Here is a 120,528-nt window from a genome sequence, read left to right as displayed (position 1 = left end):
TCTCTTGGGGCTAGAGGAGATAGGGTTAATGAAAATCTAAAGGTGATTGAACTTTGTGTCACTGCAGAGCCAGGTGTCAGTCAGAGACAGTTTGCCAAGTGACTCAGACTCCACTTTTGCAATGTGATGTGAAGCTAGAGGCTGATGTGGGCCCCGTCCCTTTTGAGGTTTTCGGAGGTACAGGCCCTTCCTCCTCAATCTGCATTTGCACCCTGAGGTCACAACATCCCCTAAGTCATGTAAAGGCTTTCTCAGCACTAGTACCATTTGGCACTCAATCAAGCACATAGGCCAATGGGCATGGGACCAAATAGAGAGATCATTGCTGGCCACTGTCCTGCACCGGCGTAAAAAGAGAAGGGCTGGATGTCGCCATGTCTGTTTCGCACAAGCTCACACTCCTTTCTCGCGACACCTAAACGGATGCATACGTACAGTCACAGCCCTCTCCCCGGCAGTGATTGACATGTGACGTTATCCCCCTGGAACCTGGTCTACCTGATGCCACAAACCGCCTCCTGCCCTCCTGGATCAACTTTCATGTGTGGTCATAGTAATGTAAATTCTCTAAGCCTATCAATTAGCAAAAAAGGATTACATGGGTCTTCGCTTGAGTTGACCTCATCCCCCTGGTACATGCAAAACAGGCCGGCGAAATTATCTCCACTTATTGCAAAACTAATAAAAACAAGGTCATTGTTGAATGTTGAGAGTCATGCTTTTTTATTGACTGTGACTCATGAGAGGAATTTAACAGTGAAATCAGCACCAATAAAAGCAAGCCTTTCTCCCACTCTTAAGCCCACAGCATGTGCTCTCTCATGAATTCTGGTTAGCAGGTGGGGAACTTAATATGAAGCTTATGTGAACACAAGATTTATGTTTGGTGTTTGTTTAGTGACCCATTTTTCCTGTATACACTATATAAATGAGACATTGAATCCTTATGATAATTCTTGCCCTGCAAACTGACATATCAGTTTTGTACAGTTCTAGGATTTTTTTGCTGATCATCTGACAACCTGATGAACACGATGTACAGCATGATAAACTTTTCTTGTAATTGTTTGATGGCTTCGATTTATTGTGGTCTCGGATGTATAGCTATCTATTCATCAGAGACTCTAAGAAATGCCTCTGAAATATCCACTTTCATTCAAGCATCCCAGCATATAGACGGCGTGTTTTATTTTTAAAGCGTATCCAGTGACAAAGGACACTTCAACCCCTTGCTTAGATTACATGTGGACGAGTGTTAGCTCATGGATGGAGGATAATGTGTCTTTGAGCTGCCTCTAGGCATCATTATATGCTACACATACATGCTTTTTAATAGGTTGAGGGGCAGACCAATCACACTTGTCAGGCTGTTGCCGGGATACCAGTGGTGTGGTTGCTAAACACCGGTCCACAACTTTTACATCATGGACTATATTTCTGAAAGTTAGAATATGAAAGATTGTATTACCTCACAGAAGTGCTGAAGCAGACTCCAGGAACACCTGCTCTTTCAGTGTCCCATATCATCACCCCTGCTCCTCTCTTGACAATTTCCTCATTTAATGCTCTGTCCACATGTTGAGCAGTCTGATTAGAGCCGGAGATCAATTAAGAAGATCATTATATCTAATCATAAGAAATCCTTTCACTATAAATGATTACAGAGGCAAAGGAACGTGTATGCTTATCAACAAAGAGACATTTTAAGTTAACTATTCAATCATCTATCTTTGGGTGACCATTGTTCAGTTACATTTTCTCTTGTTGTCTAGCAAGAACTCATTAGTTTGCTAGTGATTAGGACTCAGCAACAAGCTGCTCTACACATTTATTTTCTGGTGTATGTTGATCAATTCATTATCATATTAACTGATTATTAGAAATGATTATGAGAAAGTTGCCCTTTTTGACAGTTTCAGTTTGTTTCCATTGTGAATGTGAAATTATTTAATGTTATGCTCACACCATTTGCCATGAGTGATGTTGACTGACATCAAAAGGCAGCAAAGACAGGTTTAGAGTTGGATTAGCTGTGATTGATGGTTTGTGGTTCACTGAGTGTCTGCTTCTCAGATCTGGGACTGGTTGCTGGAAAGCTTTGATTATGTTTACCAAAAGTGCTCCACTCTTGTCCGTGATGGGATTCTGTGCCCTTGGGAAGAAAAACAAAGCAATCCAGTTGTACTCGTTTGAACCGAGGCAGGTTTTAATCCACAGTTTTATGTGTTTTTGTTTAGTCTGCAATCCCTCATGTCATGCTGGTTATCCACATTTATATAGGCTTCTGTACATACTGTAAGTCTTGTTTGAGGAGTCACTGTTCGCAATGTTATTCTCTGATAGCTTTAGTTTCCTCTTTTTGAGAATTTACATTAAAAAAAAACCTCAAAGTTAAACATTAAACAGTTCAGCTTTTTTAGGGTTTTTTCCATTAATGTTTTACCAGACTTGTCAAATGAGAAGTTATTAATTAACATTTCCTATTTGTTGTTGTTGTTGTTGTTGTTTTTGTTGTTGTTGCTGCTGTTTTTGTTACAATGTTTCTACATTTTTGATCGTCTTTAAGCTCCGCCTTAATTATTAGATGAGTGTATTCAAATCCAACGAACAAATCTGGTTCCCACTGCAGCTAGTCATACTGGATGGATTATTTCATTTCTGGCCCATTGCCTTTTCATTGCTGCTGGCAAGGAAAATTTTCCCATGGTGACACAAACTGATTTCAGGTGTAAAAGTCACTGTGACAAAAGACACAAAAAGGGTTGAATCATAGCGTGGGAAAGCACCCATAATTGTCTCTAATATCCCACAAATAATAAAGTGGTGCACAGAAATACAGGTTTTACTGGTTACATTGGGAAAGCACATCCTAGTTTACTGCTGTTAATCTTTAGTGCCATTATGGAAGGGCAGGACTGATTGTATGAGGTTGGAAATATTTTATGCTCCAGGAGCTAAAATTAATTGTTTATAATTGAAAAAATCTTTTTAACACATAAAATCCAGTGACTCATTTTGTACACACAATGTATACATTTATGACTTTATCAGTGCATCTAGTATTTTTTTTCTCATTTCATTTAACGCTCCCTTGAACTTGAACAACCAACATATTGTCAGATAAACTAGAGGCCTCATAGGGATGTTATGAACAATGCCAAGTTGCTGGGCAGTTTAGTGCATAGGCCGTAAATTATCACCTCTCAGACACTGCACCGGACACTGGTAGTTTTGACTCATCTGGATTTCCCCGACATTAGTCACCAACTGGAATATACACACACACACAAGTATGCCCACACAACCCCCCGAGCTTGAGACTGATTGGCCAGAGCGCAGTGTATGTGACTGACACTGATAATACATCTCTCCATAGCAGTGCCAACGTCAGGGCCTACTTCATCAGCTGCTCCGCCAACTGCTCCATGGCATCCCATAAGTAAACTCTTGACATTAATAGGCTGTGTGAATGGGACCCCATAACGCATTCAGGAAAATGAACACACAATGAATGAATTAAGGAGATGTTGGGGTTTAGGGTTACACAGGCTCTACCCCCGACCCCCTGTTTTCCATCTATGGCTTCACTGCTGATACAATTACAGATTAAAGTGAGCTTAGCACTGCTGTGCTCTCTAATCAGAGCCTTGTGAGAATAATAACCACATTAGAGATATGTGCACTCCTACTGATGACAGTAACAGAGATGTGACTGACGTAGCCGCCAACTCATAAACACACACATACATCTCAAATGAAGTAATAGGGGGTTTGGGTGACTGGTTCCCAATGCCGGAGCCTTAGAGCAATTAATGATGTAAGGGTTTCATGTGTCAGTGTAAATATCAGATTTAATCGCATCTAGAGGTCAGTTTGTCCTTGCTGTGTTGAGAGATGGACACGGTCAAAGCAATACGGTGTATGCACAAGATTTATTAGAGGGAATTTGTCATATTAATCTCATAACATAATAATCACCCAGAGATTTTACGAGTTGCTTTTTAGATGTGATGGTCAATGATGATTGTTTTTTCAACTAGACGACTTTATTTAACTAGGCAAACTGGTTAGGAACAATTGTTATTTACAGCAGTGACCTTGGGGAAAGTTGCAGACATTCACACACGCTAGAGCTGAACAATCAATCGGGGAAAAAAAAGAGAGGGGCATCCAAAATGGATGGTTCCAAAAGGTGTTTTGGTGGTCCAGGTAATCTTTGGTCTATGAATCAAAACCTTTAATCATACTCAAAACTCAGTAAATCCTGCACACTGACATCTATTTTTTTTTTTTAAAGAAAATCACTTTTTTTAAAACAATTTTAAAGTTCTAAAAAATTAATGACAAGGAATTGCAGTTTAGATCGCAATTGCAATATTCTGTCAAATAATCGCAATTCGATTTTTTCTTCTTTCAGCCCTAACACACACACACACACACACACACACACAGTCTAGTGCTGTTTGCCACTGAGCAGCTCCACTGCAGCAGGTGGGGGTTCAGTGCCTTGCTCAAGGGCACTTTGCTGTTTATTGTCTCAGAAAGTGGAGGGATTTTGGGCTTGCCTGACCACAGTCTTACCTCACCAGGTTGGCATACGCCCTGCTGATGTCATCACTATGGCTCCTCATAGGTGCATTGCAGGCAGTCGAAGGGGAGAGAGGCTGTATGTCTTTATTAAAAGTACAAGGGACCGGCTTAGAAGCTTGTGTTCCCTGGATACACCACATCTATTTATTATCGTTCCCCGCTCTGTGACCCTGCCTTTTATTTTAGCATGCTGAATCATCTGCTATTCATTTCTGAAAACCACAGAACACCTCTAGGTTTACAGTGTCATACTATTTGGGAGAGAGGGAGAGTCTGATATTGAATTGGAAGTATGTGCTAGGATGCGGCACGATTTCGGCGTGTGCTTAAATAAGAGCGGTTTCTGTAGGCTACTGTAACTAGCCTGCACCGGCTTTGTCTGCTCTCTCTTTATCCAGGTTCAACAGCTAACTACTGCTAGCTTCAGACAAGAGGGAAGGGGAGAGATGTTTTATTAAAGGCTGTTAGGACTGGTCATCTTTTCATCTATCATTCTCCACCAATTTGACATGAAGCATCTGAAGTCCTAAGTGTGTTTCACTTTCTCTGATCAAATAAAGTGTTTTTTGTCAGTCAAATAAAGGGCTGATGGGATTCTTGAAGTTACTGAATGACTGGATCTTTGGGCTTTTCGGCAGGGAATCCACACACTGAGTGTTTTTGTGACAATATTCTACCGGGTTGAAGCCTCTTGGGCCATAGTGGGAATTGTGATGCAACACACAAGCCCACAACCCGCAAAACCACTTGGGAATCTGGGTAGAAATATCAGAACAGGGCAGAGGAACAAATGGAGTAGGGGTGAGCTTTTCAGGACAGTGGCTCGCTGTCTGAGTGTGTGTGGGGGGCGGAGGGTCAAATGTAGTTGCTTGATATCTATATCCTAGCAACTCAGGGTGAGTGATATCTTGTACAACTGTAGCTGGGGATTGGTCAGAGAGCTGGCACAAGCCCCTCCTATTTGTAGGGTAGCCTAAGAAAAAATACCTAAATTCAAAACATCTCTCAAACTTTCTCCACTCTCTGCACTTCACCCTCCAGCACTTTAATCCAGACCTGTTTGTTTATCTATTATATTTATATATTTTTTTTGTTTTTCATTAATTGTATTTATTCATGTAGTTCATGCACTGTCACTGATACATGTGCCTTTGTGACCCGCTGGCAGTTTTGAAGAGCTCAGCAAAGTGAAGTTTGGCCCGACAACATGAATTCACCTTACACAGCTGTGCAGTATTGCCCAGAGTTTTCCTTTCATCGGTAAGTACAAGCTGTAAAGACTGATGTGTCTTACTAGTTTTTGTTACATTACAATCTGTCTGAGACCGCTTGATTTTACACTTAATTTGATAAAGATCTCAAATCCTGAAACAGTATACTCAGTTTAATCAACACATATGGCATGGATTTAACACATGGTACAAATATTGGAAATGTGTATTCATGTATAATCTTTTGCATTTATTATTACCCTTTACAACTTCAATTCTAAACAGAGTAAAAATGAAGCAGATTGACATCTGAATTTGCTGGGAGTCTCCCTGGTCTTTGTTAGACTGGACTACTATTCAGACTGTCTGGAGGTGCAAAATGACCTGAGAACAGTTGTGTCTGCCTGGATCCTCAGCTGCTGCTCTGTCCTGATATTTATAAGTGTGCCATACTTATGGCAACAATGCTTGCGTAGAGGGCCATCAGGGCTGAAGTGGCAGGCAGATACATGACACCCCGCTCGCCTGGCCTACTCCTAACTGTAGAGCACATTTGGCCATTTCAGTGGGAAAGTGCATAGTAGTTGACAAGATTGCAGTAATAGAATGGCACGCTTGTCCTTAAGTATGTCATTTTATCTGATGTAGTTCATTCAGTCTGAGCAGAATATCTATATCTTGTCCCATAAATGTATTCATGCCATATGAATGAACTATGTAAGAACTGTAGCATGTTTATGTCAGCAGAATGGACAGATGTGCGACTAATCAAGCTATTCAAAATCATACTGTCTTTCCCAACACTTGATTACATGATGTCAGTGTTATGGTGCATATTTGACACCGGAGACAATTAATCAGCACTGTTACTGATAAATCACTCTGAATGTTTTACTTTACGTAAAACAGGCTTTCATGACTATCTTAACATATCTCAGAAATCATATATTTACCCACTCGTAGGTGGAGAAAATGGGTCTGCTCTTCTCTACTAAATAGCACGGTAAACTGAATGGTTACGTGCTATAGGCCTGCTATAGGCATTGGGAAAGGCCTTGAAGTGGACATCTAGCTATATATCTACATACATACACACATACACACATACATAAATACATATATCTCTCTCATATACAGGCCTATATGAAGGGTTTCATTCCAAAATGCATTCCAAATTTCCTACCTGAAATTCATCAGGCAATATTTGAAAACGATTCTGTCCTCAAAAAATGAACTATTTCATAAGCAACTGTTTTAAGATGCATCCTAATTTCAATACTAACCCATAATGTGCTTAACTGGGTGTCTTTTTTTTGTTTGCTTTACAAATGGTGGATATCTCATTTTGAAACAAACCTCATAATCTAATCTAGTTATTGGTTTTGCAGGTGATCAGACACATAACACTAACATTTATGTAATCTTGATCCCCCTCAAATGATAAAAAATCATTACCCTTATTCTAAAAAATAATCATTCATGATTATTTCTTGGGACTCAGTAGAAGCCTTGGAGAGTTTGCGTCTGTATTGTACTATAGGCTTTCTGGTTTACATTACTGTATTATTGTTTGTGTTGCGCTGCCTCAGTTTAATTGGGATGTCCTGGTTATGATTTGCATTTCCATGTTTGCCAGGTTGACATGGATATCTGTCTTCCCGCTGTGTGTGTGTATATATACAGTATGTGTGTTGTGTGCTGTGTTTCTCACATTTTCTGCTATTCCTCATTTGTGTGCAAACCCCAAGTGTGCTGCTCTGCACTGTCAAGACTGCTGGCACACTGTTTAGTGTTATTCTGATCAATGTCTGGGAAGCGTTTCACAGCTCATTATCATAATGTCACAGTGTCCTTGTAGTTGTGTTCGATGACAGTATGTTTTAACAGTGTCAGCTTGCATTAAGTTGTGAGCTTTGACTGAACAGGACTTGATTAGGCCTACAGTAATTGATTAATTTATTAGATCTAATTCACGAGTAATCAATAACTACAGCGCTACAGCACTAGAGCTGAGCTACAAAAGTGTGATGACATTCAATAACACCAGGTGCTCAACTACCGCTGTCGATTTCAGTTTATTTTTAAGAGAGATCATTTGCCACTGCTCTTTTAACAAGGACTTTGTATTGTATGTTCCATTCACACAAACATGCTGAATACATATTATACGGGTATATAGGTTTTTCAGATAGAAGCTGTTGCAAATGGTGCGTAAATCTGTTTTTGGGAAAGCAGAGGGAAAGCTATTTCTCTGTTTTCTGATTTTATACAATTTTAAGTAGAATTTATGAAAAACGTGTATAATTTCAGTCTAACCTTCCTCTCCTCCTATCTTGTTTTCTTTTCATTCCAAACCCTAAAGGAGTTTTTATCTGCCCTTTCGGCCCAGATGAACTGACTTCAGACTGTTTCACTTGTATAAAAGTACGGGGATGAGAGGAGGAGAAACTTTGGGGCTTTCTATTGTTTAGCAGTCATGTCCCTCTTCCAGCCGGGGCTGACAGATGAGAGGGAGAAGGGCTTAGGTCTTTGAACAGGTGATTAATAAAGACACTGGAGAAGGCCCCCGATCGGCTGGGCTGTTTGTTTTGATTGCATTTTCATCGGTCGGTGTGCCCAACCTGCCAAGAGACAATGGCCGTCCCTGTTTAGCGGTGACCTCTGCCCCAGTCTCGTCTGGAGGGGCTTGCTCTGTCTTTAAGTGGATGCTGAACAGCCTTTGCCTCAGGCTCACTGAAAAACTCTCTGAGTAACCAGACACCCAAAACCAGCAAACTCATCTGATTGGTGTTTTAGTAAAATAAAATTCCTTAGGGTGATGCAGAGCTCAAAATGCTTAAAGAGAGAGTTTAAATAACAGATAGATTATTGAAATAATTTTTTAAAACTAAATAAATCTACAGTAAAGGGTGTGCGTAAGTGTGAAATAATGAATTCATATTTTTTATTCATTCATACTGTAATTATCAAAAAACCATGAAGTTAAAGTTTAAGTTTCCCACTTTATTTAAAGTCTTGACTTGAAATTATTTTCTGTTGTGTGGTTGACGTTGCACTTATTATGAATATGTGTAATCTAAACTCCTACAAACAAATCTGTAAGACAGATCACCTCAAAGTTTGAACGTCTATCTAGTTTATTACACTATAATGATTCCGGCACCCTAGGGAACCAAGGGAAAAACCTGGTGCAGCCAAAACTCAAGACCTGTGAAATTTGAGGCTGTTACAGAGTCAACATGAGTGCTATTGCAGATTTAGGCCTTTAAAAACCCTTTATAATCTTTTCAAGTATGACAAAGTCAAATATTATAAAGCCTATTAAAATGTACAGGCAGGGAGAAATGGTCAAAAATGGTCTTAATTTGTCCTCAACACTTTCAAGTATCATATATATCATATATTACTTAGCATTGTTCTGAGTGACTCCTTTAAAACTGAAAGTCAAAATCAGCAAAGAATGAACAATTATGTGAACAAAGGCCAGTTAGTGGGACATGGCTTCAGTGACCTGCTGAGAGAGAGAGAGAGAGAGAGAGAGAGAGAGAGAGAGAGAGAGAGAGAGAGAGAGAGAGAGAGAGAGCGAGAGAGCAACACAACCACACCACTCACAAATATCTGAGTGAGATGTGGTTAGTTGCATTAGTTGGATGGGAATTCCACAACATTGCATTTGCAAATGTGTGTTTGGTGGAGACACATTTTAGTCTGGGCAACATTTTCTATAATGTAGTCAGGGAACAAAATTGTAGGTACTGTACCAAACCATAGACACTTTGCTCACTTGATCATATAGTCATAAACCTCTGGTACCCTGCGTATTGTCACTGTTGAGTTAAAATCCTGTTTTAGCTTGAATACAATGCAATTTTCACAATTGAAATGGATTTATAACCTCAAGAGGTTGGAGAATTGTCTCAATCCCTAGAGAACCTTGTAAATTGTAATCCTTCAATTTAAGTTAAAACATGAAATCACAACTGGAGTTACAAGGTTTTCACACAACAGCAACACGCAGGACTCCTGGATACTTCTGCTGCGTCCCTGTTGCTTAGCATCAAAACTGACTTATTGAGGTATTACTGTTTACATCTTCAGCCTGGTAGTGTTATTTCAAGCCAGCCTGCACTCTGCAACCTGGGACTGAATCCCCTCAGCACCTGCTGACTGATCTCTGTGTTGTTATTTAGCAGAAATGTATAAGTGTCACAGTGTGCAGGACATCAACAGGTGTAGGCCACAGCTTTATTATGGCCCCTATAATGAAATGCATCTATAGGCCTATCCTATGCTGTTGTGCATGTTGAACCGGACAGGAACCACATCCTTTTCAATTAACAGCAACACAACCACACCTATTTTACCTGCAGCCTACCTGTTTGTTTTCTACATTCATCCACCTAATTTTCTCCTTTTCCCCCCTCTGACTCTGCTGTCCATTCCCAAAGATTCATCTGCATCTGCTACGCTTTAGATCCATTCAGTAGAGCTCCTTCTCCCACACTGTGCATCCTCTGACATTAATTCCAATGGGAAGGAAGCAAAGTGATAATAAGATTGGAAGGCTTGAATAAGATTGATATATCATCTGTAATGAGTGAGGAAATATACATAATCATTGCAAGGTTGTGTAGCATATGGTATTTTGGTACAATTTATTCAGGTGCTGTAATAGTCTGAGGCAAGGCTGTCTAAAGAATAATTATAATAAATATAATAAAGAATAATTTTGCAGTATGTCACTAATGTAAAAAAAATAAAAAATTATAAAGAAGGCAATTATTAGGCTATTAGGTTTGATACAGTTTTGTAGATGTTCAATGAATTTGGTGTATAGCGATAGAACATTTTAATTAACCTAAGTTTTACAGAATTTTTCAAAAATGTTTTGTAGGCAGTCAAATGGTCAATCTCTGTCCTCCCGCTGACTTTGGTTGCCATGACAATTAATGAGGGCGGATCAAGCTCAGAGGCAAGGAGCGAGCAAATTCAGTCAATTAGATCGAGGATCACCCATACGATCTACACAAAAGGTATGAGGATTTTATACATATTTATCTTAGAATAATTGTAGACGAACATAATCTCTAAGACATAGTTTGGATTTAGAGCACGGCAACTTAATTTAACAAGCCTCACAAAGTGTCTCTGCAGCCGGGCAGGCTTCCTCCAAAATCTAGGCCTAACCGCAGTAAAGTTAGCTTGACATTGGAATTGAGATAGCCTTTTTTCCCTCTTCAAGAACTTGTAAAATATGTAAAAGCATGATCATATTTGTGATTACCGAAGATGAAACACAATTTACACCCACTTGTTTAAAATATTTACACACATTCATTCGTTTAGCCTATCTCATAAACTAGAGGCCTGTTCTACACCTGATTATGATTCCCCTGATTCGCAGAAAATGCGAAGGCTAGATGGAATTTGAGTAGGCCTACGTGTTTCTGTAGTATTAAAATCTGTAGGCCTACTTGTAAATTGTTATTCATCTACCAGTAATCACAAATATATTCATCAATGTGTTTTTACAAGTTTGTTTTACAAGTTATTGAATATGGAAGAACGGGAAAAGGTAGAATGAAGTGGCCTATTCAATTAGTGGTTGTAAAATGGCCGTCATGGAGTCAAAACTCGTGGAGCTGAAACTGCAAAAGCTTCTAAACCCATTATAAAAACTCCAATTAGCCTTCATTAATTCATTTCACTTCATTAAAAAGCCTACTAAATCGGTCGACCTCTAATTATTAGCCCTTCACCTCCCTTCATGTTTTCTTTTGTCTTCTTTTTTCCCCAAAACCCCAACACTTGCAGTCGGTCTTTTAAAGCTCCTGCCTAAATTATTTGCCTCATTAGAAATGCCTGTGTTTGTAAGTCGGGTATTAATATCATTCACCACACAGTGTCGGGGAATTCCGAAGCCTTAAATAGTGCCAGCTTCAGATTATGCCCCCCCTCCCCTCCTCCTCCACCCCCACCCATCCCCCCAGCCCGTCCAGCTGTACACATACCAGAAGTTGCAGCAGTGCTATCATATAGACTGCGGGGGGAATTCCGCCCGTCGCAGACAGCAGCGTGTGCCACTTCAGCAGGAACAATGGTAGGCTCAGCTCTAAGCAGGTGTAATGTTTCAGGGGAGCAGGTCAAAGTGCCTCTGTCTGAATGGTGCATAATCACCATTATGTGTAGTACAAATATTCAGCATTATGCAGGCTGACTTCTGCACAATGGAAGTGTCTTCATGAATGGCTGCCAGCAGGACTCCCCCTCTGCCTGTCCTCCACTGGCTGGGTGGCCAATTGGTCACTTCACCCCCGCAGATCAACATTTATTTTGAATGTTTACTGACATCTCAAGCTTCTAAAACCCTCAGAAATACCTCTGTAAAACATAGATTGTTTAATGAACGGTAAAATGAATAAGACCTTGGTTGATTGTGTCACCCTGCAGACTCAGGGACCCTTCATCCCGTTTGTCCTGGACAGAGAGTTCATTCCTCACCACCATGTCCCAGAATCAGACAGCACAAACAACGGACTTCCTCAGCCAAGATGTATTCAACCAACTGCTTGAGATGCTGGACCAGTAAGTGAACACAACATCACGCCTTGTGCTGTAAATTAAAAGATATAATGTGGACTTTTACACTGTACATCAGCAAATCAATTATATTCATAGTGTTGCCCGTCTCCCCTGGGTTTCAGATCTGCCATTCACACAGTCCAGCCCATTGAGCTCAACTTCTCAGACAGTCCAACAGATGGGCCGGCAGGAAACACCATTCAGATCAGTATGGACTGCATTACCATGCATGGGCCAGAAGAAACCCTCTCTGTAAGTACTGTAGGTCTGTTGTTCACCTGAAACACCAGTTATACTGATTTTCTTTTCTCTGCTCATCACTATGAATTCCCTGCTGCTTCAGACCCGTCTAGACCACATAGTGCAATTTAAAGTTACATGACTCACTCATCTTCATAGGAACCCATTCAGTTCAGAATCCCATCAGCTATCTTATTGACAGATATTATTGTTAATCTAAAACTATAATCCATTGACGCAAACTGAGCAGTGTCCATTTTGTTTAAAGAAATAGCTTCCTTAATGTTTCAGGCAGTAACCTTTCTTGAAAATTCTTGGTTAATTAGTGCTGAGTCAGTTTGCTCAGTAGGAGCAATACAGTGTTGGAATTGATAAGTTTAAAATTTTATGTTACCAATATTATTTATTGTTAAACCTGCCAGTTAGCCAATACTCTCCCTATGAATGTCTGACATTTTTCAAAGGTGACCAAAATATGTTAATATAGATTTCAACATGGTGTCTTTTGAACATGGAATATTTTAAAAAGTTTTACAGGAATTTACAGTTTATTTATATCTAGTTTACTTAGCCTGTCTTAATGAATACGTTTACAAACACAGATTAATTTCACTCTGACTGGTTGGGATTTCCAGTGGTAAAACCCATAAGTTGTACAATAGAGCGCGCACATACAGCTGGCCATTTTCGTATCAGCAATGGAATTTCCCATACAAACTTCTGAAGATGTACTGTAAACAGATGTGCTAGTTTAGCTGTTGTTGTCCTAGATGTGGCTGTAAGGTGATGATATTATCTCATTGAGCCTTAGCTGTGCTTGACCTGGGTGGCCCCTCTGAGACAGGCGGTTCTCAAAGTCTGTCGATGGTAGAATGTGTGTTTAGGCAGTCACATGCCTGCTGATGGGCTTTAAGTGTTGTAATATGAGTTTACTATGATTTTGGAACAAAATGAGTTGAAGCATGGATAGTTGGCCGGTTCTTCTAGGCCACAGGTGGCAGCCAAAGGAAGACATTAACTCACATTTATAATCAAGTACAGCACCGTGAAAAGCTTTTTTGGCATTAAATGTGTTCTCAATTCTCAATGTAGGAAGTGTGTTTGGCCTGTAGTGGTGGACATAGTATCTTTGTCAGTTCTGCTACTGAAAGATGATGTGGATGTTCCCCTCCCAGTGTAGGAATGCCCTTGTCCAGCCAGAATGGAAAAAATAGCAAATAAAAATTTTGTTTAAGGAGCTGAGTAATGCTACCCTGCGCATCCCCCAAGGGGGCCTGTGCTCTCTTGAACTGGTGATTAATGTCCCCACCCCCTCCGCCCACTTTCCTCTCCACCATGGAGGGGCGTGGTGCGGTGATTGGCACGCCAGCAACTCAGGCAGCATCCGTGTGGGGCTAAGAGCTCGCTGCCATGGCAGCTCGCCAATCACCAAGCCCCGATCATTATTACCCAGTCAAGCGTCTGTTTTGATGAAAGGCCATGGTGGGCAAAACCACCCCCCCCCACCCCGCCCCCCCTCCACCGCTGCCGAGGTGTGCCTCTTTCATGAGTCATTAGAATGCAACTCACTGTTTAGTGCCCTGGGGGACTTATTTGTATTGTGTAGGGTTTATGTTTAATCTGAAATTCCTTTTTCTTCTGGATTTTTTTCTATAGCTGCAGGGCAACAATTTAACGCAGCACCTGCCTCTCTAGCAGAGGTCCCAGCTCTCATCTATCAGTACGTGTCTTCTCTACGCAAAAGGTGGGGGTGGCAACAGGGGGGGAGGAGAGGAGCAAGCGCAGGGTAGAATAACATGAAGGAATGTGGCAGAAACAGTGGCAGGAGAAACGCTATATCCTACCCCAAACAGCTGATTTTACACCCAGATAAAGCTCTGATCAGCTGTGCGTGGAAGACACAGTGTTGAGTAGTGAGACCGAGACCTTTTCAGAGCTGGGATAGAGTTTAAACAACTTTCCAGCAGAGTAGCTCAGTCGACAGAGTGGTTCTGTGAGATCTAATTGCATGTTTGTGTTTGGATTCTTACTTTTTTCTTTCCACCACACCTCTCGTGTCTTGTGTGTGTGTGTGCTGCTGCTGCCTGGTTCAGTGCCTGGGCAGCTAAGCTGTCTTTTTCTACCATTTACTAAGTATAATAGAATTTAATTGGAAGTCAGACTCTGCTGAATGCTGCCATCTCAAAATGAGCTGTCAGGTGTGTTGCAATCATTTCCGCTTATGATCGAGTCAGCATGGGATGTTTGTTTTGTCATTTTCAAAGCATTTTATAGCAAGTCATTACATATATCTGAAAAAGGTAATGTTAACTGAGTCCAGGTGATCTCAATACACAAGCGTTTTAGGTAACATTTTGTCTGTGCAGTCTTTTCAGTGCAACACTATTTTTAGATTTTTTTATTCAGTAGTAACGAAACCTAAAGCTTGACTTTAAGTAAAAATTGATTATTCCTCAGGCACTTATGCCATGTTTGATCCAAAATAGTAGTCAACATGTTCATTGAATACACAACCATAATGAGCTACTCTTTTTATGCCAACCCCACCAGTTCGCCTCCAGCAGATTAAGTGTTTTTAAGGTGTAGTACCATGGAACAAGGCCTTGCCACGGTCCACTTGAATAACTGTTGAATCAGTGGGGCCAAGTAAGAGACCCGGTCCCATTGTGCATGTGTGGCTGCTAGAGCAACAGCCCCTATTGCCCTTATCATTCATATTTGTACTTACCTCTTCTTAGACACGGCTTAGCCCTACATTGATACCAGAGTGTTATACCATGCCAAGTTCAACTGAAAACCATGCAGGACACACCCTTTCTAAGAGAAAGCATTAAAGAATTCTCCAGTAATAATCCCTTAATTGGGGTTTTTAAAACACCAGTCGGCTATATAAAATGTTTTTGTGATAACTGATGTTATTCCATAAATATTCAACAGGTGACATACAGGATGATTGCCCCCCTGGAGCTGTTCGGGTTAGACTGGCCTGGAGTGGGTTCACTGAAAAAAAAAAAAGAAAGCTCCGCCTCAATTGGGTTGTAAAATGGTCAATTTCTCTCACAATGCAAGTGTTAAGGATTTTTTTGTCTTTTGTTATGAAGTGAGAAAGGTTGTCCAAAACATAATTTAAACCATGTGATTCATCATGAATTGGGTTTGTGATAGAACATTTTTGTGATATCAGAAATTCGGAAGAAGTTAAAATAGAAGTTAAAATAAAAACAAATTAGTCTCTGATGGGACAAGTTTAGGCTAGAATATTTGTTTATTCCTCAGTGGGGAATTAAGAAGAGGACAGTATTGTTAAGGAAATTGAAAATTGATTCATGAATATTTTTGCTATTAAGTTGGAGTTATCCAATCCAATATCTAATTATGGTTGATTTTCTATCTCATCAGTGCATATATTGACTTGATTGTATCACAGTATAGTGTGTGAGAATGTATTAGGCAGGAACATATTAATATAATATAGTGAAACAGAATTGAGATGCACTGTATTCCTTCACCTGAGGCAATGTATCTTAAAACTGCTTATGAGTGCTAGTTTAAAAAGAGCAATTCAGTGTGTTGATCAACAAACTGAATACAAAATAATCACCTAAAATGACTGAAATTAAATTGACTGTCTAACACTTTTGGGCAGTTTATAGGGCTTGAGTTTAACACATTTACTAGCACACCAAATGCTAGTAAATGTTGGCTGTGGCTGATCTGCCAGTTCTACTGGACACTTTGGCAGGTAGTTGACTTGAATTTAGGCAAGTTTTTTTTTTTTTTCTATGCTGAAAAATGACCCTGGCAGCTATGAAATCAAATTGTTCAGTGGTGAAAAAACTTTGTTCAATGCATTGGCCTAGTATAACAAGCTTGGTCCTATTTAACAACACTGTGTCAGTACTTGGTGGTAGTCGATTGGCAGAGATGTTAGGAAGTCAAGCCATACTCTCTCTCCAGTGACTGCTTGCATCCGTCAGTGTGGATGGGAGCTTGCACTGTTTTCAGGGCAGGTGTCTGTGCCCATAGGAGCCTGACACTTGATACTGAACTAATCTAGCTGACTTACGGAACAGGGAAAAAACTGAGCAAAGCCTCTTTTGTCTGAGCCCCTAGATCTGCAGATCTTTAGCTGCTGCCTGGCCGGCTCTCTCCTGAGGTCCACACAGCTCTAGCTTTTGAGTTAATGGTGCAATTAATGGAAACTGCGATGTGACCATGCTCTCTTGAGTATATAGCTTATAATTGTTTGGCAGTATGTTCACTGGACTGGTTTTCATGATCCACAGCCTTAAGCTAACACCGCGGCCAGTGTATGACTTTATGCTGCAAACAAGTGTCGGGTTAGAACTGCTGTTGATTTACAGGCCCACTATAGTTTGTGGCAGCCAGAGCTGCGGTTGCAGTGTTTATCCTATTCATTTTCATTTTCATTCTTAATTTATATCGCAGCAAGATCTGATTATCTTGTGAGGCAGAAGGCAATCATAAAGCCAGTCTGTCTGCCAGGACAGATACACTGCACACTAAACACACTGAGAATGAGCCTTAGTTGGTTTCCTCAGTATATTTTGGAACCAAGTCAGTAGTTATGAGGTACAATTGTAACTAGATTCAACACACGTAGGAAGGATACATAGTTTTAGTCCAAAATATAGCCTGTCCTTAGTGATCCTTGTTTGAATACTGCTGCCATATACTTTAATACTGTAGGGCTCCACCATAACAATGAGTGCCCTAACCTCTTTTCAACACAGCTGACAATGTTGTTTTAACATAATTAGAAGTTTGTTTAGCTAAACTAATTATCACCTTCAAAAGGTTAGGCTAGGTCTTCATTGAGGCCTGGAACCCTGGGAGGCCGTTAGATTGGGCTCTTTAAAGTGTTGCTTTGCTTTTGTGGCCAGGCTGACCTGTGGGCCCGTAGCCCCGGGGCCTGAGCAGGGTGTGGCCGCTGATTGGAGACATTGACTTCAGGTCATAGATGTGCTTAGTTTAGTAACAGCTTTCAAATCATTTGGACCATAGGGCAAGAGTTTTAGCCCCTGGCTCTCTAGGAATAGAATTTACTCCTACTCTATTGACCAATCTCCTCCCTTGTCGTCTGCCACTCCTAATAACACTATCCACTCACGTTTACATCTGCAACAATGCTCCGCCGAGCCATTTCTCCACTTAGATCACTAACAATTCTGATCTCTGTATTCTGCTTATACTTAAAGATAAAAGAACAAACCTACCTAGATTTTATTGCTTGTATTGTGGATAGGTCTCTGAGGATTAGGGGAATAAAATGGTTCATGTCACAGCAGTGTATAACATATTGCCATCCACTAGGTCTCAATAGTTGTAAATGAATGCTTTTCAACATCAAATCCACTGGGTCTAAATCTAGCCGATTCTGTTTCCCACTTCAGATATGGAGACATAAGTCTGTTCAGCCAAGATATTTTGTTCTTTCATTCATGAGCACATTTCTTTATTGGAACTAACTGCAACATTACTAGAGAGCCAGATGGTCAGTGCAAGCACCACTGCAGTATCTGAGACAGAATGCATTGTTTCCAAAACAGATCTACACCAGTCATCTCTGATAGATACACGCAATCTACAGGAGTCACATTGTGTTTCTTGGGGCCTCTGCAGTGGGAATGCTTTGGGGATGCAGGGGGAGGGCAATTCTTATGCAAACTAGCTTGGTATAGTTGATAGTCTGGGTAACAACGTCAGAGTTCTCACTTTGGGGCTTGCTGGCCCATTGGCTTTTTCTCTGGATTTTACCCTGCATTCATTTATTATCTTTTCTTTACCCTTTTTACTGTAATTCCCATTGATATTAATTTTCTTGCTCCATTCTGGGGAAATATTGTGATATCATCTACCCATTTGTTAAAAAGGGATACATTCCGTGTCTTAAAATAGCTTAAATGAAGTTGCATCTTAAGGGTGGAAATGAAATAAGATAGCAAGGTCATTAAGATTGAAATGCTCATGGGTGCAAGATTATGTTTCTAATTTCTTTTTCTGTTGTTACTTTGCCCGATTTATCATATTTTGCGCTGTTGGGGAAGAATACTGGTAAAATGCAAAAAAGTAAAATGCAAGCACATGATGAATGCATTTATAATTTTTGTTTAAGTCTGTATTAAGCAGCACTAGCTAGGTGATTCAGTAATTCGCTGCTCTAGTTGTACACAGCCACTACGCCTCTGAGGAGTCCTGCAGAGCTTCAAAGGATAGGCTAAGGAGACGGTGCTTCTTCAGCAGATGGGTGTGGACTCAGGTGTTGCACAGGTAGTTCTTCAGACCCCTCCCCCTCTCTTCCCCGGTATATATGACATTCCCATAGAATCCTATAGAAGCTTCTGCTTGTCCACTTTGCATCTGTAGTCCACATCACTCTTTAGAGTGAGGGAAAAGAGTTGTGGAATCCTGGAGCCAGTGGAGCAAACGGCAGCAGCCCTGCTCAACCTCAGCGCCAACATGTTGTACCTGGAGACCGGGACTGCCACTTCATACAACGAGGTAAGACCAGTGGAGAAACTCTCAATGGGGCATCAAGCATCGCGCCCATTCCCTTGGTTGGTTCCCTAGTGCTCCGTGGGACAAATGAAGTACCAAGTAGAATGGCAGTAATAACAGGCCTTGAACAAGACAGATAGCTGTATTTTTGGCCACTTAAGTTTTAAGTCTTTGATAAAACTCTTTGTATTTGTTGCTAGACACTTTTTGTATGTGACCCAGGCATTTCTTTACACGTTAATGTATCCTTTGAAGAATATATTATATGAATAAATGAAGGAGAAATTAAGAATAGCTAGATATTTTTTTTGTAACACTTGCCATAGAAAAAGACTTGACGCACATAAGATTTGCAATGAGCTCCTCTATGTTTGCGTTTCGACTCAGTGACAGTATGTGTGTGTGTGTGTGAGTCCAGAGAGCAGGGGAATGTAAACACCTGGAGTATCTCTTGAATAGTTCCGTTTTGTGAAATGGCCGCTGTCTGTCTTGGCATGGATTTTGGTGCCTGCTGTGATTTTCTTTGAGTATTGTTGTTGTTGTATAGGGCCTACACATTAGAAAATAGCAGTTCCAAAAGGCCTTTTATTTTGTGAAGGGTTATGGCTCTCTGTCAGGAACCCTTCTAGGAAAAGAAAGCTCAGAGGTATAGAGGATGGAAAAAAAACAGCATATTCTCATTTTTGTCTCTGATTCAGAGATTCGGATGATTCAGTCAGAGAAAATAAGAGGTGTTCATTGAACCTCACTGAACCTCTCATCTTGTGGCTCGTAATCTCTCATCAAAAGCCAATTAGGAAAATACATTGTTTGATAAGTTATTTAAATCATCAGCCATCATTAGACTGAGTACACTACCATTGTTGCTCTGTGTAAGAAAGACATTCTGTGTGGCTCAGTTGTTTAAATGCATCGTAGAAATGTCCAGACATTCTTGGATTCAAATCCAGAGCCATGAAAATGAAAACATAAAATAACGGCACCTCCAAAAATATAGGTACGACTTAGGAATTAAAATTTAGAGAGTCAACTTAGAAGCCATAAGATCGCTGACCCCTACAATAAAAAAGGTTCTATATTGCACCTGTATGGGTTTTCCTGAACTAACAATACACCGTGCAAAGTTTTTTAGGCCTGAATGTGCCACTGAAGTGTGCGTTACTCAGTTTGGAAAAAATCTCAGATCTCCAAACATTCCCACATTGAAAGTACAAACGTCGTGATTGATGGATCTGTGTTTGCAAATAAGAGAACGAGCGTCTCAGAGCTGGATGGTGAACACATTAGGGATACATTTTTTAAAGTGAATTAAACATGAAAAAAGGGTTTGTACTGCAGTTATTTTCCCTCCAGAAATTTTACAAAATGGCAGCGCTTTTTTTCTGTTCATAAAAGACAAAAGGTTACCAATTCCCATTTAAGCTATTTGCCAGCTTTTTTGCTGTTTGCTGGTTCTGCATCAATGCAATCCTTCAAACCACCTTAATGGTGCTAGTTCAGGCAAAACAATTGATCCAGTCAGGCTTATTTGAGAAGAAAAAATGTTGTTGTTGGTTGGTCACTGAAAGTCAGCTGTTGCCTACTTTTGTATACAGATATGTATACTTGTCTGTTCTGTACATTGGGTCCCAGTTATGCTTTGTGTCTGCTTTCATGGGAATACTGTTGTCTCCTGCAAGAGTTTTCTTCTTTGTGATGTTTTTACAAACCAAATCCTGCATCCAAACATAATGTCGACCAAAAGAACTGCGGCAGATTGTCAGATTGCAGGTTGCGGATAGCAGGTGTGTCAGGTCACTGTCTTTTAAGTTGTTGAGCGGGGGGTCTTTAAGTGGTGTCCACCTCCGTCCCTCCAGTGTCGGAGGTATCGGGTTCCCCTTCCCCCAGCCTCCTGGGAGCCGCCGCAGCCATTAGAATGTGGCTGGCCAGGCGCTGCTGTTTAGTCCGGGAACGTAATTGCTTTAATGGTGTGTTGATGCAGATACAATCACCTGCTCTGCCCACCCCAGCAGGTATGAGGTGTAGATAGACCCCCGCCCAACCCCACCCCAGTAGAGCTTTTAATGGCCCCCCTCCCCTGTGGTCACTCATCACAGTCCCCTAGACGCTCTTATATGCCGGCCCAAGGTACTGGAGCAGGTCACCAGAGAGCCTGGAATGGCAGCTATTCCCCCCTCAGGCCAGGTCTGCTCTGGTTCCTGTCATCTATTGGCAGTTCAAAGTTCTGGCTTGATCAATGCTCACACTTTTGTGACCAACTAACATGGGCAACAGGAATAGGATAGCTGGTATATTCTGTGTTTAGATATATTTTTCAGCTATTTCTTCTGTTGCGGTGTTCTAGATTAAGATTTAGTCAGCCATAGTTTAATAATATTTGTGGACCCTATAAATAAGAGATGTCCAGAGTAAGACATGATAGTTTAGAATGCATTTATTTGGTCACTGGCCTGGCAATAAATGCAAGACAGCCCAGAAAGAATTTTAAATGTGTCAATACGCCTTACCAAATGCCACGATGGTGGCATTAATAATAACTTTTAAATTAGGGCTGCTGTTTGTATTTGAAATATCTGTGATATGCGCTCGGCATAATTCAGATTCCTACATTGGAATCAACAGGCTATCACTCTGAAGGTCAACAGTCTCCTTTTCCTATTGGCCTGAAATGCTTACCCCAGCAAATGTCTCAGACAAAGAAATGCTCGAAGGCCTCGAACAGACTGCACAACCTTTCAAAAACTTTATTAAAGGCTGTCGAGGATGTCAAGGCTGTTGATTTACTGTGGTTCTGCTTAGCGGCTTGACGTCCCAAAGGCCTAAGCACAGAGTCGGCTATAAACAGAAGGAATTTTTAAGAGCAGCTAAAGTGGTTATTAAATGGCTGCTATATTATAGTGGAATAAGATCTGATTAGAGGAAACTGTGAGAAAGCCTGAATCTCCCTTGTACAACCTTTTTAAAAGCGGATAGCCAGCTTCCAGTCAATTAAACATTCAAACATGATGAGTTTTAGGTGAGATTTCACTGCTGGGCCCCAGTATCTGGTTATTACCTCTTTATCTCCTCATTCCTCATCTTTGATCTCTGTATTCATTTGGACCTTGAAAAGCGTCATCTTAGGCCTTGCATTAATGATCCGTATTTTATGTCAGGCATTCTGTGTTTTTTTTTTTCCCCTTCATGCTTTCATCTATGATTTGTGTCCCTGGCCAGCGTCGGCCTTTTCATTAGAATAATAATTTGACATTGATAATTATTGCCTGTCGCGTCCACCTTCGCAGCTGCCAACATCAGGTAGTGGGAGAGGCTGTGTCCTCTGTGATTGGCTGAGAGGCATCGGTGCAACTGCAGTGGAAGGCAGTAGGGAATATCTTGCGCCACAATCCAAGAAAATCAGACTGATATCACTGCCTCTGACTCACCACATACGGGAAATATTCTCTTAACAGGAAATTGTGTCACATTGTTGTTTTTCTTAAAACAGGGACAATTTTTCCCCCATTTCCTTGTATAATTACTGGAAAACAAGGCTCTGATCATAATATTTGTTGGCCTTGTTAAAAAAACAAAATCCTTGAGTGACTGATCAGTTTCTGTGATTTCAGTGTGAACAGTTAGGACTATAGCCATTCTCTCTGCTCTGAGATCAGATGCACAGGGCAACTCTACAGCCCATTCAGTTTAAACCTCTATTATTCTTGTATGCAATTACCCCATTGTGAGGGAGCGTGTGTTTGGGAAAGCCTCTCCCTGCTAAAGGCTAGAGGGTCTCCACCAGAGTGGAGTTTTCTTTCTGTGTGTGTGTGTGTGTGTGTGTATGTGTCTGTGTGTGTGTGTGTGTGTGCGCGCCCCATTCACAAAACACTTGTCTCCTAACACCTGCATGCCCAGCATATTGTTCTCCAGACAAGCTCCTATAAGCTCTGGTGTCATTGTTTCCGGGGGGTTAAGCAGACTTGTGCCGCACACACACTGACCCTCATCCAAGTGCTGGCTAGCCTGTGGCGCTGCTGCAGAAGTATGCTGAGGTTGACTTGAATGACCTCTCTCAGGTGCTCAGGTGTGTGTGTGTGTGTGTCACTGTGTGTGTGACTGTGTGTGTCTATGTGGGTATATATGTAATGAAGCAGCATTAGTGTTTCACATTTTACTAACTGGAGTAATAGAGATATAACCTGCCTCCTGTATGTTTTTGTTGGTCACCTGGCACACAAGTAACACCTGGCAGTGCACTGGGTGTGAGGCGGACAGCTGTGGTCAGCCGTGCCTGAAATAAACAAGAGGCCCTGGAGAGATTAATGGCCGTCTAAAGAGCGAGAGCCATGGCACCTCGTCCAGGAATGTGCCATTTATAAATGGAATGGAATGGAGTGAATGGCAAGCGGAGCAAGCAGGAAGGGGCTGGCTGCGGCCCAAGCGTATTCTCCATCCTGTTTAAAGGCAGACATTTTAATTCCATTCCTCCTGTCTGAATACTTTTGGTTGTGGAAGAGGGAAGTGGTAGGCTAAGGTAATGCAGTTGCGTTTTTGTAGTTTGATTTTGATCCAGAAACAAAACAGGGCTAGGCTGATAATTAATTAGAGAATCTCATATTTTAATTTCTACCTGCTGGAAAAGCTGGTTTCCAAATGCATTGAAATTCAGCTCAGTGAGTCAGTGATCTGATCTCAGGAGGGTTGACATGCCGGGTTCGACCGTAAACACAACACCAGTAAACACAGAAGCTGTTACTCTGCTTAACTGTGGATCATTTTTTCTTTTTTTTTTTTTTTCTTTTTTTGAAACAAGATCTCCACTTCCTCTAGCATGTTTTCTTCAAGTGATGTTGGCCTAAACTACCTTTCATCTACATTTGATATACAGTATATATTTAGCTATGATTAGTTGTTTTTAACTGAACTTTAAACCACACTACAATTAACATAGGTATATAGATACTTTACACAGCACAGTTCATGGCAGTAACTATTAACTTGAAACTTGAAAAATTTTACTTAAAGTATTATTTCCTTTAACTTAACAAGACGCTGCCTGATAGATCATTTAACTAACAAGTGCATCTATGAAGCTAGCTCATTAAGTAATTTAGCGACTATATCAAGGTATAATTGAAGTCTCCAGCACCTTTTGCTGATAGATAAATCTATCTAGCTACTGTGATAACAAACACAGCATGTGTTTGTTTTGTTTTTACTGTTGAATCAGCGAAAGTGTTTATTTACTCAGACTCATTTTCATCTTCTGAAAATGTCCACAGTTGCTCTGAAAACCTGGTCAGCTTTAAAATGTCTAACCAAAGTACTGATGCAAATGTAGACCAGCTTCTTTGTCAGATTTGTATACTTTTATGAACCCAACGGCTGACCGACTAATGCTCTATGTCCTTAAATATCTAAGTTTAATATAACTGTTCACTGTATCTGCATGAGTAAAATTCATCAACTCCTGTCTTTCATTTTAAATTATCTCTATGTTGTCAGATTGCAGCACCGTGACATTCCCTTGTAATGAGTCAAGACATTCCTTTGTTGCTCCCCTCGCCCCCCATCCCCTCCATTTTGTCTGCAGTCACAGTATACAAACCTGGGGCTCCTGAACAGCATGGACCAGAACATCCAAAATGGAAGTTCCACCTCTACCAGTCCCTACAACAACGACCATGCACAGAACAACGTGACCGCCCCGTCACCCTACGCCCAGCCCAGCTCTACCTTTGATGCCCTTTCTCCCTCACCGGCCATCCCATCCAACACAGACTATGCCGGGCCGCACACCTTTGATGTGTCCTTCCAGCAGTCCAGCACAGCAAAGTCTGCCACCTGGACGGTAAGACACATTGATTCAGTCATGCTTTGTTTTACTTCTTCTATGCAACATGCTTTAAGTACTTGTATTGATTCCAGCTCTGGGTAAAATAGCATTTGAATAGCAATGCAAAAAATTTAGTTGCAGTACCAGATGGGTAATGTTTACTGCTTTACCACAATTAGGACTGCTTTAGGACAGACAGTGTGAGGTCAATCACAGAAAAGTTTAATAAATTGACCTTCAAATAGGCCACTTGTGCTTTTGTCCTGTGCTGTCCTGTGCTCTAAACCCCAAACATCTGGCATTAAAATTATGTGCAAATACTATTTGACACAGGGCTTGTTCCATAGCTTTTCATTGAGAATTGGCTAGACACATTTCAAATAGGTTTTCTGAGTGAGTATATGTGCCTCTGCATATATTGTTCATGTAATAAATACTGTCCCACAGAGACACATTTATATGATAGATGTCATCATAACAGGTCATCATATGAGGCAATAATTTGCCAGAGTAAAGGTGAAGGAGATATGTCTGATAACCATGAAATCTTTATCTTCACAATCTGTGCTCCAGGCAGATTTAGGTGCACACTATATGAAAGTCCTCAGTTGCACAACTACATCTGGCAAAGAAGAATGTCACTTGAGATGTGAAGCTTCAAATCATGACAAAAACCCCAGGCATTTCTCTTCAAGACTCAGACATTACACTTCACTTGCTGAAGGAAGAAAAAACTTTTAGAGCATGATCTACATAAGCTTCGATTATGAGAGACATTCTTTGCCTTCACACTGAGCCAAAGTCTTATAAATCTTATAGATGTAGTATTTGAATCCTGGATGACATTATATCTCCTCTGAACAATGGCAAAGGTTACAAATCAAAAGCATCTACTCGTGAATACTCTTATATCCTGCTCAAATACACCTACACCTAGTTGTAAATGACCATGCGCAGGTCACTTGGACGCAACTTGGGCAGAGTTGGGTGATTTTGTTGATCACAGAGGTAAACAGGCTCAACAGTTGGTCCAGGTGTGGTAATTCCCCGTGCAGATAGATGTCACCATGTGATGGCTCAGTAAACCTACACAACCAGCTCCTCTTGCTCTGTCATTATGGATGACAGGGCTAAAGGACAGCTGTTGCATCAGAGCCCCACCTGCTTGGTTTGTTTATGTGTCTCCGCTGCAGTGCTCTGGGCAGACGCTATGCTACAGACCCGCAGAACCGTGCTTCAGTGTATTAACGACGAATCAAAGTAAGCGCACCCTAGCGGACACCAAAGCTGATTGGTGGCATAGATGTCACCTCCAGATGGAGTTGTTGTCCATTTACATGTGATGATGAAGTTCCATGATGGGACATGCATTGCAATAAATTACCAGTTACAAATTATCTCCAAATATCATTAATGGAATCAATATATTCATTAAAAAGTTGTCTGGCTAGACCTGTCTCACATTTGCTACATCAGAGGTTTGGGATTGATATTTGACTATTACAATCCACATAAGTCATCAATCTCAAATTTGGCAGGAGGCATTGTTGAAAAACCTGTGAGCTTACTGCATAAAGTTCAGCGTTAATGCAGTGTGCCTCTGAGTAAACAGGCTGAACTCGGCGAGTATTGGGCGATCTCACCTCGTTCCTTGGCCACGCCGAGTGTGGGATTGTGACATTTACCCAATTCCCACACTGTCTTGCTCATCCCTCTCATTTTCACAGTGCAAAAACAAAAGTGTCTGTCTGATGTGCAATTGTGTGCAGGTAAGAGTGTGGGTTGTGCGAGGCACGCCCCAGAGCCTGAGCTGCTCTCTGGTTCAGGACACATCCCATCACAGACACATGTAGTGTAACAGACCAGTGTGTCCCACAGTCATAACACATGATGCAAGACTGGTTAGATTGGTCTGACTTCATGCGGAAAAGTAATGGATCTCTATTTTCCTTATTATTGTTGTACAGAGTAAAACAAATATCTTCCCATAAAGCCCAAACTAAATATTGCTTCATATTTTTCAAAGTTGAATCCTACAGCTGAAAGCAAAGCAAACAAAGTGGAAGAAATCGTACGTAAATTGTGTGTTTTTGCAGTCAGGTATCAGTGTGATCAAAAGGAATACACATACTGTATATTGTTCCAATGGCCTTGGACAACTAATGATAGATTTTTGTTTTATATAAGAGAGACGAAACTATATCTGTTAACTGATACATCAAGACAGTTTATGGAACTGCTCCAAACCTTGTGGACACTATTACTCATGTAAAGACATTTTCCTGGAATATGGGAGTATTACTGATTCAGAGGAGATAGCACGAAATTAAGTTTATCTGAGTATGAAAGTTGACCCTGAAAGTGTCTGTTGATGACATCACGGTTTAGAGCCTGGTTTCTAGTTTTGGTTTGCAGTTGCTCATATTCACAAATATTGATTAATCTAAGAACATTGGGATAACTTATTAATACTATAACAGGGTTGATTTTCTCATTTAATGCCCAGGCTAAATTTCAGTGCATCAACCAGTAATTACCAGTTACATAACTGCAAGATGCAGTCACTTATTTCTATCAAAGCGAATTTGTCATAATTTTGTATCACTCAATTCAATCATTTTGTGATGCTTGTTATGCTGATGATTTTCCATAATGGCTCGTAGAGAGAGTCCTTTTCGCTGTGGTCTCCGCAGCAGTCACCCTAATTCGAGAGAATTGTGATTACAGTGTTGGCTTCCATCTGACGGAGGCTCCTCCATCTGATCTCAGGAGATCTTTTGCAAAGCTCCCATAATCTCAACCGAATAGCTCAACCGCTGGACTGATGGACTGATGGCAAAGAGCCACCGAAGATGTCACCACCACAGCTTTACTCCATGCAAAGATCTGCTAATGCCCCCTTTTGAAGGCCTGTGGGATCTTCCATGGGACTTAGTGGACTGTGTACTGTGCTTTTTGATGACTGTTCTTATGGAGACACACCTAATCCCTAACCCACACCTTAACCTCTTCCTGTCTAGGATGACTGTGACACACACAGAGGTGCAACGCGTCAACATTTCCCAGAATTGCTCCCACACCGTCTTCTGTTTGCTGCTCTTTGCAGTCGGCCGCAGTATCCCACCCTTTTGTCATTTAGTTAGACAAAAACATACGGCTAGGTCAAATGAATAATGTCTACGTGGGTTAGAGGTGTTTTTTCTTCTTCGCTTTACCAAATTGATGGAGTGTCGCAAATGCGACAGCTATTGTTGGCTACTGATGCTACTATTGTGAGGCTAAAGAGAGGTTGTGTTTGCCTTGTGTATTAACTGCCACCACGTAGTGCTCAAAAGAGAGGAATGTCATGGTTTGGGCTATCACTGGGACTCTGTAGAGCTAGGGGGGATTACAGTAATGGATTGAGGGCCTGTAGATAATACTTGTGTAAATACTGTGTGCCTCTTTCCTGAACCCTGTGCTCTTGGAGTGGGCTCTGTCTTTTTGAGAGAGTTAAGCTCGATGGCTGCATCTCACATTGCGCCGGAGGAGGAGGAGAGCCCTTGAATGCTCAAAGAGAAGAGTGTTCCAGCGAAAGGCAGCAAGACACAGCTTGCCCCTGGAACATCTGCGGGCCCGTCCCACGCCTCACGAGATGGGGCTGAGACTTGTTTGTGTCAAGAAGCTTGTCGTGACTCGCCTATTGCAGACACACAAGCCCTAAAACCTACAGATGGGAAAAAAAACTAGAGGGGAGATTTTTAAAAAGGCAGAGTTGAAAAGGTTTTTATGATATGGGCATGATTTCTCAATAATCGGTCTGGAAAAGCCCATTCTCTGACAGTTTTCATTATGAGCTTCTTTTTTACCCCTAACAAAACAGTATTACAGCCTCCTACAGTGTGATAGACGGCAACAGAAAACAGGAAAACGCAGTAGTTGTATAAATACAACAGAAGACATTAGTCTGTCACCATGAGACGATCGGCATTTCTTGGATCAACTCTTACCAAATCCCAGTAAATTGTGGGAGCTCTCAACACAAAAAAAAGTCACTGTTGTGAGAAGACTGAACTTTTGAATAATACAAACATGTTTGTTGTTTTAATACTCCTTTTAGTTGAGTGATAAGTAGACCAAACACAGCTGTGGGAAATTAATTTTTGAGTGATAGAAAAAGCAAGAGACTGATTTTTGTGAAAGGACAGTTTGGTGCTACTTAACTAACATAACTTCTTGGCATTTGAGCCAAGATGAGGGAAAAACGGGCGTAATTTACACAAAGCCTGTCCTCTTTCTCTTCATCGGCAGATAGACTCAACCAGAATCAGACAATAATGCATTAATTATTAATTTACTTTTCCTCAAGAACTCTTCCCATCTGTTCAAGACAATGAAAAGCTACACTTTATTTGGGCCGAACAGTAAATGTGGGCTTTCATTTTCAGTTTCAGTTGCCATGAACTCGGTTGTAGTTCTAGTGATTTAGAGCACTGGTGAAGACATGTATGTGATTGGCTAATCCCAGGGGTGACAGATGCATTTCTTGCTCTTTCAGTACTAGCTACATAAACATGATGCCACATGTGATTGTACAAATTTGCCTTAGGACAGGTGTCATCACCTGGACTGGGACAACACTGGTGCCGATGACTGCGGCATAACATTCATTTTTTAGCAGGAGGTGTGGAAAAATTTGAAGATTCTCTCATACTTAATAAATATGTTGATAGTCCATTTTACCCTATATTGTCCCCTATTATTTTAACTTAAGAAGCAGGTGTTTTACCTCTTGCAGAGAAAAGAGAGAGAGGAAAAAAACTGCTTTGCATTATTATTGAATTAAACAGGTTTGGGAGAAGCTTTAGGCATGATGTGACATGTCAGGTATGAAGAAGACAAGACCAGAGGCGCCAAACAGTGCTTGTTTAAGGCCCGATGTTTGTCAGGACTTGACTTCTGCATGCGCCCGCAGCGCCTGTCAGGGAGAAAAGAACGCTACAGCTGTGGGCTTGCCTCAACCTGCGTTGCACGGGAAGTGTGTATTTGCGTGTTGGAAGTGTCTCATGTGTTAGAAAGTAATTGCACACATGCAGCACTGTACAAGCATCAAAACATAAATTCTATGTTGCATGCAATCAGATTATTATATGAACATGTTCTCATTATTATACCTGCTTCCAAACTGCAGACTTTTTTTGATTTTTTTTTTTTTTGTCAGTCAGTGTTGCAGAGCAATAGCTGGAGCGGCTTATGGGTCTTTATAGCCTTTACAGAACATTGATTTTTTTCTCCTATCCAGTTGAACAATGTGTCACGCTACCTGCTTCTTGCAAACACCTAAAAGTTTTCTTTCAAATGATTGTGATTAAGCAGCTCTGTATTGTGTGCTGTGTGTTCCCTGGCTGTGTAATTCACATTGTGACCAATGAAAGGCTCATAATTACATGTTAACACCTGAGCACCGCACCCTGTGTGAGCCACTGAATCCCATCAGTCAACTAGCTGCCCTCCACCCTGAACACTGTTAGCTTTAGCCATGTGCTGCTTTCAGCAATCAGCAGCGGCTCCCGCTCTCACTGCTGAGCAAACACAGCACCAGCAGCACATATTTGTGTGCTCGAAGTTTGTAGCTTGAGGGCTGGGATGGTTCCCTGGTGTGTGTGTGTGTGTGTGTGTGTGTGTGTGTGTGTGTGTGTGTGTATGTGTGTGGTGCATTCAATGGAAGTTTAAGACAGTAGGATATAATCTAAACAAACTTTTGTTTTCTGCCTTTAACCTCTCTAACTTTATTTCAATACTCTCAGTTGTACTGTTTTCACACCCAGCTAAACAAAACCAGCACCCTGTAATTATTCAAAACACTACATACTGACCCTTTTATACAGGGCCTCTCTCTTTCTCTCTCCTTCTTAATCTCTCTTTCTCTTTCGCCCACTCCGCTCTCTCACTGCTTGGCTTCTCCACCTCATTTAGCTGATTGACAGAGGCGTACGGGGAGTATCAGGTTAGGAGCAAGGGGACAACTACAACCATTCATCTTGTGTTTTTTTAAAGAAGACCTTTTGGAAAGCTGCTTTGATTTTACGCAAGGAGCAGTTCCATCATCGTGTTGACATACATGTCCCAGAGCTGGACCTGTCCTCATATGTATATCAATATAACTGCCATTCATGTGGGAGAAATGTATTAAGCACAAACAGCAAGTCAGAACACTTGGTGCATAACGGTGCTCAGATTTTATTTTCATTACCTTAGTGTATGCCCCTGTACTAAATATTCCCTAACACTCTAGCATTGCATATTAGTGGTATTCATGCAGTGTTGTGTCCCTAGTATACTGATATCAGTTCATCCTGTGCATGCACAGTTTATAATGAGGTCACTTGAGGAAAGGAGGATAGCTGAGAATTTGGGTTATTATTAACCCGCTTTTATTAGTGGATCCCAACTCCCAGGGAAATGCACTGGAGTAACGCATTTAGTTCGCGAGAGAGGGAGAGAATCTGGGAAAGAGAGAGAAGGAGAAGGCAGTGTTTGGAGTTTGTCCTGATGAAAGGAAAGGTTGTGCCTGGGGAGCGGAGTGGAAATGTCCGTGCCAAGCTTGTGTAATATTAAAAGTCAACACAGACAGGTACTGGGATGTGCTCCTTTCTTTGGAACAAAACTTAATAGAGATGGAATTTTATGTGGCATTGTTCTAGAACACAGCCCCGAGCCGTTTTCACAATGTTCACTTTTCTTCCCTCAGAAATGAACCTGACAGGAAAATTTTCCCCACACCCTCCCCGCCCGCCCCCCCTCTCCTCGCGTCTTCTGCACAGGGAGGATTTAAGCCTCTGGTTACACAGTATTGATTTGAATGGTTTGTTTACACAGTTGGGTTATGCCTATTAGAAACAATTCACTCTTTTTGATGGCTTTCTGGTTATCCATGCTAACAGTGCCAAGGGAGCCAGATCCATCCATTATTAATCACCCCTGACTCAGAAACTTGAATGCGAGCCAGATTGTGTGAGCAGCCATTACATTGTAGATGGATCTTCGGTGACTCCTGTGATGAGTGCTTCATTCTTGTGGTCAGGGCTAAAACTGAGTCAGTCATTTTCATCCAGCCCCACAATAAAAACTGCACTCAACGTTACACGGCTCGTATGAAAGAAAAGACACGAGCTCGCCAGCGTCTTCAGAGGCTGACAGTAGCCATCAGATGCTTTAGCAGAGTGCTCCTCCCTTGAAGATGAAAGCCAGGCCCTGTTTAATTGCAGCTGGAGGGGTCCATTTTATGGCACTCCTCGGAAGTCCCAGAGGCTCTCCATGAGACAGCATTGAGGTTGCCCAATACACACCCTTAGCAGCAACTCCTTTCTGTGTGTGTGTGTGTGTGTGTGTGTGTGTGTGATTATTTAAGTAGGTCGTAATCACAGTCTTGCCCTTTCTGCTTCAGGGGAAACCAGAAGTGCACAGTCCAAGCAACAGGTGTTGTAGGGATCAGTTCATCCTTTTAAAAATTTAGACTAACATTGTTTTGAAGCCTCGAAACGGTTTGTCTGTTTCGTGAAACGACACTTCCTTGTCAGTGTTATTGCCTTTTATTGATTTGTCTGAACTGAAAGATCCATTCATAAAATGCATTGTGTAATCTTTTGGTTTTTCCCCCTGTTCTTTTCCTCCTCTCCAGTACTCAACAGAACTGAAGAAGCTGTACTGTCAGATTGCCAAGACCTGTCCCATTCAGATTAAAGTCCTGACCAACCCGCCGCAGGGTGCTGTAATCAGGGCCATGCCTGTCTACAAGAAAGCCGAGCATGTCACAGAAGTGGTCAAACGCTGCCCAAACCACGAGCTTAGCCGCGAGTTCAACGACGGTCAGTAGTTTGATTAAATTTAAGAACAAAACTGATAACTCATGTTTCACCTCTGTCATCATTGTTTGTTATCTACTCTAATCTACTCTAATCTTGCTTCCAGGTCAGATAGCTCCTCCAAGCCATCTGATCCGTGTGGAGGGCAACAGCCACGCCCAGTATGTGGAGGACTCCATCACAGGCCGTCAGAGCGTCCTGGTCCCCTATGAGCCCCCCCAGGTGAGCTGTCCATCAGGCCGGAGAAGGTCCTTCTCCCTGCCCTGTCAGCACCACATCACCACCTCACCACCTCACCCTGACTCTGACAGATACAGCGGTGACAGGCTCCTAACAGACTCTGAGCCTGGCTGTCCTCCCATCCCTGTCATATCCAGCTGCCCCCCCACTCCTTAACTCAATCCTGACACTCAGCAACTGGTGTCCCCAAAAGCCCCTCAATACGATCACACCATGACATTCTAACTTCATCTCTGTCCGGCCTTAGAAGGAAATGGCTACTATTTACTACTATTCACTACTATTTCTCTATTTCAGACCCACCTACACAGTTTTGTAAGTCATACAGCATGTTATGAGATATATAATTCAAAGTCATGTAACAATGGCTGATCATTGGGTCTCATTTGACTTAATCCTCGTTCATGTATTCTTTACAATCTGAAGATGTAATTCGTCTTTGAAAAGGCAGTCACATCTGAATCAATGTGCAGACACAATACAGACCATAGTTTCTCTCTCCTATGTGTCCTGTCACTCTCCACTATACACCAGCCAGTGAAATAGCAATACTATTCAAATAATCTGGAAATAGGTCTTTCCTATTGTAAGTGGGTAAAATACGCTATTGTGCAATTGAGTATAAAATATAGGCCACTCCACTCACACACTCCACTTTTCATGAACTATATCAGCAACATCTGGCTGTTCAAAATAAGTGAATTGAATTGACCTTGGCTAAAATGATAAAAGCAAAGCCATACAATCTGAAAATAACCTTTGGATATTTTAAGAGGAAAGATGGAATGATGGAGCCAAAAAGTGAAAAAACACAACCATCTTTCTTGAAAGCGTAGCTTAGACTATCAATTTACTTTGATATCCATCTGGTGTTATCACTAAATGTTGATGTCCTTCTCCTCTCTCAGGTGGGCACAGAATTTACCACAATTTTGTACAACTTCATGTGCAACTCGAGCTGCGTGGGCGGAATGAACAGACGCCCCATCCTCATCATCGTCACCCTGGAAACCAGAGAGTAAGACACCCCATCATCATCGTCAGTGGTAGCCTCTCATCGATCCCCTGAAGCGGTGAATTGTTTCTGATCGCAGCTCTGCCGTGTCTCTGTCTTCCTCCCAGTGGTCAGGTATTAGGCCGCCGCTGCTTCGAGGCCAGGATCTGCGCTTGCCCGGGCCGAGACCGGAAGGCAGACGAGGACAGCATCCGCAAGCAGCACGTAACGGATGGCTCAAAGAGCAGTGACGGTACGAAGCGCCGTAAGTAGTGCTGGGGCTGGTGGACGGGCTTTGGTCTTATCTGACGTGCTCAACCGCTGCACTCACTAACACACACACACTGGAACACTGCATGCCGCCAAACACCTTGCTACACTCTTCTTCTTCATGCTTCTTTTCCATCCTGCTCCTGCTTAGGCGAACTCTTTTGCACATTAGCACAGTGGTACTGAACACTTTCCCCATCCTCTTTCCAGCCTTCCGCCAGGTTTCCCACGGCATACAGATGTCCTCCATCAAGAAGAGAAGATCCACAGATGAGGAGGTTTTTTGTTTGCCTGTAAGGTTCCCTCTCTGTTTCTTGGGGGAGTTCCTCAGGGAATTGCTTGAGTACATTTTCCATTGAGTGTGTCTCTACTGCTAACTGACCTCTGTCTCCCTCTATCCCTTGTAGATCAAAGGCCGTGAAATTTATGAGATTTTGGTAAAAATCAAAGAGTCTCTGGAACTCATGCAGTTTCTGCCCCAGCACACTATTGAGTCATACAGACAGCAGCAGCAGAACCTCCTTCAGAAACAGTGAGTACCGGTTTAGATTTCTGACACAGTAGCGCTCCTTTGTTGTCAACCACAATATGAAAGACGGGTCTACATTACTAGCAAGGTCAACCCTCAAAATTTGATTGGAACGGTTTTCTTGTGACTTCTTTTAACTTTTGCCTGCTCAAACTGTGCTATCTTTCTAACTCTTTCTACATTGCTTGCTTGATGAAGATGACAGTCGGGCAAAGAGAATCTCCCTTAACCGGTCCTTTTTAGATGTGATTGTTTTTGTTGTTTTGGATAGAGTGGAGTGACTTAACATGATTAACTTGTTGCTGGACAGGTATATTGTATTGACAGTGGCCATGCATGGATGGTCTTGATTCCACATGTTGTTGCCACTGTAGCACTCTTGCATGGCAACTATCAAGTAAAGGCTGTTGTGGCTAAGACAAGACATAAAATAAAATTCTCCCATGTTTCACAACATTAATCTAGAATTTGCTCCATGCTTGTGCCCTAGAGGCTGAACCTTGCATCATGTAGAGCTGTTTTTTTCCTTCTCCTCTCTCATGGGATATGAGCCAAGCCTGATGAATCGTGACAAATGTACCTGGCTATGCTTTGTTTAGGAGAAGCTTCCAAAGATTGATGGTAACGCCTTTGGGTGCTTTGCCAGGTTTGCACAACAGCACCAGTCACAAAATCCCTGCCTTAGTCTCATCTATTCGCTTGAGCATAATTAAAACTGTCTCAGACACACACGTTCACACACACTTTGCCTTGTCCACGCCCATTCACTATAAGCTATGGAAAAGGGTAGATGGGTGTAAATGATAGTTTGACAGCCCTGTTATGATAATTATTGCTTATGTTATAGTTTCCCATTAAGAGACTGGCAGACAGCCTCACAGTGAGATAATGCTTGCATTTGCTGTTTTGAACTTTATTTGGATTTGTTGCAGGCTACCTGTTGCTTACCATCAGGCCCTCAAATATTTGTGAAAAATAATGCTAGGGAGTAGACATTGACCTTATGATGATATTTTAACTAAATCAAGATTCATTTTACATCAGTTGAGTCATTGAACATCTTTCAATTCTGAATATTATAGTCAGAATTTTTCTATTGCTGTCTCTGTAGGATTTGGTACATTTAGCCCACTTAACTGGGTAATAACATACAGACTTTTCTCACGTCTTTGTGTATTCTCAAGGAGATCCTCATATCTAAATTCATTTGCATGCTGCCTTGTTTCACTCTCTTCTCTGTCCAACTTCATGACCTCCCATCTGTATTCTTAACCCCTACTATGTTTCCCTCACAGCCTTTTAAATAAAGGGTTCTGTCAACTTCAAGCAAGTGTGTCAGGCCGTTTTTTCCTTGACGATACCACTCTGCACATTCCAATGATGTGATGAAATGGTTATCTGTTGTTACATAGTGCCATCTCCTGGACACTGACATTAGTGCAGCTCATGGACACGAGACACTGCTCCATTGACATTTATACAACAATTTATGTGATAAGTAATGCTTATTATTTGAAGCGAGTTACCACTGGCTGAAATGATTAAATTCCACCAGTAACACTCACGCACCAAAAAATCTTTGTGAAGTTCTTTTAATCTTTCCTTCATCACTGTTTTTTTCCAATAACATGTGTTGAGCTACTTTTATGAACCTCTGGGCCTCTCTGTGGTCACTACTCTCTCCTTCTCCCTCAGTGAGCCCTTATTTCTGCTCTCTCTTCTTTCTGGTTCCTCCCTGCAGTCTGATAAAAACCCGTCTTGGTAGCCAGCTCCTGGAGCCTGCAGGAGAGCAGAGGCGACGCTGCAGCTCCTCCTGAATTTCTGCCCCACATTCCTCCTCCTCTCCCAGTTACATGGACCTCCTCCTTGTCTCCTTTCCTCATCTTTGTTTTCTTTTCTTCTCCTCCCTTTCTGCCTTCCCTGTGTCACTGGGATCCTGCACTGAGGATGTGCCTTTACTGAAACTCTCAATTTCTTTATATGAACAAAGATCTGTTGCTGCTACACGATCATGGAATAGAACTTCTCCATTTCACTCACCATGGTGCAAACTGTAGACAATTTCAGTCTGACTTGTAGGCTATACCCTTACATGCTGGACAAAGCTATCCCTTGCATATGATAAGCTTATCCAGTCTTGACCGCTGGGTCTAGTAAAATAGTCCTTTAAGTTCAGAGATTATAATTTAGGCTATGTTGTTTTTGCATGCATAATTTGTGTCAATAAAAAAGGATATTTTGTAGGGTCGCCTATTGCGATGACATTCTTAGTCACCATAGCAAAGTGTACAACTTTGTTCAGGTCAGCCCTGTTTATGTTTATGCCGGTATCATTTGTGTTGCATAGAGGTTGTTTGTGTAAAGTAACTTCATCCCAATCGGCCTCTTCACTTTTAACTATGGCTGAAGTTGGACAGGAACCAAGCTTTAGTGTTTGTTTTTCTCTGTTACTTGACTTACTGAGCTTGTTCAAGTGAAAGTGTTTTGCCTTTGCTTCATCGTTAGAGCTGGACTCGTTACAAAATTTTAGCTTATCTTGCGGGATTTTGGGGGGAAGAGACTTTATTATTGAGATAACTTTGCTAATGCTGGTCATGTTTTATAAAGTCACTGCAGGACAGTTTGTGTGTTTGTTTTTGATCTATTTTTATTTTTTCTCAATAAAATGTCTTTTAATGGAGGAAATTGCAAATGGACACCCTGCTGTGAACAGAGCGGATTCTATTAACATTTGCCTCTGACCATTCTGTTTGAAACAGATTATTTTGTTATTTTTTTTGTGGCTGCTGCACTTTTGTCTGTCAGAACCTAATAAATGTTTCTTTCTGCTTGAACTCTGTCCTTTTCCTTTTCCATTATGCTATTTTATTACCACTTGGGGGGGGGGGGGGTTTGTATGTGTTCAATATTTACAAAGAAAGGCAAACATTTCTTATGGGTCTATGAATATCAGCTACTGTTCATGCAACAGTATGCTGCTACGCTATTATCAGTTATGTGTAGTCATTACAACTGCCTCTATCACGAAAAATGAAGCCATTTTTGTGTTTGTTTACAGTTTATTGCTTAAAGATGTTCATTCTTCCATTAAAGGATAATATTGAGGTGTTGGTACTATGACTAAAAACCAGGCCTTTGTCATTAAAGATGACATCTGAGGAACGATGATTGTAATGGCCTGTAACCTCCTCTCTCCCGCCCCAGGACTTCAATGCCGTCTCAACCCTCCTTTGGCTCCAGCTCTCCAACTCATGGAAAAGTCAACAAGCTGCCCTCTGTCAGCCAGCTCATCAACCCCCAGCAGCGTAACACACTCACCCCGTCCAGCATGTCTGGAGGCCTGACTGACAGTAAGTGTGGCCCTTTGTTTCTCCTCCTGTCTATCTCAGGCCATGCACCCCCTCCCCCCTCCCCCACACCACCACCCGTCCACCCATCCCCTCTGGGCTTATTGTATATGTATCAGGACAGCGTGTCTGGGCAGGCAGGAGGGACCTGTGCACCTCTCAGCCCCCTGACAGGAAGCTTCCTTCTCAAAAAATAATGTGATCCCTGTGAGACTTTCCTCCTTAGCGAGCCTGCAGGACCTGTTATGATGCATTATCTGTCATGATGAGAGTAACCCCCCCTGAGAAGTACAGAATGCTCACAGTAGCTGCTTGTGTTTCTCTAGTGACTCCTATGATGGGCACACACATCCCCATGAATGCTGACATGAGTTCACTGAGCCCCACACATGCACTGCAGCCCCAGCTACCCATGGTACCTTCCTCCCATTGTACCCCCCCTCCTCCATACCCAATGGACAGCAGCATCTCCAGGTACCTGACAAAACCACAATGGGATACTTTATCTTCTTTTCACAGTTCACTGTGAAAGTCAATAATGCATTTAGATTCAGGTTTTCCTCAAATTAGTATGTTTTATAAAATGTACTATGTGGACTTTTAAACAATGAACAACAGATTGGTACTTAAACGTTTAAACTAATTTCCCCTATTCCCTCTCGCAGCTTTCTTCTACGGCTGGGCTGCGCAGGCTGCTTGGACTACTTCACAGCACAAGGCCTAACCAACATCTACCAGATTGAGAACTATAACATGGAGGTGAGACATTGCCAATCCAACACCAGTCATATGTGGGGTTTGAGAGAAGAGTGCCTCCCCTGCGAAAACTAACGCTACCCTGTGTAATGACTATTAGGATCTGTCCAGGCTGAAGATCCCTGTGGAGTTCCAGCACCTCATCTGGAAGGGTATCATGGAGCACCGACAGACCATGGATTTCTCCCCACCTCCTCACATACTGCGCACCACCAGCGGGGCCTCCTCTGTCAGCGTGGGCTCCTCTGAGGCCCGGGGCGAGCGTGTCATTGACGCGGTGCGCTTCACCCTGCGCCAGACCATCTCCTTCCCGCCGCGCGACGAGTGGTCCGACTTCTCCTTCGACCTAGATTCTCGCCGCAACAAACAGCAGCGCATCAAGGAGGAGGGGGAGTAAGACAGTGGCCCACAGTCTGTCTCTTCTTCTTCATGTTCCTGTGGCCCGATCCACTATTTCACAGCAACTGTTGGAACTTTTCCTTTGAAAACCTGGTATTTAGCGCAAATATTGTTGAGAGCAAAATACATATTCAAATAGAAATGCACTTATTTTCATTAGTGTTCTGTTTCTCGTGATTGTCTAGGAGAAATAAATGGTGTTGAGTAAAGGTGCATTTTACTATGTTCAAATTTCTTGAGAGAGCACTTAAGAAATGCCGAGAGTTTGCTTTGAGTTTTTGTTAAGTGTTCATGATTCATTCCAATGTTAAAGCATGACTGGAAATGAAACTTGTGTTATAGGGCTTATTAGGGCTTATTTCTGCTATGGGCCATAGCAAAGGTGTATTTTAATTTCTAATAGACTTTGTGACCCACAGTTAGGGTTGTACAATTTAGTCAAGTACACTGTTTTTGATATCTGGCAGAAGCCAGCATTGATTGTAAACATTTCAAAAATTTCCTGTCAGAAGTGTTATGTCAATTGATGGGTGAATTTTTTTTTCTGCTGTAGCTTCTGTTAACTGTTATGTCTGTTGTTGTGAGACCAATGCATCACCATTCTTTTGTATCAGATTCTGAAGTATTTAGGTTCAAGTGACAGATTTGATTTAGCCATATATAATGCTCTTGACCCAGTGTTTTGCAGTGGTAATGATACCATGACTGATGTCCTTTTGTCTTTCTGTTCTCTTCTCTTATTGCTTGCTTGTTTTACCACTGTGCAAAGTCGTGATTGCATTTTGAGGGCCATCTTTTACTGTTGCAGTGGATGCCTAGCACAAGTATTTTTTTTTTTTAATTCATGAACCACGTTGTTTTGGTAAAGGTTTGTTTCATTTTATAGCTGGCCAAAACTTATTATATAAATGTATATACATTTGTATAGTTATTTTCTGAAAGTTTCCCTAAAGAAAATACTTGATTTTCATCATGAACAAAAACATATTGATGTGAATATTGCCTGGTAGCTATATCAGCAAGAACAATGTTTGTATTCATTGAAAGGAGTAAATATGTACCCTTCACTAGCCTATAGTCAATGTTAGGTTTTTGTTCCAAGTAGCACATTGCCAAGTAGTACATTGTTAAAAAGCAGAGAGATCTGCAGTTCCATATTTTTGTATAATGTGTTGTAAATATGTTGCAATGTACCTAGGCTATTTTGATATAAATCAAAAATAAATATCCATACTTGCTGTATTGCATGTTAATACTCTTTTGTTTCAAGTTATTTCAAGTGTGAGGAGAAAGCGTTATCAAAGGTGTCATTCCAGTTATGCCTTTTTGTAGCCAAGAATGATATAGAGCTGAAAAGAGTAGAAACTACACTGCTATCACTAGTGGCTACAAACTAACAAATCATGTTTAGGGGAAGTGAAGGACAAATGTAGGAGTGCCTGGTGATGCAAAGTAACATTTTAAATGTCAACTTCATGGGCAACTTCCAAAATAGCTGTAGTGGCGAGCAAGATATTCTTATCCATTAGCTTATAACAGTTTATAACTGATCATAATAGGTGACATAATGACAACAGCAATATAAGCATTTTTTTTTATTTGGTTATCCTTCAAGCTTTACACAAGAGGGAAAAAACAAACCCACAGCCAATGGGATCAAATAGAGGATCAAATGTCTGCTACAGTGAAGCCTCACAGCTTTGCTCTGCCACTGTCAGAAGAATTGAGGCAGGGACAGATCACAAGGAGGAAAAACACACATATAGCCAAAGTAAAGGTTGTCTTAATTATTACTTCTACCTTTATTTCTCCTGAGCTTCAACTGTGGTAGATTCGCGAATGCAGCAATTAATATTGTTATATCTAGCTATTTACACAGAATGTACAAATTTGTGTGTGCATGCACACACACAAATGCAAACACACAAACAAGCAAGCACAAATGGTGCTGGGCTGAGGAGATGATGAATACCCAACTAACGATTCACTTACAGTATGTACATTTTCAGAAAAATAGGCATCTTTTTACATTCTGTTCCGCTTTATACAGACAGTAGGAAACAATGTGATCAGTCTGTGTGGGAATCCTGGTGCCTAGCAGAAAGTCACTCGACCTCGGCCACATGAGCCACCTCCACCTCCATGGTCTGAATCACCTCGGGTGCGTCCTCAAGCTTAGCCCCCGTTATGGCCTGTTGGGCCAGGACATAGTTCACGACTTGCATGATGCTCTGATCCGACAGCGTGGTCACCGAGCCGTCGGTCACAGCCTGGACCGCTTGCACGGCCTCCACAGCCTCCACCGTCTCCTCTGTGATCAGCACCGTCTCAATCTCCTCTGAGGGCGGCTGCTGGGCGGGGCGGAGCTCGGGGGGCAGGTCAGACGCCAGGATGCTGACAGCATGCTCCACCTGGGTGCCCTGATTGTGAAACTGGAGAGTGTCCTTCTCCAACATGATCTTGCCTGGCAGGTTATCCCCATGGTACTTGGCCATGTGCTTGCGTAGAGTGCGCGCATCTATGTGTGCCTCTTGGCACATGGGGCATACGTAGGGCCGTTCTCCCGTGTGCGTGCGGACGTGCCGCTTGAGAGAGCGGGCATCAGCCCAGGCAACGCCGCAAGTCAGACATTCAAACGGCTTCACTCCTAGGAAGAGAGGGCAAAAAAACATTCAGCACTGACAAAAACTTCACTCGTCAAAAACAAATCATGCAAATGAGCTTATACAAATACTGGAATACATTTTCATATTCTTCCTGTCAGACTCACCCTGGTGATTGTTTATGTGGCGTCTGTATTCTCGGAGCTGAGTGAACTTCCTTCCACAGTGCTCACACTCCCTCTCCAGGTTCTGCTTCACTCGGCCCTTCTTCCCATGGGTGGCTTTTTTGACATGCCTCCTGAACAGGGCCTTCTCAAAGAACTCTTTCCCACACACATTACACCTGAGGAGAGCCCGTACAAATAAAAACACAATTACCACAATTTGTCGGAGTTGGACCTCAGCTAATGATGCATGGCTCGGATAGAAAGGAAATATGGGCTGGAGTTTTTCAAGTTGAACAGTGGGTGTGTATCATGCTGGTGCTAGCGTTAGCCAAAAATATATAAGGCAACAACTGATTGCAGTTTTTATGGCAGTGGCAATAAAAACAAAAAAACGAAGAAGCCGAAATCAAACAAAGAAGTCAAATAGATTTTACCTCTGCACCTGCTGTAACTTGCTGGAAACACCTTACCTTTAGCACTAGTATGCTAAACACAAGCACTTGTATACATGTACTGTATAGGTTTATAATATAGCCCGACGCTGCAGTTAAGGTTGTGTCATACTGTTCAGCTACATGGCAGTGGTTGTTAAATGTGCCCATGTTTTATATTATATTGCTCATATGTATTTACTGTGAAAAATAAACTGCCAGTGTAAAGCAAAGTAGCCCAATATGGTGCCTCCTTCAGCTACTTTTTGTCCTCTTTTGGCTTTATAATATTTGGTCACACTGTCTCCTATGCTCAAATGAGTTTCAGTCAGACACACATTAAAGCAAAAACGAATTCCAAACAGGTTGATGTGCATTAGCAGGATAAATAAGATATTGGAGACCCTGTAAATGTATTACAGGAAGTAAGTTCTGTGCTATGCCAGACTAAATTTTCTGCATGTGGGTCCTGCAGACTGGTATAATACAGACCCAACATACTTACTTATAAGGCTCAGCCACACTGTGGGACTTGACATGCGAGTACCAGTCCTTCTTCCAACTGTAGCATTTCCCACACACCTGGCACTGGAAGGGCTTCAGGCCCATGTGCTTGTTCATGTGCTGTTGGAGATCTTTGGCTTCATAGAACCTCTTATCACAGCTGGAGCAGAGAAGGAGATGAAGCATAATGAGTATGGGTGACACATTCAAACCTTGTCACAGTTCATGCCTTGTCCCATGGACCTGACTAAAGCCTCATGAAAGGACAAGAAAAACAGACCAGCTACTCACTGAGAACAAGCAAATGGACGGACATCAGGTTTGGGCTGGTGCTTCTTCAAGTGTTTGCTCAAAGCAGAGGCTCGGTGGAAAGTTGTCCCACATGTGTTGCATTGGTATTTTGATTCACCTATAAAATATGAGTATTTTTATTGTAAACACTGAAAACAGGCAAATATCATTGGTTGAATTTACAGTTCAGTCTAGGACATTTGGACATCAGAGAATTGGGGAGTAAAGAAAAGTAAAGAATTAGTGACATCATGTACGGTCTATGCAGACCTGTATGAAGGCTGGTGTGTTCCTCCATGCTCCTCTTGCTGACGAAGGATTTGTTACAAAATTCACATTGAAACTGCTTGGAAACGTCATGGAGTGCTCTGTGCATCTTGAGGCTGTGCTTGTGGGCAAATGTCTTGCCACAGACCTTGCAGGAGTGAGGCCGCACGCCCGTGTGATTGAGCATGTGGATACGCAGGGAGTAGAGTTTTGGCAAGGTCTTCCCACAGATGTCGCACACAAATTCTCTTTTGGTGCACGCTACATTCTTCTCGTCCAAATCACCGTCGGCCTTGCCCTCTGAGCTCTGCTCCATCAACGGCTTGGCAATGGGCGCCCGCTGGCTACTCTGCTGTTTGTGTCTAGCCAGGTGCGCCCGCAGTGAAGCGGCATACTGGAACTCCTTGCTACACAACTAAAAAGGGTGCATAAACAAGATGACAACAACAACATGGTCATAACACTTTAACTGTACAAGTGTGTTTGTGTGAGTAAACTGTCTAATGTTAATTGATGGTTACTTGTGTTTAACTTTTGTAGAGCTGTAAAACGTAATAAAAATATTTGAATAATAATAATAATAACAATAACACTTTAACTGTTAAAGTCTTGCAAACAGTGTGGGTACTGACAATATTACTGATTTTATATGACACAAGTTAGCCAACACTAATACCTGCTAGGGCTGCAACTAATGATTATTTTCATTATCGATTTATCTATCAATTATTTTTTCATTGAATCATTTAGCCTGTAAAATGTCAAAAATAATGACAAATGCCCATTGCAAGTTCCCAGAGCCCAAAGTGATTCTTAAAATGTCTTAGTCTGACCAGCAGCCAACAATACCCAAAGTATTTAGCGATTTTATAATATGAAACAGAAGAAAGCAGAAAATTTAGTATTTGTGAAGCTGTAACCAGCAAATATTTGGTATTTTTACTTGATAAATAACTAAAATGATTAATCGATTATCAAAATTACAATAAATTTTCTGTCGATCGACTAATCGACTAATCGTTTCAGCACTAATACTTACACTGCACTTGTATCCACGAGCTTTCTCATGTTTTAACGTGTGCATGATGAGAGCGTAGCGCCTCTGGAAGGACATGCCACACTCAGAGCATGTGTGCTCTCCATCAACAGCGCTTTCAGTTTTGGCTGGTTCCTGCTTGGACCCGGTCTCTGGCTCTGCCACTGGTTCCTTAGTCCCAGCCTCCTCTGTGTTAATCTCGCCTGCTGTTACGCTCTCTGCTGCCTTGGCCTCTGGATCTGCTGCAGCCTCAGACCAGGCCGGTCCTTCCTCTTGATTCTCCAGTGGTCTCTTTGGTGGCCGTCCCCTCTTCCCAGGCCTTGGGCCCACCTACAAACACACAGTCATTTTCAGTCCATCTACTGATTGTAAAATCCTTCACACTTAACACAGAACACTTTCATGAGCCACAACATGCACATTCATTTACATGCAATGCTTAATTTGAATGTGTTTATGTACCTTAGGGGTGGTGGCGACACGCTGTGGGGTTTGTCCTTTCTTGTCCTCCTCTTCTTCCTCAAGCCCCATATGTAGACGTGCATAACCCCCCTCACCAATAGAGCGCTGCCGGAGTTGTCTCTTGTTGGGGTCATCTATTGTGCTCTCCTCCTTTTCCCCATGGCTTTCAGTGGAGGAGCTAACACACTGCGGCTCCTCCTCCTCCACTGACATTGCATACTCTACCACAATGTCCTTCTTTACCTTGGCTGGGCGCCCTCGTTTCCGTTTCTGGGGTATAGTCTGGAGTTGTGGCGGTGTTGATTCTACCATCTGTGGCTCTGTAGTCTCCACCTGGGGCATTGGTACTGCTTCAGCCTGTGGTACAGGGGCCACGTCGACTGCCAGTTTAACTACCTCTGAGGGGGTCACTTTGTCTGGGTCCACATTTATGATGAAGGTCCCTGCTTCCAGAGGGCCCTCAGCATCCTGTGGCTGCTCCATTGCTAGGCAGGCTGACACCACAGCCAGGGATTCACTGGCTCCAGCCTGTCCGCTGTGGGTGACCACAGTCATGGTCTCCCCCTCTATTCCTTCCCCACTGCGCGAAATGACAGTCACAGACTCTCCTGGCCCAGCCTGTCCACTGTGAGTGACTAGAGTCACAGTTTCATCTTGCCCAGCCTCGCCGCTGTGGGCTTGCCCGCCTTCTCCCTCCACAGCTTGGGGGACAACTGTCATGGGCTGCTGTATATAGGCCTCTCTGGGATGTGCAACAACAGCCAAGGACTTGTCTGTTACAGCAACAGCAGTGTGGGTGACCACCGCCTGGCCATCACTCTGTATGGTCACCATGTAAGCACCAGAGTCCTCTTTGAAGCCCTCCTGGGCCGCTGGTTGACTTGACACTACAGTGTGGATGTCTCCCCTTTGATAGACGGTAAGCCTCTGTTCCTCCACCTGTTTATGTACAGACTCGCATATCTGTAGCACCTCCGCCATCAGCAAATGTCGCGCAAGTGTGGCAATATCGGCCATTACACAGAAATTGAAAGTAAGGGAGGAGGTATAAGCAAAATCCAGCAGAGGTAGGAAGCTGGCTTTGGTAAACCCTGGAGACAGAGGAATGAGGGGTAGGTTTAAGTAACTATGCAAAACGTTCTGTATAGCAAACAACAGAAAAAAGACTCACCAGAGAGGTCCACCACAGCCTCATGTGTGGACACAGCCCCCTTCTCAACAAAGAGCTCATTGAAGTATTCGCTGCAGGCTGCCAGTACAGCTTTGTGCGCACGGTGCTCCTCTCCTTCGATCAGTAGGGTGATGTCACAGAATTGATTGTTGAGGCGCTGCTGGTTGAGTTTGTCCAGCATCGTCTGGCTGTGTTTGGGCAGGAACTGGTTCACCTCACCCTTGCTATCCACCTGTAAGTCATCACACAAGACAAACCGACAAAGACCACATTAAGAAAAGATAAAAAAAGAACTGCAAACTGTATGGCAAACATTTTTATCACAGCAATATACTGATAGCAGCATAGTGGAAAAACGTTTTGAGACTTAAACGATCATCCCGATGCCCAAGATACTTACAAAGACTAGTTCGTGCTTGGCCACTGTCTTGGACGCCTTGGACCGAGGCTGACTAGATGCGTCAGTGAAGTATAATTCATCCCCTTCTTCCTCCTCCTCTTCCTCCTCCTCCTCCTCATTCATCTGGACCACCACCTTGCGTCTCCCTGGCCGTGCCACCGGGCGAGCTCCAGACCCATCATCGGCCGTCCTCCTGCTCTGACACTGAGCACACTCTCTGATGTGGTCTTTCACATGCTTCAGGATACCTATGGTGTCAAAAACACAGTATCTTTTCAGCTAGATCAACATTACAAACTACTCCAACCAGCATAACCACAGTCTCAAAGGCTGGACACTGGACAACAAAAAGAGGATCTCATAATCTATCAATAGGTGGCGCCAGAGAGCAGCTTTGTATTTAGCTAAGAAGGGTGGCGTACATTGATATTTGACAGGCTTGTGTGTGTTTACACTGGTTCCTCAGCGGATGTAGTCGTTTGCCAGTTTAGCATTTAAGCTAACGTAGCTTGCTATGTAACGTACCTCTCCACCAGTACTTCTGAGAAATTGATTCCCAGGTGAGTTGTTGGTTGAGATGTTCACCGCCTTCGGTGATGTGTGCCTGGCTCATATGTTCCTTCCTCCGTCCATCCTGCAGCACCACCTCCAACTCTGTGAAGTCATTCTGGCCCTTCAGCCGACGCTGATAAAACAAGGTCCCGTTTCTTACAACGTAGCATGCGGCTGCTTTGCGTATTTTTCTTTTGGTATTGCCATGCGTCCCTGGCGCGTACGGCTCCCGCTCGTCAGTCAGATACCGTATGATGGCCAAGTAGCTTTCTTCACACGACATACCTCAATTGGACGCGATTTCTACGCTAAATTGTGGATTTATTTCGAAGGGGGAGCCCTCCTCGAACTTCTAAAACTGAAGTATAAATTATCACCGGTGCCCAGTTAGTGCATAACACGAAATAAGAAATATAATAACAACATTTCAAATTGTTTCCTAAGGTGGAACTGCAGTTCGTGACCGTCAGGGGTAGACTTGCCCGAACAGACAAAATGGCTGCTGCACAACCGGATTCTGCGTAAGCAATGGCGGAAGCTCGCGGTCCACGTCTTGAACACCGTCCTCCACAAGAGGGAGTCATGATCAAACTATTTCAAGCCGAGTCACAGACGAGGTGACCCCCAGACATGGCTGCTGTAGTCACATCCTTCACAGGAAGACTGCTGCACTCGTGGTCAAAGTTAAAGTTTGCCCTGAATAACTACTGGTCCAGATTGGCCGCCACGTGCACGGGTCAACCAATAAGGGAATGCTTCAGATGAGACTGTATCCGTTTTGGAGGCAGCTGTAGCACTATTGTCTAGATCAGTAACCATGTGCCATATCAGAGCCATGGAAGTGTAGGACAAAATTTTCATTTCAACCAAATACAGCAGCTACTTTCGCTGATTAGTTCCCCCTCTGTAGGTCCCTGCTGAAGGTCTGCTAATCCCTGAAATCATCCACTGTACTGTTTCAGTGGAATGAAAGCCAGCATACACAGCTCTGATTGCACATTGAAGACCACTAATGTAGTTAAACTAGACTGCCTCTGATTCAGATGAGCATTTTGATGCAAAGTAGCTTACTAATGTGCATGCTATAAGACACCCTGTCTTATAGCATGCACATTAGTAGGCTTTAGTAGGCCTTGTGTGTGACATGGTGGTGGCGGAGGAGACATAGGGGTTATTTGTGAGCAGTAAATCTGACTGGTGACATCTACACAAAAGGTTTTTAAAAAACTGGATTCCCAAAGAGAAGATAAATTGGTCATGCTGGCTGCAAAACCTGGCAACAAATGAATAAATGCAAACATGATAGAATACAAAAATATAAACCTGAAGCAGAGTAATCTACATTGTCTCATTCCTCACGGTTTAAGAAAGGTTTAAGAAAGTTGTCAACCAAAACCACTAAACCTAACGGCTGCGACAATACGGCTGCTTTCTGTTGTGTCAGGTGGTGGCATCAAACATGCTTCTGTGTCTTCACACCAATTGCACTTGCTTTTTTTGCAAATCATGTGATCGAACTCGTGAGTAAAGTGAGGCAGAATTTCACCTCATTTCTTGTGTGAACACACAGTCAGGCCTGCCATTATGTTTGTCAGTATGACTTTTGAGAGCAGGTTACTTGAAAACCACTCCTAAAATTGCTTAAAAATTGACCAAAAACAATATCTTATCACTCTCTGAAACCCTTTGAAGGGCCAAACCTAATGTTGTGGAAGGCCAAAATTTGCCCTTTTGGTCCGTTTTCAAGGACCCATTGCACACTGAAAATCAGCTTTTCAGCATGAATGTCTGGCAGGCAGCAATAGGCCTAATTTTACTTAATCAGCTTAACAGGAGTGTAGATAAGCTAACCATTTGAGTGTATAGTTTCTACCTATGACACATTCAAAGTCAGCTTTCCAGTCAGTTGTGACTTAAAACTGCTCTAAAACTTAAAATGAATTCAAATTGTGGCACAAGCATCATCAGCGTAGGTTAGTGTCTTCTGAAGGAAAGTCTTTCAAACAGACCAGTTACCTGAGATTCTTGACAATTGGGATGAAACGTTTTTTTAAAAAAAAATCATAGTTTACACTTTATAACCCACAGGAGCTGATGTAATAACAAGAAATATGATACTTTATTGATCTCGGTAGGGAAATTCTCTTTTTGCTTTCCCCCCTGCAAGGTGAGATCAGAGTGCAGGGACAGCTAAAGAACAGCACTCTTGGGATTTGCCATCTCAGGAGCTTGAATGCAGGTCCTCTAGTTAAAGGATATGGTCTTTCTAACCCACATAGCCTACCATATGTAGGGTGAGCACCTATGTAGAAACCTGTCTTGGATCTTAGAGGAAATTTGTTATCATTGCAGTTGGCTCCCATCCCAGATGTTTTAGGCTCCTCCAGAAGGGTCAAACAGGAAATTCTGTAACCATTCCCGTGAACCCCCCTCCTCCCATAACCCCTCTCACTTCAGATCAGACCTTTACTCACCTACACTACATTGACATTGCACCTACACTTAGTAGTTAATAAACTTCCAACCTCGCCCTCATAAGCTTAAGGGACGGCTAACACTTCTGTCTTGAAACAGCCCATTCAGCAGTTCAAAAACCACACTGAATCAGCAAAAAATTGGACTTCTGTCACCATATGTGTGCCATCATATGGTACAAATACTCCTGTTTTAGTATAATATGGACTTCCGTACTTTCTGCTGGTGTCCTCTCTTTTCAGCCGGAGACGGTGGCTGCTCCTCTCAGCTGCTTCAGAAGCAGCCTTTGTGGCCTGGCATAAGCCCTGACCATGAATCTCTAACTCCCTGAGTGAACTGGTAGTGGATGTGGCTGCAAATCCACAGCACCCAACATCCACAGGGCGTAAACCCTGGCTTTCAAGCTTCACTTTTCAGCCTCAGCTGCCAGTACAGTGAGTCTAAGCTTCCTCCTTTTGTATGCCTCATCTGCTGCATCTGATGGCACTGTGAGTTGTACAAAGTAAAAAGTATGCTGAGTGCAGTACCAGGTCTTACGCTGGTGCTAGCTACTTCTTCCAAGACTGTTAAGTTGCTGTCTTATGTCTACTTGGATCTTCCACTCCCTAGCCTCGGCCTGCTGCCCTTGTCCCTATTCAGTACTTGTTCTTTCCTGACTTGTTCCCCTTCACATACAAAGCTGATTTGATACATTTGGCTCTCTCTCCTAACTGCCAGAGATTTAATATCTGTTTGTTTAGTCTCAGTTGCTGCTGTTGCCAGGCACTTCAACATGTGGCTGTGCCTCCAATTGTATAAACCTTGGGAAAGACTAGATTTGTCTCTGACATAGCAATGCACTGCGTCACCCGGCCATCATCATATGTTCCCTCCATGATGAATCAAATCCAAGATACCTTCATACTCACAAATTCTTTCCAACTAAGCCTCTTCCTTTATACAGTTCCTCTGTTCATCCATTGTCCCTGCCTAGCTTGATAAACTGCTTTGCACACCTTGTCATTTCCTCCTGGCAAGGTATTTGCTCCACCACTAAGTTCCTTTTTTCTGAAGGTATTGTTTTGTTCCATGCAGGTTTGCTTGTGCCAAGACCAAGGCCTCCACCATGCTGTTGCACTTGCCCTACATTAGCTCTCTCTCTCAGTGCTGGTTGTGCTTGCTGAACTGCTTCTTTAGAGGTCCGTATCTGTCCAGTTGCTAGAGCAGGTGCTGTGTCTAACCCTAACCCACTCCACTGCATTTGCACAATTCAATCCTTCTGTTAATAATTGATTAATAATAATTGATTACATTTATGTAGCACTTTTCTAGGTACTCAAAGCGCTTCACAGATGTGTAGCACCCACCTGGGTGCTACACATCGGTCTATCTAGTTTAACTCTATCTAGTTAAACTAGATAGAGGTAACTTAAGGACCCCCATTCCCATACTGTGCTTATACTTTACTGAAATATCAAGGGGGGCCGAGGCACTACCTAACATATGAGATAATTATTCTCTCTAACTTTTCTGTTTTCATTATGGGTATCTCTTACACTGTCAACAGCCGCATTATATGTCAGCCTGAACTTAAACACCACAGCTTTAGGTAACACTCACCTCTCTGCACTCCACATACCTAAGCCTCTTCTCACATCCTTCCCTAACCTCTGAATCTACTCTTTGTCTGGACGGTTTGTCTAATACTGTCTTCCTAAGGTTTTGACAGGCTTCTCCGATATCGCCGGTTATCGCTCCTTGTCAGTGCAGAATGTTTCGTCTGGCAGTTTCTCTTTGTCAGTATAGATGTGTCTCTTATTTGCATGCTGTTTTGTTTCCATCCTAGCCCATTTTGGGTTATCATTCAACTTAGCAAACAGTCTTTTTATACAGGGTGCCCTTGTAGTCCTAGCTGCCATATTTTCCATATATGTCCTGATGGGCAGGAGGTGAATCCCTCCCTGCCGCCTCTCCCTACCCATAACCCACTTTGATGCCCTAATGATTCATCGCCATAGTGAATGCTAGAGGAGAAAGCCTGCTGCTCTGAAAATGGCTTCAGGACAACTGGAATAACTGATTACTATCACTTGCTGAAATGATGATGAAATCAAAGAGCCCGATGTTTCAACCCACGGTCTAGTCCTTGTGCCCATCTATTGTAGATTTACTGGTACAATCAAAGACAAATTTAATGTTTATTCTATTTATCTGTCATGAGCACCTCACAGGACACACAGACGCACACAAGCCAAAATGGTTAACGATAACGTTCTCTTCATACTCTAACCTTGAAATGTGAGAGTAAACATTGCTGCTGGCGCTGTGGAGCAGGAGAATCATACTGATCAGTGCCCCTATTGCCCCCATGGTTTGGCCCTTTGGTGTTTGGTTGTATATTTGCTGTTGAATCTGTTTCCACTCTCTGTATTGACTGTACACAATACATTTCCAAGAGATAAAGACTTTTAATACTCCACCATTCATCCTAAATCAGAGATGAGTTTGACCTTGAAATAAAATTAGCATGGTCACACGGGCCAAAAAAAAAAAAAGCCTCTTTTTGTTAATTTAGCTTTAACATAGTCTCCATAATATTGCAAGTCTTTACTTACAGCCCTTCTAGAACAAAAACAGGATTATTATACTTGATTTGTATTAGGAAATAAATGTACCTGTTCCCGTATGGATCCTTTGCCTCTGTAATTTTGTTGTTTCAAAATGTGTCAATAATACTCATCACTAATTGATTAGAATTGAGGAGAGGTGAAGTTTCAGGACGAGCTCAGTGCTAACAGACCTTGATACCTTCAATGTGTAGTTCATAATTAATGTGCTTGAGCTTCAGACTAGAGAAAACAGTAAATTATATTTTGTGTTAACGTTTAGATTTGTAATCTACTTCCAGTTCTTTTACACACTAATGGGTCTGAGATGAGGCTGAAAGGGAGTTGGAAGGCTCCGCTGTCTGACCCAGACTCCTGGGCTAGATAAAGGTCTCTGTCTGTCTAAGGACAAACACAGCTGGGGGAGCTGAACGAGAGGAGACTGTCTTATCTTTCATTGTCCTGCTGTTGCTCCCCCAGGGCCAGACACATTGATATGAAGCTCACTACGGCTGTCGTGGTAGAGGAGTAGTTTTCCATTACACACTGCCTGAGGAGAATCTCCGTGCCACCGGTACGCATGCCAGAGAGAGACGGGGAAGCTGTGGGCTCACCTGTGGATGAAAATAGCATTTTGCTCACAATGTTGCCCATAAGCTAATAAAATTGAATGGAGCTGCATGATAATTCAGACGGTAACAATCCTTTCTCATATCGTATTCCAGTGGTGTGATTGAAGCAGTGTGCTGCTGAACACAGAGGGGAAATAGTTCAACATGGAGGACACTGGCAATCACCGCAGTTTGTCAAGGAAACCGGGCTTTGCAGCAGAGAGGCCAGAATGGAGGATGATGATGTAAGAGCTTACAATCACAGCCCCGCTTATGTCACCACTTTTGCTTATCCTTCAGTGCTTTGTTGTCTGGCTGGCTGAGAGTGATTGAAATTGTACGGGTATTATCAGTGAATTGGCTATAATAGAAGCGTTGGGCGTGTTGCTCTCTAGGCCTCTTATAAAAATGTCCTGTGTCCTTGGGTGCCGGGGATAACATACCAAATCGTGATTCAACAGTTAGGATATTGACTCGTAGTTGCTGGGTTACAGAAATGGCAGTAGGATGACCAGTCAGCCTGTTCATTGCTCAACTTTGTTGGTGGATTTCCACTTGTGGCCTAGAACAGAGAGGAAGAATAGAGAGAAAGAGGTAGAATAGAGAGGAAGAATAGAGAGAAAGAGGTAGAATAGAGAGGGAGAGGTGGAATAAGAGGTGAAAAGTGCCTGTGCCACCAGTAGACATAGAGACAGGGAAGGTGTGTGATTAGCATGCATCCAGCTCACAATATTAATAACAGTGAATGCATGAATTTATCGCAGGTTAATTCAGGCAGTGACAATGAGAGTTGGGTGAGGATCGTGGTTTTGTGGTTACACTGGAGCATCGGGGCTTTTAAAACTACAGTTTTCGTCAGCCTTGATTGTTAACTTAGACCATAGATAGCTTCAACGATGACGCGCTAAGCTGAGGGTCCCGGCCACGTGGGGGAAAACAAAGGAGTGACTGTATTAATCTTAACAGGAGGAAGCCTATTTTCAACCACCTCCAACTCAGCCTCTGGTGTCTTTTGCTTTTATTTTACCAGTGTATATTGAGGTCTGATCTTAACAAATACCTTTTTTCCTAGAAAGAGCTAGCATACTTAACGTGTATTTGGGGGGTAAAAATGCTGTGTCCTTGGAAGACTATGCACTTGTCTCACAATATGACAGTAAAGTATATTATGAAAGTCCAAATGCACTTGTGATTTTTATGTTTAGAATACATAAAAAGTGATCACAGCCTTCATTGATGCCGATCGGAAATTAGATTCTTGTCATAGACTTGCATGGGGAGATGCCTTATATGGACATTGTTATCCCCCAAGTTCTGTTTGTACCCGTCATGCTAAAGCTATCTATTGTGAAGTCATTCTTAAAGCCTGTTTGTTGGTCTGGGTTAGAAATGTTATTGTATCAACTTACATTGTCATATCTAAAGTATCATATAAACCGTTGAGTGAAAATGCTGCCAGCACTAGTAACTTTGAGGACAGATGGAAAGACAGGAAGGGTTAGTTGGATGACAACTTGTGTCCTGCGAACAGTGTTCTGTACCTTGTGATTTATTTTCCTATATCCTGGGGATTTCAGGGAGCCGAGCCAAAGTCTAGGTTACGCTCGGTTTCCATACAACTAAGTCACAAGCACGTGCTTGATGGTGTGAGAAGAACCTGTTTTATGTAACACTATACTGTTAGTGGGTCCTGCTCTTTTCTCTGCCTGGGACTCCGGCCAACAGACGGATTAACACACTGATGAGCCTTGGTACATCTTTTACACTCGCAGCCTTGACCTTTCACCTGCTAGGGGTTCCAGTAAAACCCCAGAATAAGGCCTAACGCCTTTTAAAAACAAAAGACTTGCTCTGTATGGCACCGTTTGTTTAGCTCCCAGGCTTCCAAGAAATGCAACCGCAGACTCATCATGTCTAATGAGAGAGACAAAATAGCCAGCAGAAGAACTACTGGAAATATTGTAGTGAAACGCTTCCAGCTTAGTGAATCTGAATGACTAGAAACAACAAATGTTGGGTTACTTGTCATGGCTCCATTCAGCTCTCTCCATCACAGGCCATAAACCGTTGAATTTATTCTGTGCAGTTTCAATACCAAGAATTCACCAATGAAGAATCCAAGAGCAATAATAATGCTTTTGTCTGGAGGTGCGCTGCAAGCAGAGAGAAAGTGAGAAAGCCAAAGAGAAGGCTGGGAACCAGTAGGTCATTGAGCTCAGCTTACACCTCTTGTTCCCACAATACTTTGGCCGCCTCCCAAATCACAACTTTTTTGCCCCATAGACAATGAAGGGAAAAAGTGAATAAGTTGTTATTCTTAAATTGAAATCTCAACTAGCTCCCATTATCTAATACCTTAGTTCTGCAATCACAGCACCAATGTGTGTTAACTGTATAAACACACTTGCAGAGCTTCCTCCTGAGTCCTCAATGCAAAGAATCTTGAGAAATTTCCCAAGAGCCATGTGGCTGGGAACATATGACCTGCAGGAAGCAGAGGACTCTCAGGGGCAAAAAATTAGCTTTTTGCCCCTGTTTATTTCCCCAGGTGTTCTTCCACAAAGTTATTGTTTATAGATTGAGACAACAAGGAATCAATTTTGGTAGAAATGTCTACTGAGCCATTAGAGAGGAGTGTAATGCATAATTAATTGCTTGTTTATCTTTAATGTTTTTGAACTGTGAAATTGATGGAATCTTCTGAATAAAAGTACAAATGCACATCCTGACCAAATGACCTTTGAAACATACTGTACACAAATACAGAGCCTGGCATTGATGTAAAAGGTATGGTAAAGTAAGTAATAGTAAAATACAATCCTGCCCTTGTGAAGAGCTATAATGGTTCTGCACTATGGTGCTAATGGAAAAGTAATAGCCATGGGTTAGTGGAACAGCAAAGTTTCCAAAAGGAGAAGCTCGGATGAACACTCAAATACTGAAACCATTACAAAGCCATAATTATTAAGGCACAAGTTGCTTTTTGACTTGACTTTTTCCCAAGAATGCCTCAATGCTCGGTGAGCTCACACCACCATATGTGACTGTAGAGATCCACATTCTCACACACACATGCACACACCGTTGGTATTCGTTGTCATCAGTGATGTAGTGGTAAATAAAAACGCAGGTAAACAATGACCTCCAGTTTTTGATCATCATAAGGCAACTATGAATATAAAGAAAATCAATTATATTTTCAGACAAGCACTAATTTAAGATATTTTCCTGTAAAGATCCTCTCTTTATATACCTCACATCCATTTGATACTACTTACTATGATGTATACTATGAATTTACACCACTAAGATTTATGCCGGTGTAGAAATGAGGGTAAACTCTATTCTGCAGATAAAAAGGTGGGCAAGCTGAGGTTCGGTGGGTTTACCCTCCGCTTCATGCCTTGTTGTCAGACATGAGGCGAGGCAGCTGTTCTTCTCCTCGAGTGAGAGCAGTGAGAGCGGGCAGAGGCTCCCTAAAACAAACAGGCTCTCTCTGCGGCCCTGGGGCCAGGTCGGGGTCACCCACCATGGTGCTCACTCACTTGGGCTCTCCCTGCTCACTCGTAGATCTCTTCCAAACAAAGCCCCTCGCTAGTTGAGAACAGAGATTTTTTTACTTGAAATTATATTAAATGTATTTATTAGAAGATTGAAAAATTATAGGTGTGCCTGATTTAGTGTTCCTCGAGGAGCCAAGGTGTGCCTGAAATGACTTCAAATTAGGTACATCGCTTAGAAAATGTAAAGAAAACAACATTTAATTTCATTTTCCATTGATTGATATGGGAGATAAATTTGGTATGAGTAGGATATATAACACAGTATAACTGTAATATCGACTGCATGGGTAGCCTACTAATGCTGGTTTTCCATTCGGTGCTTTTACATTATTCTCTAAAGTTCCTGTATCTCCTCACTGTATGTTAACATTAAGAAATAACATTAAAATACTTGAGGAGGGTGGATTCTCAGTTTTAAAAAAGATAAGGAAACTCCCCGTTGACCGGGCTCGAGATCATATTTGAACACATTTTGAATGCTTCGAATATACTCGCAGTGCTTCAAGGAGTTTAGAAACCATATCGGATATAGTTTTGCTCCTCAGGAGTAACACAAACTTGTTTTGAATCACTTAAGTTATTTTTAGAAAGGCTTTTCAATATGAATGCAAGAGCCTCTTATTCCCAGAAACTAGTCCTGGCACACCCATAGCTGGTGAAATCTTCTGTTTGTCTCATTCTCTGCACAGACGCCTCACTGGACCATGGCTAATGAAACCAGCCATTTACTGCACTAACTGGCTCCAAGTTCTGAGCTGAGAGAAATGCCCGCTCAAGGGATTGGCCCTGAGTAGAAAAACATCACATGCTCTATTATTCTATGATTCGCAGTTGATTGGTGTTTGATTAAAGAGGCATTCCTGCTGTGTGTTATCGTGGTCCACAATTTTCAAGTTCATTTGTACAAGAACCGGTCTCATCTCTCCAGTGAGAATGGGTATTCTGTAGTGTAAGTAAAATGTAAGTGTAAGTAAAATGTAATGTAAATGAGTCTTCACAGAAAAACATGGATAACAGCACAGATGATAGATGACAGGGATGGGATGAGGGGCGAGGCAGAGGCAAGTGCTATCCCTAAACAATGGCTCTGCATATCTATCGATTTTAAGAAATTACTGTATAAAATAAATAAATAATTACTAGAATTACTCTTTTATAACACTTTAACAACATTGTGTATAAAGTAGATAGAATTTTAAGAATTACTTTCAAAACGTAATCAATAATAAATTATTGAATGCCTACTTACTATTGTATGTTGTTACATAATTCATTGGTTCACTCAGACATGTAGTCTGGTTTTATTTTGGGAGTTTTGTTTTTGCTTCAAACATCTATAGAAGATGAAGACAGTTTATTACTTTTTACAGACTGTAATTTGAAAAAAAGCATCTGTAGGGGGTTTTCTGTTAAGGTTTACAGTAATGTAATTTTGTAGCAAGATTAGTAATGTAATCTTAGGTAGTAATGTTCTTACATGTAATCCATTACTACCAACCCTGAATGTAGCTACATAGTTGAAGTGTTTTGCCCATAAAATAATTTTGCATTAGGAACAATCTACATGTTAATAGTTCAGTCAGATTGCAATGCATGTTATGTATCTTCATATAAAACAGTTGCAAGTTTTCATCAGAAGTTAAAATCCTTTTTTTTATGGAGCTCTGTTGGCGTAAATTTATACTTATCCCTTAATTATATGGTGGCTAACTATAGATTTGAAAAAGTGAGGAGACTTTAATAGCTTTGTGGCTCCTCCTATGAGCTCTAATTACAGCCAATTTGAATATTGTTTTGAAAAGGATAGTTTTTCATCCAGCTGTAATCACAACAGGTTAGAAGGAGGAGAGGATGGAACGGTAAATTGTATTCAAGGGGCTGTATATCCCCATCTTTCCCAGCGAAGGAAGGAGGCTTCCACCACAGGGACCATGAGTCCCTGAGGGCAGGAGGCCTCTGTGAGCGTGTGGCTTGCCATCAGCCAATAGCTCCAGGGACAGCTGTGTCATGCTGTGGTGCTTGGCTCTGTGCCCCGAGACAGCAGTTGCCATAAACAAACAGCGCTGAAAGCCACTGGCCCGGTCCCCAGCTCTTTTCAAGACGATGTAGAGAGCCCACTGGCCTGCACCCAGCTCACTCCATTAAGTTCCAATAGATAGTGACCGACACTCAGTACAGTTCAGCTGGTAAAGAAAAGCTGTCGGCTCGGTCCTAAACAAGTTGAATGGGAATGACAAAGTGGCTGCTAGACCCCATGTAGCATTTCTCCCGCTTTGTTTTTCCAAATTAAGTTTGCTGAGTTACCGCTGCCCACATGCTCAAACTTGGAAGTTGCTCAGTACAACTTCACTGCGGCTGTGTTGAGTTATCCTGCATTCACATACAATGGAATATTTCAGAAAACATACATTTCCTGCTTGGAAATTTCACATGAATGCCATTCAAAGTTGGTTAATGTAGTTGGAAAGTTGGAGAAAATATTGCTATCCAAGTTCCTCACTTATGACGCCTTTTAACCTTCTCAACATGGTGAAAAAAATCAAGTTTTATGTCAGTCACTGTTAAGAGAACATACATACATTTTATTACACGTTTGTAGTTAGTCAGACGAACACCACTTGTTTAAATGCAGTTTGTTAAATTAGCTTGTTAAGCTGCAGGACGTCCATGTTTGCTTGTTGGTTTGATTTTCTGACAAAATAGCACGTGAATGCAACGCTGTTCAACAGCCGACTTGGAAGTCCCGGATGTGGGACCTTCCCAGTAGCACGTGGACGCACAATCAGACTCTGCCCTTGTTGTTATGGCAATATGAAAGTGTTGAATTTATCTTATCCAAGTAAAGCCCAAAGGAGCTGTTTGTATAGTCATGGCTGAGTTCATTCTCTATGTACTGTGAGCTTTTGGATGGCTCGTATTCTCAGATAATATCTTGACCGTCCTTCCTCCCACAGCTTTTCCCCTAGACAGTATTTAGTATTTACCCATACCTCCACACTCACACACACACTATTATGTCACCCACTCAGCAAAACCAAGCAGGATGCAAGAGGGAGAACGTGACTTACAGTTAATGTGTGTTACTTACTTTGCATGTGTCCTAAATATTTTAGAAAAACAGATTTCAGCTATGATATTCCTTCAATTTTCAAACATAATATCTTTTATCTGTTTGATCTCTTTTTGAGTAGAAAGTACAAAGTGAACCTAAATGGTATGCATCATGCCTAAAATTAAAGAAGATAATATTGAAAAACACAAGTTCATTGAAATATAGGTGTGCGTTTGTGCATTCTGTGTATGAATAGAGTAAATACAGTTTTAGATGCAATAACAGACGTACAAGGCTTTTTTTTTTTTTAATCCCATTTTTATACAACATAGTTACATGACACATAGGTTCCAGTACAATATATACAGGTGATTGCCAAAGTGAATAAATGAGGGATACAAAGAATATTGAAAGCAGGTGGGATGCATTTTCCTTGAATGCACCACTTAGGTTGCAAGATAAATGCCAGCGAACGTGCCCGCTCATCCTGGTGATGCTTCCAGGATGACAATACCGTGATCCACAGGACCCAAGAGGTCACCCAATGGTTTTATGAACATGTAAACTATACGGTCATCGCAGTCATTTCATTTCAACTGAGAGATCCTGGTGCTGTTTTCCACCATGAAGCAAAGCAACAAATAATGCAATGGAAAACTGCTGTCACATGTTTCCAAAAGACTTCAAGCTCTTTACTCAAATAAATGAAAACACTGAAGCTGTCCAAAGTGGCTTGTGGAGTCCCAATCCCCTGTAAGGACGCCTCATGTTGAGGTTTGCTTTATTTTGACAGTTACCTTTATATGAACAGTCATTCTGCATGCTAAACTGGTAACATTCAAACAACACTGATTGTATTGGTGTATATCAAAGTTGATACATTTATCAAAAGTAAATACAAATGAAAACTTCTCACAAGGTTATGCATAATGCCAGTAATTGTTTTTCCTCTAAATGGTTAGAACTGTTTATGTAATGGTAAAAAAGCTGCTGAAATGTGTAGATCTATAAATTCTCAAATTCACAGTCAAAGTCTGTCATTCTGCACAGGATGTACTTCCACTGCCGATCTCTGAAACAAAGCACAACACAATATTTCAACAATCAGGAATTATTGGATTATTTATTGAATTATATTTATTTTTTTCCTCTGATGTCTTTGGTCTGCCAATAAATTCTAGTCCCACAGGCCTCACTATATCTTTTCCTCCAGCTCAGCCATGAGAACTAGAGGATTTCAACAATTTTGGCATAGATTTGATGTCTTCTAGATCCAAACCGTTGCCACATGGGATCAGAATTTATTAGGAAAAAGCAAGTTTAAGACTGTTGTCAGCAAACCTTAGCACTCCACTGAAGGTGGTCTGGGCCCCTCTGATGAAGTAGCCATAACTAGGGACAACCAGCTCACCCTCTTCTCTGTAGTACTCAGGTATGTCAGTGGTTTTCCTGTAGAAAAGACAGAAAGCTCATATAATTTTTTGGTGACTGGGGTAGCAACATAAAAACCCTTAAATTGTCCATAGTTGTGTGGGAACATACATGCAGGAGTAGGGGCAGCGGCGCTTGTAACGACAGCAGTAGAACTGCCATTCCCGGTCAAGAACGGACTCAAAGTACTTGCTCTGTACTCCAGCTACCAGCCCATTAGTGGTGCATGTGGAAGTCCTGCAAAGAGACACAAGAGTAATTCAGTTGAAAAAATATAGGTTAATTTATGACAGTGAAAGGAAATACATAGTGAAAAGACTGTACACTACATTTCTTTAATCTTTCTCTGTCTAATTGATATTTGATTCAAAGTCTAATTTAAAGGGGTTTCTTGAGAGCTATTGGTCACATCAACGACATTCCAAAAGACATCATAGATTGGCCAATAAGACAAAGAGAATGTGTGTCGGTGTAGATCATTTAAGTGCAACAGTGAATCAGGTGGCTTGTGCAGGGTTTCTCCTCAAGAGATTTGTTGTAAATACTGGTTTGTTGTCAGTGCAGCTTGTTTACGGCCCATACAATTAGCTGTCATCACAACAGATCCACGAATACCAACCCCGAGCAGCAGGAGCTCCAGGATACATGGACCTTTGTCATGGCAACATGGGCACAGCCCATGGCCATTTAGCCAATGAGGATAGGTTAGGTCTTTCCCAGCAGGGAAATGTCTCAGCTAGAGTGTAATTCAAATGGGCAGCTGTGTTAATGGGAGGCAAGTGGTGCTGGGATTGAGAGCCATCACAGTGTCTGTCTTTGAATCGCTGGGTTGGCTGCAGTAGATCTCAAGCACTCAAGCTTAACTTAATGTAAGCAAATCTGAAACGAATCTGAAGCATGGATTACTGCAATAGCGATGTGTTGTATGGACCCAAATGTTTACTGTAAATTAGAAAATGTAGCCTATTGTTTGGTTATATATGGAGTAGAATAGCAAAAAACACTCTTTGACCAGTATCAACTTGACAATGCACATGGTAATCGAATTTAATTACTCTCTATTTTGAGGTCAAATGATAAAGACATAATAGAATAAGAGTTGTTGTGTTCATCCTGACTCAGCCAGTCCACCAAACTTTAATTCAATGAAGATTTTACATAGAGTGTGATCTGATAGAAGTTGAATAAACACAACACAAGACTGTCAAAACATGACCTACCATTAAGACCTGACAGTCTTTTAACATTCCTGACCATGTGAAGGTGGCTGATACCGGTCGTGGTTACATGGAGACCACAGATGGATTCTCCATTCAAACCAATGCATATAGCTGTTTACAGAGAGCTATCAGGCTGAAATTTTCCCTCTAAATAGGTTTTCAGAAGGGTGATCCAAGTCCTTTACTTGGATCAACCTTTCAACGCAATTGACGTTGACCAGGTTACTTTGGTCCTGTGAGGTTATGTCATTTGAATGGGGCAGTCATATTACCAGATCACCTGGCTGCATGTAGTGGAAGTCAGTGACACAAAGGAAATGCCAGGCAGATATGTTTTTTTCTCCTCCAGTGAATAAAACAGATACATGTACTGGCTTACTATTTTGTGGATGTATTTTATTTTATTGCACAGGTTGAACTTGCTTTCTCATCAAAGTTTTGTGAATTGCATGTTGCAAAAGTTCAGGAAATTGCTGTAACAGGAGGCCTTTAAACTGCACAGGGGAAGCTCTGAAGGCCAATTCACACAGCCTGTTGGATGAATTTTGGTAAAATATACTGGAATAAGTTTTATTCCCAGGAGCTGATGACACACATAACTGTTTTGGAGCAACATCCTGGTGGACTGGTGATCTGGACAATAGATAATGCAGAAATTGGCCTTGACTGACTGTTTTTTTTAATGATTGGAGAATGACACACAGCAGCCTGGAGATCCTGTCAATGCCTGGCCACCTAAGTAATGTAGACTATAGACGAAGAAACCCATCAATTCAATGAATAGAGTACATCTGGAAAATTGCAATCAACTCTTGTTAGTGTGCAGAGAAAGTATACAGGATAAGCATAAAGTGGGCAGAAAATAATAAGTGGGTTTATTGTGGTAATGAAATAATACAGTTTACATTGTTCCATGCTGCTATGACTTACTAGGAATGTAATAATCTGTTCATTAGTCTGCTCTTGGATACAAACATTCATCAACAGATGGTTTGATTTTCACAGAACAAGGAATAACTGTGGATAAAGAGAGACAGAGTATATGGAGACGGTGGAGAAACAGTGGATAGTGCTCATATTTTATAAAAGTAAATAATGCACATGTTGCAAGTTTAATGTAAAAATATTTTTGTTTCAGACTGTGTTTTAGTGGAATCAATTACAAAGATGTAATATGAACATTAAATAAAATGTATGAGTTGTCACACATGAAATCTACTCTTAAACCGAGTAGATTAAAGTAAAACCTGGAGAGGAAGAATATGGCATCCAGCTTGTTTTACAGTATTTGTAGTCAGTCAAAGTCATCGTCTGATTGCAGCTGTCTCTGCTTTTATGTTCCAAATGCGGTCTGGAGGTGTCCCATCTGTGTGTGTGCCAGCACAACACAGGTGGCTTTGTTAATGCAACAGCATGAGCAGCAGAGTCCACACAGGTCTCGTATGGGCCTGTGTTGTGTGGTAATAGTGACCTTTCAGTACCTGCATAGAGAGCAAAGCGTCTCCCACAGTTAATGGGGATGAAGAAAATATGAATGATCATGTGGCATTCAGTAATTAGTTCAAGGTGGATTGTGATCCGTACTTCCTCCTGTTGTTTGGAACAATATCCCACCCACAAATGGGTCAAAGATGTTCCACTCAGATATGCGTTCAATTCATCAGACCATAAATATTCTACTGGGATACTGGTGTGGGCTTTTCATGCATATTTTAATACTATTATCTGGAATGAACACATCCAAACATCATCACAGCTCATACTTACAAATCCCTACAGAATAGAAGAGAATCTTTATTGAAAAAAAAATTTAGAAAGATATTTTACTGCAACATTTTACTGTACACGTGTAATTTGAGTCTGATTTTTCCAGATGACTGCTTGGCTTATTTCCTTTCTATGCATGTCAGGATTAGTTTTATCATTCCATATCACTTATTCATATTCCTGGGGGTCAAAAGCACAAATCCTTGTCAACCAGGACAGGTCAGTGAAATGTTGTGTTCAGTAAGATTACAAACTGGAGAAAAACTTCTGAAGCTACACATCATTAGAGTAAAGTGCATGTTTAAATTCTGCCACGCCACCAATACCACTGCAATGAAACATGTCTGGATTGTTGACTGGAGGGGAATCTGTTGAAGTTTGCATCCTAATGCCTATTTGTTATTATTCCCTGTATATAAATGCAAGCATCATCACTCCCCAGTTTCACTCTACAACATTAGACACAATCCGTTTGAAAGACTTTCAACATGCTTCAGGTCACATCTGTAAAAGTGACAGAGAGTAGATAGCAAGTGGTCAGTAAGGAAACAGAATAGTGAGGAGCAGATATCAGAGGGGACCTACCACTCCATTCCAGCACGGTTGAGGTCGTCCCACCAGCAGTCACTGGGCTCCCCCAAACCCTCGGGGGTAGGCTGGCACTCAAACGTCCACAAGCGGTCTGAGCCGTCCTTCTCACTGAAGTAGCTCCTTATGGCCACCAGCACCTCTCCGTGGGGGCACTGGAAGTTGAAGCCCTGCCGGTAGTTATTGACCCAGGCCATGTCGTAGCTGTCGATGGGCTGAGCCGCCACTGTGGCCAGCAGAGACAAAGCCCACACAGTGAAAGCAGAGTTCATCTTGGAGACTTCTGTCCTGTCCTGTCTGTGCGCTCTGCTCTGCTCTGCTCACACACAGCTGCCTCACTTTAAACAACTCCAAGCCTTTTGTTGCCCAGATGTTTTATATCCAGGGGTGATGTGTAATTTGCTGCTCTCAGGACAAAGCCAAAATTGGACCTCACTTGACATTTTAAGGTGGACTCTGAGACAGCGCCGTAGCAAAACCTCACTACAGATAAGAGGTGCACCTTAAAAGACAACACTTTAAAATAAGAGGAATCAGGTTCTATATCAAATATTTTTGTCATGCTTTATTAGGCTCTGGAGAATGCAATCAAGAGTTAAGCATTTTTCTGGTGTTACAACAAATGTTTTTCACACTGCAAAGGTCATTTGGCTATTTCCATAGAAAAGGTCATTTTGGACTGAAAAACAGCTTTTTGGTGTCATGAATCAGAATTTTATATTGCCTTCAGCTGTTTCATCAGACTGATTCTAGACACACACAAAAATACAGATCCCACTGCTGCACTTCTGGGTGCATTTATTCAAATGATTCAAAAGCACTTCATTACATCAAGATAAATTAATAATATGGTTAAAATGCCATGCTGCTCTGCTACCAGTGGAAACAGTATCCAGAAACTGTCACAAATAATAATTCATATTGCTTCCAATTATTTAGTCCTTGCCTGTAAACAAAAGATGTTGCACACAGATACAGATGGTTTATAAATATGTGGTTCAGTGTTAACATGGATCTTATGCAGACTGAAATCCTTAAGAAACGCTGATCCATTTTCTGCACTACATCACTGGATAACAGACTTTCCATTTCCACAGCTTGTCCTGTTTTCGTGAAACAGAGTGTTCTTATAAAAGTTGACTGGCAGACAAACACAATGAGCTCATATTATTAATGAAGCGTAGAGTTGGAAACATTTGTAGAGACATTTTTTTGGTCAGACTAATAGGTTTCATTGTAAAAACACGTTCCAATAAAATATTTAATATTATGTTTGACAGGCTTATGCTATGTATCCCAGTGTTGAAAGTTTAACTAAAATGGCAACTTTCATTCTTGATTTGTTCAAGAGGTGTGTGTCCGCCATCACCAAGACTTTTTGAGGAGAAAGTAAGTGAAAAGGAAATAAAAGCCTGACATTAGTAGGAGGGTCTGTAGCAGCAGTGTGGACGGGTGCTGGGGAGGTGACATGTGCCACTAGCATATTTCAGTAGAAGATGATAGAAACTTTTTACAACAAAGACCCAGAGTTGTATGCAAATGTAGGCAATGGGTATTTCAAAACTCCATTTAGGTGACGATTTGATATTATTTATGGAAATGACATAATTCATATGTATTTTTAGAATGTTTATATACATTCTACATTATATACATGTATTTCTGGCTGTTACAGCAAAATAACCTTTATTTTATACTAATACTAACTATTCTGAACCAGAAAATGTGGCTATATTACCCAGTTGTACCCAGATGTACATGGCAAACCCTCTTTTATTTCTGGCTATTCATAGTATTCCCATGATGTCACAAGCATTTCCTATGGTGCTTTATCATATACACAGCTCATTGGCTGTGGCTGTCATTTGATTGTAATCACCTGTTATTTCCTACCAAGATGGCCATGTGCTGATGGAACAGAATTCAAAACATTTAATATAATGTAAACCATAGGAAAAAATAAAAAACATAAACATGTAAGAAACACAGTTGTATTCTGTTTTATCACAGAGATTAGACAAGGTTGTTATTCTTAACTTGCGACTTTGTGTGAATAAAATCTTTCATCATATTGATTATGTACAATTACAATTACAATTTCCCATTTGGCAGACGCTTTTATCCAAAGCGACGTACACATGAGATTTTAATACAACACAAGCAAGGTTTTAGTCAGGAGAGAACAACGAGAGTAAGTGCCATAAAGCTAAGTTGTGGTCCAACAGGACATAGGTGCTTTTTTTTGGTTACACAGTCCATCAGGTGAGAAGGTGTTCACTAAAGAGCTGGATCAAATGGAGTTTGGTAACTCGTTCCACCACCGAGGAACCACAGAAGAGAAGAGTCTGGATAGAGACTTAGGGCCTTGCTGTGGTGGCAGGCGCCGTTCCATGGCAGAGCGTAGTGAGCGGGAGGGAGCGTAGACCTGAATGAGGGAGTTCAGGTAGGTCGGAGCCGTTTTGGTTGCTGCTTTGTAGGTGAGCATCAAGGACTTGAACTTGATGCGGGCAGCAACTGGGAGCCAGTGGAGGGATATGAACAGCAGAGTGACATGTGCTCTTTTGGGCTGGTTGAAGACCAGACACGCCGTTGCGTTCTGCATCATCTGCAGAGGTTTGAGCGTACATGCTGGGAGCCCTGCCGGTAAGGAGTTGCAGTATTCAAGGCGTGATATTACAAGCGCCTCTACTAGGAGTTGTGCTCAGGTAGGGTCTGTTCTTCCGGCGAGGCATGCCGATATCCATGCCAAGACTGTGGGTTCATCTGGCGGGAACGATAGGAGGAGCTGGGTATCATCAGCATATGAATGGTATGAGAAGCCATGTGAGCGGATGACTGCACCAAGTGAGGTGGTGTATATTGAAAAGAGAAGGGGTCCAAGCACTGACCCTTGAGGTACCCCTGATTATGTAATATGATACATAACACAACAAGCCTACATTTATAACGTGTGCTTGGATTGTCTTCAAATGGAGCTGGAAGTAACATACGCCTCTTCAGGCCATTTAGACAAATACCTTCATCTATTTGTCTTTGATTAGCGAGGCAAGGAATTGATTTTATAACTGTGTGCCTGTGACTTTGATCCCACTTGAGAGATCATCCTCAAAGGGTCTAAAAATAAATAACAGCACATGTTCAGGAATAGTGTGTGAGTCACTGCATGAGGAGTTCCACAAAAGTCAAAATGGAACAGAACTGGGAGATATTTATAGACGCTGTTTTCTATTTAAAAATCTCTATTTAGAGCAGTGCTGTTAGCACTTTGAAAATGTAGGGCTTGACACACAATGCTTTTATTTGACGTGCCAAAGACCACACGATGGAGAGAGCAAACATTCACCAAGGATATGAGGTCATTTCACCTCATATCCTTTTCCAAATCAACTACCTAAGATGCTTACCAGCTGCTTGTAAATCACTTGTATTCAAATGTTGTATGATTTTGCAACCAGGTATCCCCTGAATCGCTAACCACACCCAATGATAACATTTTCCTTATAATTTAGGGAATATAAATGTGAAAAGGTTTATCCGATTAAAGCAAATTAGCACTAAATCACATTTTTTTGAGCTATAAACAGGGTTATATGGCTTCTAGATATTGAATAGCATTAATCCTGTACTTAATTTCAACGTTTTTTTTAATTAAGTCCTGCATCCGCTTCTAGGGGAAGAAAATCCTTGTTGCACTGTTCTTATGAGCTGAAACTTTCAACCGTGTTGCACCTCAATCAGTGATGTCAAGTGATATTTTGCCTTTGGTAGCATCAAATGCTTTGCCATCAGAAAATTGTTACCACCCCCAAGTAGAGATTGGGTGATCTGTTATCACAGGCCCATCTCCCTATTCACTCATGCTCCCCACTCCACTTTTTTGTGAAGACTGGCTAGAAACAGTATTTAAGCACTTTTTTAATACACTCCCGTGATGAGTAAAGCATGTCTGAACCTGATCAGTAACATTACTTAAGATGTTTACAGGTAAGATGTGCACAAACAAAAGTCTCATAGGTAAACAAATGGGGGCAACAGTGCACATCTGCTTTTCATTGAATCCAGCCCCTGGTTTAGTGGATCTCTGGTCCTGGCTCCACATCAGGGTTAGTTACTGGGTGCTCTGGTTCAATAAGCCTGTACTGTAGTGGTGTCTGATGCCCAGGCAAGAGATATGTTTGACATTTCAGGCATTTAGATGATGCTCTTGGCAAGCTGAGCAAGTACGAGATCAGTATCTTGCTTAAAGACTCTTCAACGTGACGCATGTCTGTTGCGGAGATTGATCCTAGGACCTTTCAGTTAAGTGAATCTCTCTGTAACCACACTGACACCCAGAATCACCCTGCAGAAAGAGCTGTCCAACTCTGTTTTCATCTCTTGTTTAGATGTCTGATGGTAAATGGTAATGAAGCTCTAGTCTGGTGCTGTGCATTGGCTGTTTCACTTTGAGATGGTCTTTGTTCCCACAGCAGAAAGTGTGCTACTGTATTTATTATGATGAGCCATGTATAGACTCAATCCAAAGGCATCCAGCTTATTATACAGCAGCATACACAGAGACATTGTTAATCAGCTCAGCTCCTTTCTACAGTGCTGGTCAATGCAGCTCTGGTCTCTCAGCACCAGGACAGACTTTCATTTTCCTGTTGGCCAGAACAGGTTTTGTATTCAAATCAGGGGGCATTAGCAGCTACCAGCTAGATAAATTGTCCCATTCAGAATATTTTCTGCACGTGACTACTTTCTGTCTAGAGGCAGAATGCTTTGTAATCTTTCCCAGTGTGTACAGGGTTTGACCTGAGAGACAAATATCTGAATGTCTGAACATGATGCCCTCATTTTCTAAATTAGAAAAAAAAAAAAAAAATGAGAGTTCTACATGTTTGCATTTGCAATATGAAGAGCACTCTGCCTGACACTCATTATTCAGCCTGAAACTTCCATCTCTGGAGTAGAATAGAGGGTATTGTTCAAAATGAAGTGAAAAGTTTTCCTGACCAAATAGGGAAGTTGAAGCATTTGAACAATATCAAAGGGCTGTGAAAGGGCAATGCCGCCAGTAACTCTTCTCTTGTCAAAACAGAAATGTGTCATGTTTAAATCATTACATCAACACCTGCCAGTCACCCTGGGCATAAACAAACACTGGTACATCAAGTAAGCCTCATGCAGTTAGCAGACTTTAAAGTGATGTTTTTTAACACCTAAATTTAGGTGTTAAATTTAGAGAACATTTACCTGTTTGGGAGAGTAACTGGTATACAGAGAGGTGGTGACGTATAGATTTACCACTGAAACATGTAATATGCATATAGTGTTTACAATGTCTGTCAAAATCATGTTTCAATATTATTATTACACAAATGCTTCATAGTAACAATTGCACACTTTTCAGTTGCTGTTACAGTGCGGGCTCAGTATGATCCTACTGTAGGCTACTCTAGCACATGGTTGGCCATGTGCTATATCGTATATTATATGCATAGGAAAATGGAGAAAAAAATCTTTCCATGTGTATCCATTGTGATCAATCTCCCCATCCAAAAACATGAGCCAGATTACACCACTCTAATGTGATCTGCTTACTTGATGTCTGTCTCAGACACAATGGCCTTCAAAACTCATAAATGTCCAGGAATGTCAGAAACCATAATATTCAAAAACCAACACACTCAAAAGCAATGACTGGTACTGATTTTACAAAAGTTTAATGCATGTCATCAGCAGTGTACAGAAAAACAGTGTGTTCTTTAAAAGTGAATCCAGTCCAAAATATCTTTCCAGACCATTAAGTCCAATATGTTGAACGTCACTGTGGTGTATAATTAGCAAAGCATTAAAATTGAGGACAGATGAGTTTGAAAAGGTTGTGTAAATATCATCCAGATATCTCCACACCGCCATGATCCTAAATGTTTTTGAGAGATTATCAAAGCACGCACAGAGTGGTGAATAATGGACTTGATCTTCATGACCATTTAAAGTCAACTACTAAAAGTAGACATGACGAACATTAACGAATCCCATCTCAACCGAACAACAAGGTGACCTTTCATTGGGATCTTATCAGTGTTATCATTATGCTATGTCTGCTATCATTAAGTTGAAAATACCCGATGTTGAAATGAGGCTTAGCAGAAACATGCTTTTAACCCCAACATCATAAGTCTAGTTTAAAAATAGTTTAAAAATAACAGACTTTCCGAGATTTATACCACGATGAATTTTCCAGGATTTAATCACAGGATGTTCAGGATGTTAACTTATTATACTAAAAAAAAATCACAAACTTATGCAAATAATAATGAACACTAACAAGGCTTTGTTGGTTGGCTTCTTGCAATCACATGTGTGTTTTGGCCGTTTCTTTTGTTCGCTGAGCTTTGTATCATGCACTGTGTACATTCTCCTCTCTCTAAGGGGGAGAAATGATTTGCATAATCACCCTTAAACAAGAAAATGAGAATAATGAAGAGCTCCTTTTTTATCTAAACAAACCATCAAAACCAATTCAATCAGGCCACCTTAGACACTAATTGTGGATGAATAGATACTTCACCCCTAAAAACACAACCATCCATGGTATGCGGAGTTACGCAACTGCCACTGTGAGGATGTCAAAAGGTCCCTCGCCACGGCCCATTCTCCCATAAGACCTTTGCTGTTTAATAGTGCTTCACTGATGAAATTAAGAGGCCAGCAAAAAGGCCACCATAATAACTCCTAAAAAACAAATCACTTTGCTTCGGGCTGCAACCTCATTAGAACAATGCATCGTGCTTTCTTGGAGGATGTGTCTGAGTTGTAGCAGGGGAGGCGGGCGGCCGATGATAAGCCTCACTGACAGTAGTGATAATGGGAGCGCAGGAATGATTGCCTGGAAAGTAATCATGCCCCAAGAATTCCAGGCGCATGATACCCTGTTCACTCGCTGTTCTCACTTATTTTGCTGTATCAATGCCACAACTCCCCCCCCCCCCCCCCCCCCCCCCCCCGAGCTTCAAGGTTTTCTGTGAAGCGGTATGCAAGGTTACAAATGTTTGACTCAATCATAAAGTTGACGAAGACAAGGTGCATTCTTACAAACTAATATATCCCAATGGCATTTTCAGTGGACAGAAATGTAAGTGCAAAAACCACACATAGCTCTTGTCATGTTGTCATCGTATCCATTTGCACAGATTAGTATTTCACATTTTGACTTTCTCTCTCAGAAATTGAGGGAATCCATTACTTCTGCTTGGGAAAACTTACAAGTGCAGCTCACCAACTCTGTCTCATTCCTTCAAATAGAGACTATCAAACAAGGCACTAACTTATTTCAAGTGGCCCAAATCCACCAGTTATATCAGTAAATATATTATGACTGAGCAGCATGTTTCTGTGTACAAGGGGGCTTAAATATGTGTTCTGAAAAGAGGTGATTCAGGTGTAACAGTGTTTTTTTTATGTCTTTTTCTGAACATGTTTGGTATTCTGTTTCCTATAAGCCCTGGTTTGCCCTTGTCTCAGACTCATTTCATTGAAAACACTACAGACAGGCATGGAATCCTAAACCAAATCAAAAGCAGAGTGGTTTTGCTTGATTTGCACCAGACGAAACCTTGGTGTGGAAATGTGGAGAGCGGCATTGACAGTGCTAGCACTGTATTGCTTTTCAGCCTGTGAAGTTAGCCAAATCACTGTGTGGAAATGAGAGCACACAAGAACAATTTCACTAATCAGTCTATTCATTTTCTTCCCTAGGGCTCAGTTCTAGTATTATAGCATATTTGAAATTCAAATCAACACTATGCAGTTTACTACTGTGCACTGTGAATATTAAATGATTCAAATCCATCTATATTTCTCCTTATGCGGCTTTGAAGGTAATATATGTCCAAGGTCAATTTTCATGCACATTATTTATTTGCAGATAACACTTCATTTGAGCTACTGAGTGATATATTGAGTAACCTGGTGTACCATTTTGTTAAGGCAGCGCCAATACTTTACTATTAAAAACAACAACAAGACATTTTAAGCCGCTTATTATCCACATTCCCTGTTAACTCATTTGATATGACTGGAAACATTAAAATCTCTATGTTGATTTATATTGAGAACTGGAAACATGAGCAAATCCCATTTATTCCGATTCCATTATAAAACATACTTGTACAGGCTACATGGAGGTTCATACACATTTTCCATCTCAGACTTCCATACTTCTCCAGACCTTAATTTCTTGAGTGGATTTGAAGAATTGGGTCAGTGAGTTCTGATAGTGACTGGGTTACAGGACTGTCAAGTAGGGGGCTGCACTACTGCTAGAGATGATTCTTCAAAACAACATCACAACCTGTGAAATGGGTTTTCATCTATACAAAATATTTAGTCGTGCCATACTGTGTATTGAGACTGACCAACAATATTCTTTCCAAAACTTTTCAAGATGTGGAAATAATTAAATTCAAGTTCCATGCCTTTCTGTACTTTCCAGACCTATGCAGGAACCCTGATTAAAGAGTATAAACTAGTAACAGATCAGATGTTTTTTTTAATTTTTATTGACTATTATTTGATTTTCACAGCTCACAGTCCGAGAGAAGGTTCTGTCCATCCAAGTACTGGACATTGACCTTGCTGACTACTTGAAAGAGAGACAGATAGTTAGCTGTGAGGCACTGCATGCCTTTCCTACCTCCATTTTATCGCTATTTGTGGATTAATGAGTGTTGGTAAATCAGCCCAGGTGCATAGTGATGTGTTCATGTCAAGGTTATCTTTTTAGTGAATTATTTGGTCCAGTGATTCATAAAGAAGGGTTTGAAAGAAAAGTTATTAGAAGAGAATTGAGCAGTTAGAGGACAGCATATAATCCGAAACGACTGAATTTGGACACAGAGTCGCTTTCAATAAGTCAACACCATGTAGAACCAGCACTTGTTTTGATTCTGGCTCATTGGTCCACAAAAGCCTTCTCTACCACACCAGTGTATTAGTGTAATGTGGATGACAATAATCTGTAACCATTGCTTTTATAGTTGTCCTAAGTACTACTACTAAGTACTAAGTAGGTATTTACCAGGTATTCTGACCACAAGAAGAATAAGTAAGAATAGTTAACAAGTTATAACAGTTATAACTAAATACATAAATACTGAATTACTCTAAAACTCTTTGGTATCTCTCTGGTTGAAGTAACTGCATTGTAGTTTTAGTCACAGTTTTAGGATGGTAAGAGTTTGAGTTAATCTTTTTTTTTATTATTATTTTTTACCCTTTTCCATTCCATTAAGATTGGTATGTACCATGTATGTGCTGCTAAGGTACTAGAGTACTAGAGAGTAAAACATATAGGAAGTAAACTGAAACTCTAAAAGGAAGTGGTATTACCAGGTTGTGACCATATCCGTTATGATTGGTTATTTCCTTAGCTGAAGCTGGACTGTAACAAGAATTACCACTTAAATCTATGGCCTAATCAGTTCTTACCACATAAGAGCGCTGATCTTTCTGCATCTACTGGTACTATACTCATTCACTTTTTAAATAGTTTGTTGTGAGAATACCTGACATGTCCTAATTGCATATACTGCTGCTTGATATACAGATTTTTTTGGTTCAGGTAGCATTTTGCTCGCATTCACCACAAAACTCTGCTTTCCTTTACATGCTTTGGTCAGTATGGAAAATAACGTGACATGCAACTGGCAGGAGAGAGTTTTATTGATTTCGCCATGTAACTCAGACAACTGCAGCTCCCCCATTCACCCTTCAGGGCATAGCCACTCTCCATCAGCACGCTCCACTACCACACAGCCCCGGCCTCCCAGACTGCCTCAGACCCTCTGTAATTGTTTATCGAGTGTTTCTGCAGCAAATGCAAAGGGCCCTGCTAATGAAACGGTAACTTGGTCTTTTGTCTTTTCAGCTGCAAATCATTTCTTACTTGGGAATGGTTGCATTGCTTCTTCTTGCTTCTATTTTATCTTTTACTGCTTTAAAATGCACAAGCTCTTCATGTATAGCCAGACCGCCTAGTGTTCCATGCCTGGTGGTCTACTGCTGTGCGGGAAACTCAAGTCAAGTCAAAGCACGAGACATAAGAAATCAAAATGACCTTCAAACCTTCAATGATTATTTGGCTAATTGAATTGATGTTGACCAAGTTTATGTTTTTCCCCAATGCCACCACCATATTATATTGCAATATAAACCAGGTAAATTAATGAAATAGTTAAATAAATAGAGAGGGATTAGATTACATAGGGGCAAAATAGGGAGGTGTGTGTGTGGGTGTGTGTGTGTGTGTGCGTGTGTGTGTGTGTGTAAGCGGGGAGGTGGGGGGTTAACGCATTGAAAGGCTGACAAATTGCGTGCTTAGAGTATGAGTTGCCAGGTATTATTGAATTCTTCTGATTGAGTATTGTTTTTGGCTTTAATTTGTTCCACGGAGAGGTAATCAATCAACAGGTTAAGCTATTGTGATATAGAGATTTTGTGTCTGTATTTCCAGTTGAGTAGTATTGTTTTCTAAGTATGACTTTGTGATATTTAGTGGTGAGGCTGACAGGTGTGAGATCTCTTAGAAGGCAGAGAGAGCGGGACAGTGGAATGCTGTGACCCAGAAGATTGGAAATTTCAGCAGGTTGATTACTTTTTTTCTGTAAAATTGTGTGACTATTGAGTCTAAAGTGGAAAACCGCTTGGGTTTTGGGAAGACTGGTGTCATTGAGAAAAGGTAGTAGTAGGGCAGGATTGCTGTTTTACCTGTTGCAATGCAGCCGGCAAGCGAGAGTGGTAAGTTGTCCCAGCGATTTACGGTTCAGTGGTTCTGAGGATTGGAGTGAAGTTTAGATGAAACAAGTCTGGAAGAGGAAATATCAATGCTGAGATATTGGCTATTTCCTGTTGGGATGTTGATTGAGAGTTTGGGGGTCACGGCATTCCACTGACCCTTGTTTAGTGGGAGAATAGTGGATTTGGACCAATTGATAGAATATACAGAGATGATAAAAAAAAGTGTTGATAAGACTGAAGATCGATATTAGAGGGTTTTGTATGTATAGTAATAAATCGTCAACGTATAGGCTGACTTTATGAGAAGTGTTCAAAGCAGGTGATACCAGTGATTTGGGTGTCGGTTGCAAGCGGTTCAATGAAAAGGGCAAACAACAGTGGTGAGAGTCCACATCCTTGTCTAGCACCTCTGTGGAGTGTGAAACGTTGTGAAACAAAACCATTTGTGGTCACTGACACTGTGGGTGTGCTGTACAGATTTGATCCATTGGATTAATGACCCCCCTAAAACAAATCTTTCTAATGTGGTGAATAAAAACGTTCAATTTACACAATGAAATACTTTTTTGGCATCGAATGATAAGTCTTTATCAGTCTTTGGCTATACTGATTAGGTTGAATAGGCAGAACATGTTGCAAGAGGAGTGCCTGCCTTTAATGAAACCTGTTTGATCCGGGTGTATTATGGATTGAATGACTTTTTCTCATCTTAGGGCCAGGGCCTTGCTGATGATTTTAATGTTTGTGTTGTTGAGGGATAATGGGCGACAGCTTAAACAGAGAGTCGGGTCTTTATTAAGTTTAAGAAGTGTAATGAGTGCTCTATTCATCTGGGCTGGGATAACAGCAAAGTTCCAAATTTCACTGGTCATTTTGAAAAATAATGGTGATATTGTTGGCCAGAAGTGTTTGTAAAACCGCTGGAAAAAACATTGGCAGGTGCTTTATTGTTTGGCAGCGAGAAAAGTGCTTTTTTGAAGGCCTCTGGTCTGTCTAGAGCTGTTACTTGACTTTTTGTTAGCTTTGGAAGTTTAATACTGTTCACAAATGTTTTGATTGCGGAAGGGTCTGGTGTGCTGCCTGATTTATTAAGCTTACTATAAAAAGAATGGAATGTTGTTCTTCAGCGTTTTATAAGTTGACTTTCCAAGTACTGTCCGGATTGTTACAATGTCCAAAGTGGCTGTGTCTTTGTATGGTATATACATATATATATTTATATACATATACATGTATTTTTTTTCATTTATGATTGTATTGAGTTCATATTTGAATGTTGTGAGTTCTTTGTAGAGGCCCTCAGGTTGGTTTTCAGCCATTTAAGCTGGCCATCTCTCTGTTCAAGCTTTTTTTTTTTTCCAGTTCTAGTTCTGTATTTTTTTTTATGGGTAGAATATGAGGTAATTTTTCCTCCTAGTACTGCCTTATCAGTTTTTCATAACAGTGTGGGTGTGGTTGTTGGGGAGTCATTCATCATAATGAAGGATGTCCACTTTATGATGAAATATGTATTGCATTCAGGATCTGTCAGTAATGATGTGTTAAAACGCCATCTAGTTTGTGTTTTGGGAAGGATGTTGTTTGTGAGCGTAATAGGAGCATGATCAGATATTATAATTGGGCGAATTACTGAATCTTGTGTCTCAAATATTATTGAACTGAACAAATCAATACGATGTTAACCATATTTCAAATGAGGTTGAAATTAAATGTCTTCAAATGTATAATGTCAGATGGGATCTGTTTTATTACTGATTGAAAACAGAATGGTAACAACACAGTAGAAACCTTTTATAGAAATCTAGCCACAGCTAGTTTATAGTCTGCAGAACACCAGCATCTACATATGGTAATACTGTCTTTGACAGGGAGTTGCCACTATGGGCGACTTGGTTGATTGGTTGCTCTATTCTGACTGATTGTGGGCAGCAGGCAAACCATGTATTTTTTGCTGCTTTGGCATCGTCTTTTAAGGTTATATGATTTTAAAAAGTTAACATGGCTAGCTAGCAAGTGCTAATTAGGTAGTATTAATCAAAAATAAACAGGAAAAAAAACCAATATTACTTCAGAGTTTACCATCGATCCCAGCAATAGATGCAACCTCTTCAAGCATAATTCTTGATATGTTTATTCCTGTAGTCTTTCAAATTAAGGTTGTAAAGAACTGGGAAGCTTTGAATCTCTGTAATAAACTTCTCATCCATTTTACACCTGCCAGGTGTAACTACTGTTCATGAAACAAATTCACATCAAAAGGACACAAGGAGGAGCGGATATCTGATTGGCTGCTGACAGCCGATGACCAGGAAAAGTTCAGCTGTGTCCATCTTTTTTCAGTCAAGAAGCTTGTTGACTGTCAACAACGAGTGAGCTTCCCTGCTCAATCAGCTCTATAGGAAATGTATGGACCTCCGGTGACTTGTTGATCATGGTGCTCGCAGTGTGAACGCACGGTAAGAGCTGCTTACTCACCTGTGTCTTAGCATAATAGGGCAGGGCACCACACAGGGAGAGAGCTACCCCATAAAGCCTGAGGTCAGAGAATATGCTCAGATGGTCCACATGTGTTGTTTGAAAGGTAGGAGGTAAAGGATGTGCAGGCCTCTCTTGGAATGATCCTTGAAATGAATGGTTCAAATGTCAAGTTTTCCTGACAGTATCAAAACAAGACATTTTGTTTGAAGGTTCATACCAAAGAGACGCCTGAGGCTCAATGTAAACACAGATGATATATACGATCAACCCAGGTGAGTGGGTGCAAAATGACTTTACATCCAACAGACTCTGATACAGGATGTAGGATAATCCTGCTTGGAATTTCCTCCCCTTTCACAAGCTAATTAATTTGATTACCAAAAGGATGTTAATAAAAGTCAAACATCTGCATTTGAGGGAAGATTAAGTTAGTTTAAAAGAAGACCTAACCCACAATATGGATTATCGTCACTTTATAATCAGCACCACTCAAATTAAGAAGTCATTATTACGTATTATCTTTAAGGCGTACGACAGCCTAAGCAGAAATCTTGTGGAAAACTAAGACAGTGATTGCTAAAGCATGTTTGACAGGCCTAATGATATCTTAGAAGTGAGGACTATTTAATTAATGTGGTCTCATTCAACTGTGGACGATCTATAACACACATAAACTGCCACTGTTGAATGTTTAGTCAATTAAAGGCTGAGACTCTCTCTCATGTACGGCACTACTCACTTTTTATTGTAGTCTCATGCACCTGCCACATATGACTACTGCTTTAAATAAGTATGTTATTGTTTTCATTCAAATTCTGTGTGAACATCATTATCTTCAAGGTAGAATGAGGACGCTAAAGTGTCACGTCATACCAATGTACCGCCAGGATGTGATTCACTGACAATGCATAAGATCTATAGTAAGTTAACTGTATATTGTAATAGTGCTATCATGAGTAAATGCATTGTGATCATCCTAGTGTCACAATCACCATTATCATCAATACATTCCCTGTGTAGCTAAACATCTGTGTGGCATCAGAGATTTGAGGGGCAGAACAAAACAAAATTCTTGCTGTCTCTGGCTATGGTGGTGAATGTTCACCAAAACAGACATTTGTCATAGAGATTAGGAATAACATTATGTCAAATCTTAAATCTATTGGTATTCCCCTTTAAGGAATTGTAGCCTGATCCACGAACCTGTACATTAATATTTCTCTTTCACACCACCAGGCACTCTAGGGGAACTGAATTCCTTTCTTCTTCTTTCTTCTTCTTCCTCTAAAGTAGAATACCAAACTAAAGAATTTGTGAGCAGTCTAGGACATGATGATGTAAATATGGATCTGAACTTATTATGTTTGTCGGTGGCTCAAGGATTTACATTCTTTAATTGAACTTCTAAATATACAGTACCTCAGCAAGTATTCACACCCCTTATGTACATTGTGCTGTGACAAATTATTTCCAAAATTTGTTCATTTGGGATTTTTCTGATCTGATTTATATTTAATGTACTGAAACTGAAATAACACAAAAGTCATTCCCCATTGTTTTAATAGAGATAATTATGTTTTATTAGTTATAGAATGATTTCAGTTTTCTTTGAAATCCTTGGGGCCGGACTTGCCGCATGTTACACACTGGTCATTGGTACTTCAAAACAGAGTCCATCCCATACTAAAAGGCCCATTAAGAGATAGTGCTTTGAATGGACATGATGCAAGTGCTGTTAGATTAGACACAATCAGACACAATATTTCCAATTTTACATGAAGATAAATTATGAAAACCCTTGTAGCAGGGAAAAGATGACGTCCAAACAATATGATGTAAAAAATTGAGAAGCGTTTTCAAAAAGGATCTTTGTGTTATTTCAAATAAGAAACAATGGCAGTTATGTGGATATCAGTCAAAACAATACAAATTAACATAATTTGAAATTATTTTGTAGCACAACTAAATCTGTAGAATGGGGGTAGGGCAGCAACTGTTTGGCCAGCTATGGTTTCTCTCTACAATGCTGCCAGAGAAAGTCTTGGCAGGAAAACAGACACCTCAATTAACACGACAAAAAATAGTTCAATATTTGAACTCCCTTCTCTCTCTCGCCTGCTATATTTCTCATCTCACCATGTAATAGATTGTTTTGAACTGAAGTGTTTACTCTATGTGGGTACAACGCTCTGAAAGAGCCTGTCCAGGAAGCCATCATCCTTCTGGGCCACTGCATAGATATGCTATTGTTGATGAGCACAAGTCCAGCGACCATGCTGCATGCCAGACTCCATCCACAACCTATCTCAGAATGCTGCACCTCCTGGTAATCTTGGCAATCCCTTGATCTGTGCAAACAGTGAGCTGCTATGTTATCGCTGCAGAGTCAATAGGCTTACAAAGGAGTGTATTACATTGTTTACTTTTAATGCTCTGAAAATGGATGTGCACATAACACTGGCTCTCTCTCACTCATTCAAAGAACCAAACAGAAGCACTGAAGTGAACAGAGGATTGCTGAGATGAATGCACCAAGGTCTGGTTACACTTTTTGGCATGCACAGAACCCTGTTCGAGAATAAAACAGGAACTGGACTTCAGGAGTTCTTGTTTTTGCATTGTAGGAAATATGGTGTATGTCATTTTATCCTCCCCTCACCTGCCACTAGAACTTGATGCCAATTTTCAGGCTGCCAAATAGAATGAATTGGTTGAATTGGACTTGGGATGTTAGAGTTTCTATTTCGAGGTCGGAGAAGTTTATCTTCTTGGACGTATTACGCATCTCCATGTCGTTAACTCTGGGGGCGAGGCCTCTAAACCGAGAATATTTAGGGGCGTGATATTTAAATGACGATTGTTTTCTGCCCCCACATTTATCAGCGCCCGATCATTCTTACGCTGTAATTGGCGAGATACGAACGTTTCATGAATCACACGTGAACCCTGTCGTAAGATGATTTCTGCGCTGGTTTCTACGTTAGATTGATAAATGAGGGCCAATATCTTTCTTCTCATTCTCTCAACATAACTTTTCTCAATCTTTCTGTGTTTTGTTGAACACACTGTTGTCATTACCTGGGGCTTAACAATATGACAGCAACTGTTGTAATATAACGGTGTTTTTGCACTGCACAACCCAGAGATCACTTGGCAATACAACAGTGTTTCCAGTACTGTCACATCTTTTGCCTTGGACTTTCTACTGATGAAGTTTGAGTTTCTGTAGGTACCGTTGTTTTCTTAGTCTGTTCAGCCATGGTGGCTATCACTGCATGATAACTAGTCAATTCTTCGACTATCTTTGCCAAACAAACCGCTGTTGCCGCTTCCAGTAACATAAAACACATCACATCCTGGGCGCCAGAGGATTTTTCCTTAGAAGGACCTAACCTTTACCGGATGTTTAGAACAGCAAATATAGCAAATGTAAAAGTTTTCATGAACTGAGTTGGATCATTATTGTGTTATAGCAACTGGCACTAGAGTAGTAAAGCAGAAATAATTTATGTGGAAATGTCAGATTACTATTTAATTGATCCCCAAAGAGAAGTTCTCTCTCAACCCTGTCCATAGGGAAATCAGGGTGCAGGGTCAGCTACAGACTACGCCCATGAAGCTGGTACACTGCAAAAAAAATGCAATTCAGTGAAACCAACTCAGTGTATCAGATGTGCTTGTCAACTTCAACTTACAATTGGTAGTTATTATAGCCTCATAACTTAGAATCATGAGTTTATGACTTGTGACTTAAAATTATGAGCTGAAAGAACACTTACTAAGCATTCACTAAACTGATCACGTAACATTTTAATAGGAAACTGTTATTAGCTTATTAGCATACTCCCCAGCATGCACTGCATTTGAATTAGGCCCTAACTCTCCAGAAACCTTTGTTCTTCTAGTTTAGATACAGTTTAGTTACAGGCTAGACTTGTTATGTATGTCATATGACCTATTAATCATAGGCCTGTTTGTGATTAAAATGAAAATCCTTACCACCAAGACTATGAATTTTACTCTACAAGGTGGAGTAGCAATTCACTGTTAGACATGACTAGTAGTATCCACCTCCTCTGCATACAGTACTGCAGAGTCAGCGTCTTACTTCCCAGCACATGGTGTTATCACTTTGTGACACATGACCAACTGACACTGAAAAAATCCTCCTCGCTAGTGACAGAATAAATAATACTGGAATGTAGTAAATCAAATAGTGGAGTCAACTGTAATTACCACTTGTCAACAAGCCTAGACATTTGCGGATTGAACTTACTGCCTTTAAGTTTCCTATGAGTGAGTTTTATGAACTATTGAACTTTGACCTGACTATTCAGTAGAGCTACCATTTCAGTTAACTATTGTTCAGTGTCTTGCTCTGGGACACTTCAGATATTTGCCAGTAGCTTGAACCCAGGTCATGCAGCTGAAACGTGTCTCTAACTACTAAGCCATCCTGCCGCCTCAGTCATTTACTCATTTGATATAAGTAGCCTACCATACAGGTAGGTGTCAGTATACAGTAAGCAATAACCAGCTGTTGGGTAGAATCTCTTACCGGCAGTGATGTAATGGAGGCAAACCCACCTAAAGTCAATTTACCCAGCTTTTTTATTTGCAGAATAGAGTTTACCCACCTGCCTAGGCTGGCATGGATTTTTAGTAAATAAATTCATGCTAGGCTACACATCTTACTCGTATCAAACAGGTAAAATGAGTACAGGGTCTTTAATTTGAGGGGGGGGAGCATAAATTAAGGTGTGAATGCAAAATATAACTGATTGGTTGTCTGTCTGCCTTACTTTGATCATACACCACCGTTTTATTAGCCTCATCACCCTGCAGTTTCAACCCTCACGGGATGAGGACAAGGATGGTAACTATGGCACCGGCATCATTTAAAATGGGTGTCGCAACATGTTGGACATTTTCTGTAGGCCCAACAGTCGACGTACATTCGTGCGCAACTAGCTGTAATGTCCCCCCCCCCTTCCTTTTGCCTCTTACGCAAAAAGGAGCGAAAGGTTGTGATTTGCCAGACTCAGCCCTCCCTCTTCGGGGGGCAACTTATTACGGGAGTTTGCGGGCGGAGCCGGTTCTCATAGGAGATAAATTGTGTGTGGTACAATAGGTGGAGTCGGGTACGAAACTGTCCTTTTACGTTTCCTGTTGAGGACAGTCAACAGTCGCCGGTGTACCTAAACCAGGCCGTTAAATCAGTTAATTTGAAAAAAGAGGGAAATATCACCAGGGAGTGAATATGTCGGCAAATAAAGATGGTGACGGCGGATGGAAGAGCTTTCTGTGGAATTCAGAGAAGAAGGAGTTTCTAGGACGGACCGGGGGCAGTTGGTGTAAGTAGTCCTCTCCTTAAAACGATTCAAAGGAAAACACGGAGACCTGTTAGACGAGGTTTACACCGTGAGAAATGAGCGGTGATATAGGCTAGCGCATTTCGGCCGTGAGAGTGAAAACTAAAAGCGGATTTTTTTTTCCCCCTCTCCATTTCCTGACTGCACAAACAGCACCTGTTAGATCTCACTGGCTTTAACATGCTGCTGCGTCGTGACTTCGGTTTTCAATGGGACCTGTAGTGCGTAGAAGTTGGCCTGTTGACCAGAAAAAAACTCATTTGTAAAATACCGAAGACTCTGACCAAGATAGCGCCTACTAGATAGGCTCCTGGTCGAAAGTCATCAAAAATAAGCTTAATGGTGTAAAAATCAATTAGCGCGCACGGGAAATTATTGATTGGTGGCCTTGCACATTAGCTTCATCTATTTATATGATTCTGTAGGGTATTAAAAATTCCGATTAGACCACAGATGTTCTGTCAAATCTAATAACACTGTAATAGCAAATGATTACCGTAGGTGCAGCCTATATCGGGCAATTCATTGATGAACGTCCTTTATCAAAAAGGTCATTTTGAAGGACAGCCTGTCCCGTGCTAAGACTTTTTTTTTTGCCAAAACCAAATGGTGAAAGTAAGGGTTGGGTTGGTTTGTCCCTCACTAGTCCACCTCTTATATTTAGCCTCACAAGGAGATTGACGTGCATTTTATTCCCCCGAATAATAATCTGAATAGCTAATCTGTGGGTCTGTATAGGCCTGGTTATGCTTTCCTCCTTTCACTCAAACCGAGGATTATGAATCCAGCCTTAATCGTTTTACTGCTACGACTCACTGTTTTCCATACTTTTAAGACAAGGGCATGTTCGCCTAATACAGTCCGCAGTGGCTGTTCATTTGATACAATAAGTGGATATAACCATAATAGAGCGCCTGTTAAGCTGAATAAACCATTTTACAGTGATAATTTGTCATTTTTGTGTCAAACACAGCTGGGTTCGGCCAGAAAACTGCTTGGTAACATGGTGCTGTAGCTCAGATCACGACTCGCATGTCTCAAGGGCCGCCCCTCTCCCTCTCCCTCTCCCTCTCCATCCCCAAGTTATTTTTTTTCCCCTGAAAGAAAGAGAGGAAGGGGGGGGGGGACGTTGGTCGGCAGATCTTCACCTCTAAACTGACATTAAGCCTCATAAACAGTTTCTGAGAAAGTCTAGTAATTCCTTAAAGATAAATTACAATAATGTTCCTGTAATATCCCTGGAGAACGTGTCTGTGATAGTCGGTAGCGATGTAGCGACCTTATCGTACTTTGCGGTATATATATTTTAACATCCTGTGGTTTCACTGTATTCTTTTACAATTCATATAGTTATGCTGTGAGTAAACCTCTAAAATCGAGTTGTGGTTATAGGTCTTTATCATACGGGTTATTGAGCGTGATGTCGCACTAAATGCAACAGGTTTGCCCTTGCTGAAACTTGTCGTCTCGGTCTATGCTGTTATCAGTGCTGGTCATTCAGGAAATGTTTATTTATTAAGGCTAAATTGTGTTTGAAGTCTCTTGTTTCTATATTTTTTTTGTAATTTCCGACATTAGACAACGAACAGCGTCGATCTAATTTCTATTGCACATTTTCTACCTGCGTTTGTATCGATTTATTTCACACATCCGGGATCTAAGTCGGTGAGAGAAATGTTCCAGTGTGTTTCGTGAAGCGTCGAGCAGGGCGGCAGTGAAGTGGAGCCGCGGCGGTGTGAACGTGGTGATGCTGCCTTTCCTTCACAACATGCTGCAGCAGGCGGCTTGTTGTGGGGGAGGTGCTTCATTCAGACAGAGGTTGACAGAGCCATTCACCACCAGCAGGCCACTTTCTGCGCCGTCTCCATTTCTGAGCAACAATTTTCATTTTCCACCCATTTGGGCAACAGGCCTGTGTTGTGCACCAATCTCACACACACACGTGCACACACACAGACTCAAAAAGATGAGGCCTAGATCTGCTGTCCTACCTAAATCTCTGGTAATTGGCTGTAATTATAAACATTCCCACGCCTCAGATGCCCACATAGGCCCTATCTTTATTTTAGCCAGCCAGCAAAACTGCTTGATCAATTTACAGTAACTAAAATGAATATTGAATCTCAGGAATGGCAAAAGGAAACATTGGGTAACGGACTTCTCTTAGACTAACACTTCAATCATATGGTTTGACACACCCTTTTGCCTGACATGGCTTGACACTCAAGTGACACTTGAGCAAAAAAAACATTTCAATTTGTTTTGCAAATGCTAGTTACCCTGACAACAGGGATTGACTGGAAGATTTGCGTTTTAGAGACGGGCTGCTCTAAGAAACCACTGCACATAATTGCAATCCTGCAACGCCTTAGATGGAATAAATGTCAGTCTCTGAAGAGGCAATTAATTGCGTAATCTATTGCTGGTGCATCAGTGGGCGACTCTTGATAGCATCGCAGACGTGTTCATTAAAAAATAACTCGCCACACATTTACATTGGTGGTAGGTGCTGTAACAGCCTGCGGGTTTGACAGGCTGTCAGTGGATCACTTGAAAGACCGAAACCCAAAGCAGGCAGAGGAGGCATGTACGCAGTCTGGCTCCAAAGCTCAGCATTAAAAAAAAAAAGTCAAACAATATAATTTCAATGTTTCTGCTGGGATTTTGTGTAGCTGTCGTGAGAGTAAAATTGCTGCATAATGCCATCTATCACACACACACACACACACCGCTGAACGGCTACATGAAAAACAGCTGACATTAAAGGGACGCTGCTGTTGAACGTATGTGGCGGGAACAGACCCAGTGGCGCGGTTGAATCTCCAACAGTCCTCTCACTCCGCCGCCTGCGTGTCAGGAGATAAGGCTGCGGAGGAGAACCTGTGATCGACCTGCCAGACTGGTTTTGTAGTGGCTGATTGGGACTTGTACCTGGCACTGGCAAGACACCTTGGGAAAGTGCCACAGCAACAGCACATGCATCAGGAATGGGAACTTTGATGAAAGCCCAGAGAGCGCAGTCTAAAATCGACATATGACGTCAACACATTCATATAATATGTATGCAATAGACAAATACGGGAATCTAGATACCAGTCTTTAGACACCAAAAGATTCACTGCGTCTGGGAGTTTCACAAATTACCCAATAGCTACCCAATGATAAGTTGAAAACAGTTAACATGAAAAGTGGTTAGATTGTCTTCATAGATTTCAAGGCGCTGAAACACCTCTGTCACCTCTTGAACCTGTTGTGAAACCGTTCGATCATAGTAATATGCCACGTGTAGAGTTTCTTTGTCGGTGACATTCCTAGAAGTCACAGTAAACCTGGGAAGAACATAATTTTGGCAAGAGTAGCTGAGTAAAGGCAAGATGCCAGGAGTAAGGTCACTGCTAAGAGCTCCAGTCACCTCTGCCTTCATCCAACAGAGATAAATACACTGAAATGAAAGATAAACCTCTTATCTTTCCATAAATCCCAAATCTGTATTTATATGTAAATATATTGGAGGTTCATAAGAGTCCCAAAAGTGCAGTTAAGATCAGTATAGACCTATTATTACAAATGGAGGAGAAAAAGGTTTTTGCGGTTTGCTTTTAAGGGAAGCAGGGGGCCTGATGCGATAAATTTACTGCCTTTCATCTCAGCTTATATATTAAACCCAAGTTGTAATGTAGTGTAGTATATTGCAGGTGAGTAAAACAATAACCATTGGCCTAATCTAAAGGTGATAAAGGAGTTATTGATTTATAACATATAATCCAGCAACAAAGTACACATAAAAGCACCGATGAAACATTTCCAAAATAAACTAGACCGAAACCACAGACTGAGCGCATTTACATTATCTGTGTAACCCGCTAAAGTTCTCTGGGAGTAGGGCAAACAAGAAATTAAAATGCTAATTACAAGTTTTTGTCAACAAAATGCTAATGGCATGCCTGATGGCTTTAACGCTGTAAATACAGCCAGAGACAGAGAGGGAAAGCGAGAGCGAGACCGGCGAGAGAGTCTAGTGTCTTTGTGCAGCGTCTCCACCAGATCTTCTGCCAAACCTGTTGTAACTGCCGACAGAGGGGGGGAGGGTCTGACTGAGAGGTGGCAGCAGCACTGACCAGAAAGACTAGTGACTCATCCTGCTGTACTGGAACTGCGTCCCTCCCTCTATTACATAATTAGAGGATAATACAAATTGAACAATAAAACACACAGCCTTGTGTTCAGGTTGATGACCATGCAGTTTGAGTTTATCCAGAATGGTTTTGAAAGGATTTCATCAGCCAAAGAAAATCTCTGAAATTGGAGTTACAAGGTTTTCACATGACAACAGCGATATATTGAATGACCATTGTTCTATAAAGACTTCTAAGATGGGAAGAGAAAGGAGATCATGCTGTGCCATAGTTCATGTATTACATGCAATTCCTTTGATTAAGTTTCTTATACCAGTTAGGAGATCTATAGGATTTTCTATCAAAATCATGCACCAAAATTTTAGCTGCTGTAATGGAATCAATCTTCCAATATTTTACTATGAAGTATGTCACACGTAGCAGTGTCACATATAAATATATAAATAACAGCTGCCAGATTTTAAACTTAGTTACTAGGTCAAATTTAGACTTCAAATGTTTTCAGTTGTCTAGAGATCCAAAATTTCTTTTTTGGGACACTAATTTATTCATTAACCCTGACATCATTTGGAACATTCAGTTCATCTATGGCATTTGATCAGTGACTTTTTTGTTCTTATGACTTAATTGTTCACTGAGTCAAAATGTTTTGTCTACTTGTAACAGCTTCCAAAAAAGTTAATAATTTAACAAATTCTAATACATTTTAATATTTTTTCCCCCCCACAGTTAAAATCTTCTTGTTCTACCTGATCTTCTATGGATGCTTGGCTGGAATTTTCATTGGGACCATCCAGGCATTGCTGCTTACAATAAGTAACTACAAACCCACCTATCAGGACAGAGTTGCTCCCCCAGGTAAATACGCTGTTTATGACACTTCTGCTTGTGCTTTTTCCAATGATCCATTGTTGCACTTTATGTTTCCTTGGGAATTACATTTTTACAGTGTTAAGACTCAAGAGTTAAAGCATTTATACAACTGTAGTCCAAAGATTAGTTTTAGATCAAATAGAATTTGGATTGGGCAATATCACACTAATCTTAAAAATGTTTTTTCATAATCAGAGGCAGTTATCAATGGCTATTACCCTCTCATGTTGTTGCCATGTGGCTATTAGTGGTGTATGTTTTATAAATGTCTGTTGGGGCGTGCCTTTAAGCAGCTCCTCACTATTAGAAGTCTGTCTGACCTTAGATAGGTTCAGCCATTTTGTCCTTCACTCCTCTCAGCCAGTCAATGTGTTTCCCCTCAGGCTCCAGGGCAACTGTTTTACAGCTAGCATACAGTTCACAACTCTCTCTCTTGTCACTGAAATGGTTCATGTGTGCTATGAATATATATATATTTAACATATTTCACAACCAGCATGTTTGCATGTACGTGAGTATGGCAGGCGAGTTTATAGTTCATTCTTTGAAAAATGATTCAGTTTTTCACTGCTAAGAGGCCTCTAAGCTTGTTTTGCTGGGGCAAATTCTTTCTGTAATCTGTAATCTTCTGAGAACACGCTGAACGACATCAAACACTGCAACATATTGTACTCGTCAGACTACGACTGCTTCGAAATTTCCTCTAAGTTTGGAGACAGTGCAGTGCCAAGGCATTTCTCCCCAGCCTTGTCTTGTTGTGCCACTGCCTGTTTGCACAGCACATGCTGTCGCCTTGGGGTATTTTTAGCAGCCATTGTAAATGACTGGCTTCATGCACATGGGTTAGTTTGCCTGCCGTTTTGCCTGTCGGCCATTTCCTCTCTCAAAAGCGTTGACAATCAAAGACTGGCTCCGCAAAGCAACGACATAAGTAGGTGTGGAGTGTTTTGAGTTGAAGTGAGTTTCCATTGGTGGCCTGATAAAGGAAGCAGAGAGTAGCTGTAGTTTTTTAGAGCCAAAGCCCGCCTCTCACTCTGGGGCTAAAAGTTTCCATTGTGAGAGAGACACACGTGAGACTGGGTGGGTGGGGGCAGGGGATTGGTAAACTTTCACAAGCCTTCACTGAAATTAAGATGACTAAATGTTAGTTCTCCCTCACAGTTTTACACAAATAACTTGAATGTTGCTCATATCTAAGACAGCAAATTAAAAGCTCCACACTGAACCTGGAAAAAAGATAAATAAATGTGATGTTCCTGTTTACTCCTTTTACCCATCTCACTCTCTTCATGCCACGCCTCACTGAGGCCTTGTGGCCAAAGTCTGTGGAAAATTACTGCTATACAAAGCTGACAGAGCCCATCTGAGGAAACCCCCAAGACCGTAAATTATCTATTGTCCCTACATAATAGACTGTAGATCCTAATGTGTCTGATTTGAAAAAATAGAACTTTGAAATATATTATGCTATAGATAATCAAACAAATTTAAGATAATCAAAGCACTGAATTCTTACAAGAAAACTAAAAAACAGCTTGCATGATATTATTTTGAATAACCGTTTCTGACAGACATTTGCAGGAAAATTTGAAAATTATCACCATTTTCCAAAAACACATCACAATTGTATATTGTGCTTTCTTGAATTTGGTACTTTTACCCCTCCTATAGTCATTAATTTCTGTATCAATTAACTTATGTTTGTTTTTTTAATCTTTTTTTTGTCTTATCAAAACTATTTTCTGTTCTTCAGGTTTATCACACACCCCACGCTCCGAAAAATCTGAAATTGCTTTCAATGTAAAAGATGAGACTACATATTTGAAGTACACCAAGAGCATGAAGGAACTCCTTGAAAAGTATGATGAGGAACGTCAGACCGATGTGATGCAATATGAAGACTGTGGAGGCAAGTATAAGCCATATCATACAGGGAGTGTCATACTCACTGGCTGATCCCAGATGGGTATCTAATAATCGCCCATCAAGATTTGACACAAACTAATGTATTTAAATGATGGTTCACTATTAAACATAAACAAGAGTGAGGAAAAACATGTTTAACAAAGCAATAGCAACGTCTTCATTTTCGGAATTAACTTCTAATATTTCTGAAATATCTGAATGTACTGTTAATTTTTAAATACAGTAATGTAACTGCAGTAATAAGTAGTATTGTTGCCCTGTGTCCAGTATGCATGTATATTTGCAGGTCTAATGTGTCTTTTCTGTACCGTTCACAGAAGCCCCTGATTCATACAAGATGCGTGGAGATCTGGAAAGCGACATAGGAAGGAGGAAAGCTTGCCGTTTCCGCAGGTCTTGGCTGGGAAGCTGCTCCGGACAGAATGATGAAACTTTTGGCTTCAGGTCCGGACAGCCATGCCTCATTGTCAAGCTGAACAGGATTGTCAGTTTCAGGCCAAGGGTAGGTTTACTGCACTCTTGTAACACTGTAGCATTAGTTTCTATGGATCATGATGCTAATAAAGGGGGCTGGGTTCATAATTGTTCATCAAGTCATACAGGGCATGTGTGTTGAAAAGTGAAACTGTTGCTTGAAGTTGGACTTTTTCTACAGAAGTAAGAACAGTTGAATAGGAGAGCTGATACAAATTTGGATTTCTCTCAAATACATTTTGAATTACAAGCAGTTTAATTTGGTATCAAAATCAATGTAACAGTGGTTGGACCTTATCCTGTGGGGTTCTGTGCACAACAATGGTGGGAGAATTTTAATACCGAGCCACTCAATGGGCTTCTTTTTGGTGTTGGGTGTGAGGTTAAATTCCTGGACATAACCAGACAAAGTGTGATGTTTTAGGGTAGCTTATCAATGTACAATTTTCATGCAGTTAGCTGCAGATTGCAAGTTGGATGTGACATAATATTAAATTTACATGATGCTGCTTCAATGCAACAAAAATGCTATGCACAACATGGATTTATTTTTTCTTGCATTTGTTAATTTGCCAGATCTCTATGAAAATCTCCACATAAATGAGACCAGGGTACCTAGGGTGACTAGTGTGTCAAGTGTAAAGTCTGATGGGCTTCCACTTTATGAACTGTCAAACAACGCTGCTTCTAAATGATATTGAACTTTACTTCCTCAACTTCACTGTGTTGTGCCCCATTTCTGTAAGCACTTAATCAGAGTGTTATTGCTAAGACACTTTCCCATCATGAACATCCCAAATAATGGTGCAATATCCTGAATTCCTGATTATTATTTGCTATTGCAATACAACTACAACTAACTGCAAAGTTCAACCGTTTGAACCTTGTTGCAGCTAAAGTGGAAACAAGTTTCAATGAAGTTACAGGTAAATTCAGATGAAACTATTTTGCAACCAGTTAAAGTTGCATGCAAGTTGCACCGTGTCAAGCCACATTTTACAGCAGCGGCCTAATTCTCCAGCCAGCCACAATCCAGCATGACATAACCAACTGTTCAGGATGTTCATCAACCGCTTTCTCTTTTCAGGCTCCATCCAACAATCAGTCACTCCCGACGCCTGTCCAAGCTAAAGCACAGCCCAACCTGATTCCTATTCACTGCACTAATAAGGTACATATTCATATGACAGGATAGAGCAAGAATGTATTAGTACACAAATATATGCTGTTACAACTGTCAACAGTATCAGAAAATGCTGTAAAACGGTCAGATTTTAACTCTGATGCAACCATTTTCCTTGCAGAGAGATGAGGATGAAATGAAGGTAAGAGAGATCAAGTACTTTGGCTTTGATGGCGGCTTCCCTCTTCAGTACTACCCATACTACGGCAAACTGTTGCATCCCCAGTATCTCCAGCCTTTGGTGGGCATTCAGTTTGCCAACATCTCCATGAATGAGGAGATCCGCATTGAGTGCAAAGCATATGGAGCGAACATTGACTACAGCGACAAAGATCGCTACCAAGGACGCTTTGATGTTAAGATCACCATCTCCAGCTCATGACCTCAGCTGTGATGAGCACTTTCCTCTACCCCCCCCATTTAAAAAAAACAAATTAATTTAGAGAAAATAAAAGAGTACAAATAAACACGACTAGTCTTGGAACATTCATAATATACAGGACCTACACTTAATCTGTGTGCTTTACACTAGCTTTTCTGTGTTTGTCGAGGTTTAGAATGTAAAATACAAGAGTAGCAATAGCCAATATTTATTCTGTAAATGAAAATATTCCTTGAGCCATGGGACATGTTCATTTATTACTGTAAATTGCAATTCCACTACTGATGTGTAGCGAGCTGTGTTTCTGTCCCCAAAGTATTTCTCCCTAATGTGGTTTCTATATATTTTTGGAGTGTCCAGTGCTGTAGTCTAGTCATGTTGTAATCTCTGTCGTCTCATGTCAGTCAGCTTTAGTGGTCCAAGGTGTGTGTGTGTGTGTACTCGTTTCTGCGTGCAAGTGTGTTAGTTAATGTGAGTGTGTGGATGTGTGTTAATGTGCTCTTACTAATGAAATACTGGCATGGTACTCTGAACCTTTAAGGCCCATGTATGAGTAAATGACTGCGCTCCATGGAATCTTCTTTTTTTTTCTTTACTAAGTTGTTTAAGTTGATTGTGGAAGGATACATTTGTACACTTTTTCTTTATTGTTCACCTTAGCTGTGGGACATGGTTTAACAACATTTCTGTTTGATATCCATACTTCTGTTCATTCTTAATTCAGAGTGTAGAGCTTTGTGGGTCCAGCCTGGAAGACTGTCACCTCCATGGAAACAGTGGCAACTCAGTGCTTTTAAAATCTGTTTTGCTGGAGACATCACATGATGTGGTGTAACTTTCTATTGAATGTTTTAGCCATTTTCATGGTGGAAGAATTTTATATTTATGCAGTTGTACATTTTTTTTTTCACAGGAAAAAGTGTAATGTATGAATCCAATACCAAAGTCGCTGGTCAAAAGTTAGAATATCAGAAGCAATGCAGTACCCCGTGTAATAAGATGTTTAGTTGGTGTGAAAGTGCTTAGTTCAATGTTGAAGATCAAAACACTTGTCAGGAGTCCATCTACTCTTGTCACTTTATTTAATCTGGATAAGGCTGAAACAATAAACAGAAAAATAAGCCAGTTGTGGAGTCTTTGAATACATGGTGAAACATTTGTTTATTTAATTGTTACCCATCCAGTATCTTGAAGAAATACTGCACCTGTGAAAGGAAAATTTAGTATTTATTACCTTTGAAAATAGGATTTAGTATTGTAGAAATTCCAACCATAGAGGGCTATACTTTATAGTTATATGTTAATACATTCAGAATACTATAAACTTAATCAGGTATGATCTGTATTAAACTTAACATGAAAGTGTCAGACAGCCAGTTTCCCCTTGATATTAGAATAGTCAGGTTGGGTTATGGAAGCAGAGTGAAAGCTCCTTTCTTGGCTTCTGTGCACTACCCTTGGGAAAATGGTAGCTCAGCCAGTCAGGCTAATGGTTAACAAGGAGTCATTTGTCCACTCCACAGATCAGGAGCTTGCCTGAACAATGACGCCCAACGGGTCAGACCCACTCCCGACAAAACAATGGTTTTGTTTCAAATTCCTCTGCCATTCTTTTTCTCCTCAAAACCAGTGTGATCTAAGGTTGACCCAGCCCACAGAGTGGAGTCATGAGACTTGTTTTAGAACACAAAACTTCACTCAGTTAACTTTTTGTTCTTGGCTAAATGTAACAGTTATTTGTGCAAGGACTGAAACACAACCAATGAACCCCCTATTCCTAGGATCTGAAGAATTACACAGATGATTAATGTGGGTGTATTCTACAGTTCTTGTCAAGAATGAATGTGCATGGGTCAATGAAATACCACCTACCTCCAAAACTCCGTCTTCAGGGAGGTCTGTACAGTGGATGGCATTTTGCACTTTGTCTTTACCATAGAGAGCTCGCAACGTGGTTGGACGGAGATGCCGTGCAATTTCCTGTTGAATGAAAACATTTGTTTTCACTGATAATGCAACAAAACAGTGATTTTGATTTTTTTTCACTGATAAAGCATCTGTCATCCTATTAGCATTCAACTCAATATCACACAAGCTGGACATGTGGTGATGCAGTGGAAGTGAGAAAACGCTCACAGAGGAAACACGCTGCAAATCAGCATAGATATATTAAGTATAGCATAGTCTCAGTTTCTTGGACTAATATTGCAAGAGCTATTGATATGTCTTCTTCCATTCTGCTAGGATTCCTACACAATTTCCAGTTCCGAAATTCCACATTTCTTGACTTAATTTAAAGATTTTTGTCTGTTCACCATACTTTTAGTCCAATTCTAAAAGGCAGTGATTTCAGGTGCCAACTGTATCAAGAGCATTTGTCCATTTCATTTCAACCTCAGGCTCTCCCAAGGTCACAGCCTGGCTCGTCTGCCCTCTGCTAATCTCTGCCTCAAGGAAATGCAATACTCCCACAGGGTCCACTGTCGGGGACGGACCGTAATGTAAATAATCACTTTAGAAAGAAAACTATCATCTCTATGGAAGATAATGGAAAGTACAAACTATACAGCATACAATACTCAAACCTACACTGGTGTGAGCACATTGTAAGACATTTTAGAGGTCTGTTTACAAAAAAAAGTCCTGTGCAAACATGTTTTATCTTAGAGACTGTTAAGTAGCTCCAATTTTCTAAGCTCCATATCATTCTGGGGTAGGCCAATAGCTAGTTCAGTAATGTCGAGTGAAAATAGCCCATGCCTAAATTACAAGTAACTTCATGTTCCATCATTAGAGCAAATCATGACCAGACATTTCAAACTAAGACCTACATTGTAACTGCAATGTTCCCTTTTTTCTCTTCATTACAGATGAATCAAAATAACAAGAACAAGGCACAAAGTCATTCCCATAACACCACCAAGGGTTTGTTTTGTAGAGCAAAGAATTTGACTCCGTCTTAAAGAGGGGAAACCACTTCCTATGACAAGTTCGTTACGCTCCAGTGGTTCACACAAAAGACAGGAACGGGTTTCAAGGTCATAAACTAGCCTAGCCTTCTTCTCGAAGCCATTAAATTTCTTTGAAAACAACCCCCTGGGGAAAATTAGTCCCTTAGTTAAATTTGTTGCCCACTACAGCACAAAACTGACTGTGAAAGGAACAAATAAGAAAAAACAAGCCAAACTGGTAGTTCAGTTATACAATAAACAGGATGAGTAGGTAAGACTTGGGTTTGTGTCTCAGGAAAGCAGCTATATCCTGTGCATAACTAGCTCGTCTGTACAGTGACCTTGACGAGGCAGTAGCCTGTTGTTTACATGCCCCACACTATATGAAGCCAGAGCCAAAGATGGCAAAAAGGGAAATTAGCAATGAAAGAATTCTTAGCCAAAGTCTGCTCTCTGTAATTACATTAGTTACCCATGAGTGACCTGCTGTTAGAGAGCTTAATTTGATTTTAATGAGTCCCATAGTGTGCTGGACTGATGCTCACATAAGGTCTGCTGGCTTTTGTGGAAAGGACAAGCCATGACAGAGTGGCCTGGTAGCTACAAGTCTATGCTATATACAATGAATCTGCTACCCCCAATTCTAGTCACCTGTGGGAAATGCAAAATGAAAGTGGACGGGTAACTTTGAAAAATGTAAACAAAAATTGGAGACACCGCAGTTAGAGACATTCTAAAAACTATTTGTCACTGTGTAACTGATGCTTGGTGAAAATAATTGGGCTGGTTAGCGTTCCAGTGTGATTAAAACCACAGAAATCGTGTTTTCTCACTTACCTCTGCCTTTCACGAATAAGAAAACAGGATGTATGATTTGAACAAGTTGACAGCATAACAGAATGGCATGCATATCTCTAGTGATGACAGGTGTCTTCAAAATGTATTCAGAAATACTGTGTGTGGGCGACTATTCAACCTTTGATGGGCATCGTGATTCACTGGTTCTGGAATCCTAGCATGTGATAAATTGAAAAATTCAGAGAGAAAACACTTCTTACGCTATTAAATTCACATCTTCAAAGTATTGGTGTTAGTCAATTGGTGTGTCTGCCCTCTGAGTGACATCAGGCAAAAAACTCATTCCATGCGCTGTACAAATGATTCACAGGGCATCAATACTGATGACACAGATGTCACACCAGCTAAACAGACCGGGCAACTAGCCTTTTATCTCACAGAATATTTCCATACTCACAGGAAGAATCGTGATCCATTCCTATCACTGTTAGCACTGCCCGTCCTTGCCTAATTTCTAGAGTTATATTTAAGGTGCCTGTCAGGTATCATACTAAAACATCTTTGTCCTACCCAGATGTATCTGTTACAGGTCATCCACTGATAAGCTGTTCATGAAATATCCTTAAAAACAAAGGGGAGTGAGGGTAATGTGGTGCGCTAAATCCAGCACAGTAGCCACCAGGGACAGCTACTACCTTTTCCACAAAAGCATTACACAGATGAAAATCAATAGGTGAAGCATATTTTTAACATACAAGATGGAAGGCTAATAGCTTTGTATCTGTTTGATGCCTGTTTGATGATCTCATACAAGCTAGGAGACAGAGTCACAGTTACAGTGACAGTTAGTCAGGTGCTTTCTATGACAATGTGAGGCCACACGGCATGGTGTGATCACAGTGAACTACTTATGTGCAGCTGTTGGATTGATGCTTAACCATGCTGTTGATTTAAATGGAAAGTGTATATTGAGAGGCCAAGAGACTCCAGACCCCAAGAACAAAAGAGAAAAGGGTGTAGAATATGCAGGCTGGGTGAGAGTGGCTAACAGAAGACTGCTGTGTCTGTCCACTCTGATATCAGGACGCATCACAAGACAGAGCACAATCTCGTGACTGAGTGAGAGCAATGCAAGGCAGCCACGGGTGTGGAGGTGTGGATGCACTGGGATCCTTTTTGGAAAGATATCTGACACCTAGTTACAGGCTGGTGAATACAAACATTCACAGTGTACATTTGATGTTTCTGCTCTCTTCTGTAACAGGCAACTGTAATAAAATTGATCCTGTCTGCCATCAACTCTAAATCAGTTCTTATATGATAAAGTGGGTTCAGAGTCCATCAGTCCATCCATTCAACTCTACAGGTCATGTGTTTATCCACACAAGACCTGTGCCGTTTTGTAGATCAGTCTTTAATGACCTGACATTAATCAATAGCCTATTGTTACCACAAACAACCGACCCTTAACTATTAATAGAAACTCTAGCCTCTTCACACAGCCCGGTGTTACAATATAAGTGATACTGGACATATCAGTGTTTGTCTAGCCCAGTCCATGAAGCCTGGAATGTCTTGACACACTGCATTTGAAAAGAGAACATGCCTGCACTTTGGCACTTGATATATTTTTGTGAACATGTCACATCAAGCCACACACACACACACCCACACACATAAGTACCCTGTTGGTAACCTCATCAGCTAGCTTACACCAGCAAGATCTATTCTACATCATTTCTTCTCTGGGATGTCACTGTGCTCCTGTGACTTTCCTCTCCTAATCTCATGTATCAAATGGTTGAACTCCCCTGAGGAGCAGGGCAGGTAATGTGTAGGGTTATTTGTCAGACAATACTGAGGTTAGTTTAAGGTCACACAGTGACAAAACAGCTTGACCTCACTGTTACTTCAGTAAACTCTGAAGCCAATCAGGACCTTAAGGAGGTAACCTACTGGCTGCATTGTACAGAAAACATCAATAACAAGCTCACAGAGTCCTTAACAGAAACAGGAGGTTGCAAACAATAGATGGTGATAAAATGATTTGTCTTTTTGCAACAGACTGCGCTATATAATAGCTAGCTATAATAAAGTTGTGTAAAAGTTGTAAATTCAGTCATCAAATGTATAGGCTTATCATCCTCCACATGCCAAATACATTTTTACAAGGCTTGTTAGACTAAGACTCTTATTGTGCAGTCTATTATTGCAAGCAAGAAATATTTCCCAGCATGGACAACTCTAATCAAGGCATGTCCTATTGGGATTGAAGAATAGGCCTACTTATTTTGACACCATGAGGCAATCATTGAGCTGTGGTGTATAGTGTCACGTGACCTGGAAAATATTAGCCAATTAGTCGTAACACTTATCTTCCTGCTCTGTGGTGACATTGTATCTTTAGTCACAGTAACATTTTGACAGTGTGACCTGCAGGATTGAAAGCTCAGCACAGAATGTATATTAAACAAGTTAAATAAATGTTCAATTAAAAAAATAAAATAAATCATAAACTGAAGATATAAAATGATAATACACAAACGCACACACACACTTTGAACTTAGGACATTTTAAGGTGGCAAGACAGAGTAACTGCCATCATTACCAAATTCAACAGGATACAAAGTTGAGTCATGGATAATGGCTAGATTTGTAGGGAAATTGTGCAGATGTGTAGTCCCTCATTATTATGGTAACCAAACAGTGATTGGAGGCACAGCGTCATATCATTAGATTTCACATCACGCACCAGCATAGCCCTGCAGCACTGATTCCACAGTGTCCAGAAACACACACATGCATGCATGTGCGCGCACTCACACGCCGGCACACACGAGCACACACACACTGACACCCACACCATTATTGGGCTGTCACTGGTAATGGCATATAAAAAAAAAATAAAAAAAAGATGCCACTTTTTCTCAAAATCTAATTTGAATAAAACTATTTCAAGGGGAAATTGGTTCAACCTTTTGCGAAACTCTTGCAGTTCAAAAATACTGTTATTAGCTCAGGTGTCACTAACTTGAATCATGTGGACAGAGCAGTCTCTTGCACTAAACGCAACAGCAAAATCAACAGTTTCATGAAATGATCGTGTTATTTCTGATGCTTACAAGTAATACTTACAAAATATGATAACTGCGAGCTAGTTGCTGTTCTGACACAGCCTGCCTCACCCACATAAGTGATGCAAGTGGTGCAGTGTAGCATGACAGAAGCAGCACCCGCAGGATTGGCTGCACCGCCTCTGCCTTCCAGCGTTCAGAAACAAAGAATTTAATCTTTGGAAAGTCTCCAAGCAAAAAACGAGACTGCTACGCAGCGCAATAACACTGGAATTACATGCCGATATAGCCACAGAGATGGCCTCCGTTTTTTAATTTTTTTCTTTTTTAGAATCGAAATCACGACCAAAGATATCAGAAGTTATACTTCTGCTCTACCTCAGATTTCTCAATGCTAGCTAAAGCTAGCAAGCTCCACTAACAAACTATCTGATAAAAGACCATATTAATATGGTTTACCGCTTTTCACCGACAAAGTGACTATTAATATTATGCAATGTCAGCATAATTGACAATATCAATGTGGTTGTCAAAACTATGCAAACAGAACAAACAACTGAAAATCTGTTTCTGCTATTCTAACATAGCCATAAGACCCTCCCCATTTCAGGCTGCAAGCCAGAGACAAATGCCTCCACTGAATGAGTCGCGCCTGTAGGCATCACAGCTCCTGGCTGGCACATGCCCATTTCAATATGGTCCGCATTTTGTTAACATTGCTGAACTTGTCTAACTCAGCTGGAACTAACTCTTGGACCTGTCGCCAGCTGTGGCTACTGCCACCTGCTGGCCCAGCCAAAAATAACGATTTGTTAATATGGTACACCAGAAATGTCATTTTCTGAGAGTGTTTTCTGTTACCTCTGTCTTTCACAAACACCAAATACCTAGAACACTCCATTCTTGAGGGGCGTCTCCAAAAATATGTTTTGACAATTTGCAGGAGGTGTATTGACTTTCATTTTATATAAAATTTTACTTGTTGAACAATCTACTAATCTAGAAAATGATGAGGAAATGGACAGTAATTTCGCACAATAAGCATTAACTCACTGGGTCAGCTGGCCCACAGAATTCCCGGAATGTCTTTGGTGTGTCGGTGCCACAGATCTCTAGGGCCATGCAGGGTCCAGAACACAGCTCAGTCACCATGCTCTGCAGGAGAGGGAGCAGGGATAGAGTTAAAGCTGTTTCACATAATACTGACTGCAGAATCTGTAGTAATCTAAAGACAGATATGTGTATCAGCAGCTCACAAAAAAACAGTGGTGTAGGACCTTGAACACTGCACAAATAAGCAACTGGACAAACTTGAGTTCGAGGCCTAAGAATCATTCTATAAATCTTGAAGATTGAGGCATTGCAAATGGATATTTAATGCACAGAGAGAAATGGCAAAAATACCCAACAGGCCTACAATATACATTCAGTCCAGATAAACAATGGACATAAACTCAATTAAATAAATCATCCATCCACAAAAGGTTAGACCTAATATGTTGAGGTCATATTTCCCCTTCCTCAGACTGTTTCAGCAGTTTATCAAGACATCTGTGCAGCCTTGAACAAACTCAGTTTTTATGTGTTTTAGCTGCAGATGTAAGCAGGCACACTTACTACATCGACTCAGAAATGTATGACACGTCTCGAAAGGACAGGATAAACTCATCACAAGCCATGCATACAGATTGCACATTTTCCCCTGACACTCTTCCTGAGGAGACATGCTATTCAGATGGCTCTTTTGCAAGCCAGTTACTGCCACTATAAAACAATACCTGGGTCATGGACAGTCCTTCACTTATATACTTCTAGGAGAGGGAAGTGTTATTTTAATGGTTATGAGTTTATCTTCATGGCAGGTCCATGTCTCTCATAACTTTTGGCTATTGACATGATCAGTGACATCTTTCCTCACTCCTGTAAAAGATACTTATAAAACATAAATGTATTGATTCAGTCAATGACCGGCCAAAACTCTGATTAACAATAAAGTGACACAAGTGCAGTGCAGTACAGTGGAGGTACTTTTCATGATGCCATAATAATGTAGCGTTCATACTCACAGGGTACTCTGTTACAACCCCTTTGTAAACTTCATAGAATTCTTCTGCATTGGCCCGGTCCATATTGAACTGTGGAAACAAAATAGCAATCAAGAACAACAAGCATAAAAAATGAGCAATTCAAAATTAAATAAGGGAATATGGAGATTGCGCTTCTGGAAATGAATTCTGAAATAACAAAAGAGGACACAATGAAGGGAGAGCTCTTTAATCAAAAGGAAACATTTCATCTCAGTGTATGCATCTGTGCTTAGATTTGTGACACAGTGTGTGAACAGCTCAATCATCACAAATGGCCTTATCTTTATATACTTTGTTTAAACAAAATGCCCATGAAAATGTATTACCCAATTTATTAAGAACATCAGGAACATGAAAAATTACATCTTTAGAACCAAAGCACACTGGGGATTGCTGATATGCAGTAATTGTATCCTTTATTAAACACACAACATGCACTGCATGTGGTCACAGTGACAAAACTGTGATTGATTTATTTTGTCCTAGGGCCCACAATGTGCATCACATCGGATGTGGCAAAATGAATGGACATATTGTGCCACTCCACTACAAGCGCCAGGACAGACACATTCACAATTGTGAAAGGTCACTGTTCGCAGCAGTGATGCTGAGTTCGATTATGAGGTCAGGTTAGATCAGAGAAGCCAATACAGTATGCCCTTTAGTTACAGAGTAAAGCTAATTTGCATGGGCATATGAGTGGTAGGATGGGAAAGGTCCATTTTCACCACAGCAATCCATTACCTAAAAAGGTATGACACAGTTTCCACCATGCCAAAGCATGAGGAGAGGGGAATTCATGAATTATTTGTTAACCTCTTACCATCTGAAGGGCTGAGATTTCAAATCCAGCTGCAGATATTGAGTTCAGGATCTTGCCAGTCAGGCCTGTGAACACATCAAAGTAGTTAATGTCTGCAAGCTAGACTCTGAGCATGACAATACAACAATTTCCTTAAAACCACATTGACCTGGTTGACACAGATTGACAAGTCTTTAAGACTATTGGTAATAAGAACCTTTAACCCTTTAATCACAACCAAATTGACCTTGGAATTGCAGTCAGTCACAGTTATGTGCTATGTGTTGGCATCATAGATGGCATTCTGACCCTGAGACAGTATCAACCTTTTCAGTATTTTTGACCCAGTGGAAATGAACAAAACTGTCTTGAGTTTGGAGGGAAATTAACAATGGACAGTATCAAAGTGTATAACATAGTGGGTGATACAACACAAATGTATGAAAAATGGACCAAATGCACCGAAATGGTATATCTTAATATAAAAATAATGTTGTGCCTAAAGTGAGATGCCCCCTTTAAGAAAGGTATAAGTCAGGAACTTAACAATTTATTTATTAAACATGATCCATTAACTATCACTTGATTGTGCAAACTGATTGGCATCAGAATGGTAATTAATGTAATTACATTACAAGCTGGACCTGAGGTATAGAACTTTTATATATATATATATATATATAGATGTTATTCCATTTTGGTGTGTTTAGATACTGAAGGTTTTCAGCTAATTGCATTTGATTAGATGAAGACACCCTTTGACCAATGTTCAGAGAAGGAAATGAGTACCTGGAAAGATGAGTGATAAAAACAACTTCTTGACAATATGGCACAAAAGACAGATAACACATTAACACTTAATAAAAAAAAAGGACTTGCTGCATGAATTAGTATTAATGATTGTGCTATGTAGTTGGTATAAAGCCATTATAATGTTTATTCAGATATTATGAATGCTATCTTATGTTGAAACATTCCTAGGCTGTAGTGTTTCCTGTGGATGGACAAAATACAGAGAGATTGCCTTACAGATGGTTGTGCTATTAGAGGAGAGGAGACATTATTCCTGTACAGGGAGTCAAGGTTAGACTGTTGCAGACACACAAAACTGAAAGAGGGTGCCAGCCTCATACTCTCAGTCTGACATCCGGATAAAATGTAGCCTGCATATCTTTCAGGATATCAAGTTGTCTAAATTTTACATTATTCCTACATGCTGCTGTGTGTACATCATAATTTACAGTTTCTATATTAACCAGAACAGGTGCTATACCTGGTGCTCTATCAGTCCGACAATTTCTCTCTCAACCGCGTAAGCATTCGGTCTCACTCCAGTTATCTGTGTGTTAGGCCTAAGTTACCCGCCCACCCCCCCTCTTGTGTCCTCTCTGCCCTCCCAGGCAGCACCCGACTGCCTGCCTAGGACAGGCACACGCACTACAGCTCCCAAAAGCAGCTGGTACTGTTGCTAGGAGATCCTATTCTGGGTGCCTGGCAACAGATGCTTCTCTATTCCAGTCATGACCGAGCGCAATTTCAGTCACGATTTCAGTCACCTTTGTGATTGGCTGTACATCCTAGACAGCACAAGCTCTCCTCGGAATTGAACCTCAAGGTAAATCAAAGCAAGCTTTTGCTACAACTGGCCTTTGAACTGATTGACAATCCCAGTTTGTGCTCAATTGACCGAGCCCTTCAGGCTGGATTACTATTCTTGGCTCAGACTAAAGGAGTCACTTCAGCCAAAAGGTAAATATTGTTAGATTAAATATTGTCAGATTAAAATAGTACAGCACAGACAGTACAGTAAGATGTAAGATGTAACCCCTCTTGATCATGTAGGCTTTTAATGCATTTGAAATGCTAATCATCATAAACTCCTCCCCTAAAAATAGGCCAACAGTAAAATTCCGTCACTAATTTACTTTGAATTTAAAAGAGGGAGACTGGAGCAGTAACGGCAGTACTTAGATAAGATAAGAATACTAAAATCATAAATCGGCAATAAAGTGCTGAAAAGATGTGAATGTTTGCTTTGAACTAGTTGTAACCAGATTAGTAGGCAATGAGTTCTGGTCATAAAGGTAAACCATATAACAATAGAGGACATGCAATGGTATCTCTGAATTCCATATCTTGAGAAAAAGGCAGCTATCTTGGTCAGGAGTAAATTCCACACCAGTGTAAATGGTAAAAAGGTAAACCTGAGCACCCAAGCAGTATTTTGGATTTTCTGTTTCCAAGTAATCATGGAAAATACCTATAACATATCAGAGTCAGTGTGTCATGGAGGCTCATTAGGAAGAAATATAGCCAAGCTCTCCCCTGGCCTAAATGAACAACTCATACTGTAACTGAATGTGCAGCGAACCTTTATGACTGCTATTTTCTAATTCCAAAACAATCGTAGTTTTCACCGAACAACTTTTACCCTGATTCTTGTACAAGAGCTTGTTTCTCACTAAAATTCACTAAAAATGTTTAATCACTGCCATCCTAGTGGGAGAGCAGGCAGCCCTCTACCCTTGGAATTTTTTTCTTTTATTGAGAGACACAGTGAGAAGGCTTAAAGCAATTTCCCACTTAGGTTTAACATTGGGTTATTTGGCTCTTGACCGCCATGAAAACCAGAATATAAACTACTCACCAAGATTAGATGCAGCTGGGACGAGTTTCTAGTGTTCAGATTTTTACTTCCCATTCATTTGAATGAGGTCATGAAAATATGACAATGAATGAAATCTTACATTTAACCGTTGGTGAACAGATTCAATAACTAATTTTGATGCCATCACTCTGTTTTGAAGGACATTGCTATTGCAGCTGATTGTGTGTTCAACAATTGCTCAATTATGTGTGGCAGGCAAAATAAAGCATGGCTATACTTAGGATAGTTTTACTCGTGGGTCCTCTAATACACTGGGGATTACATAACCTCGAAACAATTGGACAATATTAAGAACCCTAAAACACACGACTACCATTAACGGAATTAATGCCGCTTAGACCTTTTAATTACTTCCTTACTGCTGCTCTTGTTGAATGCACATTGCGCACCAGGCTACATATTTCCTAATCAAAATGTCATCTCAGCTCCAAATGTTCTCGAGTTTATCTCTGCAGCTAGTTGTCTGCTATGAGAAAATGAGAAAGTCACATGATGTGATGGAGATGTGTGTTCTTCAAAGAGAGAGAAAGAAAGAGAGAGCATGGATAACAGACACATCCATTGGAGACCAAAAATAAACAGAGTGTAAATGAGATACCACACAAACCTACAGTGAAGAGAAGCACTAGAGATCAAATCTACAAAAAATACTCGATCAAATTAATATATATCTAAGGACACCATCTACCCCCAATCTCATCAAAGTGAGCTTGGCCAGTGTAATGAACCGAGTTTGGGCTTATATCTCCTGGAACAACCACTCCAGGTCCCTCCTCAGTCAGAAGCTTGCTGTGTGTGTACTCCAGCTCAGTCCAGAGAACTTCACATTTCACAGGTCAGAGCTCCAGTGGCATGCTCCATGAGCAGGGATCAGGGTAGGATTTGGAAAAATCCAAAGGCAAGGTTGGTTACCATGCAGTGGCTTTGTGTGACGCAAACGCATTAACAGCCATAAGTGGAAGGGGTGCAAGAGTTATATAAGAGCAATGGTTTGGTGGAGATCCTCCTACAACAACTACCTGGACGTGAGACTGTATGCATATAATGGTGAGGCTTTGGTCCGGATTAAACAAACCATAGTTTTGGGTTTGTAGTGAAATGGAAATAGCCATAATTCAGTGTATTGTAGTAGGGACATATATACATATATAGGCTATAGGTTTCTTACCTTCTGATACGGCATGAGGTTTGATGATGCAGCATGTGCAGTCTGTATAGTTGGCTGTGTTTGAGGGACCATGACCCATTGTGGATGGAAAGAAAAATTCAAGTTCCTAAAAACAAAACAAACAAAAAAAACAAACAAAAAAAAAGCATTTACATATAGTACACAGTTATTAGTGGAAATATGGAGTGGAAAGGCACATAACATCCTTACTCTCGCTGCTGCAGCGACTGAGTCAGGCCCGTGCCCAACGTTTTTGATGCCATCTGTTCCAAACTGGGCGCGGACACTCTGCTGTGCCTCCCTCCGTGCCACAGCAGAGTCTGTAGGTCCCAGAAGCCTCCTCCAGATAGATATGGCCTCATCACCCATCAGCTCCATGGCAACCACAGGCCCAGAGGACACAAACTGTACCAGGTTACTGCAAAATTGATCAACTCTTGAATAACATTTTAATTCTAATGTAATACTTACCTGCCAAAACTAGTTGGCAAGCTACAGTATATCATATCTGTCCAAATGTCACTGCAATGTCATTTGGATCAATGTCACATGTTATGCTAATGATAATGGCTGGCCACCAGAAACCTCACCTACTTGCTCACACCAACTCAAAACTGGCAAATCATTTACACAGGCACTTACTTGAAGAAAGGCTTTGACTGATGTTCCACGTATAAGTCTGCTGCTTGGCTCCTGTAAGGAAACCATAAACATGTTAATGAGTGGCCAAATTATCTCAGGTATTCAATGCTAACTCTTTGGAATAACCCAAGTACTGACAAAGGGATTTACAAAAGTCAATTGCTTTCCTGTCATTTCTGCCAACAGTCAGTGGCAAAAGTATTAGGGCAGTTGTGTGAAATTGGTTCTATTTGGTGTATACTCATGAAATTTGCATTCCAGATCAGTTTAGATTTTTATATGTGATTAATCTTGGGTTTTTTTTGTTAGCTTCTTCATTAGTTAGGAAGAGAAGAAATGCTTCTGAGCTGAAAATATTGTGTTATATAATATTGTGCTTTCAAATATTTTTTAATAGTTGGCTACAAACCTGTAGTAATTCAAGGTCATATTGTTACATAAGCCTGTCCCTTATATGCACTTTCAAACTGCAGAACTAAGAACTTTTCCAAGGCTCAACACTTCTGTCGACTGAACTCACAATGATGAATGATGCCTCTCTAAGCGGTGTGTCTCTGGAAGTCATTTTTGATGCCGTTAAGAATAGAATGGAAGCTTATAGCCTCTGTAAAATATGACTAGCAATACATTTGAGAGACAGAGGTTGTCTGAGTTTTTACTGATACCAAATGATTTTGGTAATGAGCCAAGAGAAAATTTATACTGGTGCTGTCCTTTAATGTGTCCCTTCACTCCTATTTGACAGGCTGGATACATGGGCTAGCATTCTGTTACTTTGTTCTCAAGTCAAGTGCCTTCTTCATTATAAGTTAATGAACAACAAAAATGGAGAATACCCAACACCTTTAACATATCTCCTTATCCCAGTTATGCCATTGCCCTTGCATCTCTACAAATGCATTTTGTCACACTTGATAAGACACCCAAAATAATTTCTTGATCCCTTGGGGGTTCTGACCTCCAAAGCAACTGAGCTAATGAAACTCTCATTACTGTGTCTAGTATTTTCAACTCACATTAACCGCAAGAACTTCTGAGTTACCAGATTTGCCATTCAAAAGATGTACATTTACCATCCCACTGGGAAAGGTATATATATATATATATATATATATATATATAAATTCAGAGTGAGACTAATTAGTCAGCTAAAACCTAGGTAAAGCTATCTGTCGACCAGTAGAAAAGAGAAAACAGCTAAAGCAGTCAGTATAGTTTGATGACTGAGTAGATGTGTTTGTCATTACATAGCAATTCATAAATGGATTGATATTTGACACTTACTGTATCTGAGAATTTGGTTTGATAATATGATCATATCATGAATATGATATAATGTAGCAAATAATTAGTAATAGTAATGATACAATATCATTACAAAATGCTTTCAGTACTACCGTTAGCCCTTTTGCCTGAACGAACTGCAGGTAGTTAGTAAAATGCCAATCCCCTCTGCCCCTTGGCATGCCATATGTTCCTGACATGTGAGAAAGCAGAGCCATGCCACTGAAAATGTGAGGCTGTTGGCACCAAATAGTCTATGTTTCTCTCGTTAACAAGATTCTGTGTGAAACATTATCATAGTATGACTTTTAATATTATAATAGCAGCAAAATACAGTTGGCAATGTTCTCCCACCACACTCTCAACAGTGAGGCTTTGACCTTACCATGTAAGGTTTGTCATTTTGGCTTTGGTCACAATCAGGTTGGCAGTGTTTATCAATTCAAGGACATCTCCGATCTTGGTAACTGCATCAGGCTTTATCATAGCGAGTGTTCTGGAAAAAAGGGAGAGAGGAAAAGAAGGCACAAAAAGGAAGACATAAAGACAGAGAAAACAGATGAGGTGAGAATGGAGAACGACGGTCATTCAGCAGGCTACAGAAGTGCTTGGTATTCATCACAGAAGCCAGGAGAGGCAACAGTAGGCGACTCATCGAGATCAGACAGCACAGCCATAAACACAGATGACTCTATGCCACCTTGCAGTCGAATGGATATATAGCATGGGGAACAAAATGTACTGTAGGTTATTGAGTTTTTGCCAATCTCTATCAAATGCACTGCTGTGTTGTTAGATATGCAATTCAAAGTTGCATTACTCTCCACTGCTCATGGGGAATCATTCAGTTTGAAACTAGAAAATATCCCACTGACAGACATGCTCATCTAACCTTCCTGAAGGGAAATTGCTTGCTTTTCCTTTTCAGGCAATAAATGGCACCGTCAAGCTACTCGACAAGTAGGACTGAAATCAAAGCATGCAGCAGGAAAAATATAGCTTGCGTTGTAATTGGTCACTGAGTAATAGCGGACACTGCTCGACAAGCCTGCAATCATTGGTGCTTTGACAAAATATATGAATTATGAAGGACCTTGCCTGAAATTATAACAACAAATCCATGCAACAGGATGTTGATGATATAGCAAAGAAGAGCAGAAAAGGAAATGAACCAAAATGGGAACACCAGTATTTTCCTTTACCATACTGAGGACTGAGCTCAAGCTAGGAGTGTATTTTTCCTGCAAGTAGCCTAATCCTGCACAAAAAATGATGATTAGTATCATCTCAACATAATGTTGGAAAGAAGATTATATGTGCCACTGTAACAGGGATAAGTTACAGTAAGTCTGTAAAGCATGTAACTGGAGAGGATTATGTGGCCTTATCACACCACCTACAGAATCATACCTTTCTTTTTTGCTGCCAAGTTTGTTTGCTGTATACTGATCTCCATAGCCAATCAGATTGAGCTGGCGAGAGAACACATTCACTCGGTTCCCAACAAACAGATCCTCCTGATGAAGGTCATCGTATTTGGTCCTTCTCAGAAAGATTCGCTGGTTTTTAACATCAAACTGCAAATAAAAAACACATTTGTAATTGATCGAAATTAGGTAGTTGTAGACTTAAGCAGTTCCTGAATTTTATGAGAAATATCTGATTACATGTGCTACACAGAGCAGGTAAAATGGTCCTGTTTTTCCAAATGCACTTATTATAGCACTTGTGATCATAGTAGTAAATGCTTAGCCTACCATTTCCACTGAGCCATCTTTGGGGTAGAAGAACAGTTGGTAGCGCCGCAAGAGAGCTGCAGTGGGGTCATACCACTCAGCAAGAAAGGCATAGCGATCCTCCTGACAGAAACATTGATAACGTCAAGGCACAGATCAAATTAGGAAAACAAAGTATGGCAGAATAAGCCATACTGAGCTAGAGAAAAACCATAAAGCTTGAAGCAGCTTTTCACCGTGAGGCTTAGGTACTGCAACAATCAATTTTTAAGATAATCATGTCAAGTGTATTTGTATAGCCCTTAATCACAGTTACAGTCTCAAAGGGATTCACAACACCCACATTATGAAACAATAAATGAAAACATCATCCCCCAACCTACACCCTCAATGAGAACAAGGAAAATATCAGATAATAATGATCTTAATTATCAAGGTTAATTAAAACAAAAATGTCAGCATTTCTGTCAGTGGCCTTGCCTTTAGACTTGAGAAGGGTCAAAGGTGAGCATAGTATTTTCAATACGCTAAAAATTTAAGTTTATAGGGGTTTGTTTATACTCAATGAGTTTAACTCTAAGCAAAATAATAAAACAGAGGTACAATTCAGAGTATAAGTATTTTGAAATTAAAACCATCAAAAACAAATCAAAACATTGTCAAAAACACTGTCCAGGAGTATAACAAGCCATTTTAGATACCACATGTTGATTCAAAACATCTTTCTGGAGCTGCTGGGGATTCAGTGTCTTTCTCAAGGACACTTAAGCAGAGCAGATGTTTGTTATCACAAGGGCTTGAAACTGGGCCTTCTGGTTGAAATACACTCTTCTTTCTCACTGTCAACCCACTGTCCTTTGTGTGTGCCCTGTACCTTTCAGCATCTGTCAACAAGCTTTGGCACCCTGCTTATGCATAACACAGTCTTTCCAGGAATAAATTATGTTTATCAAACTGAAAATACACCACACTGTTTATGGGACCATCAGGTGTTATGAGGTGCTGTCGTCCTTAGCTATCTAGACAGGTAGCTAAGTAAATGAGGTGTGAATTACATGTATTGCACGATCTAAAACAAAACATACTTGTAGTTTTAAAGAAACACGCAAACAGAATCCTGAAATTATGTTGGCCTGACTTAATATCACCCTACAGTAAGTTGAGAAAGTACCGACACCTGTTTGCCAGGTTTTTTGACATGGCAGCACATATATGCAAGCTATTGGTGTTACTACACATGACTCCAAACTACAAGTTTGACACAATGGAGGTTGACGTGGAGACAGGTGGGTTCCCTTTCCACAGAGACTCAAAATGTATCAGTGGCCCAGCTTACCACACTCCCCCGATACCACTAACAAAATATCATTATCCTAATGTCAATGACAAGCCAGCAAACTATTCATTTAGCTGGTATTTTGCTGGCTACCAACTAACGATAGTTTGGCACTATAGCTTAGCTAGTACTACATCTTTAGCTAGTAGACGTTAGCTAGTTAGTTGGGCGCCAAAAGCTGTAAAGCTAGCGATAACATACTTCATTTGGCTGGGTCAAGAAGCCAATGTAATAACCGCTCTTAAGCCTAACGTTGCTAAGACTGCTGAGAAATGTTGAGTTTGCTGGCGTTAATGTTAGCAAAACAGTGTAACGTTAGTTAGCAGAGTTTAGCTAGCATTAGCTATGCTAGCAAACAAATAGCTGTTCCAGCACGTTTCAATTTGTTTGAATGCAGTTCTACTAAAATTCCTAACTTACTTGTAACGTTATATTGTAGTGGTTTGATATTGGAGATAAAATGTCTGACTTACCATTTATGGTAAATCGGCTGACTCTAGATAACTTGAAGACTAGCGTTACTATTTTGTAGCTAGCCAGCTAGCTACCCGGGCGTTGCTTTGTTCCCATAGTAACTGGAGTGAAAAATCAAGTTGCGTTCATGGAAAGTTTGAAACGGCAGATTCCGTCCAACAAGTTGTAAAAATGCAACGCGTGTATCACAGAAACCGTTCATATATCACATTTATCAAAACAGTATTTCACATTTAAGATACCCCAATCGCATGTTCAACACATGTTCAAACACATGCAAATATACTCCATACCAGAGAATGTACTGGAGGATTTCAACAAGTTTGCTTTGCTAGATAAAACTGCTTCACTTAAAACTAAACAAATGCAAGTATTAAAAACGAGCTTGCCTGTGTTATTACAGACAGTGCAAACAGAAATGCGAAGTTTGCATTATAGGAAATTCACCCATAACCAACTTTTACCTATCTTGCAACAAAAGCAAAATTTTAAAGACAAGCTTTTAAAAGTAATATTTATTGAACATGAAATATACAGCGAACACTCCTAGACCTAGTCTGCCATACGAAAAAAACGTTGGTAATGTTAACATTACTAGTGACTAAACTTGAATGATCTGTTAGGGGCAATATAATATAGCCTATTAATAGCCATGATTAAATATTAATAGGCTATTCATAAAAGGGCTACAGAAACTGATTATTTCTCATGAAATGCCAAATTACGTAGAACTGACTTTTTATTCAAGTGGATATTCTACATTTCAGAGAAAAGAAAATCAATAGTTACTGAGTCATTCACGAGTTACGTTTTCTACACATTCATTGTACACTTATGCGCCATCTAGTGGGCCAGGGGGGTCTACATCTTGGTTAAGGTATGAAGGTCGGAATCATCCACAATCATCACATTTCCGATGGGTTTTAAACGCAACTATCAACCGAACATGCTACCCGGAACAATAATGTCAATAAAGTCATATGTTTCAGATTGTATTTGGCGATTCGTGTGATTATTGTATCTGTGCGAATATATTTGTTAATGTGGTTAGCAGTGTTAGAGATAACTCGAGTGCCTTTTGATCCAAGTGTTTCGCAATGTCTTCCGCTGCGTGTAATTACAAGAAAGATGATGGTCCTTTAATCTTGGATGGTGGACTAGCAACTGAACTCGAAGAGCAAGGTATCAAGTTACAGGTATGGTAAAGCATCAAGAAGTAAAGTTGCCTCTTTGCCTTTTCGATGCATTAGCTTAGCTACTTAGGCCTCCAATGCCATGGTCTACTTTTAATTTAATTTCACACGCTGTATTCCGCTCACAGCTTTACGACCAGTAATTCGCAATATGGAGCCAGTGGCGGCAGGTGTCAGTCCGTGAATTGTGCATCTTCTCAACCATGTCAACCTTGCTTAAATGGGGATTGGGGTATGTGGCAACAAAAGAGAATAAAAACATCATTATTACAGAGTTGTATGCATCTGAGTTTAATGTGGTTAAACAACTGTCTCAATAATAAAGTCCACTAGGTGGAGCCACAGATGTGTCATAGGCTGCTCGGCAGGTTCCCTTTTAATCTGGGCCAAAGCTTCAGAGAGCTTCATTCATCACTCTTACCTGCTCAGTATGCTTTGATGGCATCACCTATTAATCATATTTTACCAGCTAAATTCATGCTTTTTCTGTGAATAATGTGGGATGGAATAATGGAAAATAAAGGTGAAATTGACAGCTATTGAATCATATTGACTCAATTGACACTCTTTAGATTTAGATTTCAGTTACTATGGTCATGATAGTTTAATTTATATATTTATTTATTTTTTTACAACTGGGAAGTTACAAATGAAATGCAGAAAGACATCCCAAAACTTATTTTGTGATGTGTGAAAATGTGTGTGTGTGTGTGTGTGTGTGTGTGTGTGTGTGTGTCTCACACACCTAGGGCGATCCTTTGTGGAGTGCCAGGGTTTTGCATACTAATCCCCAGGCTATAAGAGATGCTCATTACAGGTAGGCCTATGCAAAAAAAATTCAAATCTGGACATGAAGAAATTGCAAATGATGGTAGAAATTTGTTTGAAAAATAGTATGACCGCCATTAATAGCATGTGATATTTCAATAGATTTCTCCTCAGCGGTGCTGATGTCATCACAACAGCCACATACCAGGCAAGCATTGAGGGATTCATCAATCACCTGGACATGACCTCCGAACTGGCCAGTGAGCTGCTGATGTCTGGAGTTCATCTGGCTAAAGAGACAGTCAAAAGATTTGTCTCTGACGAACATCCAATAGGTAACTATCCACTGTATGCATAATATACAGAGAAAAGCGCTATATAAATGTCATGTATTATTATTATTATTATTATTATATTATATATTTATTGTGATAAGTTGTGCAAACAGCTGACACTGTCTCTATGAACTATCATGTTATTTCATTGGGATTTTTTTTTATTATTAATTATCTTTTTCATTTTATCTACCTAGGACAAAAGGACCCTGTGGTTGCAGGCTCTGTTGGACCTTATGGGGCATTTCTGCATAATGGTTCTGAGTATACTGGGGCTTACGCAGAACAGATGAGTGTTGAGGTGAGTGGCTCTCAGTTCGCCCCAACACAATATGCTAAATGCACTTATTGGTAATATGAAAAAATAAGTGGATGAATTGGAAATAAATACATGGCATTTCTAGTTGGCCTACTCATCAGGCTTATTGTTGACTTATTTAGCTGTTAATTAAATTATGATTATGGTGTTGACAATGGTGAATATTTCTGGGTGTTTGGTTTGATATCCAGTCGGTAGATTAATGTGGAGTTCATTCATAATCAAGGGTGTCTTTGTGTGTGTGTGTCCCAAGGAGCTTAAAGCGTGGCACCGGCCACAGATCAGCTGCTTAGCTGCAGCAGGATCTGATCTCATTGCTTTTGAGACAATCCCAAGTATCAAAGAGGCAGAGGCTCTGCTGGAGCTGCTCAGAGAATTCCCCAATTCTAAAGCCTGGCTCTCCTTCTCCTGTAAGGTAACCATTGCTTATGGACAGTAAACTTAAGGTAGAGCTATTTTTAGTGTGCAGTGTATTACATAGATGACATACACTGATATGATGAACATTTGCAGGATGTGAAGTGTATATCTGATGGCAGCCCATTTATTGAGGCAGTCCAGCTTGCCAATAGATCCAAACAGCTGGTTGCTGTGGGGGTGAACTGCTGTGCACCGGCCTTGATCAAACCGCTGCTGAACTCTGCCAAGTTAGTGCTGAGTCCAGACCTGCACTGGGTCGTCTACCCTAACAGTGGAGAAGGGTGGGACGTCAGCACTGGGTGAGTCTGAGAGTTTCATAACCAAAAGATCACAGCTTCAATATCCCAGCAACAGCTAATGTGTTTCCACCAACAGCCATGTGTCGTGTTAAAGTGTTCTTCAGCAAGACAATCTGTCCCTGTAAGTTGCTATGGAGAAGAGCGCCAGCTAAATGCCTAAAATGTAAAAAAAGTCTGATAAAATCACCTATAAATATTGGTAGAAATTCACATCAACATAATTATTTCTATAAACTGAGGTAAAATAAAGATTCCTGCTCTACACCAGTAATATACCATCTGATAGAGGCACGAGGCACAGCAGATACAGAATACAACCTTAAGTATTTTGTGCAAATGCACCATATTGCAAAAAGAGAGAAGTCTTGATAGATGACTATTAGTTCTGGACCTGGGAAGTGTGAGGAGGTGAAGTTCATGCATACTCAAGTTCCTGTGCTATTTAGAGTTTATAGGTGGAAGGTGCATTTGTGGCCATCACATTGATAAATCGGCCGTACAAACAAGTTGAACCTGAAATACAAATGAGGTCAATCCTGTTGGAGATGTGTATCTGACTGCTGCATGTCTATTTCTTTTTTTTTTATCACACAAAGGTGGCAAACATCTGGGAAAACATCAATAGCCGAACTAAGCGTTGAATGGATGAAGCAAGGTGCAGCAATGATAGGTAAGGTGAAACATTTTCACTCGACTTTGCCTGTTGTGTTTCTGTATTTTCTCCATGGAGTCTCTCTTCATCCACTAGGGGGCTGCTGTCGCATCGGTCCAACTCACATAGCAGAGTTACGGCAACAGCTACAAGGAAGCCGCACATCTCAAGCCTCGGCGGTGTGACTAGACTGAGCATGAAAATAAGATCTCCATTCACTGTATAAATAAACCCACTACTGCAAACTCTGGAGATAATAAAGTAATATATAATATATAATAATATTTCTGCTGTCTGAATAAAAGCAATACTGAAAGAGTAATGGCAACTGTTCTTGAATAAAGATGATGGCTGATTCATGAGTTTATAAAAATCTTAATTTATTGAAAAAAATAAACAACTACATCAAATCCACTTAATACACATCAACGACAGTGTTGGGTCAAAGACAAATGGCACCGCAAAGGTGCGAACAGAAGTATAAGTGTGGCTGTACATAAACATGGAAAGAAAACATGCAATCCTATCTTTCTGTGGTTCACATTTTGAATCTATTTGAGTGACAGGGATTCCCGATGTCACTTCTGTACAGCTCCAGTGTTTTAATCTGTGATCGTCTATGCTTTAACAGCCTTAGGTTTCACGGGGCACAACGAAATGTCAGCTGCTTTCACAACAGCATGTTCACTGAATAGCATTCTACTGCACTAGTCACTATATGTCAGTCAAAAAACAACTTGACTTACCTGTACAATGAATTATGGAATCATGGTATATTTAAACAAGACTTCAAATGTATCAATGTCAGACATTTTCCTAGACATTACTAATTGAATATAATGTACACACTTACAGTATTACTGTAGTGAGTTTAAGTTTCACTGTAGTGAGTTAAAGAAGTTGTGATATACCAATAATTAAAGAGCAACTAAACCCCAAATCCAAATCTGTGTAAAGCTTGACATCTGCAGGTAAAAAGCATGCTACTGAAATGGCCATCTGCTATTGGCTGATATTTAGTGCCAGGTGATTCTATAGAGTACAACAGGTGGTGACATCACATGACAACAAAAAAAGATCACCCAATAGCAGGTGGCAATTTCAGCAGCACACTTTTTACCATTACCATGTCAGGCTTTACACAGATTTGGGTTTGGGGTTTAGTTCCTCGTTAAATCCAGAGAAATGTATGTGATTAGTGTTATGGAGGATCCGAAAATAGAAGTTTGTAGTGTAGTAATATGTAGTAACACCTAGTCTCTCTTATTTTGGTTTAAATACTTATAAATATGTCCCCCGGCAGCGGTGGGCCGTCTCAGTCTGTGATGTCTTCCTCGAGGTCACTCTCCGGCGAGCTCCTCTGTCTGTACTCTGTAGTGTTGGACAGACGCTTCCAGGCAGTGTCTTTCTGACTTCCCATACTGTGCGAACGTCCCAAGCGGGCTAGGCGCTTGGCCGAGGCCTTCTCCTCGGCGCCCTCAGCCACGCTTCCGTGGGCCCGCTCCATGCCGGAGTGGTGGAAGTCGTGCCGCAGGTTCTCTAGATTCAGAGCCCAGGGGCCGAGCTTCTGCCAGTTCACCCTCTGGAAGGCCATGACGCAGTGAAGATTGCCACCCACCTGCAAGCAAATGGCAATTCCTTCAGTAAGGCAGTGTTCAATAAATGTTTACATAAACATTAGACACTTCAAATCATAAGAGATAAGTGACGGGGCAACCTTTTTGGTTTTGCGGCACTGAATACCCCTCTCTGTGTGACGGATGTCCAGGTATTCTGGATTTTGTGTGTTGAGGTCAGTCACAATGTCCAACCATCTGAAAAAAAAAAGGTTTCATGCAAAAGAGCTAAACAAGAGTGTGTGATAAATTATGGCAGAGATTGAACAGTGACTTTTATCAGCTTACTTTTTACAGTGAATAGCTGGGTGTTTCCTACTGGGTTCACCAATTAGGATCCAGTGCTCCATTTCATTTGTGGGCAGAGGCCCCCTTTACACAAAAGAGATCAATACTTCAGTTCATAAACTGGCTGCAGAAAATTAGACTACTTAGAAGAGATTGATCTGACAGAAAGCATTGGTAATGGCAAGAAGCTAAAAAAAAAAAAAAACTACCTATAAGCCTTTGCTGCCTTGAGTGGAGTGGCTTCAAAGCCCACTGGGCAGAAGTAGTGGTTCTGGCAGTGGTAAATATAGGCCATGGACTCATCCTTCAGCCCTTGTGTCAGTTTCAGTAATGCCCCTTCAGCTGCAAGACATTTGAGTGGTTATACCACTAATCATTTACCACTTAAAGGGCAGATATGTGATTACATCTGACTACTGAGGAACTTACCTGTTTCTCCTGCCGTCTTGTGTTTCCCATGTGGTTTGTACAGAATGTAGGAACAACCTCGGACTCTAAAATTGTCGTTGATTTGTCTGAACCATCTGTAAAGAAATGCAAAGGTTTTTGATTCAATTGCATAAAGTTTTCAAAGTGCAGTGATTCTTAAAAAAAGACTATAGGTGCATGGAAGCAATTCCAAGTACCGCATAAGAGTGGCATTGCCAGTGAAAGGACCAAACTTGATATCTTCAAAAGGAGGCTGGAACCCCAGAATGTGCAGCGCCTCCTCCTGAGAGATAGGTGGAAGACTAGCAATGCAAATAAACACACTTATTAATTCATGTTCACAATAGAGGTTCATGCAGTGTTTACCATAGTGGTCAGTGGTCTCAATATTTCATGAGCTGTATTATAACATGATGTCTGTGATGTGAGTGAATAGATCACAGTATGTGCTGCACACCTCCCTGCACCCAGGGTGCTGTACAGGAAGTTCCAGCAGGACACCAAGGAAGAGATTCCACAGGACGTCTTGTACTGCGGCCGACTGATGCAGTACCTGAAGAAAATCATCCAGATATGTAAATCCAAAAAGAATAAATAAAAATAAGTTGAAAACAATACATTTTCTATTTAATTTAAAAGGAAGATGCCACTAAATTTCAACTGGGACAGAAAAAAGGGGAGTTTGTGACACCCCCTAATCTGATGTCATTATTAATGTACAACACCATAAAGAATGAACTGGGGGAAAAAGGAAGTAAGATTGTGGGACGATTTTCCAGGGATTAGGGCACATTTCTTGTTTTGGAACTAACAGCACAACTACTGCATAATCTAAAGCTCATTTGATGGTGTCGCTTCTCTGGTTTCTAACTCTGAGTTAAAGTTGTTCATGTTCACAACTAGATAGACTGTCCTAGACCATGAGAATAACCTAAAAGTGGCATTTGACTTTAAATTGCTGAGGTAATAAATGTATCATTACCATCTTCTGAGGTCTAGGACTTTCCTCTGTTTGATCTCCTCTAGTGAGGCATGAGAAGGAAGGTCTTGCAGATTTCGGCTGGGTCTGTCTGATGACTTCATCTTCTTGGAGCTGAATTTCTTTACATTGCCTGAAAGATCATTTTAGTCAGTTACTTGTGTAGGCTACACCAGGATTCAAGATGTTCACCAACTGAAGAGCAGACAAATGATCAAAGCATTTCATAACATGGTATGTTATTAAGTTAAAATTGGAATGGCAGCTTTGGATTATAATAAAACATGCTCTTGCTCCCACTTACATTGTGATAATTTGTAATTAAAAAATGGTAATGGTAAGCCTAGAATGTATGACCTATGCCAAATCAAACTACACGCTTATGTTTAACGTGGGGTTAAGGCTTGGCAATAATAATTACTTGCCAGTCTCTTAGCAAGAAGCTGTACTGCTGATGTCACTGGCAGAATTAAATCATCATGATGGGGCACGAGTGAATGGTCAGACAGACAATAATAATGTTTGACACATTTGAATATCATACCATTTAAGACTAAAAATGTTGCTTACTTGTTCTGATTTTTCTGGTGAGCACAGCATCAAAGTCAGCTGTGTCAATCTCCCAGGCCAGAATAGGTTTAGTGTTGCTGGACGACACCTCTTCCATATCACAGTCCCCATCTGAAGCCACATCAACACCTGCAGGCTGACCTTGGGTGAAGCCGGCAGAGGTTTTGGGCTTCACAAAAGCGGGCCCCTCGTCCTGCTTGCTGGGGACCACGTCCCTGGGTGTGTTCGGGGGACGGTACACAGAAGCAGCCTGGTTAAGAAGAGCATAATCCGAGCAGACTGTGTAGAACTTCTCACGGGAGTGTGTGACGGGACAGGTCCACGGGAGCTGCAGCTCAGCGCTTGAAGCCCGCCTCACTCTGGCAGTGTCCCGGGTGAGGGAGCTGATCAGACTGCGGTCGTCCTCTCCATCGGTGGGCCTTTGTAGCCCAGCCTGCTCAGCTGGCCCAGATAGATTTGCTCCTTGACCTTCTGAAGTATTAGGCATTGAACTGCCACTTAGAAGATGGATGAGAGAATTTGTTGAGGTGGATGATGGTGAAGTGATGGCTGTCTAGTCTGAGGATGAAAGGGAAAGCATTTTTAGAAAGACAATAGAAGGGAGCAGGGAGGTGAAAAAGCAGAGATAGAGATCCAATACTATAGACTCAGATAACCACACACAGTGCAGCTAGTCACAAAACAACCATGATTTAACACATTTGAAAATCATAACATTGAGTGTCATCATCTCAACCTACAGCAGAAATGTGTGCAACCACGAAACTGAACAGCATCGTGTAAAGTTAGCTAGCTAACGTTACCGTTACCTTTCAGCTACCAAAATCAACACAACGGTGACAGAAACCTTTATTGTAAACACCGCGGAGGCTCTAACTTCTTGTTCTTTCTTGCGAGGTTTTGGCGTATCAACTAACACATCACCTGTGAAGTCGTTGTGGTCGAGACGGCGGCACGTATAGATCAACAACGGTCAATGTTGTGTTGTGGCAGCAGTAAACACGCCTAGCTACACTGTAAACATGGTTAATCATACCTTGCGCAGTGTCTCGGGAAACAAATGGGACTGGAGGGACTGGAGTTAGCAAAATGTCAGGCTAGTCGCACATCACTGAATGTAACGTTAGATGTAACGGGATATAAGGGGACGATATTCCTCAGCGACGTCCTGACCCGTATCTTCTTCCGCTGTACAGGTTTGGCAGACTGTACCATTCTGCGAACGGGGGTGTTGGTTTTTTATTCCTCTTCTAAAAACAAAATTGAAGCTGGCTTGTAGGACAAAACGCTTAAGAAAAGTAAATAATGATGTTAGGTAATAACTTACTTTAAACTTATCTGAATCTTATTTTATTATGTTGTGTCGCAATTACTTTAATAATGTCTTTCACTTTCTTAGTGCCCGTTACCCGTGGTTTGTACTCCAAAAAAATAATCACATAAATTCCAACCAATCACAGGAGCTTTTTTCAGTGGCTTTTGAAACTTCAATCAGACTAACTTTCGGACTGGGGGTAA

At 40.9% G+C, this 120,528-nt stretch overlaps 7 protein-coding genes across 18 annotated transcripts; 3 read left to right on the top strand and 4 right to left on the bottom strand.

The window, feature by feature from the left end:
- Nucleotides 1-5,797: 5,797 nt before the first annotated feature.
- Nucleotides 5,798-40,576, top strand: tp63 (tumor protein p63). Of its 7 annotated transcripts, none has more exons than XM_071517633.1 (14): nucleotides 5,798-5,850; nucleotides 12,252-12,386; nucleotides 12,506-12,635; nucleotides 24,715-24,972; nucleotides 32,618-32,804; nucleotides 32,908-33,023; nucleotides 33,950-34,059; nucleotides 34,164-34,288; nucleotides 34,516-34,598; nucleotides 34,713-34,837; nucleotides 38,039-38,184; nucleotides 38,508-38,655; nucleotides 38,847-38,940; nucleotides 39,038-40,576. In XM_071517633.1, the coding sequence occupies exons 1-14, from the start codon at nucleotides 5,798-5,800 to the stop codon at nucleotides 39,332-39,334; spliced, it is 2,007 nt and encodes a 668-aa protein (XP_071373734.1). In that variant the 3' UTR covers nucleotides 39,335-40,576. The 7 variants fall into 7 exon arrangements, with proteins under 7 accessions (XP_071373734.1, XP_071373733.1, XP_071373732.1 ...); XM_071517632.1 differs by having other exon boundaries at nucleotides 34,164-34,300; XM_071517631.1 differs by having other exon boundaries at nucleotides 34,164-34,300; nucleotides 38,039-38,190; nucleotides 38,487-38,655.
- A 351-nt stretch (nucleotides 40,577-40,927) lies between these two features.
- zbtb11 (zinc finger and BTB domain containing 11) lies at nucleotides 40,928-47,644 on the bottom strand. 4 transcript variants are annotated; one of them, XM_071517596.1, is made up of 12 exons: nucleotides 47,194-47,644; nucleotides 46,669-46,916; nucleotides 46,269-46,500; nucleotides 45,887-46,188; nucleotides 45,464-45,835; nucleotides 45,098-45,424; nucleotides 44,639-44,965; nucleotides 43,603-44,014; nucleotides 43,333-43,450; nucleotides 43,043-43,201; nucleotides 42,107-42,282; nucleotides 40,928-41,983 (listed from the first exon to the last, which is right to left on the bottom strand). In XM_071517596.1, exons 1-12 carry the CDS (start codon nucleotides 47,501-47,503, stop codon nucleotides 41,442-41,444), a joined length of 3,525 nt encoding a protein of 1,174 aa, XP_071373697.1. In that variant the 5' UTR covers nucleotides 47,504-47,644; the 3' UTR covers nucleotides 40,928-41,441. The 4 variants fall into 4 exon arrangements, with proteins under 4 accessions (XP_071373697.1, XP_071373696.1, XP_071373698.1 ...); XM_071517595.1 differs by having other exon boundaries at nucleotides 45,098-45,430; nucleotides 45,479-46,188; XM_071517597.1 differs by having other exon boundaries at nucleotides 44,639-44,884; nucleotides 45,098-45,760; nucleotides 45,812-46,188.
- Nucleotides 47,645-59,809: 12,165 nt separating this feature from the next.
- On the bottom strand, nucleotides 59,810-64,848 carry dpt (dermatopontin). The gene is made up of 4 exons (XM_071517623.1): nucleotides 64,510-64,848; nucleotides 61,049-61,174; nucleotides 60,848-60,955; nucleotides 59,810-60,578 (listed from the first exon to the last, which is right to left on the bottom strand). The coding sequence occupies exons 1-4, from the start codon at nucleotides 64,782-64,784 to the stop codon at nucleotides 60,512-60,514; spliced, it is 576 nt and encodes a 191-aa protein (XP_071373724.1). The 5' UTR covers nucleotides 64,785-64,848; the 3' UTR covers nucleotides 59,810-60,511.
- An 18,040-nt stretch (nucleotides 64,849-82,888) lies between these two features.
- On the top strand, nucleotides 82,889-93,246 carry atp1b1a (ATPase Na+/K+ transporting subunit beta 1a). Its single transcript, XM_071517559.1, has 6 exons — nucleotides 82,889-83,129; nucleotides 88,013-88,141; nucleotides 89,910-90,065; nucleotides 90,400-90,584; nucleotides 91,644-91,727; nucleotides 91,861-93,246. Exons 1-6 carry the CDS (start codon nucleotides 83,036-83,038, stop codon nucleotides 92,119-92,121), a joined length of 909 nt encoding a protein of 302 aa, XP_071373660.1. The 5' UTR covers nucleotides 82,889-83,035; the 3' UTR covers nucleotides 92,122-93,246.
- On the bottom strand, nucleotides 92,700-111,238 carry nme7 (NME/NM23 family member 7). The gene is made up of 12 exons (XM_071517558.1): nucleotides 111,142-111,238; nucleotides 109,354-109,455; nucleotides 109,007-109,173; nucleotides 107,982-108,092; nucleotides 106,313-106,363; nucleotides 105,881-106,088; nucleotides 105,671-105,776; nucleotides 101,856-101,920; nucleotides 101,012-101,080; nucleotides 99,999-100,100; nucleotides 93,994-94,101; nucleotides 92,700-93,326 (listed from the first exon to the last, which is right to left on the bottom strand). Exons 1-12 carry the CDS (start codon nucleotides 111,142-111,144, stop codon nucleotides 93,294-93,296), a joined length of 1,125 nt encoding a protein of 374 aa, XP_071373659.1. The 5' UTR covers nucleotides 111,145-111,238; the 3' UTR covers nucleotides 92,700-93,293.
- A 787-nt stretch (nucleotides 111,239-112,025) lies between these two features.
- Nucleotides 112,026-115,435, top strand: LOC139642677 (homocysteine S-methyltransferase). 2 transcript variants are annotated; one of them, XM_071517625.1, is made up of 8 exons: nucleotides 112,026-112,338; nucleotides 113,085-113,152; nucleotides 113,266-113,438; nucleotides 113,636-113,739; nucleotides 114,011-114,172; nucleotides 114,271-114,476; nucleotides 115,073-115,146; nucleotides 115,225-115,435. In XM_071517625.1, the coding sequence occupies exons 1-8, from the start codon at nucleotides 112,240-112,242 to the stop codon at nucleotides 115,311-115,313; spliced, it is 975 nt and encodes a 324-aa protein (XP_071373726.1). In that variant the 5' UTR covers nucleotides 112,026-112,239; the 3' UTR covers nucleotides 115,314-115,435. The 2 variants fall into 2 exon arrangements, with proteins under 2 accessions (XP_071373726.1, XP_071373727.1); XM_071517626.1 differs by lacking the exons at nucleotides 112,026-112,338; nucleotides 113,085-113,152 and adding an exon at nucleotides 112,472-112,567 and having other exon boundaries at nucleotides 113,278-113,438.
- Nucleotides 115,436-115,501: 66 nt separating this feature from the next.
- Nucleotides 115,502-120,299, bottom strand: LOC139642667 (basic immunoglobulin-like variable motif-containing protein). 2 transcript variants are annotated; one of them, XM_071517614.1, is made up of 10 exons: nucleotides 119,935-120,299; nucleotides 119,011-119,568; nucleotides 118,444-118,573; nucleotides 117,919-118,014; nucleotides 117,659-117,763; nucleotides 117,462-117,556; nucleotides 117,242-117,374; nucleotides 117,033-117,116; nucleotides 116,846-116,942; nucleotides 115,502-116,746 (listed from the first exon to the last, which is right to left on the bottom strand). In XM_071517614.1, the coding sequence occupies exons 2-10, from the start codon at nucleotides 119,495-119,497 to the stop codon at nucleotides 116,444-116,446; spliced, it is 1,530 nt and encodes a 509-aa protein (XP_071373715.1). In that variant the 5' UTR covers nucleotides 119,498-119,568; nucleotides 119,935-120,299; the 3' UTR covers nucleotides 115,502-116,443. The 2 variants fall into 2 exon arrangements, with proteins under 2 accessions (XP_071373715.1, XP_071373716.1); XM_071517615.1 differs by having other exon boundaries at nucleotides 120,047-120,299.
- Nucleotides 120,300-120,528: the final 229 nt, after the last annotated feature.

Source organism: Centroberyx affinis, unplaced genomic scaffold, assembly GCF_046629955.1.
Source record: "Centroberyx affinis isolate AG114_WGS23_722 - 3 ecotype Tasmania unplaced genomic scaffold, CSIRO-AGI_Caff_v1 ptg000503l_1, whole genome shotgun sequence".
Taxonomy (NCBI): Eukaryota; Metazoa; Chordata; class Actinopteri; order Beryciformes; family Berycidae; genus Centroberyx; species Centroberyx affinis.
Note: the sequence above shows the minus strand (reverse complement) of the source record. Positions and strands in the feature narration are given on the sequence as shown.

Bases quoted from the DNA above. Each gene is read 5' to 3' on its own strand.
- tp63 (XM_071517631.1), top strand. From the start codon at position 5,798: ATGAATTCACCTTACACAGCTGTGCAGTATTGCCCAGAGTTTTCCTTT. The intron at 12,636-24,714 runs GTAAGTACTGTA...TTTTGTCTGCAG, and splicing joins GGCCAGAAGAAACCCTCTCT to TCACAGTATACAAACCTGGG. The intron at 34,301-34,515 runs GTAAGTAGTGCT...TCCTCTTTCCAG, and splicing joins CAGTGACGGTACGAAGCGCC to CCTTCCGCCAGGTTTCCCAC.
- zbtb11 (XM_071517594.1), bottom strand. From the start codon at position 47,503: ATGTCGTGTGAAGAAAGCTACTTGGCCATCATACGGTATCTGACTGAC. The intron at 46,501-46,668 runs GTAAGTATCTTG...GATGACTTACAG, and splicing joins CCAAGCACGAACTAGTCTTT to GTGGATAGCAAGGGTGAGGT. The intron at 41,984-42,106 runs GTGAGTCTGACA...CTCTCTTCCTAG, and splicing joins CCACATAAACAATCACCAGG to GAGTGAAGCCGTTTGAATGT.
- dpt (XM_071517623.1), bottom strand. From the start codon at position 64,784: ATGAACTCTGCTTTCACTGTGTGGGCTTTGTCTCTGCTGGCCACAGTG. The intron at 61,175-64,509 runs GTAGGTCCCCTC...GTCTCTTTGCAG, and splicing joins AACCGTGCTGGAATGGAGTG to GACTTCCACATGCACCACTA. The intron at 60,956-61,048 runs GTATGTTCCCAC...TCTTTTCTACAG, and splicing joins CGCTGCCCCTACTCCTGCAT to GAAAACCACTGACATACCTG.
- atp1b1a (XM_071517559.1), top strand. From the start codon at position 83,036: ATGTCGGCAAATAAAGATGGTGACGGCGGATGGAAGAGCTTTCTGTGG. The intron at 83,130-88,012 runs GTAAGTAGTCCT...TCCCCCCCACAG, and splicing joins ACGGACCGGGGGCAGTTGGT to TTAAAATCTTCTTGTTCTAC. The intron at 90,585-91,643 runs GTAGGTTTACTG...TTCTCTTTTCAG, and splicing joins TTGTCAGTTTCAGGCCAAGG to GCTCCATCCAACAATCAGTC.
- nme7 (XM_071517558.1), bottom strand. The intron at 109,174-109,353 runs GTAGGCTAAGCA...TTTTATTTGCAG, and splicing joins AAGATGGCTCAGTGGAAATG to TTTGATGTTAAAAACCAGCG. The intron at 105,777-105,880 runs GTAAGGATGTTA...TTTTGTTTTTAG, and splicing joins CAGTCGCTGCAGCAGCGAGA to GAACTTGAATTTTTCTTTCC.
- LOC139642677 (XM_071517625.1), top strand. From the start codon at position 112,240: ATGTCTTCCGCTGCGTGTAATTACAAGAAAGATGATGGTCCTTTAATC. The intron at 112,339-113,084 runs GTATGGTAAAGC...TCACACACCTAG, and splicing joins AGCAAGGTATCAAGTTACAG to GGCGATCCTTTGTGGAGTGC. The intron at 113,153-113,265 runs GTAGGCCTATGC...ATATTTCAATAG, and splicing joins ATAAGAGATGCTCATTACAG to ATTTCTCCTCAGCGGTGCTG.
- LOC139642667 (XM_071517614.1), bottom strand. From the start codon at position 119,497: ATGCCTAATACTTCAGAAGGTCAAGGAGCAAATCTATCTGGGCCAGCT. The intron at 118,015-118,443 runs GTAATGATACAT...GATTTTCTTCAG, and splicing joins GTCCTAGACCTCAGAAGATG to GTACTGCATCAGTCGGCCGC. The intron at 116,747-116,845 runs GTTGCCCCGTCA...ATTTGCTTGCAG, and splicing joins AGTGCCGCAAAACCAAAAAG to GTGGGTGGCAATCTTCACTG.